This window comes from Gymnogyps californianus, chromosome 12 (assembly GCF_018139145.2).
Source record: "Gymnogyps californianus isolate 813 chromosome 12, ASM1813914v2, whole genome shotgun sequence".
NCBI classification, from domain to species: Eukaryota; Metazoa; Chordata; class Aves; order Accipitriformes; family Cathartidae; genus Gymnogyps; species Gymnogyps californianus.
The window spans coordinates 3,633,602-3,777,780 of NC_059482.1; the positions used below are offsets into that span (position 1 = coordinate 3,633,602).

General features: G+C 42.8%; 3 protein-coding genes across 5 annotated transcripts; 1 reads left to right on the forward strand and 2 right to left on the reverse strand.

Annotated features, from left to right (window-relative positions):
* Positions 1 to 37,526: 37,526 nt before the first annotated feature.
* LOC127021285 (uncharacterized) lies at positions 37,527 to 48,337 on the reverse strand. Its single transcript, XM_050904261.1, has 11 exons — positions 48,125 to 48,337; positions 45,806 to 45,940; positions 44,429 to 44,553; positions 44,067 to 44,135; positions 43,479 to 43,592; positions 42,530 to 42,645; positions 42,184 to 42,239; positions 40,634 to 40,686; positions 39,854 to 39,981; positions 39,154 to 39,310; positions 37,527 to 38,054 (listed from the first exon to the last, which is right to left on the reverse strand). The coding sequence occupies exons 1-11, from the start codon at positions 48,335 to 48,337 to the stop codon at positions 37,952 to 37,954; spliced, it is 1,269 nt and encodes a 422-aa protein (XP_050760218.1). The 3' UTR covers positions 37,527 to 37,951.
* Positions 48,338 to 53,351: 5,014 nt separating this feature from the next.
* ZDHHC7 (zinc finger DHHC-type palmitoyltransferase 7) lies at positions 53,352 to 77,706 on the forward strand. The gene is made up of 8 exons (XM_050904188.1): positions 53,352 to 53,406; positions 59,803 to 59,888; positions 63,907 to 64,229; positions 67,044 to 67,168; positions 72,352 to 72,448; positions 72,909 to 72,990; positions 74,269 to 74,399; positions 75,458 to 77,706. The coding sequence occupies exons 3-8, from the start codon at positions 63,924 to 63,926 to the stop codon at positions 75,632 to 75,634; spliced, it is 918 nt and encodes a 305-aa protein (XP_050760145.1). The 5' UTR covers positions 53,352 to 53,406; positions 59,803 to 59,888; positions 63,907 to 63,923; the 3' UTR covers positions 75,635 to 77,706.
* Positions 77,707 to 81,758: 4,052 nt separating this feature from the next.
* Positions 81,759 to 105,407, reverse strand: LOC127021149 (hepatocyte nuclear factor 4-beta-like). Of its 3 annotated transcripts, XM_050904085.1 has the most exons (11): positions 105,293 to 105,407; positions 102,109 to 102,111; positions 98,569 to 98,740; positions 96,568 to 96,662; positions 88,626 to 88,732; positions 87,356 to 87,511; positions 86,687 to 86,774; positions 85,715 to 85,867; positions 83,707 to 83,943; positions 82,933 to 83,046; positions 81,759 to 81,895 (listed from the first exon to the last, which is right to left on the reverse strand). In XM_050904085.1, exons 1-11 carry the CDS (start codon positions 105,405 to 105,407, stop codon positions 81,759 to 81,761), a joined length of 1,377 nt encoding a protein of 458 aa, XP_050760042.1. The 3 variants fall into 3 exon arrangements, with proteins under 3 accessions (XP_050760042.1, XP_050760041.1, XP_050760039.1); XM_050904084.1 differs by lacking the exon at positions 102,109 to 102,111; XM_050904082.1 differs by lacking the exon at positions 102,109 to 102,111 and having other exon boundaries at positions 98,569 to 98,773.
* Between the last annotated feature and the right edge of the window lie 38,772 nt (positions 105,408 to 144,179).

Below are 144,179 nucleotides of genomic sequence, written 5' to 3' on the forward strand. Positions count from 1 at the left end.
TTGAGTAGTTACATCCAAGTAGGGCAATGGAAGATTGACCTTGACCCAGCCATAGACTTTTGGGGCTTGAATATATTGCCTTGAGACATCCTGAAATATCTGAGGCACCTACAAGGGGCTGCCAGATTTGAGACAGGACCTGCAGGAGACCCATATCCTTTGGGAGTAACTGTTGGGGCAAGAGAGACCCCTGAGGAGATCCCAAACAACATTAAACAGCTACATGTGGGTTGATAACCTGAGCCCTTTAACCACCCACTGTCCGAACACTGGCTGGAAGTGTAGAGACTCAGAAAATCCCCAGCCAAAGAAGTTAAACAGAAAAGAGATGTGTCCACTGCTCGAAAGAGGAAAATGCAAAGGAGACACAGAGGCAGGAGGTGTTTGCTTTCATCAGCAATGATGAGGACTCCTCAGAGAGGTGAGGACCCGGTAGGAGACTGTTTTGCTCAGTCATCATTCAGCAGAAACCTGCAACTCTTCTGCACTGCCTCATAATAAGCCCTTTGCTTCGGAGAAGATACAATGCAAAGCTTGAATTCCTTCTTCTGTTTTCCCATGTGTCTGAAAAAAATTGAACCACAGCTACAAAAACTCTGGAGAAGCGGACAAAGCAGCTCAGAAGCCTCGGAGGTTCTCTGCTGGCTTCAGGATGTCTCGCATTTGAGCTGTGACATGTTGCTTCAAAAGGGCCACTTTAGGCAATGAGTTCCTGTCCCTCCCTCAGTTGCTCCCGTCACCAAGCACTCTCTCTGGCTATGGGCAGGGATGGATGGACTCTGGGCGGCAAATGTCAGGGTGTGAGAAACTCTCCCTTTATTCAGCGGGCCTTTGAGGCAAGCGTCTTTCTCATCCCATCCTTTCCACAGCTCTGTTTGGACACAAACACAATTTTTGTGTAGGAATAATTTCTTCTTAGCCAGGAAACATACTCTCAATGAGACCTTCTTTCAAAAAAAAAAAAATTTTTTTTTTTTTAGTCCCTCTGGGCTGGGAACAGTGCCTTATTTCCCACGTAGAGATGTAAGGCTGGCGTGTGCTCTGCATTTGCAATAGGCAAAGCAGCTGCGTGGAGCTTGCAGAGTTGGACTGCTTGTGTGTTAGGAGAACTAAGCCCTGCAGGTTCAATTAACAGACTTTGGAAATGAACCAAAGCCTGACGATCCCCAGGCTTGTTTTAAGCGAAGGAAGGTGGCCGTCGGAGAAGAATTAGACCTGCCAGGGTCTTAAGGCAGCTGGGACACACAGCAAGAGCCTGAAAAGCCAAAAGTCTGGAACCTGTGCTCCGATGGCTGCCGAGCCAAGAAGTCCCATTGCTGGGACAATAAACAAACAGGAACGGTCTGTGCAGATGAATGCCTCGTCTTTCGGTTTGCATGGACTGTAAAATCCATATGCTTCCCAAGTCGCAAGCCCCAGCACTTAGCTCTGAGGTCTTTAATGAGAAGGATGAACAGAAAACAGTTTCACAAAGTGGGAAAAGGGTGGGACTTAAATTTAAAAAAAAAAATCCAACAGTGCTTTTCAAACACTTAAGGGCCCATTAAGTTAAAAAATCTTTCCATTACTAATTTCAGTTAATTACCATCTTAAACAAATAAAGACCTTGGTTACTAGATCAAAGGCTGGTGCTTCAAACTAAGGCAAATTCTCTTGAAGTCACAGATTTGGAAAAGCGCCTAAACACACAGTGCGGAGCTGGTGATGCAGAAGGCCAGGGAAGGTGAGCATCACGAGAGCTGATGGGGAAGACAGACCTGTCTCCACACCCTCCCTTCACCTTCACCTGGAATGTGGGCATGCTCCCCTGTTGTTTCCACCATCCAGATCCAGAAGAAATCACAGGGCTATTTGCTGGCTGCTGGTCGGCTGGGTGTTACTGTTCCCATCCTTCTCGTTAAGCCTCTGCATTTTGGCTCTGGCAAAGCCCAAGGTCAGAGTAAAACATACTTGGTTGCTGATGATTGATGACTAATTTGGGGTGAAAAGTCCTGCATAAGGAGTTTTCCACCCAAGAACCTAAATTCTCCACTCTGGCACCACTTCTTTTAAAAGTCGTCCATTCAAAAACCAGATTTCAGGATGAATCAACCAAGCAAGAAGAAACTGGCATGCCGGCTGAATATTTAATTGTTGTATCTGTGCAAGCAGTAAAAGACTAAGAGGGGGGAGGCAAGGAGGGAGGAACAGAAATACTCTGGGATGACTGGGAAACGCACAAGTTTTTATTTATCAAATCTGTTTACTTTAAAATACATCCAACTGGAACGCTAGGTGCAGACATAAAAATTAAAATAGAAAACATCCTGGGCCAGGCTTTCAGAGGATGCAAATTGGCCTGGGACTTCCCATGGCTTCCAGCAAAGCCTTCTGCATTCATATCAGCTGCACTCAGTTGCTCTCAGTTAAGTCAAATAAAGTCAGCTCCACCGCTGCAGTCGATTTTGCAAGGAAAGAGAGGGAGGGAGAAAGAGATGAGGTCTCTGAGGTACCTGTGAGCTGAACCATTCGGGGCACGGTGGGTCTGAATGAGACCAGAAATGAAGGGGAAGCCAACACGGGTCAAGGAGCGCAGGTGTGCTCCAGATACGAGCAGTGCTACGGCTCGCTGCCGTTCCTGGGTGGTCCAAAGGTGTAGTCCCACCGAGGCCTCGTTGCAGTAAACCAAGCCCTTGCCTCCTGGACTTGCCATGGACTCAAGGGAAGCAAGTTCAAGTGAGGTCAGCAGAAAGAATACGATCATTGAGTGGTAACAATGCATACAAATTACCAACAGACCGTGAAATTCAGCCTCAGTCTGTTAAAAATGCTGGAAATGCGGAAAAAAAGAGTACAGTTAAACTTCATCCGCCCAAAAGGTGATGTTGAGGCCTTTCTTAAAGTCTGCATGATACATGTTGCACATTATTTATACGGTATTAATAGAAATAATCCCAAGTTTCCTTACTGCATGGATTAATCCCTTGCTGAAGCATCAGAACGGCTGGACCAGGCTGTGATGGAGCTCTGCGGGGCACCAAAAATGCCCACAAATCCATGGCAGCCCTGGCAGATTTGAGTGACTACAAAGGGCCAGATCTGCAACTGGAAATACATTTTCCCTCTCCTCAAACAGGCAGGAGTCTCCAGGGAGACTGGAGGTGCAGAAAGACCATCTTCCGCAGTAGCCTGGACTGTAAATCATGGTTTAGTCCCATCTGGGCATTTCCATCAATTTATAAATACTTTGCTCTTCTCCTAGCAAGGACTTCACGCTTGCTGTGGTGTGCTGGAGAGCTTTTTCACAGGGAACATATGGACCTTTCTGGATTATACATTATTACATTGGTGTTAGTGGCTGTGAAGAACTGAGACAGACACCCAAATAGTCCTTTTCCAAATGAAGCCCCTCTAGTTTTTAGGTGGGGAAAGCAAAGCAGAACCATTTAAAACTGAACAAAAGATGTAAGAAATAGAATATTTACTTTACAGAAAAAGCTCAAACGAAATTACGGTCAATGCACATTTGATCAGGTTTGCCTGCTTAATGCACCTTTATTAGCTGAAGATAAGAGCCAGCCGACTGCGCTTGCAATAATACCGTCACAGAAAAATGCCCCAGTGAACTCTCTCTGAGATAACATCTTCAATAATCTTTCCGGTGTTAAATAAACAGCCAGAAAGGAAAACAAGAATGGATCCAAATATTCATTTCTCCCTAGCAGTTGTGTTTTTGGGAGTGGAGTGGTTCTGGATGGAGGATCCTACATATGGCTTAGTTAATGGATTGTGATATGAGTGAAAACCTTCCTAAAGAGGAATTTAAAAATGAGGGCTCAAAGAAGAGCCTTTCTTGTCGTAATTTATGGGCTGAATGCTTGCTTAAGGAATGCAAATAATCCCTAGCAGACATGACTGCCATTGACATCTATAGGAACAGGCACTGCAACAAGGGGAGCTGGGTTTGGGCTGCCGAGAGAGATTAGAGAAACGTGGCGGCATGTGGTAGTGCCTTTAAGGAAACTATTAGCTGAGGAAGCGAGTCACATTTCTCTAATTTTATTAGTATTGGCCAAATCTGGGAGTTCTCACCTAGACTTTAATTGGCCAAAATTTCTCTTGAAGTCAGTTGGAATTTGCCTGAGTTAGGGGCGTTGTAACAGCTGAAAAAGGTCTTCAGGACCAAAACCCACTGACCTTTCTTGTACCAGATGCTCTGATTAAGTGTCAAGAAGTCCCCACAAGGCAGTTTATAGGCAAAGTATGTGGGCTTGAAGCTGTACAACCACTGTGGCTGACAGTAAACAATATTTTCCCTTGCATCTGAACACTATTAGAGAGAGAAAAGAAGGCAGAACCATACTTGAAAATGTGAAGCACAAGCAAAAATTTAGATGGAGACGTCTCTGGGTCTGCCAACACTATTAAGAGCACATATTTTGCTGCCTCATCTCCATTTCTACCGTTTTCCATAAAACAACATGTGAACTTATTCTGGTCCTCAAGGGTGAAGGTAGAGAAATAACCTCCATGAAAATTAACCACTTGAGGAGCAAGGACAGTAATACTTGCTTTGGGTTTTTTATTCGGCTTTCAGATTTTTAATCATCGTGATGAAAAAGTTACTTCTCCAAACAACGCCTTCAAAGAAGGGTCAGAGAGTATAGGGGAACTAAGCTATGCCCATGATCCTTTGGGTACCAAAGGTAGCTTATCTGCAGATGGAGTACAGGTTGCTGCTTCTTAGGCACATTTGTAGAAGAGGACAGCACATGAGGTCCATGATATACTCAGTCCCTTCAAGGATTCCCTCTGAGCTGGATCTGAGTCAAGATTATATACATTTGTGATGGAGCCACACTCTCAGCCATTTCTCTAAGCAAGATGCTGAAGTGAAGACTGTTACATGTTTGTAAATGAAGGCTCTAAAATCAAAGCATGAAGATAAATAGCAATTCAAAAGTGAAGAAAACTAATCATGAAACGTCTACCAAAAAGAAATTTGACAAAACCCAGAGAAAAGATTGAATGAAAATTATCAAGCTTTTCTTCTTTTCTCACTGGAAGCGGTTGTAATTTGGTGTCCCCCTGGAAGCCACTCACATCTGAGATTTGGGGGCCATGGAAAATGATCAACAATGAATCCAAATGAATGAAATTTGGAAGAAAAATGCTATGGATACATTTGGGACTTGTGATGGAATTTTTTGAAGACCTTTAAAATACTGATGGGCGCAGTTTCAACTCCATTGAGCTATGCTACTTATACCACTTCTATGCTTGACCTAAACAGATGTTTGATAGCTTATATTTCAGCATGTTTTATCCACTCTCTATTTTTTTCATTTCCCCATAGATTTTTGTTATAAAAACATCAGTGCATGTGTTTTGATTTAAACAGCTAAAATGCTGGTTAACATTGGTTATTTTAAATGGTTGAGGCTTGTTTAAATACATGGAACTTTCCTTTTCTATGGAAAATTGTAGGAAATTAAGAAAATGTTCTTGCCTTGGACTCTCTAAGCTTATATATATTAAGATTTGGGTGGTGGTCATGTATCAGCGTGTAGGCACATACATACATATGCATGTATGTATGCATGCATGTATGTGTGTGTGTAAATGGAGAATAAGAACCTTGAACATAGGGGGAATTTCCTAGCGGTAGAAGTGGTAGGCCATTTTTCCTAAGACTTCTACTGGGATCTTTTTTTGGGCTAAGGTGTGAAAATTGGCAGCTCATTGCATTTTCTGACAGACTGCTGAAGATTGGCTAATTAGAAATCAAGTCTGATTCCAAGTCAAACAAGCTGAGGCCACTAAGTCTTCATAGGATGTTTGTCTGAAACATTTCAGTGAGCGCTAACATTTTCAGAAAGAACAATATTGTTAACCCATGTTCACAAGTGCAATACAGCACTTGTTACAAAGCAAAACTGGTATAAAATTTGCTTTATGCGAGTGATCAGTCTTCACGCTCCTTCCAGGCAGGAAATAGAGCACAAACCATATGATTTGTTTGTTAGCTATGTAAGTGATAACACTGATTTAAGTGCAGAAGGTGGATTTTTAGCAAGGGTTTGATGGTTTATTCGGTTTCCCGGCTGGGGTGATTAAAGTCAAAGGATTTCCCAAAGGTCACAATATTCAGTGATGCACCAGCCCCCATATAGCCCCCCCATCCTCCACCCCTTGTCATTCAGCCGGCTCCTCTGTGCTCTAACAAGCACCACACCGGTGAGGCTGAGGACAGAATTTTGGCCCTGTTTCCTCAACCTTATTAATTTCAAAGCGCTCTTCTACTAAATACACACCGCAGGCTTCCCGAATCCACAGTCTGGCCCAAGAGACCTGGTAGACAGTGAAATAATTTTCCCCAAAGACGTGATGGAAGCTTCATAACTCAAATCACACAGAATTGAGTCTGACAAAGCATGGGCGAACATGCTAGTGTGAACAGAGTTACTTTGGCAGAAGGAGCCAGAGCAGAGGACTTAACATGCAATGTGCTCTCGGGCACCATTACTCACTCTGTGGTCTGCAAACCACTGGTGGTCCATAAGGCATCAGAACATGGCCCAAGAGATGATAGAAATTTCTTTGTTGTGTTGGTTTTTTGTTTTAATAAAAAGGCATATTCTGAAACAAAAATAAATGAAAGGGGAGAAAATGTAAGCCCAAAGCACTTAAAACTTAGCCTCATTTTTATTTGGTTATAAAGGAAAGCCCTCACAGCAGCACCACACAAGATGGCCCTTGGATTTTACATCGTCCAGAGTGAGGTTGTCCATGGATTTAAGCATGCTGAAAAGAACTGAGGCGGCAGATGGAGACGGGAATGAGAGAAGCCTTCTGCTCTCCTTCTGCACTGGGGCACTGGGAGTGATAGCAAGCTTTCCAAATGATTGGGTCAGATAATTTCTCATTTCTGTGTCATATCGAGGTGTTGGTGATAATACTATGTCTGCTCTGGGAGTCAGGAGTTCTGCTTTCTTCCCACCACATCTGCTTTTACTTGGCTTGTCACTCTACATGACTTCTTGTGCCTCTATTTGCTTGTAGTAAAATCAGGACTGTTTTAGTGAGGGTCACATCCTCCTACTGTTTTGAGGACAGTCTAAACCGTGCAAACCATCTGCAAATGCCTGAGATGCTGTTGGAAGGTCTCTTCCAATCGTGCTGCCTGAATCTCCGGTCCATCACAGCCTTTTAATATTATGAACAATGCTGGCTGAAAGGTCTGTGATGAAACTCTGGATTTGGTGGGCAAGGGATGGGTACTATGAAAAGTGAGATTATTGTGAAAAACAGCTTTGACAAGTTGCGTTTTTCCACAAACAGACAAAATAATAATTTCATTAATTGTGATGCTACCTGGATTCACAATCACAAGACAGAGGGGATTATCCTAAAGTATTTTAAGGATGAGACAAGGCTTTGGGAGAAAGCAAAGAGGGCAATTCTTTGTCTCTGAAATCAGCGATTTTTATTCATTCCACGTTGAGACTGAACCCACACAGAAAGAAACATCCATTTTTTCCACTGTGAACAGTTAGCCAGAATAATGCCAAAAGAATGGGAGCATCCCCCATCCTCTCACATCAGAACTGTTGGATTCCTTAGGCTTTGTACATCAGCATGATGTTAAAATCATATTAAAAGTGTCTGTGATTTCATGGCCACCACGGAGCCATGCTGAGGTGGCTTCGGAGGTGATCTGCATTGCCGAGATGTGTGGTCTGTACCATGCAGGCTTAAGAATGCTCTTTGTGGTGCAAAAGTTAGCCTTAAGCCTGTTGTATTTGTTCTGACCATTTAAACCACTATCTCTTTTTGAACATGGCCATTTTTTATAGATTGTGGAGATCATTATTTGTACAGTTAACTGCTCTCTCTTTCGTTTTTAACTGTTTTTCTTATATACATATGAAGTACTTTGGATCCAGCAGAGTTCATAGAGTACAAAGACTTGTGCTGGAAAAAAATATTTGCATTTCGCTAGTATTCAAGAGAAAGGTCAATAAAATAAAGCAAGATGAGAAATCATGGGGTGAAACGCTGGCCCCACCATAGTCAATGGGAGTTTTGCCATTGACTTTAACGGGGGCCAGCGTTTCACCCGCGTTGCCTCAGATATGGTGAATGACTCCTTTTTGTCCACATATTTCAAGCCTTAGGAGGCAAATGGAATAGAAATAAATCAGTATCCCATCAGAAATGCAGATTTCACCTTGTCCTCTATGTTTCTGAATCCATAAAACATAAATTCTGGGCAAACTTTGATCTTTGTGTTTGACTTAGATTTTTGTTATTCCTTTGGATTTCAGGAAGGTTGGCTATTACAGAGGTTGCCTGGATGGGCTCTATAGGTGGAACAACCTGAACGACAGAAATGCACGGCATTCTTATAAGATGAAAGCATCCCTCATATAGATCCAGGACCGGACAGGCTGTCTGCTCCACACAGTAACAAAGACTGAAACCATATTGGCGTGGTGCCTGATACAACACTAAATGCTTCCCTGTGGCTTTCTACTCCCAGGGAGAAAGAGCAAAGAAATCAGCGGGGAGACCAGTGGAAGTCATGGTTTGACAACATCAAAGAGCAGCTTGGACCCTCTCCTTATAGAGAGAAAAAGGTTGCCAGGATCCCATGAGTTGGCTGACTAATAAGTGAAGTGCTGCCAATGCTCCGATTCAGGACGACTTGGGGTGACCCAGTGAGTGATGGCCATTGCCGGTGGAAGAAGTTAACAGAAAAAAGCAGGGAGATAAAGAAAAATAACCAAGCAAACACAGGAATTGGGAACGCATAGAAGCACAGGGGGAGTCGCCTCTTGAATCAGAAACGTCTGTGTTAGTAGTAAGGTCAACAGTGACTTCTGAGAAGGCATTTGCAGCCTTCGTTACCGCTTCCGTCCTCTGACAGAGACACATTGGTGTGTGGTGCTATTTGTCTTGTCCACACTGGTCAGGATAACGGACAACGTTGGGGGGAAGGAAGAAAATACATCATTTAAAAGCCAGGATGGCCAGATGTACATTTGCACTGGGATTTCACATATTGCATGTGGGTCAGCCCCTGCTAGTTATTATAAATGACCTTGTGCTCCTCTATGAAGACCAAGTCCCCAGTGAGGGCTGAGTGACCTGATTTGCTCGTTTGTGTGAGAGAAAGCAACTACAGCGTGCGGTGGTCCAAGGCACGCTGCTACGGACAAGGGACAGGCAGCCGCCTTTGGGCAAGAAAAGGCTCAGAGAGTGTTTATTGGGTGAAGGACTGCTCAGAGTGTATAGAAAATGTTTCCTAGTTCTCCGAAGGTTGAAAAATCCGTAAAATGGATGAAAAGTATTGTAATCTTGAAGTTCATTTTCTGAAATGAGATAGTCAGGGGAATGTGATGAGCAGGGTGGCTCCCAGCTTGCTGTAAATCATTTCTCCTTCTGCTATATGCCAGTATTCTCTGTCCCTGCAGCTCCTGAATTTCAACTCACGCTGAACAACATTGCAAGACCTTGTTTTCTCCCAAGGGGATCCCAAGGCAGTATTAAAGTCAATATCTAAGAAAGAGGAATGATTTTGGCCACAGCTACACCTGTGGCAGCCGGGTCTTGTCTTTAGTTGGACCATTGGGTGACCAAAGCAATGGGGAAGGACAGCTGCTCCCAGCCTCCATATATTTTTGGCAAATCACTTCCCTGTATTTCCCTACCTCTGATTTTTGCCTTAGCTTGTCTTAAATTTTGCCTTAAATTGTCAGCTTTTCAGAGAGGTTTTTGTATAGCACCTATTGCAACAAGACCCCAATCTCTTCTAAGGCCTCTGAACACCGCAGTAATATAAATAACAAGAAAGCATTTATCAAAGCACACAAAGGAAACTCTCTGTGCTTTGATTTAAAGCATGTAAAATGAGTCTTGGAAAACATTCCTCCAAAGGAGCGGAGGATTAATTAACACTTGCCCAGCCCACTGCGACCACAGGTAGTGGTAGGAGCCCTCACACCCACTGACTTGCCACCAGGATTAGCTTTCATTAAGATGGGGTATGGACAGGCACTGGATCTTACAGGGTATCGCAGACGTAATGGCATCTCCTTGCTTTAATTGGGTTTGATTTTCTGCACAAAGAACTCAAAAGAAAATAAAGGGGCACAAAATTATGTCATATTTAAAGAGATGAGGAAGGAATAGTTTAGCATCCTTGAGGCTTAGAGTGCTTATTGCTAACCTTCAATACCTTGCTGCATATCTGATTAACAACCACCTCCAAAAACTGAAATCAATGAATCTCCCCCTGGATTGAGGTGCTGCCCACAGAGCGTCCAGCTCTGCCCCCCAACTTCTCCACCGCAGGTCCAGAGGGAGCCGCGCTGGGACACCAAGCAGCATCTGTGGGGAAATCGGGAGTCCTCGCAGCTGCTAAGAGCCGAGTTCCCAAACGCCGTTTGGTCCGAGCTCATCAGTCTTCCTCGCTGAAAGACTCAAAGTTGGAGTTTATCGTCTCAGCTGGTTCAAATTGCAGAGCACAAGAAGGGAGAATGGTTTTCCAGCTTTTAAGCCAGGATAATTTGTTTGCGTTATATTTTTTTTTTATTGTAAAAATGGTTTAAATCCATCAAGTCACTCTTCAGAGTTATAGAGCTGCAATAAATCCTAATCTGTTTGGACTCAGTTTCCGATTAATTCTTTTGCCAAGCACCCTAATAAAAATAGATTAATTTAAAGCTATGTGGAGAAAATATACATAGAATTTTACAGCAGCCATTTCTTTAGCTGGACTACGCTTTTTTTGTATGCATGTTTGAATCATTATAATACCAATAAAAAGAACTGGTAATTACATTGCCTGTAAAAAGTCATTAGACAGGAATGGAAATTTCTAAAACCCCACAATTAATGGTAGATGAGTACATACACACACACATACACATATGTACCTGAAAAATATTAATATAGAGGAAAATTATGGGATATGGACAGGAAAGGAGACTGCTCTGAGGTTTAAATGAGTTATCTTCTAGGTTTGTGGGACTCTAGCAGTCTTGAGGAGCCTCATACATTCCTTAAAAATGAAATTCATGCCGTACCACCACCAAGCACATCCCTGCAGCAGACTCCTGGGCAAGGAGCGATGTGGGGTGCATGGGGATGAAAGAAGGGCGCCCCATTCAAGTGCGAGGAGCATCCCACCCTGCAAAGCTTACTGGATGGGAATGCACACATCCACAGAGGATCCCGAGAGCTGGATAGATGGGTTAAAACGAGGAGGGACTGTGCCATTTCTGTAGCCAGCCATAAAAGCAATTTCTCAATGCCCTAATTTCTCAAATGAACTTTGTATAAAACTATGAATGTCGGGGCTTGACATTTATTGTCCGCCGTCCCGATCACTGTCTCGAATCAGGGACAGCAAATAAACACTTCTGGCCTGAAAGAATCAGTTGTCTGCAGAGACCTGAGTATTTCTCCCTGGGAGTATTTATGAACCCCAGTGCGATAGCCGCTGCCCGGACAGACAAAAATCATCCTTCAGATAATCTGGGAGCAAACACAGCCTGATGCAGGCTTTTTTAGCCTAAGGGAAATGAAACGCTGCCGACCCCGTGGGACCCCTCCACAATTTTGCATGGGTGCGACGCTGCGGCGGGATCTTGCCGAGCCTCCATTCCTGCCCTGCCACGGGGTGTTGCTGGCATCCTGCATGTGCAGACGACGGGAAACCGTATCGTGGCATTTCGGTTGCGGTTACGGGGCAGCGGGGCTGGAGCGGCCACCCCCTGCCGCAGGAGAGGAAGGTGGGAGTTAAGCTACGGGTCTTGGGAAAGAAGAATCGGTGTCATCTCTGTTTAACTACTCAGCTTCCACCTCTCCAGAGAAATGCATTCAGGAAAGATAGGGATACGTATTTCAGGGAGGGAAATGGTGGAAAGAGATGGGATCCCGTCACCTGGGAACAAAGCAGGGAGACCTCCGGATTACACTTCATGCAGGTGGTCTGGGCCGGTCTTAATGAATACACGGGAAAGGAAAAGAAAAGGCCAGGAGAGAAAATTATCCCTCTTTTACTCAGCCTTCATAGTACAAAAGGATTACTCTTAAACTTATGCTGTAAAAGCATTGTCAGTCCTTAAGGCCAATTACTAAATTTTAAAAGGAGCAGCAGAAGCTCAGAAGTTGAACGTGGGGGTTCATTTACATGCTCAATTCAAAGAAAATTAAAAAAAAAAAATAATCAAACTTCAAGAAAAATAATCTCAAACAAGTGAGAGTTTCTTGCCAAATTCATTCAAAGAATTTTTTCCCTCCTATCAGCTGCTCTTGTATCCAAGGACAATGTTCTTTTCCCCTTTTTGGAAAAGCTTTGGACTGACATTTGTTTATAATATCTTATTAGAATTTACTAAAATATTTTCAGCATAAGACTCATGGCGTCAACTCATCTTTCCTCACTAAACCAATAAGCACGCATTAAGGCACAACGCTTTGGGCTTCCTGTTTACTTCCACAGATGGCAAATTAATGTGTGCTCATTCCTCCGATGTATTAATCTCGCCTTTTCCCACATAATCCGTAAATGAAGCCCAGATGGAAAGAATTAGCTTGAAATCTCTCCCTCCTCCTGGCCCCCCCCAAAAAATGTTGGGAGAGGGGTTTTGGTAGCACTGATTACACTGCAAAATTGTTCTGTGATTTCTTAAGTTCTTAAGTGTATTGCTATCTCCCAATGACAGTATAGGATTATTGTTTAATAATTTAATGTTTATTATAGTATAATCATGCCACTGGTATAATATAGCACATGATATGTTATGGTTCCTACGCTACTTCTCTGCTTACAAGACCAGGGACATTAAAAAGAAACCATTGAAAATTTGTAAAGCAAGTAGCTAGAAACTAACAGACACTAATCCAAGCTCAGTGAATTCAGTGAAGAGAATTCCAAACGACAGACGTGGGATTAAATTTTTCCAAGTCCTACAAAGCTAGACTTGGTGTAGGTTGTGAGCTCTTACATTGTTTATATGCTTTTGACAGCTGGATATAAATCTATGTTCTATATTCCTTATTTTCAAGGGAAAAACTTTTCATGAGATGCCTACGATACCTTTTGTAGACAGCTGCTTCGAAAGCTTTGGATGGCTGTTTCTTACGGTACCTTTGCCAGGTGACAGACTATCAAATCAGTATTATCAGTTGTGTTTTAATCACACTGGCATTTCAAGTTGTTTCACGGTGTATATCTATCCAGTAGTTTACAGGACTCAAAGCACAACCGCATGATTGATGCCTTCCCCATGCAATTTGGAAGTAGAAGAATTACAACATGAGCTGGTGCCCTAAGAAAATGTACCGGCAAGAGAGTCGTGTCCAGCAGCCTCTCCTCCATACAAAATTTCTTGTGCCTGTGAGGACACGCCTGCCTTATTAACAATATTCACCACTTCCCAGGCTTCAGAGGCATTCCTAGACCTCTTGGTACTCTTTCCCCACCTGCTCCACTTGGTTATCTCCAGCTCCAGAGATGTTGTGTTGATCAACACTTTATGGGGGGGGATATCCTGTAGTATTAATTTTCTGCAACCACAATTATGTCATGGCCAATTCCTGACCATCCTGCTGGGAAGAGCTGAACCTCAGGTGAGTCTGTGCTTACATAAAGGCTTTCCAAACTGACAATGAATTTTACCTGGCTAGTGCATACCACAGGAAAAATTCATCAAAGGGAATTAAAGAACTGGTCCAGCTACACATTCATCTCATCCTAGTAAAAGCAAAACCACAGATACATTATTTTAATCCTCAATTATTAAATTGCTTAAAGGAGTTTACTGCACTGGGGAACTCTGAAACATTTTAGACACGATGCCAGCAATTTGTTTGAAGCCCTGCGTGCCGCCGCATGCACTGAACTACCCATGAACTCGGGGTGGCTTCGGCGTGCCTAATACCCAAGTCATGCAGCAGCATCAGTTCAGACCACAGAGGAGTCTGAATCCCAAGCGGAAGAAATCGCTTTGCAGAGAGTGCAGGAGCAGGCACAGCTCCAAAACCGTGTACCAGGGCTTGAGCCGACAGAAATATAAGCCAAGAAGCCACCTCTTTTTGGTTTTATACCATCATACTCACCTCGAGGCAGGGCATCTTCCTGCAGAAGTTGGTAAATTTGATGGAGAAAGGACTCTTTCTTCAGTAGCTAATGAATAGGAAAAGCTGAAAGATCAGAATTAATGGCCATGAAAATGGCAACATTTTTAAAAGGTTTTTCATATGGGTGATTTTGGAGTTCTTTGGGTTTTTTATTTTATTTTATGAGCATTATAATAGTTAAAAATGTTATCGTTCTGTTTGAATGCAAGTGTTTTATCTCAAAACATTTTTTTTAACTTGAGAAACACCCCCCTCAGTGAGGAAACTGAGAAATCGGTGCGGGCAATGAGGAAAACAGATCTGAACTGAAAACCAAATGAAAAATGAGAATCAAAATGAGCAAATGAAAATTACCGAAAATATAGAAGTGAACCCAATTTAATAATGATCAGTGACCTTTACTTTAACCTTCAAAAAGGGGAAAAATGTTTGGATAATCAAAATGTTTGCAAGCAAATTTGCAGTAAAAATACTCATCTCTACTCCACTAAACGTCAAGGTAGGATCCAGTGGAGGGTTTGTTATTTCTCATCCACAAATGCTCTTAAAAAAAATGAATAAAACAAAAGAGTTACACAACTTTAGTCTGAGTAGTTAATTGTTCAAGGAAACAGAGTTTCCTCCAAGACTGATAAATACTATAGGCTATTTCAAACAACCGAGGAGTAAATCAAAGAGAAGTGCTGTTACATTATACAATGAAATCAAAGTGATTTGCAGAACCCTACATGTTTCTTCATTACCCTTAATCCTATACCATTAAAGTAATGAGGAACTCTGATAAGGTTTTCAGACAGTGACAAGGGAACCAGAAAATTATGGGCACTTTTATTTAAAGCATTTTCTCTCAGTGCTTTTGGTTTAAAATATAATGAAATATTGTAAATACTTTTATGAGGTTGTAATACAAAACCTCTGTAAATGAACCTAAAACTGTAAGCTTTGTCAAAAGTTGAGAACAGGACCGAGTCATGCTGCTATCTTGGATAAAAAAAAAGAATATTTTATATCTTAGTATGCTTTTTGCATGGCAAAAATTCAGAATATTTAAAAAACCCAAGCCATTACTGTTCAGTGGCATATAAAGCATATTCAAAATGTAGATAACTAAAAACTAGTTTTTTGTAACCAGCATAGAGAAGACAAGTGAATAATGAGAGTTATTTGTTTCCTTAAATCACAGATATCATGTGTAATTTTGATACAATACATTATTCAGGCATGCATTACACTAGATCTCTGTCATATATAGACACGTACAGAATGACGTGTAAAGTTATGATATAGTTAATATATGTAGTGGATGTGCTAGGATAGAGATCATACCTATTTTTATATAATCTAATTGTGTGTACCGTCATAGTGGGAATAAATACATGTTGTGTGCACTTTATGCTACAGACTTAATGACGTATGTCCCGACTTTTTCATCTATATGGCTATACACACACGGACAGAGACATGGAAAGAAATTCAGAGCATCAGGCATGACTTGACTTTCCTTTTCTCCTGAAGCTGGGCTTACTTCCTTGGCAGGAGAGGGCATTGCTTACTTTCTGGTTCAGTTTGGGCTTTGCCAGCTCCTTGGAGATTTTCACGATAACAGATTATTTTCTCCATCAAATCAAAGCGGGGCTGCACGAGGGATGAGGTCTGAGCATCTCCTCTGCACGCAGCAAGAGGGGACCGCGGACAAACCCATGTGACTATTTACCGGCAGCAAAACGCCGCCTGGGCAGAACTTAATCTGGCTAGTTTATAAAACGCCACGCTCCCCAATGCAGGGAACACTGCTTTAATTCTTCTGAACTGGATTAAAAGAAACATATGCTAATAGAGGGGTTGCTGTTAGTGCAGCTGCTGTATACAACCCCGCGTAGCAGTGACAGAAAAGCCATAACTCACTGCTACTAGCGAGCTTTCTGCTATTTATTTATTGAGTTCAGCCAACAGACTTCTAAGTGATTTAGATGTTCCTCAAGATAAAAACAGTATAGTAGTCAGGATTTTTTACAAATCTAGTATTGCATCAGCAACGGAAAGGGAGCAGGCGGGAGAGCAGAGAGGGGGAAATGACTTGGGTGTAAATGGGCACGGTTTAGTCTTTCTGCTGACCGGCATTAGCAAAGACCAGGAGGTTTTACTGCTCTTCAGGCATGTCTTTTCTTTGTTTTTAGTACAGAAAAAGAGACAATATATGTACGAAGAGACGGAGTAGCACACTAATGGAATGGTGACAGTTCTTCAAGATGCCAAGTAAAAAGAAAAGTAATAAATGGGAAGAATCAAAACAAGGGAGGCTCTGGGGAAAGGAAAAAAAATCAATTACTAAAGGGAATAAAAATGTCACTGTCAGAGGATGACAGGAATTCCTCATATAAGGGATTTAGCAGTGAAGGACAGATTCCTTTTTTTTTTTTTTTTTACTTAAAGGCAAAATATATGTTAACTCTGATGAGCATTTTTGAACTTTGAACTCTCTGACCTTTAAAGCCTCCAAAATAAAACCCAGCCAGCTCCGAAGAAATAGCAACAAACAGCAGGGTCGGTCCCTCGGGTGGCTTCGGCTGCACACCCGCGGCATCTTTTGGCTGCATCCAGCACCACCGCGGTGGCAGCGGCTCCTGCGGACAGACAGACAGACAGACAGCGGCCAAGCTCTGCTCCTGCGCCCCAGCCTCCAACTGGAGTCACCCAGTAGATTTTTCCGGGATTATCCCAACATTACAGCAGCGGGTGAAAGAATTAGGCTGGGGAGACAGACTGTTATTATCTCTGCTTTACAATGGATACCAGAAAAGTCACATTTTGCCCCAGTTTGCACCTTTCCTCCCTCCTCCAGTTTGCCTGAGTGAGGTTACAACACAGTATTAATCACGGAATAATTAATGCCAAGGTACAAAACACCCAGAGCCATTTTACATTAGAGAGACCTTTAAATCCTGCCCAGCTGAAAAAAAGCTGTTCTCAATCACTCCATAAGCAACTCCGAGCCTCAGTGGAATAAAAAAGTCACCCCTTTTAGCCCACTTGTAGCAAGTTTCTGGGAGCAAATAAGACCATCTGCAGCGGTTTGCAGCGAGTCAAACATTTTCCAAGCAGAGTTAGCTAGAGATGTTTAATAAGCACACAAATGCATCTCTGCCTTCATGTGGCAATGGGAGCTTATCATCCCAAGAACCATAAATGAGAGAGATCATCCTTAAACCTTAACCTTTGCAAAAGGCTCAGTACAAGCAAAGGGAAGGGAGGAAATCACGCGGAGCAAACCCCTCACCTCTTCTGCACTGATCTTGGCGGAGCACTTTTACATGGAGTGAGAAAGAGGAAATCTGTGTTTACAACATCTCCTGAGCTTTACCGCTCCCTCCCTACCTGTACTGTGTCCTCATAAAGTATAAAATAGTGCCATCTACTGACATTGCATTTTAACAACTCCTGCGTACTCAGCACGAGACCTTGAAAGCTGATTTTTCTATCCCTTCATCATTGTATTAATTCTCTAACCGGGGCATGCTGCTCAGGTGGTACTAAAACAGCCATAAACTGATACTGGAAGAAAATATACTAGTGCTAGCAGGGCTGTTGCAAGGGATTAAACCTACTGGTGTCAATCCAGAGCCCCTAATGAAAAGGCAAAGATATTGTGCAGGTCTGGATTTTCCTCTGCAAAATGCAGGAAGGTGTAACGGGGAATGCAAGGATGGTCAGCCGTCTTCAGCAGCGCTCAAAAGGCATACTGTTGTGCGAGGTGCACGTGAAATCCCTTGTCACGTTATTTAAGACAAGAGGAAACACCTGAACGGAAGGACCAGAGACAAGACAATGTGGCTTGCGGCAGTAACATGAGCGGGGCCACCGGTTTCTTATATATGGGGAAAAAAAAGCCTGCTTGGGAGCTGCACACCTGCAGAGGAGGATGGGTCATCTCCTGCCATCCGCTGTCAGTTCAGGGACTTTAGAGAAAGTTACTTCGCAGAGTTAACATTTCCCAGATAGGTTAAAAAAAAGGGGGAAATGGAGCGTGATTGCCCTGGTTTGGAGATCTGTGGTTCGAACCGGTCAGTGTTGATATGAACATTAGTTTCTGATAACACTGAAGTCACACGGCAAAAATGAGATCAGCCCCAAAGGTAGAAATACTCTGCATATTTTCACGTTGCTCATAACCTCTCTACACCCAAATGCCAAACACAAGAGCAAAACAATGTGCCACATGCATACCTAATACTGCTGAGGAGGGGTTTTTTGAGACATACATACAACCCAGGTTTTCAAAGCATATAAATTGCATAGAAAACGTGTACACGTCTCAGGACAACCTTGATTTGGGAATAACTTTAGCCTGCAGCACCTACGGCAGTGTGTCCCAGAGGGTGGTTTACCATTTCCCAGCAGAGTTACTTAAAACCCGACATTTCCCGCATCTCCCCGTGCTGGGTGAGGTGCACCCCACGCCTGCCGGCACGCAGTCCTCCAGCAAGCCATCCACATTACTGCTCCTTCATCCTCCCACCCATCTAATTGCAACAGGCTTTGGCTCCTTGTCCAGAAGTCCCCGAGTGACAAATGAATCTGTGTAACTTTCCATCTACCAGCCTCCTCGAAGAGGATATGCAACCGCTTGATTACAGCACGTTATCAGATACCAGCACTGGGATTTTTCCCTCTCCTGTTGTTTTTACGATGACGATAAGTTGTTACAATCTTTATTTTACAAGACAGCGCTCATTGCCCGAGCCGACTGAGCGGGGTCGCTGATTGCCGTGACTTCCCTGCAGGTATAAAGGCTGGTGATTTATGGCAGGGGAAATTCATATTAACCATAAATATCTTAATAACTAGCCATCTGGGAGAGAGAGCGGGCTATGCATCCAACACAGACTAATTGCTGTTTAATGGGCAGCATCTACAGCACTCTGTAAAACAATGCTTTTGGCAGCGGGTGTTGCTGAGGTTATAGAAAGGGCTTTTAATCTGCAAGAGGAAATATGCCACAGCGGTGCCGACTGCTGCTCTCGGCTCAGCCCTGCTAGCCTGTGTCCCGCAAGAGTTTATTATCTTGTATTAAACAGAGAGGTGCAGTCTCCCACCCCCAGCCAACAACCGGACCCAAAACAGCCAGCCACAGCCGGGGCTGTGCCTGGTCTGCCATCAGCGTGGCTGCAGCCACCCTCCAGCTCCCACGTGCCCAAAAGGGACCTCACATCTCCCAACCTCAGGATGAGGATTGTAAACTCAGCTACAGGCTCACTAATTTTGTAGTATTTTGGGTCTCCTTCGTCCAGGAAGGCTTACAGGTAGTTTGATGCTAATTCGGCAGAGGAGGTGGAAGGTGGACACCGGGATGCTGTGGTTTTCTACACAAGCTTCGTGCACAGTAAGATGGGAGGTCTGGAGACCTCTCAGCTCTGTGTGACCACCCTGTGGGCCCTGTGTCCAAAAAAGAGCTGCTTCTTACCAGCTCACCCATTGCTATTTTGTTCTTAACCCAGGAGAAACCGCTCTTTGGATTAATGCCTTCCCCCAGATATCGACCTCCCCACTCCTCTCTTAACTCAGACTTCAAAGGAACCAAATCCCTGTGGCACTGTCACTGCAGGGGCAGATAAATGAGTCTGAGGATAGTTCTCATTTTTTTTAACGTAAACCCCACAGCTTTTGGTTCACAGGGTCTCTTTCAACCCATAGGGAGGTTTCATCTGTATCGCATCCTCCGCAGAGGTCTAAGCCAAAGGACCTCCTCAGGGTTTACACCCAACTAAGGTATTAATGAAAATAAAATGACTGCGATGCAACCTGTGCTTCTACCTAGATATAGGATCATTTACAGTTTCTTTGAGATCAGCTGAGGTCTGGCAGGAAACACTGCTCAAGTATTAAATATGTCTTCTGCCTTTCTGTTCGGGATCATTGTTACGAGAGAGTCCTGTGCAAAGGTGAGTGATGAGGAGCCACAAAAATAGTTCAAAGGTCTGCCATTTCCCTGTTTAGCCACACTATTTGATGGAGTGTAGCTGAAAACACTATTAAAGAACTCTACTGTTTTAGCAAAACTCTTCAAAGTTCCCTGGACCAAGAGGAAAATAACTTTCCACCAATCTTCCCTTTCCTCACTTCTGATGAATTTAAAAGCAAGAGCTATGAAATACTTGTTATGAAATTTTTTGGACTTCAAAATGAACCTAAAGTTCTGAAAATAGTTTACAAAAAGATTGTTTGGGTTACCTATAGTACATGAACAGTAGACACTGAAATAACTAAATCCCGGGATGACTAGAAAAGTCCTTATACAGGAAAAAAAGAGAAAAGAGAACCAGCATACCCCTGGAGAGCAGAACATGCACTTCAAGGCGTTCACAAGGCATCAGGTTTCTTTAAGCTAACGGTCAAAACAAGATGTCACCAAGGAGTAAGGCAGTTGGTGAAACACTTGTGGAAGGTGACAAATGTTCCGTCGTGCTGTATTTATTTTCCAGCCCTGCAGCTAGTTTGTGTACGCTGCACACAGCTGTCCTGAGGCCAGGCAGGCTCCTGGAGAGCCTGTCCTCAAACACACCAGAGCAATAAATATGGGCTGCAGATGCTGCTTTATGGGACTTATGCCCAACAAATCCTTTCTGATAAGTACAGAAGGTGTGGAGATGTTGCTTCTCCTTCTCCATGCCTCTTTTTTTTAGCTATTTGTCACTCAGTTCTCACTCAATGCTTTCGCTTTGAGCATCAGTATCAACAGACCAGTGTGTTGGCTGCAGATAATTATAATTGTTTAGGTGTTCAAATCCTCTCACAGTCTCCTCAGCATCACCCAGAAGAGTTTAACATGTCAGAACCTGATAGGAAAATTGCCGCATTCATCACCACAACGTACAGAACCAGCCTCTTCCACAACCACCTGGAAAAATAAAGCCCAGATCCAATCTGCCCAGCGCAAATCGGCGTTTCCTGCAGAGATACTAGTGCCTCATGCTGCACTCTGCAACTCTGGCACACGGGATGGCAGATGCTGCCACACGTGAATGCTGGTTTTCATGGACTAAAAAGAAGGTTTTCCACCTCTTCTGGAATCAGGAGGCAATGCAAAACCTCATCAAGCTCTGACTTCTCCAAGTGAGGTGACTTGTCTATGTTGAAGGTCAGTCACCTGCATGAACAACCCTCCCTTCGAAGTCATTTATTGGAAGCCAACACCTCGCTTCCCTGCCCCTATTTAGACGATCAAACTGGAAACGACCCCAGTGCCGTTGCATATTTGCCTTTTGGAAGCAAAGCCGCTGCGAGAGCACCGAGAACCAAATCACCCGATGTGTGCGGGTTAAACATGCTCCTGCACCATGGTGCACACACTCGTGTGCCAGGAAACTAAAGGGCGGTGAAATCATACCGTTTCATGTCATGACTTTTTGGCTCAGCACTCCCAGACATCAGAGAGGACGTGTGGTCCCACCCAGCTATAAAACCGCAGCAGTATCTGTGCCTGGGAGGTGCTGGGATTGATGTCACACCCTGCTGTGGTGCATCGCTGGGAGCGGTGGGTGGAGGACACACAGCAGTGGCGCCTTGGATCCACCTCTTACCTAAAGCCTGGATGAAAACCCAATAAAGCACAGGCAATGGCCACGACCTGCACCTTAGCAAGTACATCCTCATCGTTTTGTCTTTAACCACCCTCTCTCCAAAGGCCACAGAAGACCTCCAAGAGGCAGGCTTAGGCTCCAGCATTTGAAAAGCTGGCAAAAGCCGATTTCTGGGTTGTCTTCAGCTGTACATTCCCCAATTCTTACTGTGGGGACTGGGGGCAGAGGATCCCACAAGACAGAGACACATCTAGACCATCATGTGTTGGCACAGGGACTTGAGCCTCCTCTTGGTCTGTTTTGCTTTTAAACACTGATATAACACATGCATTATCATGCTGTAAAGCCTGAAATGGAGGTGGAGGAGGTAGGGTTTGTGGAGAGAAGAAATGGATTTCATAAGACAAAGCGAAGAGAGGTGAGGCTCCAGGTGTGCTGACAGTGAGCTCCATCTGGGAGATGGACCAAGTGCCACCATAGCTGAGTTTACTCCACAGAAACACTGAATTTTCTCATCTCCCTTACGGTTTTGCAGTGGGACAGCTGATGTTTAACCCAGGGGATTGGAAAACCAACGACACCGTCTTCCCTAGCCAAGACAAAGACTGAGAGGTGGAGGTTTACCAAGCTGTTGTTGTTAGATGTCCTCCCAAATCCATGTCTCAGCAGATCTGGACGCTGCTTTTCAGCACGTTGCCTGAAGTTACAGCACACCCCCGTTACCTCGACCAGCTTTTCCTCTGTCCTGCAATCAGTGCACAGCAAATGCACGAGGCAATGCCATGCCCGCGGAGGGTGCCTGGTGCCGTGCATTAAAATTCTTCAAAAACCTCACCACAATTTGAGCAATTTGTAGCCCACGCCTTGTTTTCTTCTTTGAAATAAATCTGACTTGAAGAATTGCTATGATAAATGAACAAGTAGATTCATGGCATGGAGGGTAATCCCTAAGAGGAATGGAAAGAATACAGTTTGGCAGTAAACTGGTGGGCAGTTGGTATATAAATTTCTCACAAGCATGAAGACAACTGGCAGGCAATGTCAAAGGCATTAACACCTACCATTGAGTGTAATTATTTCAGTCTGTTACCAGTTTTGGGGTTAATATGCATTTCAAAAACTCTGCGAGAAATCAAAGCCTGGGAGGTCTGTGCAAGCTATTTCAGGAGGCTGTAAATTTTATTTTAAAAGGAAGAATTTAGAATCGCATATACAGTGAACCTTTTTCTACCAAAGAGTGGAGCATTTTACAGCATCAGCTTTAGCCAATAATCAAGTGGTCTTTTGTATTAAAAAAATCTTGAAATTCCAAATTATATGCACATTTCAGGGAAAAATACCTACAGTAAGACTAAAACACTAACAGAGAAAGCCTCAACAAAATATCTCTTCCCACATACGTGCTTTTCCCTTTAAACACACTGTGTGGATTTTGATAAAACCCATTTGTAGATGCTTTACTCATGCAAATCACTCCTATTCCCAAGAAATGTTATTCTCAGATACAGCCATTTCAGCTACTTATGACCACCATGGACTTCACGAACAGCCAGCTCATGAAAATGTCTTCTTCCAAATAACAGCAAGTATAATACTTTAACAACAGCGGTAACAGGAGAACCTCAGTCGATGGCTGCAGGGAGGATTATCTACACTGAATACCCATGCTGCGGGGAAGAGCTACTCTGCTGTCAGTGTTTTGCACTAGTGTTTTACACCTCGATATCAGCTATACTTAGCTATGGCAATGTGAAGCTCAGGGCAGGCTTTAAAATTCCTCTGAGGTGTGAGGTACATATTTTGGAATTTAGCTAGTGACCAGTTCAAAGCTGACCCAGTTACGGCTAACTACACCACGGTCACATCCCAAGGACGACTTCTGTGCCTGTGATCTCAGAGGACTTGAGCATCCACCTCTTGGAAGACAGAGAAGTGCCCTGGGGAAATCCCATTTCCAATAAGATCTTCTTTCCTCTCCTTGCATTGTTTTTATTGATATTTTGAGATTTTTAAAGACTGGGGATGATACTTTCTGCCTGATTATAGTCAACCTTATAGGAGCATTCTGCCATTGCAGCAGGTGTGCAGGGAAGAGGGACTAGATGTTCACCAGGTTCAGAGAGCAACGGAAAACACTTTGTTTTCTCCAGAAAAAATGGAAAATGGAGACTATCCTTTACTCTGACGGACAATCCAGGATGATTTCTGAAGAAGTTTCTACTTAGAAGTGACACAAACCCTATCAGGGGTGAGAGCGGAGTACCGGAGCTCCAAACAGCAATTTAAAGGGTGTTTAATAAGCATACACATAAGGGAAGAATGGTCAGTGGTCAGAGGAGACTATTTTTTTAAATAGGGGATTTAAAAAAACCCAAACTGTTATTATTTTTCCTTCATGAATTTGCAAAAAACACCCTGACACCTTTGTTGTAAGACACACTGCTCTTCCTCTCTGCTCTAACAGCAACCTTTTTGTATGCATGAGGGAAAATGCATCAATTCTCTAGCAGTCTTCCTGCACTTTGTCCTTTTGGAGTGAGGAATCACAGAAAGGAGCAGGAGAAATCTTTGTTATTCTGCAAGATTCTTATCTCGGTTTCTTCACTTCACTTCTGACACATCTTTGCCCTTCGGTATCCGCAGCCCCGGGGATGCCAGTTCAAGGCTGCAGTCCCACCAGTTGCAAAGAGCTATATTTATTAGTCTCCATAGAACTTAATTTCTCAATGCCAAACACAATTTTACAAGGTTCAGAGACCACTTTTCCAAATACCAGTTTCATTGCTTTTTCTTTTTTCTCCTCAGCCTAGGACAGCAATCTGGCTGCACTTAAAACACTTCGTTTCCCATCTTTTATCCCTTGGAAGGGACTTGGGAGGTTTATTGCATACTGTGATCTTATCACCAGCTACTCCAGCACAGTCCTTGGCAGCAAATGGGGAGGGCGTCTGGGGCGTTCCGTGGCAGCTTCGATTGCACCGTGGCATCCAGGCAAGGGGTCCCTTCCCACCATGAGCTACTGCAAAGTACCTCTGCACATATATATATGTATATCTATCTATCTATCTCATCCTTTTCAAGCAATGTTGGCAGTTTATTTCAGCGCCAAATGGTCACTGGAAGATTTTGACGGGATATTTATGAGGGCTTTAAACTGCTTTGTCACAGTAATGGTGACGTTACACCGCATGCTGAAAGCCCTTCCAGCTAAAGGCTGTTCAGCACTCATAATGCTTATGGCAGCCACAGCAGCAAGAAATTAATCTCCTTTTTAAGTTATCTGTGTCATTAATTGTCGGCATAACCGGTGGGTTGGGTAGCCCTAATGTATCAGTTACCCCTGAAATAGGTTTAATATCTGAGGAGTAATGCTGAGAAAGGAAATAAAGCGATCTGAAAATTATCTTCTTTCAATGTGTCCAGCGCCTACCAGGATCTGTTTATGCAGGGGAGGATATAATTTCATGTTTTCCAGCGTACAAATTCACCAAGATTAAACACCACGAGCTAAACCCTTGTCTGACGGAAGCCAACTTCTGTGGGATAATGTTGATTTACACCTGCCCAGGAGCTAATCCTCTGAATCCAGCCAGAAAGCTTTTTCCAGATCTTTGAGAAAAATAAAACACACAACAGTGATTAGTTCTATTTAAAAAAAAAAAAAAAAAAGGATAAATAGATTAACTGATACACGGGAGGAGAAGGAACTCCCCCATCCAAAATCAAAGCTCAGGGCAATAGCCAAAAAGAAACGGTATCGTTTAGGGGCAGATGAAAGAACATGTAAGTTCAGCATGATGTCATGGCTGTTTATGCAGTTAAATCGCTCTTTATCATACACCAGACACATAATGACTTTCTAAGGCTCCCACTGGACGGATGGTCCGTCTCTGTAATAAATGTTGACAAGTTTTATATAAAACTGTATATCATTTTCAATTCCCAGTGTAGCCATTTGAACCTGTGATTAATAACCTCGCAAATCTTATCTGTTTGAAAATAAGAGGAGCTGGGTTTGTTTCCTTCAGATTAGGGTTCAGGGCTTAACAACAGGAAAATAGCCTGCTGAGATCACTCTGGTTTTCATGGCACATAAAAGTAAAAACCAAGAAAATAGAATTTAAAAATACGCTAACCATTCATATCACAAAGCAAATAAGATACTTCACGAGTCGTGATAACATTGATTCATGAAGTCTGTAACCAAACAATTGTTTTATATCAGGCAGAATAACTGTGAACGGAGAGATAGGCACTTGTACATTTAAATTAAAACACTAATTGGCCGATAAGATGTACCACAAAAAATAATATCCAGACTCGAACTTCTTGGTGGTTTGTCAAACTGAAATGAGAAAGCTTTAGGCAAAGATAGAGAGCAAAATGGGGCAAGAATTTGGGATTCCAGACCCATGTTTGGCCTGGATACAGCTGATATCCAGGATTGCAATAAAAGGGAGAAAAAACAGAAAAAAAATAAATTAAAAAACCCCTCTACCACATTGCTCCAGTCTTTCCCTGATGTCTGAAAAATACCCAGAGTTTTATTGTGAGAATATGCTGGTTTACAGTCAGGACAAGGACAAGAACAAATTAAAAAGTGGTGTTAAAATTACACAGGTGTAGGAGTTGAGTAGAGCAACCCACTGAAGAGAGAAATTTCCTCTAAAATCCACTTAAAATCTGCTTAAAGCACAGTACATAAAGCATTCCTAGCACGGTTTGGGAAAAGGAGAGCTAGCTCTGAACCTCAACAGCTTTATCCTCTTCTTCCCAGTTCCCCCATTAGCGCTTTGCACCTACAACCAAAGCCACGAAGGACGATGAGAAAGTGTTACCAGGTCCTTTCCCCTGCAGAAAAATGACAGAAAAGAATTAAAAAGAAAGCATCCAATCTGTGTCTTTCCCCTGGCAAAAATCAAAGCGTATTCAGCTGAAACATGTCCCGCTACTTTGGTTTTCAGCTGTCTGGTACATTGAAATTTTCCTGCAAAATCAGGCACTTCCTGCCAAGATTTTAATTTATTTTTGAAATGTAGCTTTCTGTCCAAAATTGTCAGCAGATTTTCTCTTAAAATAGCTTAGAGTTATTGCAATATTAAAAAGAAAAATTACCTTGCCTTTGACTTCCACACAGAGGCTGGAGATAAGCACTGAGAACTGAGTGCACTCTTTAATTATATCTCCTTAATATAAAACTTTTTGTCTGCCTTTAATTTTACAGCACTTTCATGCAAAGCCAGGGCGGTGAAGAAAACAGCCATTTCTCCTTGTGCTTTTTGTTAAGTGAAAACATCAAGGGTCACCAATAATTCACCTAAGTGAGGAAAGGATGGCACTGGAAAATGAGGTGGATCATGGAAAAAATTGAATAATCTCTGGAGAAAAAGCAATTTATCTCTGCACTGGCAGATGGGTACAGACATGTGGATTTTGGTATAACACTCTTCTCATAGGAGGCACCTCCTGGGGCCTGGACCCAACCAGGTTAACACATTTCTCAGGGAAAAAAATGAACTTTTTTCATCAGTAAATAAAAAATCAGTCACTGATTTATTTCTTGTTTAAGAGTGGTGGTTTCCAACCATTGAACACCTCCTGCCAGCCTGAGAAATTCTCAGTAACCCCAAATTTCTCTCTGCTTGATGGAAATTTTCTGCTTTGTGACAGAGGAAAAAAAGGTCAATAAAAAAGGGAGGGGGAAAAAGTCAACAAAATCGATGAATCTTGATAGGTTTTTAGGATGAGAAAAAATAGCGCCTTCCAAATAATTTCTGGTCAACAATAAGTACATAGGAATAACATTTAGTGTCGCTGTTTTAATTCTTCCTCCTGTAGCATCTATATTGTCTAACAAGTAAAAATATTAAGAAAAAAAAGAACGCATTTTGGTCAAGAGCAATAAGGCAGCTACGTGAATTTGAATGGTTTTCAGTGCCATATACCACTTCAGAATACAAAGATCACAACATAAAAATAAATTGCAGAACAAGGCAAAGTGAGAAAGTAGATAAAAAGTACTCGAAATGTTATTTGCTTGATCATCACCATAGGATCAGGATCAGCCTTTGCATCACCACAGACCGCTAGTAATACCACACTGGGTTAAGGCTTGGGCAATAAATGCAACCTATCTCTAATGCAAACGTGTAACATGAAGCAAACAAATGTGTTTGTCCACGAGAGGTCTCTAGAGCCCTGTATAATCACAGGGTATTTCCATGTATTCCTCTTCTCCTGCTTTGAAATGAGACAGATGTTTGGATGCTCATGTCCCTTCACCAGTTCACGGGGACCCCCATGTGTGCCCCCTCTGGATCCGGCACATTTTGGCCTTCCTCAGCCAGGAGGAGGAGGATGGATGGGGCATCTGCAGGAGGGGTGGGCAAATGTCTCCAAAGGGGAGAAAGAAGTAATTTGTGGCAGCAAGGGGTTGCACCCATGCTCTCCATGGGCAAAAAAAATATACATTAGCCCATGGCTTATGAGAGCAGCTAAGGCAATTTGGGATTGCTTGCTTATCCCGTAGATAAACAGGGGAAAAGGTATTCTTCCTTGTGCAAACATCTTATCTAGTACCAAACAACTGGTCAGTCAGCGGTGGCACTGCTGGCGCTGCAAGCTGGGGGGAGGATGGGAAAAGTGTCAAGTCCTTTTTTAATAGTTTTAACCGGAGACCTCTAATGTGCTGGAGGACATTTGCAAAAGATGCTCTCTTAGCAAATGAGCGGTTACTTTAGCAATTTCTCTGCTGAAATAATGGGAATTCCCTACAAGCTGTTGACCTTTCTAGATGGTCAACACTTTTAAGGGTTTGCACAACTTTACTATTGAAACCTTCGTATCGATTTTGACCTCCTTACAAATATTTGTCCTATTCTTTCAGAAGAGTTATAGAAAGTACATTTTGATTCGGAACATTCAGAAATCAAATGAAATTACATTTTGGTTGTATAATTACCCATTATTTCTGCTTCAGTCAGTTACTGACCAGGAAGCAGAAGAATTACCAAATGTTTACAGCACAAACACTTTTATACGTAAATCCCATTCCAAGAAGACTTTGTAGAACAAACATATTCTGAAACTATTTATAGATGATAGTGGACACATTTGGAGAATCTATTCTCACAATTTCACAAGAAAAGATTATGTTTCTTTCTGTTTGTCTAAACAATAAGTTGCAAATTGTTGGCCGGTCCCATCATTTGCTTCCTGTGGGATATTGTTTCTTCAGTCTCAGTAACTGCTCTTCTGAGTAGAGGTAAGATTAAATCTAGTCTCTACGTATCATTTCCCACAAAATACATCTTGCTGAAGAGCTGGAGCATTCTCAGCACCTGACAATTCCTCTTACCACCCTGTGACCAAAGACTAAAGCAGAAGACACATATTAAACAGCTCACTTAGAGACAGCAGACTTTATTTTTGGAGCTCTTCGTTTTTCTGTGTTAGTCACAGTGACTGGGATTCGCAGAGGGTACAAATGGAGAACATGAAGGGAAGGCAGAAGCTGCAACATGCTGAATTAATGCTGGTTTTACCAAGCACTTTTGAAAACCCCAGCAACCATTTTTGGCTTGGCCAGCCTTGGTAACTGTTAAGTCTCATCAAAGGATGTCACGAGGAGAGCAGAATTCTGCTCTAGGAGTTTTAAAGAGGAATAAAATAAGTCTTTACCTCTTCTAACACACATTTCACCAAATCCCCATTGGCTGTCACAAGCAGGGCATAAATCTCCATAGCTAATACCTTTGCATATTCTTCCCTGGAAATCTTTTCGCTTGCTTCCTTTACCAAAAATGGAAACATATCCCCGAAAGATAAACACTGTGTGCCTGAGAGCGGCACCCCCACCCCCCCACCCAGCCCTGGGCGAGCAGGGTCTCAGAGTCGGATCTCAGCACAGACTTCCTCAGATCACGGCCCTGTGGAGCCTCCGTGAAGACGGCGGCCCCCAGAAGATCTGGGCTTTGAACAATGAATGCCTTAAGTGTGGTTTTCCACTTCCCCCCCCCCCCCCCCCCGATTTGTGGACCATTAAAAATGTTCCAGCAGGGATACAGGATACCCTTTAAAATATGGAGATTTCTGTGTAGCATATGTGAACTCTTCTTCCTTACTCCCCTTTCATGGAGCCCCAGGGAGCTGCTGGAAACGCCGGCCCTGGGAGATCAAACGAGCTCGGCTCTGTGAATCAGACAGGGGAAACAAATTCAATAGTCAAGGTCCTCCCGGAAACACCCTCTGGAGTCGTTCGAGAAGACAAATTGGAAGAGCAAGTCCCAGCAGACTGAAGGGGGAGAGACAGCAAAACCATCCCAAACTCATGAAAAGAGAAAGCAGCAACCTGCAGCGAGCAAAGAGACGGCCAGGGTGATGCTTTGCTCTGGGACTGCATCGCCAACAGATACAGAGGAGCTTTCCACCAGGACTGACTGCGCTGTGTCAACGCAGCTCCAGCTAACGTGGAAGGCAACGAGAGCATCTGGGTGCTTTCCTGCTCCCGGCACCCGTTCGTCCATGCACTCGCACAAAATTGCCCAAGGTCCTTGCTCCTCAGTCAGTGTGAACTAATAAAGTGGCATAAACTATATCGTTTTCTATGAAATATTGCTGAATAATGCTAATGAATAGCATTTAAATCAGATGTCTGGTGTGAATGAGGAAGGATTTAAACAAAATAAATGCAGAAAAGAATCTACATGTAATGGTTTTATATTTTTCCCTTGTTTGTGTGTAGAGCTGGACTTCTTTTGCGTGCTTTGCCACTATTTCCTTTTCTCTCTGAGAGAAATGTAAAAACATGGAAATAACGTTTAAGGAACATTTTATCCACAGTTCATTAAGGTGAGGGATAACTGAGCTAACCATCACTCATTTCAGTACTTTTCCATCATTTCCAGAATACCAAACTATCAAGGAACAAGGTGCTCCACTAAATATCCATATAATGTTAACTGTGCTGCTTGAGCTGATCCAGTCATCACGATGAAATCCAAAGACTAGCAGTGATTTGAAGGAAAAACCTTGGTATTATCTTCATGGTATATTCATAATGTATATTAAAACTGAGGATTCTTCATAGACATTGGGCTCTTCACAGTCCAAAGCAATGATTTCCAACCGATAACATGCGACACAACTTCTGCAAAAATATTTCGTCATTCTTTGCAGTCACAGTTTTAACTGTTTTACTGAGAGCGATTGCACAGCATTTACGTGATGCAACACACACCAGGTACCTACAGCATGTGCCACCTTGTTTCGTTCATGGGTTTGACTGCGTTCTGTTTCTTTTGCAGACTTTCGCCCCTTCTTCATCTTGTCTGCTCCACGTCCCACCCTAAAATGCATAAGGGCTGCTGTAGGTCTGGGCAGAGCTCACAAGAGGCTGCGAGGGCGTATGGGAAGCTGCAACAAACGTAAAGTAAACTCTCGGGTTAACATTTAAAGAATGCTGCTATAGAATTGGCCAGACAACTTCTTCCCCAGAGTTTTCCCATGGGTAAAAGACAGACCGTAGCTCTTCCTTCCCATGAAAGGCACTTTGATCTCCCTTGATTAAATGCTTTATGTATTTTGGGAGTTTAGCGTAATTGGCTCTGATGGCTCAAGGCTCTTCCCCATCCCCAAAACTTCTCTATGCCGGTGTTTGTTCTGAAAGCCTCACACAACACACAGCTCTTCTAAGTGCACGACAGATCAAGAGGAGCATATTTATGGCTTTGGGAAAATCTCATTAGAGATCATTTAAAATACTCCTTCTTCATTATGAAAAGCGTTTTGTGTGGCTGCTTTGTATTAATGGGAGTCAAACCCCATGTCGCCAGAAAGCTGCCTGACATGTACAATTATGAATTGCTCAACAGCGGCTGCAGAAGGACTCAGTCATGTCTGATGGGACTTATTCTTAGATATTTGGACTCAACATTATGTCACCCCTCCTGTCACAGCTGAGGGTTGCCAGCCCAGCAAAGCAGTGGTGCGATACCGGGGCTCCCGCGAGGAGAGCACCGTCAGGAGAGCAGAACATTTCTTCTCAGCACGGAGATGCACGGGTACATCTTACATCGGCATTTAAGCCAAGCGACTCTTATTTTCTCACCTCTCTGTGAGTTAGGACATTTATTCATAACTATTGTTTTGGTGTGGAGAGTATGGTAAACAGGGCTGTATCTGAAAAGTCACTTATTTTGTTAATCTAATAGAGGAAGGAAAACATTCCTGGCATTATGGTTTTATCAGCTTATAAACATGTGGTAGAAGCCTGCATGCCTTAGAATAACAGCAGAAACAAGACTGGGAAAGGAAACAATGAGATCTGGATGCTTTAGTAAAGACAACCAGCAGCACAGCACATTGTGTAACCTCAGAGCTTTTCCTACTCCTCATCTCTGCAAAATGCTATTAAACGTTCTTAAACTTTGGGGGCCTGTAACTAATTTTTTTAATTTCTTATCAACTGATTAGCCAGCCCTTACTCGAAGGACATTTAGGATTGACAACAAAAGCAACAAACAGTGGAATTTCCTGTGCTTCATCCAAAAGGAAGGTTTAAAAAGTTAATCAAAATGTATCAAGTGTGTATAATTTGGGTTGTTTTGCAGAAGGAAAAAAATGTGATTTCCACTGAAGAGGGGTGACGGGAGTAAAAACCATCATTGTCTCCTTGCCCGAATAGTAGCTACTTTCCTGGCCTTAAGAGTAGAGAGAAAATATGGATAGCATTTTTGACCTGTACAAAGGTGTAAGTCAGCTCCCAGATGTCCTCGTGGTCACTTTTTCTCTGTTTATAGATACATACACAATAGTGGCTCATGTCACCACAGAGGTGTGCTTGCTACCATGCCTTCAACCATGACATTGCTCTTGTTCCAGCTGCTTGGCCCTGTCCTGGCACCTCGGCTTACTGGGATTTCTGGGCAGCTGAATTTTTATCCTACTGGTGTTGAGCTGCATAGTCCTATCTGGATGTGTCGCATCCTACCCCGCTAGCCACAGGACCTGACCATACCTGGCCTCAAGCAACTTAGATTTTATGGTGGAACTCCTTCTGAAAGAAATGATCACCATTTTCACTCACACCCAGATATCAGTATATTTAGTCACCCACAACGGCACTTTTTCTGCACTGGGTGCAATACGCAGAATGCAGGTCTGTCCCTTCAAGGTGCAAACCAGGATGAGACCAAAGGCCTTTCCCATCCTTTTCATCCTCTCATCCAAAAGCATTCATGCCTCCTGACACACGGAAATTTGCTGGGTTCGGTGAACAAACTCAAACGACAGAGTCATACGAGGGTTGAAACCGTGGCGGAATCTGTGCTGAGGTATATTTGCTTATGAAAGTCTCCATTTTTGATGGTTAAAGGCACCACCTTAAAGCTACTGTAATTATTCAGTGCTGGTTTCTCCTTGCGTGGGTGTTTTGTTCACCAATGGTGGAGTTCATGCTTTGGCAGAGATTGGCTAAGAGCCCCTTTCAGCCCTATTTTGAAAAGTCAGACTTTAAAGGGCTATGGGCAGTTATTTATCCTCGCAATTGAAAACATTTAATGAGCATGTTATAAAGCCAGTTTTATGGGGTGAGCTCTCTACGTGCTGCAGAAGGTTACTCCATAATCCTAAGACCACAAAGGCTAGAAATTTACAATGGATTTTAGAAAAAGAAAAGACAAACAGATGACAATTTAAAAAAAAAAACCAAAAAGCAAAAACCAAAAAAGCAAGAAGATGCTTCAAGCCAACAGGACAGGTATGAAAACTAGCGTCAGCTCTCAAGCAGAAGGGAAAAATGAGGCCATAGAGTTAGTTGAGGTCGTGGGGCCCAGATGTGCCAGATGCCCCTGAATGCAGAAACCAAAGTCACTTGGTCACATGTGAAAGAAATTTCCACCTTGTTAAGTCCCTCCGGACAAATAATAACAGAAAAGACACTCTGTAGAGGTAAAACTTCTCTCCCTCATGCCCCAGCCCTCCAGGGCTGGCAGAGCCATGGGCTGCACCCAGACCCTCACTCCTGTCAACATCTCCTTGCTCAAATGGCATCTGATGGACCTCCTTCTGCAAATCACATTTCTAACACCTATAGCAACCAGAAGTCCCTCACCAGTCTCAGATGCCCCAGGGGATGTGACAAGGACTTCAGCCATGAACCATTCCCAAGTTTATTGTGCACAGGGTCATTTCTAAGTTACTTTGACCAAAGCATTTGGGATCAGCACTTAAGACATGCTGTCCCATGCACAGCTACCAAGCAATGTAGGAGGACACTCCAGAAGAGCATGGCACTCCTACTTTCCCCTCTGTATCTTTCCTGGAAAACACGATAAATATGTGAGCGAAGCTGCTGGGACATGTCAGATATGCATCTCCACCCTCCTGCTGTGGACTAAGAAAAAAAAGTCATTCACCACTCAGCATATTTGGAAAGTCTCTTGTGCACAGAGCAGACACCTCCAGACGTCTCCATCAGTGACGTTATTTATAAGTGGACCAAACAGCTTGTTAGGCTAATTGCTCCTGGAGGGATTTAACTCTATTGAGAAAGCTTGAACAGGGCTCAACTGTTCCAGAGCATTAGCTGCCACTCCTCCCTTTGATTTACAGCCCTCGTAAAATTTTATGGCCCGATTAGAATGAACTTCACTTGCACTGTGTTTTTAGTAAAGTTTTTCATGGTGAATAAAAGTAAAAATCAACGCTGTAACTAATTACAGCCTCAAACAGGAAAGGCAAATACCTCAAAATGGGGAGGGAGGACCCAAAAAGCCCCCGAGAACAGATCCCTTCAGAGGCCTTGCTTCAGACACCTGAGCTCTGAGTCTAATTATGTTAGGAGAGCAGCAACAATACAAAAGCCACAGTTTAGGGAAGAGCAATTTTGGATGGAGAAAGACTGATATGGCTTTTTATGGTAAACAAGAGGGAGCATGAGGCAGCCGGGGTTCCAGTAAATGGGAGAAGGGAGTGGGTGGTTATCAGTCATTTTGTCTGGAATGTCTTTGAGTCATTTGGCTGCTGAGCTTGTTCTTATGGAGGGAAAAGTCTACTTTTGAAATAATTGGTTGCTTTGCAGACATAATTCAGCCATATAGTGCATTTTTTTATAAATTACAGACCTCCCTGGACTACACTTTGCTTCATCCACGGTAAAGCTAGGACATAAATCCAAACAGAAAAAAGATTTTTTTTCTTCCTTTCTTTCTGCCAGTGAAATACAACATTGTTGAAAATGGCCTTTATATCTATACTACGAATACATGAAAGATTGCAAAAAGGAAGGAGAATAAATAAGCCTAGTACAATATTCACCATCCTAGACATCAGTAGCCAAGGCCAGATTGATGGGAAACGCTTAGTTTGGGGCTGACAGCCTTTAAATGACCTCTTTACAAGTGCCTGAATCTTGAAATTCAACATGCATGTGAGCTCCAGTGGGACGTGCGAGTATTTTGTGCAAGTATTTTGCCGTGTCAGGCGCTGGCCCATTGACAGCAGCAGGAATTACAGGTGCTCAGTTCCTCCCAGACGTGCAAAACGCAGATGCTGGAAAGCAGCTCATCCCGATGAGGCTCCAGCTGCCTCCCTTCATGCCGGACAAGAGCAGATCATACGCTACATTTCACTTCTGGCCAGGACTTGCCTCCATTTACTGCTTTTTTTGCTCAAAATTAATGCTTTTGGGCTGCAGAAGCATTCCCCAAGATGGATTTTTCCACCGAGAAAGGAGCCACAAGAGAAGGACCACTTCATATGGTCAAAGCGTGGGGCTTGGTAGATTTATTTTAAATTAAATAAGTTATTCCATGTGTCCTGCACACAAGCTCACTATAAACTAATTTGAAATCCAGGGAGAAAACCCCCGACAGTCAATTTTTCAGTCCTTCAAGCTGAAATACTGTACCAGTAGTTCATCACCTGGCAAATAAACCTGCCAGCTCAAAACTTTATTAATCATTTTCTGTACCCTGCTTGAACTTTTCCAAACTGAACTCAGGAGGACTCTAATTCTCCATCCACTGGTACCAAAAGAAACAAGTAAAGAGGGCAAAAGGAGAGTGATGAAGGCTGGTCATCCTCCTCTGCCTCCTCCACTGCAGGAACATGAACTTCAGAGACTACTATTCATGGGAGATACCTGCCGTTTGCCCCACAGCACCCCTAGTTGTAGCCCAGTTTCTGCAAGTCAGAAACAGCCAGACCAATACCTTCCTTGATGGGATGGATTTGTAATTTTTGGGCCGGACAGGGAATTTTTTTACAGCAATTTCTCGAACTATCATTCCAGAGTAATAATTAATGATTTTTCTCATTATCTACATTCTCCGACACCTCCAAGGACCTTGCTTGATCATGTGCCTGTATTCCTTCTTCTAAACGTTAATGTTTTAGTCTTCAAGAAAAAAAAAAAAAGGAAAGAGATGACAAAAACTCCACAGAAAAAAGGAACAGATGTTCCTGAGATCATAGCAAAACAAGCCACATACTTAGCAGGAACAAACTGTGATGTATAACATAGTTATTTTTCTAACCTTTCTAAAATTACCTATTTGACTGATTTCTTATGTGTAAAAAGAGGCATAAGGCCTTCCCTTCTGTCAAAGTACCATTGTCTCAAGTAATTTAGAAGCTCCCTGTTTCAGTGCATTGAGACTACCAGCGCACAGACAGATTTAAGACATCTTTAAGTTTGTGCAAGACTCACAAGAATGCGTTTCTTAATACCACTGTAACTAGAGAAGTATTTATAGAAGTTCAGCTAAAATCCAAAGCTCTGAATCAATGACTATCCCAAAAGAAATGCAGTTGTAAGGCTGCTTCGCACACACAGCTGATGGTTTGGGGTGCAAGGAGGGGCATGGCGCTTGCACCACAAATCTGTGCATTCGGTGGGGTACAGCTCACAGGCACAAACGCAGAACAGGGACAACGTTATCAATTAGGGAGTGGGAATCTCTGTACCCTACCGCACAGCTGCAGAAGAGACTGCTGATAAAATCAGCCTGTTGCATCATATCAGGCTGTTGCCTGCATCATCCCAGCCTTGTTCAGTAATGCCTCCCAAATTTGAACATGCAGTCATCGCCGCGATATATACAGGCTGAATAATTTTACATTCATGCACCTATTCTGCATGTAACGCTGTTATAGTAATAAATGTAAGAACTATCTCAGAAAGGAGAAAGTCTTCTTCAAAGTCTTTTAAAGTCGCCTCCAGTGTCAGCCTAAGCAGAGATTATAAATATATATACGTATGCACCCAGATTTCACTACTTTCTTAAATGGAGTGGAGGTACTATTATAACATATCCTTACGATGCTCCCAGCAGTTGCATAGCATTGCTGCCTGGTATAGAGCATGAGGCATCTTTCCTTAATTCCTTCTGTCCAGATCTTCCACGTAACTATTTTTGCTTGACATATCGTTAGGTATGTTTAATTTTCAGTACTTAATGGCAAGATGCATCGAGGTAGGGAATACACTGTAGGCTACCTTGGGCCAGCAGCTATCAGTGACTAACATGGATGTTGCGATTAATATGGCATCTAAGTTCAAGAGAATGATGAGAAATTCAGATCGTTTTCTAAATCGGACTACCAGACCCTGGCTTTCCTTCAGACAAGGGAAAAATGTGTTTGTACCACTTATTTCATTGGCCATTAATGCTATTCCTAGACGACACCTCATTTAGATGTGCTTTCTCCTACTTCTTCCAGTTCAGCTCTCATACAGTCATAGACAAGACTATCAAATCAGTGTAGATTCCTCTAACAGCTTTTTCCCATGTTTTAATGACTATAACAACCAGAGAGTTCAGAAAGATAGAGCTTTTATTTCAAAAACAAATCTGAAAGAACAGAGGAACCGCTAAATTGGGTCAGAGATCCACGTAGCCCAGTGTCCTGGTCTTCACGGCGGGGAGCAGCTGGCAGTTTAGGAAAAATACGACAAGACAGAGCGTAGAGCGATCCCTCCTAGTGCACTCTTCCTGCAATCAGCTGCTCAGAGGTTTCCTTTAAACTGCCTCCAGACCACCACGGTTAGCAACCACTAAGAGCTGCACAACTAAAAATGTATATCTCATTTGCCTCCAAATCCTTTTATACCCTCAACCTCCACAGCATCCTGTGACAATGAGTTCCACACTCAAAACTGTGCATTTTGCAGGGAATAACTTTTTTTTTTTTTTTTTGAAAGCTGCTGCTTGCTAATGTCGCTGGGACAAGCTTGCAAATCCTCACAGGGGAGAGCCGTCGGCCGCAGGGCACTGGGAGGAAAGGTCAGGTCCTTCGGCTTTCGAACCAAGCTGCAAATTCGGAACCAGCTGGGCGGCTTCGTCCCTGTAAGAAGAGCAGCGATGCTGAGTTGGCATCCTGCGGCGAGGGGGAAGAACCAGACACCCACCCTTTAATTTCTAACGTGGTTTTGATTTGAAAGCAGATATGAGATGGGAGCCTATGGGAATTTTGTCAGCATTGCCAAATTAAGCCTTCCTGGGGTGGATCTAGAAACGTCCAGGACTGTCCGGACTTGCAGAAGGTGCCTTGTTTGGGCTTTAGCTGAGACTTTCCGTGCTGGGTCAGTTCCTCCACCATGCAGGTTTTGACAGCCAGTGAAGGGAGCGGAGCAGGTACCTGGCAGCAGCTACACACCACGGTTTTCAAGTTCAACCAGAGGGCTTTGGCAGTTTAGTGGCCTATTTTATGTGCTTTAAATGTCTGGTTTTCAGAAGAAGCTGAGCTCTCAATCTCCTGAAAGTCATCTATGGCATTTCCTCTGACAGCCAAGGATTTTAAGAAGCAAACTAAATGTAAACAACCAAACTTGCCCTTTTTTTCTTGAGAGAAAAGACTCAATAGGGAAAAGGCTCCAGTAAAAGACTGTGACAATCATGTGGCAGGAGAAACAGCACTTCACTGAGAAGCACATACTTTGTCGATATAATCCTTTCCCCTAGAAGAGGCATTCCTGTATTGATTTTCTCAACATTTATCTGTTCTGTGCTCTAGTCTGACAAATACTTGTGTGAGCAAATTTCACCCTGTAAATGGTCAGCCTGCTGTTTGGGGTAGAGGACTCATTATTTTTATAATGTGACAGATTGCCTAAATAAGACAGCCTCCAGAATGGACCATCCACAAACTCCTAAACCTATATGGAGACATATATAAAATCCTACACCAACCTATATAACAAACAACTGAACAAGTGCCCGTGGTTTGTCTGCATGTATGAAGTGCTTGCACAATCATTCCTTTTCAAATAATATATAGTGTTTGTCAATTTAATAAACACATTAAGCACTAAATGAACAACATTTCTTTACATCAGATAAAAAATCTGTGCATTTATGCTTCAAATATCTATGGAGCTGTAGCCACACAGGTCAATATAGGAGGATGGGAATTCTTTACCTCTTCTTGCCTGTCATTATATTACCTGTAATAAAATTCAACCAAGCCCCAGCCTTGCGTTAACCCGTTCAGTTGGAAATCTGCAACGCACTCGTGGAAAACGCCGCTTCCAGTCAGGCCATTATACACCATGGGGCAAGCCTGCTTATCCAGCGTTGCAGAAACATCAAAGCACTTGCCACCTTTGATAAGAGTAAAAAGGGAAGAATGTCTCCAACATTTTATCTCAAATGTAGCATTTTATCTCCAAAAAACCCAAGATCTATTATCTTTGCGTATGGTTTCTTCTTATGCTTTTCTAAAGAACAACAGTTTTCCTGTCTGCTTTGTAAATTAAGTAAAATCTTTGATCAAGCCGTATTTCCAGACCAGCTGAATCCAACTCATAACATATGTTTTGACACCCAAAAAAGTGAAAAGCACATCATTTATCTGGATTAGCATAAGCAACAGTCACCACAAATAGAAACTGTAACTCTCCCTCTGATACAGCTGCCCTGTGGCCCTGATCCTGCAGTGGACACACATCGTTTCACCGACGACACACTACACATATGACTTGACTTAAGCACAGAAGTGAATTTCTCAGGGTGTAAGATGATGCATTTAGCTTTCAAATTTGCTCCAAGGATCACATGGAATTTCACTGAATAGTCTTTCCTCCACTAAATAAACTGCGTGCCAAAAAGATGAAGGCAGATATAGTTGGGCTACATTTAGCTTACCGGCAGTAAAACTGACTCCGTATTCATCCTTGATAACACCATCATCAGCCATCTCAGCCAGCGAGGCATTGGACCACTCAATGCCAGCCTTCCTCCCATCAGGGAAAAAGACATAACCTACAGTGAGGCTGAAGGGGAAAGAAATGGAGCAGATTTGAAGTTCAACCAAAACTCAAATGGACCAGCACATTGGCCTTCCAAGGGAGCTCAACGCTGAGCATGGCCTTCATCCCTGCAAAGCAGCAGGAATAAATAAAAACGGTTTTATTGTGGGATATTGCAAATGGTGAGCGGGGGAAGCCACGCATGCAGGAAAGATGAGGCTTGCAGGATGGATTGTGGTGGGCAGGTGGGACAGGCAGGTCACTTGGTCCCACTTGGTCACAGGGCCATGAACACTGGTCTTTAAGCTTCTGGATGCAGAGAGCGCCAGTCAGCAAGGCAGGGCTCCCTGCATAATGCCCCACTACAGACGGACACACCTCCTTAAATAGCTGGAAGTGCTCAATTTGTACCTCTAAATCATCTGGACAGTAAGACAGGCAGCTGCATCAGCCAAGGAGTAATTGAATGGAAAGGAAGTAATTGAAGGTAAAAGCTGTCCTTGTGACTAATTGCAAATGGAAAATTGGGCAGAGGGGGTAGGGAGCAAGAGGGCGTGGATGGAAATCAGGCTGTACAGCTTCAAAGCAAGAATGTGCATTTAGGCATCCTGCAGAGCAACTTCTGCCACCTTTAAGACGTATGTTTTTAGTAGCGTAAACTTCCTTGGTTACTTACTTAGTTGTGGTAGCTGGCATATTAATAACTGTTAAATGTGCCGCAGTCCCATCCTGTAAGAGAGCGGTAAAGAAAAAGCAGTCTAATTTGTGTAGACTCATTTCTGTGGGCCATACGCTGACTTGACCAAGAAGACACTGGATATAACTCAGGTTATGCAGCGTGCTATGACCTTATACTTTTAAATCTTGTCAATACATCTTCAATGAAAATCTGGCTGCAAATGAGAGTCCAAGAATATAAACCAAACACATTAACGACAAATTAAGGACATTAAGGACAACAGAAAGTCCACAGCAAGTGGACATAAGAGGAGGAGGGAAACAATACATGCAGAGACGTCAGCTAGCCATGTTCAAAACTGATGGGCAACCTATTAAAGTTGGCCCTGCTTTGACCAGACATCTCTTCTAATCTATATTATTCTATGCCTGAGAGCAGTATACAGAAAAAAATGTTAAATAAGAAGGAACTGGAATCTCATGTTTTTATTAATTTCTCTTCCATCCTTGAGTCTGAATCCCTTCATGCTCAACTTGGGCTGCTCTGAGGCACATACAAGCCTATGCTGTGATGTTATATATGCACAGACACTCAGGGTATGAGGACTCCAAAATTCAATCAGCGATAAACTTTAATTTCTTCTTAACAAACAGTCAGATGGCTTTTAATTAGGAGAGGAAGAACCACAGTTATTTTGAGTCCTGAATAACTATGAAGAAAAGGGAGAGGTTACTACCTGATTATACACACTGCAGTGCAAAAGTACAGTCTTATTAAAAGGTACACAGGCATATGTTAAATCACAGCAGCCACCGGATCTACATATATGTGGGATTTTCCAAGGTGTGTTTTTGTGCTGGCCAGCATATATCTGGGAAAAGAACTTTTATTCCAAATTCAGTCTTAACTCCTGTAATGCTGCCTATAATAGAGAGTTTAGATTTCTTTATGCCTGTGTTGGCAAAGGAATGCCTTTTCAGGAGCATCTGTTCGGGTTGCATGCCAGCTTGTAAGGCCAGCGTTCAGCATTTCCCCAGGCTGTGTGCTCCCAGCAGCCACAGCCCTGACTCTCCTCCAGCACAGCCACAACAGCAAAGCGGAGAATTAGAGATCAGCACAGGCAGAAATATTTGTCGACTGCTGTCATGAAGGCTTAGGATGCCTTCAAACACCTCAGGCTCTCAGTTAGTGTGAATTGGCACTGCATCAACTCCACTGAGTGCCGGGTATTTGCGGCAGCTGAGGATCTGTCCTGTAAAGCTGCCTATCTAATTTTTCTTAAAAAAGCCCAAACAAACAGTTTCAAGCTACCAAAACAACTTTTGGTTCAATCAGTATAGCAAAATCTCAGTTTTTACACACGCAGCTCTGCTTTTGAGAGCTGCTCCCAACACTGATATGTGCTAATGATGGCACCAGTTAGCACTTCCGACTGCACACTGTGGATGCTCCCAGTGCTGTATTTCTGATTATTTAAATACGACTGACAAGCTCAGGAACACCTCCAATATCATGGTTAAGTAGCATATTGCCATGTTAATACCTACTTCAAAGCGTGCCAAAATCATGACATAACGGTAAATCTCAGACCAGTCCCGGATACCTGCAAAAAAGAACAAAATCACCCAACCTGAAGTCCACCGTTGCTGGAAAATGTGAACTAATAGTACCTGACTTGACATTAACTTTGGATAAAGAAATATTCAGTAATTGATATCATGGTAAGCATATGCATGTCCCCAAAACAGTAATGGTATTTCCTCTGAAATGTCTTAACTTCATGCCCAGTCATGAAATTGGTTATTTTTACAGATAATCTTTAGTCCTACTATCCTGCCAGTACCAGCTATAGTGAAGGCAGCCAAGCGAGTGAACTGTTTCTGGTGCTGTTACCGTACGAGTGGCTCCGAACGCCTTTGAGGGAAAGTTCGGTTTTCTCATGATTTTCTATTTCAATGTCTCCAACAGACTGGCCCCACTGCTCATGTCGGAAATGTTGGTCCCTTTGTCTGGAAGAAAGAAAAGAGGGAATTGACAGAGGCAAAATCAACAAGTCTCCTATTCAAGCCGCCTCAATGCCAATCTGATGGACTTATATCCCAAAATGAAGGAGAGATTTCCGAGGATCTGGATCATGGCTATGCCAGACTTTACACATTAGCAATCACTTTTACATTTCCCAGTTATTGCTACATAGTGTCTATGAGACACCTGAGAATGAAACAACAGCAAATTCCCACCCTGACAGACTATAAAAATGCCCTTTGTTTCAAAAAATGCTGTACTACCAAACAGTTGCTGCTAAGAAGTCAGCAGGTATCACCAAAGACAACACAGTATTGGTATACATAATTTCTGCTTGTATTTAGACAACACACTATTGATATTCATATTTTCTTCTCGTATTTTCAGCTCTCCGAAGCTTGTATAGTAATTAAAACACCCACTTTAGCTCTCCTTTCACACGATTATATTCGATCCTTTGCTTCGATATACCTGCACCATTGACTTTGGAAGCAGCCTAAATCAGGCTGTTAGCAATGAAAAAAGACAGAATAAGAAATATTCCTAATGCTCAAGGTTTTACGGACCAAAACTGTGGGCAGGTCCCTCCACCCACATATTAGGAAGACCTCATCTGTGTGCAGGATCCTCCTTAGAGGTTGCCAGGTCTGGTGTGGTAATGAAACCAGGAGACACCTGACAGAAGCCACGTCCTTTATTAGCTCACTTCAAATTAAACCCATCTTCTAAAATCACCTAAACCAATACACGACAGAACCTGAAGAAATCTGTAGAAAAATTACTATTAACCCCAGAAGAACTTAATCTCGCCTCTCACTTTTTGACCCTCTGGAAGAACTCGATGGTCCACGGTTCCTGGGCAAAAGCACGTGCAAATGTGCTGGGGTGACTGTCGACACTGAAGTTAAAGACTTCTGTGAAGTTCTCCCAACTGGGAAAAGAGGGGAAAAAAATAAAAGACATTATTAGCTTTCCGGTCATACCAGGCCAAGTTGCGCGCTCTGACAGTAGCAATCTTTGTATTTTATCATTATTGAAAAATTCCGATTTTCGTCATTTTAAATACGTTACTACTTTTCAAGGAAGCAAACAAAAGGAAATCGAGAAGAGCAACAACGGCCTGCAAGAGTCAACAGATTACCTAGGAAGGGAAGCTAGCAGGGCAGAGCTGCAAGCGAAAGCATGCTGCTTTCTCTCATGTAGTCTGTTCAGAGGTACAAATGCAGCATTACCCCAGAAATGCTGTGCTACTTTGACAGCAAATCATTTTTTATCAGACAAATAGAGTCCATAAACAGCAAGAGAAAGCAGAGGCAAGGGCTTCATGTGTTACTTCGAAAACAGTAACCAAATCTCTAACCATGAACTCACTATACACCCCAAAGCAAATGTCAAACACTCTTACTGGAAAGAGAATTTAACTGGTACAAGTTCACCTTCCTCTTCATTCCACTGCTGTCGGTAGGGTCCTTTTCTGTAAGGCAAAGCACTATAATTTTGTATCGCTCCCAAACAAACAGCAAAAAGTTTCTTACATGTTTGGAAATGGATGCAGTAGGAGACACCGCAGAAGAATGATGCTATTGTGTGCTAAGGTAGAATAGTAATGCTATATATAACCAGACATCTTTTCATTCCATAAAAATCAATGTGTGCTATTGTTACCAAATAGCTTTTGGTTCAAGTTGGTTAAATATATTTCCAGATAGTGTTCAAAAAGCCTTGGTCTTAAGTGTAGATAAATGAAACTACAGTGTGCTGCAATACCTCAGTAATCCATCGAAGCTTATTTTCCAGCGTGTTTGGGGCTCTAAGTATTCAATAGTGAGCCCTCCGCCACTCCAGATCTCTTCAGATTCATCTCTCACCATCATGTTTGGATGTTGTGGGTGCTAAAAAGACATTTCAGGAAAACATTTGCTTAATTCAATTGTGAGGATGCAACATGGGTGAATACCTGCTCTGATGGCCCTCTGCAGGAAGAATATTTGGTTGAATTGGCTTTTCAGTTCTACCTGCTTTCTGGTAATCAGATTATTAGAGAGGGAAAATTGCATCTAAAACACTGAAGTTACAACACATTACTGTTTCAGATAATACAACTGAATTACTTGTGTGAAGGGAGGTCACTGCAAGAGCTCAGCTCCTTAGGCTAGTGACTCTGTCAAGCTTACAGCCAAGCTGAAGCAGGGCTTCGGGGGTAAATTTATTTGTAGACTGAATTTGATGAAACTCTAAAATGATTTAAATGTCTAGTGCATGCAAGCTCCCAAAACTCTTCAGCTGCTCTTTGAAAAATATGTCTTGTTTCCTAAAGCTGCCACTTTTCTAAAAGAGAGCTTATGCTTGTTGCTGTAGGGAAGGATCTAAGAAGGTCCTGAACTTGGCTGGCAGTTCTAAGTAACAAAGCCACAAAGTAGTATCGTTACACTAAATATTACTAGAAAACAAAATAATGCACATCAATGTTCTCTTTTTTCGCTTTCTGCAAATAGGATGTCTCCTGCTTTTTCTGGTCATGGCTACTTAGCGAAACAAATTTGTGAACATAAAGATAGTTGAGTGCAAAGGGATTTATGCCAGATCTTCCCTTCTTCTTTACTATGTAGTCAGCTATTAACAAAAAAGAAAATCCACACGCAAAATATATGATTAATACTGTTTTCTTTTTAGCAAGAATGAAACAGATGTATATATAATTCCCTAAAAGGTTTCCTTTCTCTCTTTAAAAAAGAGGCAATTCCACAATGTTTTTTATAGCATTCACCCATTAAAAAGGGGGAAAAAATCAACCATAACCATACAATGTAACTTATTAACCAATGTGCTGCACATTATCAGAAAGACTGAATGCTCATATTCTTCCTGGGAGACCTACCACAACATTTTTTAGAAAATATGCTATGTTTTGTGCACATTATGGGAAAAAGGGAATCAGTGTCAGATACCTACTCAAAAAATTAGACAAAACCAGTAATCCGGCCAGTTCTACCACTGTCTTTAGACACGGCACTGATGTCTTACTGTTAGGATGTTAATGTAGCGAAGACGCTGAGAACATTAATTTTTGCTTGGGATCCTAACATGGGTTCAAGGTAGGAGTTCAGCACTGCTCTTGAATGTCATCCCACATCCACCACTTACTTCAAACTCGCCTATTCCATCCACCCTCAGGAAGAGCCACATCTCACAGATCCCACCGGGACGTTTTGCAAGACGAGCAATCACAAAGGTCTTGTTGGTCTCTGCAAAGCCAGTGAAGTAAACCGAATCAAGCGCCTAGGGAAAGGGAAATGGATTTCAGCTCCAGGTGGAGGCAGGAAAGGAGGGGGAGAAGGTGAGTAATTCTTTGTTTTCCGTAGGTTTCTTCTCAGGAATCAAATTTTACTTTCACTTTTTATATTTAATAGCAGGCACCCCAGCAAACAGCCAGAGAGTTTTGCTAGCAGCAGTGAAGCCTCATTCATAAGACAGGACAGGCCATATGCTCAGAAAATGTCTGAGACCCACAACGTTTAGTCAATCTGGTGTTTATTGACGATAATCACACCGTTCGTTGACACAAAAGCATTTTTCCTTTCTTGTTTGCCCATTTCCTCATCAGGGCAGACACGGGAAGCAGAGAGGGAGCAGATGAGAAGCAGTTTTAGAGAGGGAACGTAATTATTGCCTGATAGTCATGGACAAGGTGAAATATTATCCCGAATTAAGATGATTATTTTGCAATGAGAAGTTCCCTTGACCAAAATCCTTATGAAATGTGACCTCAAAAAATGTGTCTGTGAGGATGGAATTGAGCCACAATCATGCTGTTTCCCCATCTACCTCCAAATTGTATGTAGGACAACTCATACTTAGGGGAAACATAGAACTAAAAAGGAAAAAGGAACAGAAGGAAAGTAAATCATAGGAAAGTCAGGACTTTACTAACATGATTAGCAGCTGGTGTAGGGCCAGTTAACACAGCAAAGCTCAAAAACTGTTAGGCACAGAAGTCCACAACTTCAAATTCAGATGCATTTTCATGTATTTGTGCAGAACTCGCTCAAAGTGAAGTTTTACAAGCTGGAACATGGAAATTAAGATTTATGAATGCATTTTTGGGCGTGGATGAAATCCTGCTTCTGAAAAATTATCCATTGTAAAATGCAAAACAATACTAAAATCGGATTATTATTGCCCTTATGCATACAGCTAAGGGAGGGATTTTGAGAGCACAGAGTCTGGAAATACACACAGAGCGAGCCTACTGGATGCCAATGCAAAAATTCAGAGACTTAATTTCTGGAAGTATTTTCCAGATCTGTTTTCAGACCTCTCGTGTAAGTGTTGCTCCAGCGTTGCTGCTTGGAGGAGCAGAGACGAAAGCACAGACCCCTTGGCTATATCTCAAACCACCTTGGATGTCAGTTTGATTTGGAAGATGGTGTCACTCCTGCCCTATCAAATCTGCTCGAGATTGACAAAACACTTCAAAACGCTCCAAGCAGCAGCTTAATTAGTAGAAAGGAAAAGCTAGAGAAAACAGCTTCTTCTTTTAAAGGCTAAGGAGAACCCCCAATGCATTTGTTAAATAATATGACTTAAGGATTCCCAGAAGGCTCCAGGAAATGTTAGCAAGAAGTTGATTTTTCACAGAAATTCCTTAGGATCCAAAATCTCAGCTGGCATCTGCAAGCCAAATCTTGATGAGGCAAGGAAAACCCAGGGAAATCCTGTCTCATCAGCCGTTCTGCTTCGCCCTCTCGCCAAAAAATACAGCAAAGCCCACCCAAATCTCCCTGTTAGGCACAGTGAGCATTTTGACAGGATGGTATATGAACACAGGCAAGGTACAGGTTGTACATAGAGGGTTTATTATTCATTAAGTAGACAAGTACACCTGGAAAATTAGATTCAGTTCACTGAGTGTGCTAAAATAAAAGGCTTCTGTCCCCCCCAGTGTATCTGCTTTTTCCCATTGACATCAGATAGTCTGATTAGAGGTAACCCTTCTCCCTGCAAGGGACAGCCAAGGTGACATCCCCAACCTGGCTTCCCTGGGATGTGTTGAAGGGGGAGAAAAAGGATGTGGGTCCGGAGGCTTCACGGGTTGGGTGGTGGAGGGTGCCAGACAGCAGGATGCAGGGGATGGGGGTACCGGAGGGGTGCAGGTCCCAGGGAGATGCGAGGCGCTGGGGTGCAGGGGATGCAGGTCCCTGAGGGATGTGGGTTCTGCAGATGGAGGTGGTGTGGGTCCAAGGGGAATGGGTGTTGTGGGGGAACGTGGGTCCCAGCGGATGGGGGCTCCTGGGATTGGGGGGTGGGGATGCTGGGGATGGGGTCCCAGGGCGACAGGGGGGTGCCGGGGGTGCAGGGAGATGGGGGTGCGAGGGAAGGGGGGGGTCGCGGAAGGGGCTCCCGGGGAAGGTGGTCCCAAGATTGGGGGTGCCGGGGGGGGGGGGGGGGGCGCAGGACACTCACGTGGGGGTCGGGGCGGAGCGGGCGCGGCCGCCGTGGCTCCGCGGGCCCTCCGCCGGCCGCCCGCTGCCTCCAGGCGCCGTGGAAGAGCAAGAGGCAACCCAGGGCCCAGCGCTTCAGCGGAGCCCAGGCGCCGGGGCCGGCCGCCCGCCGCGGCCCGAGCAGCGCCAGCAGCGCCGCCGCCAGCAGCGCCAGCAGCGCCAGCAGCCCCAGCATCGCGGCGCGGAGCGGGGCGCGGAGCCGTGCGCGCAGGCGGAGCGGGGCGCGGGGTGCGCGGGGCTGGGCGCTGGCTCCGGCCGCCGCCAAACCCCGCCTGGGGGCCGCTCAGCGCGGTGTCCCGGTGGCGGTCATTTCCGTGAGGGGCTTGTCCCGGCTGTCGGCGCGCTGAGGTCACTCTGGGAAGTTGCATTGGCTCCTTTTATTTTATTTTTTTATATTTAGTTTTGAATTTTTTTTCTCCCGAGAAACGTGATCTCGGCGCGCGTTTCGCCCAGCTGCGTGGAAGCGCTCAGAGGGAAGTGCCCCGGGAGAGAGGCACAGCCAAGTTTCTAGGAAATCCTCCGGGTTAAGTGTGGTGGTGCAGGAGAGGTGGGTTTTGGGGTCTCCTCCCTGGGGCTCTCGGGGGGGGGGGTATGAGGGCAGTATCAGCGGCTCTTCCCCGAGCCTGGAGGTTGTGCATGTTCCCAGCTCTTTGCTTCGGATGGCAGTGCCAGTTGTAGACGTCTGACCCTGTTTTATTGGGTTCTCAGCGTTAAGTGGGTCCTTCGCTTGCTCCCGACGGGCAGGGAAAAGGTTTGGCAGCCCATTTCATCCAAGGCACCAAAAAAAAAAAAAAAAAAAAAAAAAAAAAATCGCAGCGGGCATCCCTTCAGCGTCTCCTGTAGGTACCATTTCTAGAAGCCGTATTTTTGAAGGCTTTTGGCTGGCTGCACAATAGATCTTTTTATTCCTTTTGCGATTAGCAAGCATTTAGTCTCATTTCCCCACACTAAAATAAAGCCAGCCCCTCAGGAGTGGTTGAAGTGTAGCTGATCTCGCTTTGGAGAAAGATGGGGCTCTCGGAACCCGTGCTTTCTTTTGTCTTCTGAGCATTTTGACTCCCTGTTAGCTCTACAGACCTCTCAGCGGACTTCCTGTTACTTCAAAAAGCATTTATTGTACATTTTTATGCCTTGTCTCAATTGTTGCTCGGTTTGGTTTTATAACCACCTCTGCTGTGGTTTGTGTTTAATGGATCAGTGCTTATGGTTCTTTTGATTTTCTTCTCTGAATGCAACTTGTTTTTAATAACCGCCTTAGCTCTGCTGCTGCTTTTTGCCCTTTATCTAGTCTTTTCTGATACTGATGTCACTTACTCTGGCTCTATGACCATGTTTCTAGCTATCCTTCAAAAGCTTTTAGTGTCTTAGATGTTCCTTGTACCTTCTTAAAAAGCTTCCTTATTTTTACACAGTTCCCCTTTTCTGAGACAGGGCACAACTGTTCTGCATTGCTTTATTGCTATCCACGGACCACATCAAATCAAAGGAGAAGGGCAGGAACAAAAAAGCAGAAGGCACCAGAGATTAAGACAATGACGTTCAGAAATTTATTTCGGTAAATCGCCACTGCTTCAGTTAATATTGAAGAGGTACGTCTTAAAGTTAACCACTTGGAGTAGGCAGAGAGCCAGAGAGATAATAAGGTTATTTTCTTACTTCAGATTGTGTCGTGGAGGGACTGAGAACGCTCTAAAAATAGGAGATGGGTCACAATGTTATCACCCTGCACCTGCAGCACAGCAGATACGGTTCAGCCCAGAGAAAGGCTGCAAAGGGAATGGATTACGAAAAACAGCTTTTATTTTTAGTTAAAATTTAAGCACAGTATTGGCACAAAGCAATATTCAAGGGGGAAAGAGCCACACAAATGACAAACCTTTGGGACTTTACAAAGATGCCCATGATTAAACCCTCAGCAGCTCTACTCTGCTTGAGATGTAAGGGCCTGTGGCAAATGACAGATTCTTGTGAACTCTTCTTTTTTTTCCTAACGCCATCCACGAGCGGCTTTACTGCCCTTTGCCAAACTGCTGGAGTCCTTATACAAATAATTTGAATTTCAGTATTTGCATTTCTGAGGGGAGGGTAGATGGGGGATGAATATTTCCTATGTTCCTCTGATATGTGAAGTACTCAAAAACTGCCATAGTCTAACCAACGCATCGGTGAAGGTATTGTGGCCGTCTCTATGGAATCTGTAACAGAGATAAGCTCCGTTCCTTCCTACGAGGACAGGAGGCATGGAAACAATTTGCTTCGTGCAGCATTATGTTTCAACATTTCTTAGGTAATTTGTTTGAGGACTTGAAGTTATCTCTGGCAAACAATTTATCTTGGCAGTATTGTTTGCTGTGGGAATGGGTTCCAAACCAGCAGGACTTGCAGAAGAACCAATGTCCTGACATGTCTGGTAATGATTTCAGCATGGCAAAACCAACGCTGTGCATATTAAAACAAGTCTAAGATCTGCTCCACATGCTTAGCAAAAATGTGGGGAGGAAAATATTCAACTGATTTGTTTGTTTTTAAGTTCAGGAGGGAATGAGGAACCTGCGACTGATGCACGGCGCTAAAAATACAGAGAATAAAGCAAGTCTGAATTTGGTTAGCATAGATTTGCTGACTTGCTCTTAAGCATCTGCAATATTGACCATCAAACTTTTCATTGCATAGTGAACCCTTTAGACAGCACTGCCTCTTTTAAATTCAGCTGCCAGGCAAAGGAAATTGGTATGTTAGGACTACATTCCATCAGAAAAAATACTTTGGCACCCTCAGAAATCAAGGGCCTGCAAAATCAGATTAAGTGTAGCTCTGAGGTCCAAACTGGTTCTCGAGATCTTTGCACTGCAGTGAGCACTGGCTGTATTTGCTCTGCAAAGCTATCCAGCCTCTCTAGCAGTGTTTGAGCAGAAATCAAAGCCAAGAAAAAAAAAATGCATCGCGGCCTCTCCTCCTCAGACAGCTGCAAATGTAACTGGGTTTTCAGAACCACATCCAGAAATAAAGGCTAGACTCACATCTATAGTATGAGACCCAGACATGCCTGTACTTCAAGAAAGCTCAGATCTGGGAGAGAATTTCCTGGTTTCAGCCTATATTTAAGTTACATGTCATTATATGTGATGTTTCTTTAAGAAATTGTCAAATAACTGCCTTGTTTATACACCTTTTCTCCCTGCATTTATATCTGGGGATACGCTGTTGGCCAATGTCATACGGCCAGTATGACTAACAGTATTAAGGCTGTCCCAGGGCTGCAGAAAAAAGTGAGGCACCATCCAGTGGACAAACGCACTAGTTACACGGTGGTGACAAGTTATTAAACATCAGTTCCACAGAAATCGATTGCAAAACTTCCACTGAATTAGAAGCTTTCACTGATAAAGCATGTGTGGGAACTGCTGAAGTATACAGCCTCCTGGGTGTGACAACATGCAGAGTCCTGTCCGGTTGATACTGCTAAAAAATCCCGACGCAGTACCTAACTTTTTTGTAACTTCTGGGTAACTGTCATGTATCGGCCATCCTGAGATACAAGCACGAGGAAGGCAATGCGTTTCAGTTTTCTCAAGGGTTATAATCACTATATATAATCAGCACTGCGCCCCCGTAAGTATGTACCCAAGAAAAAATGCTTTTCTTCATTTCGTTTTTATTCTTGGATAAATGACGTATTAGTTATATTAAGGGAAAACACGGAGGGAGAAGGAAGTTTTGGAAAAAGATCAGCTCTTACGATTTTGTGTCTACAGATGTTTACATACTTTCATTTGACTAGCAGAGACATTGGCATCGACTAACTAATTTCTTTTAGTACGTGAAACCCAGCTGTTGGGAAATAGAAGACTACACACAAAACCAAGCTTTTCTGAAGTCCCGAACATTTCAGCACAGAAGCAGAAGGAAATGCAAAAAAAAAAAAGTAGAAACACACATAGACATGTGGGCAGCTGTATTTTATTGTACTTATCGACACACACAGCCCCTGACGCACTTGCTGCCCATGTCCCACTAGATGGAGTTCATGCTACAAGAACAAAACAGGATTCAGAAGTGTACCCGAGCTGTTATAACTTCTGTCATCCTTCAGCTTTTTTATCTTTATATGTTTTAAGTGTATCCTCAGCTCACGCTCTGCAAGGTTTGCTATTTTGCGTCTAATTTTTAAAGCTAGTGGGTATATATTTTTCCCCAATACACAGTGGAAAATTCTGAATGAGTGTCATGCAGTAGTATTTCCATATAAAACAATTTAATTGCACTATTGATGTTGACGCCTAGGTTGACCAAATTTAGTAAACAGCCACAGAACAGGCTCTTGACTTAGGTGCCCAATCTCCCTCCTGAGACTCCATGAAGCAACTGTAACGAAGTATCACCGCGAAACCGTGTGTAGACGTAAGGCGAAAACCCTTCATGGAAGAACTGAAGTAAAACCCACTGGATCTGTATCCAGTTATCGCAGGCGCAGGCAGATGCGCTGCTGCTGGATTGCAACGCTGCTGGTGACGAAGACTTTCAAGGGATGGAGGCAGGACCGTGCCTCGGGTGGCTGCTCCCCTAGGGAAGCACTAACGCGATGGCTTCGGGCAGGCCGCCGGCTGTGCCCCTCCCTCACGGCCCGGGCGCTGCCCGGGGAGCGTGGGGCAGAGGCCGCCCTGTCAGCAGGCCCCATCTTCACCCTGTGACCGAGGTATCAACTCAGAAGCCTAAAAATCCAGTTTTATCCTCAAATCATAATGCTTTGAAGATCTGAGGGGAAAAAGCCTAGCCGCGGCGGCCGGAGCGGGTACCGACGCTGGATGCAGGCCAGCTCCCGCCCCGTGCCCTCACGCCAGGCGGTGCTCGGCGCTGCACAGCGCCGGCCGGCGGCGCCGCACGCATGCGCACCGGCGGACCTTCCTCCGGCCGGACAGTCGGCGCCAAGGACGTCCCTCTCGGGGCGCGCATGCGCACAGCGGGCCGTGCCCCTCCCTCCGTCGTGAGCGCCTGCGCAGTGCGGCCAGGGGCCAGCCCCGCCCGACGCGGCGCCTGCGCAGTGCGGGGCGCCCGGCTTCCGCCTCCTGCGGCGCTGCCCTTCCCGCTTCCGGGAGTCCTCGGCTCCGCGGAGCGCCCGGCCACGGGCACGGTGGCGGCGACGGCGGCGGTCCAGCGGCGGGGGCTCGGCCCCGGCTCGCCCCACCGCGCCGCCGGCACGGCGCCAGCCGCAGCTCTGAGGGCAGCGGGGCCGCCGCCGCTGAGGTAAATCCACTCGCATTCCCTCCCCGGGCCACCTTCCCCTCGCCGAGCCGGTTCCCCTCAGGGCGCCCGCCGCCGGTCCCCCGGGCCGGGCCGCAGCGGACCTTCCCTGCACTCCCCCCGGCCCTCGCGGAGGCCGGCCCCGCGGGGAAGGAGCGTGGTGGCCCGGTGAAGCCCCGGTGAAGGACGAGCGGGGAAGGTTAGGGGGATCAGCCTCCTCTCCTGGGGCAGGTCGGGCTGAGGGCTGGGCGCCCCGTCAGCCCCGTCCCTGCCGGTGTTTGGTGTCAGTTCTTAGCGGGGTGTTTCTAGGTCTGGGCTGTGCTCCTGCCTCTGTGCGGGTTATTTGGAAGAAAAATAAACATCATCTGTCAGCAGCCGTGGAACCAAGTGCATGGAAGTGTCCCTGTGCCCCAGCACAGTTGTGTTGTGGAGTCTCAGCTGCCGCCGTGGGAAGCTGAAAGCGGAGGGAACAGCAACCATTTGACACACACGCTTTTCAGTAATGTCCTAGCACTTGCTCTAGGGAGTTTTGCTGATTTATGTGGTGCTAGTTTTCCTTATTGCTAGGAGGGAAGAACAGCACTTACACGAAGTGGGAATGCAGATAGTTCACACTCTGAAAAATGAGAGGGTAGATTCGTACAGCACAGCACGTATGGGATCTGTGCCGTAAAAAAAAGATTGGGAAATCATTGGCTGTTTTCCATACTACATATACAGTTGTATAATGGTATCGGGATGCTGAATTACAGTGATGTAACTGTTTGCTTTGCTGAAGACATAATTAGGTTGAAGTCACTGTGACTGTTCACATTAACAGACTTAAATTAGATCTTTTGAAGTGGATGCTCTCTGACTTTGAAAATTTACAGATAAAGTAGAGCCATACCGATTCATTAGTAGATGAAACTGATGTAAGATTTTAGCGGTTTTAGATTAGATTAAATAGCTGAAAGCTCTTTGTGGCTAAAAGAAATTGATAATACTTTTCATCTCTCTAAAACTTCCTTGGTTTTGCTGTAACGTAGTATATTTTGTATCGTATATATCTGATGGATTTCTTTTTTATGCCTTTTATGAAGACATAGAACTTGTAAGGAAAGTAAATTGATAGAATTCTGCAGCAGTTGAAAGGCTGAAGATGAAGAATATGAGGAGGAAGAGGAAATATGAGGCTGAAGAGGAAATATGAGGCTTTATGTGTGTCTGATAAGAGGAACCATTGAAACAAAGGCTTTAACACTTTAATTGATATTGAAAATTGCTAGTGAAAATAGTTCAGCTTTGATTGATGACATTACTTTTTGGAACCTGGAAGGAGGAATCACATGTGGATATGGATATAATAACTGACAGGAAAATATGCTTGCCAGCCTGATATCATAGCGCAATCAGTAAATGTGATACCCAAGCTATCTTCAATTGAGTGTGAGAATATAGCGTATATTGATGAATGCAAAAATTAGAATTAAAAAATTATCCTCTAAAGTAGAATGTGATTCATCCAACTGCCATTGGCAAAGGAGTAAAACTTTGAGTTTCCACATAACAGTACTGATACTGGTTTAAGCACCTAGCTTTCTGGAGTCTAATCTGAATTTGAGTTTGTAGCCCTATTGCAAAAGAGGTCAGATACAAAGCCCAGCCATAGATTGTGTTCATGTCCTTCTTTCAAGTAAAGGTTGTTCTTTAATCCAGAAGTGTTCTGTCCTTGCTGTTGTAGCTCAGTGAACTTGTGTATCGGATAGTGTGTATCTTTGCTGGGCACCAAAGTATCGTGAAATATATTTTCTTTGACTTCCACATCTGTGGGGGAAAAAATCTGTTGCCAAAAAGATACCTTGCTGAACATCTCAGATGTTATTTTTGTGCTTATGGAAAAGTGACTTGGTATCACAAATCTATCGGGTTTAATGCTGATAGCAAAGCTCTTTAATACTTTTTATAAATATGTGTTCTGAAGACATACATAGTTTTTTTTCTTTCATTTTGCATGACTTGTTTTACCCTGAATTGTCATTGCTGGGTTTTGAGGATGTTTATAGAGATGCTACTGGCATAAAGACGTAAGTAATTAGATGACCAGCTTCCCAGTAAGACATCCATACTTATGCTTAAATACTTCTTCTATATACCCTTTTTCTGAGATTATTTAGAAGAAGCATATCCCCTTTTCAAAGCTGAAAAGAAACAGTTCCAGTGTTTTCCTATGGCCTGGCACTTGCTGTATAGTAAGAGACTGACATAAGGAGAATCATTACAATAGCTTGAAACTTGACTGTGTTAAATAGGTACTTACTGAAGATTGTGTCTTGAATGTGTTGCCAGGTGTTTGCATATAAACAGCATCACGTGAGTTACGTGTTTCCACTGTGAAGTGTCGCTGTATGCCTGAAGTAGAGCAGATACGGGTCAGCACAAAGAAGGGCTACAAGGCATAAACAGGAAATTCATGAGATAAAAATGGTACAAAAAATATTAAGTTAGAGCAAAAGCAGCAAAGATTTAGAGAGATGATGAGCGATGCCACTGAGGGTATGGGATAGATTTGGGGATAAGTCGGTAATAACGCTTTGGGGTTGTATCATGGGTTGCTGTCACAAGCTGTTTCAGCTGTTCTTTTCCAGAGTTGTGTGCACTGTTACATATGTCCCAGATTCTTGAAATTGGGCATATCGCTTTGTAATTACAGATAGCAAAAGTTGAGTGTGTCAGGGCTAAATTGGGATTGTAGCTGATTGACTGGTTCTTTTGAAAACTTGCTACTCTAGCTGTTCTTACACATTATGGTTGCTGAGAAAGGTCAACCGTGAAGCCCTAGCAGAGGGCTCCTTGTACAGAGCTAGGCTGTTGCTGGGGCTGAGCTAAAGGGTTTTCAGTGCAGTTACTGGTTGATGAAGTTATTCAAGTAGTTTTATTTGTTTACTGTGAGGTTGTTTGCTAGACCAGTCACTGAGAAGTTGAAACAAGCCACAGTTTACTTATTAAATGGCTTTGCAGTTTGGATTGCATGTATCTGTAGTAAAAAGTAGGTTATTCACCTAAATTAGGCGTGATTATGTCTAGACATTATCTGATGGATATTTAGCTGTCAGCAATGAATGGTCCAGATTGCCCATGGAATTGGATGCAGTAGTAGGTGTGTCCATTTGGTTTACTTAAAATTTTTGCAGTTATTGAAGTTAATGTTTACACTGTAACCTTTTAATGAGACCACAGTTCTGTGATTTTGATTTGCCACCAACGCTGTGCTTTCTAGGTAGGATTTAAATCCATCGTATGTAAGCGCCGCGGGATTATTGTTCTGGTGTGCAATATCTGTTAGTGTGCCTACAACTATTGACTTATCAGTACGCAATCAGAAATGTTGAAATAAAAGCATTCTCTTTATTGCATTGTAACTGAAATATGAGGAATCTTAGGAACTGTTGTATAGCTTGAAGGAAAAAGTGACCAAAAAAGATTTAGGCTTTGACAGCTGATGGATTTTTAGGCTGTATATAAATTCTTATCTGTATATCTGTTTAAAAAAAAAAAAAAAAAAAAGAAAAATTAGATTTTTTTTTTTTCCTACAACAATGTTTTTCCTTTCTTCCTCAAAAAATAGCAGAGAAAAGAACTGTGCTTAACACTGAAGTGCTCTTTTTTTTATTTAATTGACCGTGCAGGGGCCTCATGATACAATAGTTGTATTGTATCATTCATCTTCCTCATGCCTTTGGTAACCTTCTTCCAGTAAACTTAGAGAAGGGAGATTTGCTGTTGCAGTAGATCTTCTTTAGCCCCATTGGAAAACTAAAAACATCTTAGGCACAGTCATTTTACAAGACCATCTTTGCAGTGATCATGGGTTTGTAATGTAACTTCGTCAAAGTTTTTTTTATTCCAATAATATATCTGCATTTCGGGCCTACGTTACATTAACAGTGAGGTGCAGGTCAGATGAGACATTCTCAACCTGAGAATTTCAAATAACACCTAAGAGTGGAACTGCATTGGATTAGGTTTAATCTAATCACCTGTGCAAACAGATGACGTTTTGCATGAAACGTTGAATAATTTAGTGTTATCTTCCAATGCTAGATGAAGGTTTTTAAAAGGTCAAATTAAAAACTTGCTTGGCATATTAGAGGTTGAAGAGACATGCTTTCTCCTGGAGATTTGTACTTTAAGTATACAACAAAGACTCAATGTAAATTTGGTTAGGACAGGCATTGAAGCAAATAAATTAATAGTCTAGAGGAAAGCTGTGACCATCTCAGTGGGGATGCTTAGCTCTTTATAAAGTCTAAGTGCTTTTCAAACATTGATGCTCTTCCCCTTGAAGGGGACCAAGGTGGGGCGTAATGGTGTAGGCAGCTGGAGAGGTGAACAACATACAGGAGCAGGGGAGATAGAACGGGAGAGGGAAATCACATGAGAATGACTAAATCTGTTATTCTTGCAAAAGCTGAACTGTGGTGGCACTTCTATATAAACCAATAACTGATGAGGCTATGATAAACACTGATATTTTGCACAGAATTGCATTTAGGAGTAGGGAACTGACTGAACAAATCGTGTCCCTGTCTTGTCAATAAATTCTCTGTTAACAATTGCAAATGATTACTCTGACTTTAATATTTCACCTGCAGAGGCTTAGCATGTCATCTTCTATTGCTTGTCATCTTCGCCTCAGAGAATGGGTGGGTGACATTGCAAATTAATGTGATACACTCAACCTGTCTTCTTTTTGTGTGTTTCTACTTAGCTTCCACAAAATGCCATGTCAATGACAACTTAATGACTGTGGATTTCACAATATTGTGAAAACTTGTTTAACAAAAGTATAAAAGCTTATTTATAAAGCAAAACAGAAAGCAACCAGTAGCTTCATGCAGTTATGTGTGAATAATAAGCGTTTGCATTACCTTTTAGGCTTGCAATAGAATATATGAGTTTGTTTAAATAAGACAAGAGGCTTCTCATTTTCAGGGGAAGTCTGCATTGGTATAATTCCCCTTGAATTGGGAAAATTTGAAAATGTATACTGAAGAACTCTATCAGTAATGTTGTATTTGGAATATTTTTTTCTAACAAGCTGGCTTCAGAAGCTTTCCTTTATTTTCTATAGCTGTTAAATGCCAGAATCCTTACATTACTGTCAAAATATATTAATTTAAATTAACTTTCCAAATAAAAGAGTGAAGCTTCCATGTCACAAAGCTTATTTTAAATACTAGAAAATAAAAGAACTGAAGAAATAAACCTAGGTACTTCTTTAGCCAACTTTAGTCAGACACAAATTTGAAATTCCTACTCCAAGCTAGTCATTTTATCCTGTACTATATAAAACAGAGCAAGAAAATCTTCCTTGATCACGTATGGGGGATTTAATTGCCAGACAGATGTTATAGTTTGCAGCAGTAGGACTGGGTGAGAGAACGGCAATGGCAGTCAATGTTGTTGCGCGGAACAGGGGTCCCAACTTAATTTGCCAGAAACCAGTGCAGCAGCAGCAGCACTTTCTGTGCAGCATGCATGTGATCACTAACTTTACCAGTCAGAAATTCAGGCCCACACCTCTTCTGTTCTATTCCCCAAATAGACATCTAACTCAAGGTTTTGTGCTGCAGTCCTGCTCCAAATGCCATGTGGTGATTTCCAAAAGTTAACTGCTAAATTTTCAAGCTTTGAAGTACCTGGTTTTCTAAATAAAATAGGTTCCTCCTCCTCTTCTTTCACTATGAAAAAGGAAATCTTCTACACTTTTAAAACTACTGATGCTCACTTACTTTACACAGTCTGTGATGGATTTGAGTATTATGTCTCTAAGTGTATATTCCCTTTGGCATAGTTGTGGGCCATTTTCTTTTATATACAGATTCTGGAATGAGTAGCTGCTTTATTTTAAATTGGCCATAACTTGGTGTAATAATTAGAGTTAAAACAATTTTTCCTATCTTATCTTACAATTATAAAAATAGTGGTAGGCATGTATACTTGTTATTAATAACCTGCTACCAAAACCCTTGCTGTAAGCCCTGAAGACAATCAAGTAAGATTATTGGTTTTTGCATACTCTATCTCTTAGTCATACAGGAGTGACAAACAGGAAAAAGAAGTAGGTCTTTGGATACATTCGTTTGTAATGCTAAAATCTGGATATCCAACTCATCTTTAAAAACAATGAACAAGACAGATATAATGTTACTTGAAGCACTGTTCAGAGTTTTTTAGTTTGTTCTTTGATAGCTTAATCTAAAAGTTTTTTTCCTCTTGGTCAGAAGCTTGTTTGCTGTAAGTACATGCAGCGTATTTCAAAGTACTACTATCTATGGATATTATTTGTGCTTAACACTATTTTCCTGATGAAGCAAGAGTGCTTTACTAATCAGTTTGTTGATGATGTCTTTTCAGATTACATCAGATATGACTATGTGAATAGCCTAGGATAGCCCAAACGAAGGACATGATGTCAGAATAACATACAAAACATTTGTGAGGTATGTGGGGGTTTTTCCTGTTGTCCTAAAAAATTTCTTGGTTGTCTTTAATACAGTTAAACAAAATGAATACAGTAATTTTATGCCATTTCATTTGTATGCTGAAGGAGTTGCTTACAGAATTGATCTAAAATTCACATTTGTCATGACATACACAAATGCTGATTTTTTTTTTTTCAGAATCTTGATGTCTGTTCTGATATAAGGTAACTTGTTGATTTGAGCAGCTGAAAACTTGCCTTGATTGAAAAATTATTTTATATTTTTTCTTCTGAGGTATTGCACCTTAGCTGGAAGGAATTCCAAATTTGTGTTCTATAGGAAGTTTCAGAATTGGGAGGCTTGTTTTTAATTCATTGATTCCTCTCAGACACTTCAAAACATCTGTACAGCAGGAGGTCTTGAAGGAGTGGGGTTTCTAAACAGTCCTTTGGTGAAATAAAAAAACCCAACATTTTGTTTGAAAAAATGTTCCAAATTACTTATGTATTGACTTTTTTAAACAAAAAGATAAAATTGGGAAAAAAAATACTAAAAAAATGGAAAAAGCTAGTACTTTTGTCATTGTGAATTTGGTTGAATTTACCCTAAATTTGAGTTAACAAAACCAGAATTTGCCAGTGAAAAAATATTTTGACAAAATACTAACATGTAAATGCACTGTATTTGACTGTTTCTGCAGTACTGCCACTTATCTCTTTAGAAGAAGTTTGGCTCTTTAGAGCATTTGTTGGGTATTTTGTGTGTGTGATAACTTTGCCTGGCTGTCAGCTCTTCGTGTACTTCAAGGCTTAGTTGAAAGTATTGCACATAATTTTTTGTGGGTCCTTTTTTCGAGAGAGAAAAAATTAGACAACATTTCTTAAAAGTTTTATATGTCCATTTTTGATGAAACAATAGCTGATTTGCCTAGTTATCTTCATGTTCCAGCTGCTAATTATGTAGGCTTCATAAAACTTGAATTTTCTTTTACAAGTCTTGACCACAAGGGGTGGTTGATGTCCCGAAGTGCTATTGAAATTAATTGGCATAGATTGTAATTTTAACTGTAAACATTTAGAAAGATTAGGATAACTTAAAGTGGCTGAAAAGAGGGCCTTATCTAGGTTAAGTTAAGCTTGAATTGCTTTTAATGGACATGAAGTTTATTCTTTTCTAAGGTGTTTTTCTAGTATGTGACTCCTTTCATCCGTGGCGTAGTAGCCACATTCTGGTAAGAGAGGGGACTTTTGTGTTAAAAAAAAAAAAAACAACCAAAAAAACCAAACCAAAAAAACCCAACGTGTGCATAGAAACACAATGTAACTACTAGAAATTGTAAAATTGCATTGTTAGTGACTAGATCCAAGCACCAGAGCTGTATTTCAGTTTGTTCTGTTTCACATCCAGAGAATGTAGCCCACACTTGACTGTGTCCTATAAGTATCTCAGCTAGCTATTTTAACTGTTGCTCTGGGATCTCTACACTGCAATCTGCATATGCTTGTTTTCATTTCTAGTCTCTTGGATTATTCCTGCCTAGTTCTAGCATTAAGGCTTAAGGATCAGAAAGACTTACTGGGCAGAATATGTTTATCTGATTCCTGGTAGATAGGACTGAGAGGTTTTTAAAGGGTTTAGAAATACATAGCTTCATCTGAAAACTATCTCAGTGTGAGTCTCTTTAGCTGGTAGTGGTCACTTTGACCATTTTAGACTAACAAAGTGATCCTATATTCAAGGTCTTGAGATGTAAACTGAAGTGCCATAATTCCTACCAGTCATATATAGGCTACCATTAAAAAGGGGAAAAAATGGAGACTTCTGCCTGGCTGTCATCAATCAATATAAATGCTTTCAAGTTTCTCTCGGACATGGCCTTTAATAGCATGAATCAATATGATTTTCAGAACACGGTATAATTCTAAAGTAGCAGGCTATTCTTGATGCATAATGTTTAAGCTTTAATTTGTCTCCTGTTTGTTGATAGCACTTCAGTTCTGCCGTTCGGTATCTTTGCTTGTTAGGGAGGTCTGGAAAATAATTCTGTTTTCATGAAAACTATTGAGGTTTCAAGTCTTGTTTTTGTTCCACGTTGGAACAACAACAAAGCCCTGAAAGAGTTTTCATGGAATCAAATTAATGAATGTGTTCTTTGAAAATCTGATTCATGTAATTTATTGCCATGCTAATTTAACCACTACCATTTGTTTCCCTTAAGTTTGGTCTAATCTGAGACCATTTTGTAAGTTATCCAATATATGTTTGTTACAGGTTTGTGGTTTTTTCAACACAATGGCACTTTTGTCAACAAATTTAGTTGCTTTCTAACTTGCTGTGTTTTTTGTTGTGAACAATGTACTAGAACAGCTTTATTTCCATTCTGTTTTTTCCTTCTGCTCTTCCCTGGGTTGCTGGACCAGTATGAAAAGTCAACAGTATGGTGCCATAATTTGTTGTTTTCTGAGACATGAGCTGTAATTTAATGAAGACTTTGCCATTTTAGTTTGAGATAAAAGAGGTTGCATTTTTAACAAAAGAGGAAGAATGGTTTACGGGCACAGCAAGATGTAAATGGAATCATTCTAAAATCCCTTTGTCAAGCATTGAAGTTGCATGATTGTGGTGGGTTGACCCTGGCTGGACGCCAGGCACCCACCAAAGCCGCTCTATCCCTCCCCTCCTCAGCTGGACAGCGGAGAGAAAATACAACGAAAAGCTCGTGGGTGGAGATAAGGACAGGGAGAGATCATTCACCAATTACCGTCAAATGGGCAAAACAGACTCGACTTGGGGAAATTAGTTTAATTTATTACCAACCAAATCAGAGTAGGATAATGAGAAATAAAAACTAAATCTTAAAACACCTTCCCCCCACCTCTCCCTTCTTCCCGGGCTTAACTTCACTCCTGATTTTCTCTGCCTTCTCCCCCCTCAGCGGCACAGGAGGACAGGGAATGGGGGTTTGGGTCAGTTCATCACACGTTGTTTCTGCCGCTCCTTCCTCCTCAGGGGGAGGACTCCTCACACCCTTCCCCTGCTCCAGCGTGGGGTCCCTCCCATGGGAGACAGTCCTCCATGAACTTCTCCAAGATGAGTCCTTCCCATGGGCTGCAGGTCTTCACAAACTGCTCCAGCGTGGGTCCCTTCCACGGGGTGCAGTCCTTCAGGAACAGACTGCTCCAGCGTGGGTCCCTTCCACGGGGTCACAAGCCCTGCCAGCAAACCTGCTCCAGCCTGGGCTCCTCTCTCCACGGGGCCACAGGTCCTGCCAGGAGCCTGCTCCAGCACGGGCTTCCCACAGGGTCACAGCCTCCTTTGGGCATCCCCCTGCTCCGGCATGGGGTCCTCCAGGGGCTGCAGGTGGATATCTGCTCCACCGTGGACCTCCATGGGCTGCAGGGGGACAGCCTGCCTCACCATGGTCTTCACCCCGGGCTGCAGGGGAATCTCTGCTCCGGCGCCTGGAGCACCTCCTCCCCCTCCTTCTTCCCTGACCTTGGTGTCTGCAGAGTTGTTTCTCTCACATATTCTCACTCTTCTCCCTGACTGCAATTGCTGCTGCCCAGTGACTTTTCTTCCCCTTCTTAAATATGTTATCCCAGAGGCGCTACCACCGTTGCTGATGGGCTCAGCCTTGGCCAGCAGCGGGTCTGACTTGGAGCTGGCTGGTGTTGGCTTGTTGGACATAGAGGAAGCTTCTAGCAGCTTCTCACAGAAAGCAACCCCTCTAGCCCCGCCACTACCAAAACCTTGCCATGCAAACCCAATACAATGATTTAAAAAAAAAAAAGTTGTGGAATTATAAAACTCAGTAAATGGCTTACAAAATTGTTGATGAAACTTTGTAAATTAGTATCTTTTGATTACAGAAATATTTCATTTTTATATAGTCATAGAATTGTTCAGGTTTTGGTCAAAAAAAATCTCAGTAATCTATTTTGAACTTGGATATGCTTTATCTTACAGAAATGAAAAATGAGGGCCACATGTATTTCCATTTCCTCATGCATAATAATGGTATCTTTGCTCCCTGCAGGGCAAGGCCAGAAAACCATGCAGTCATCAGGGCACAGATTCCGTGATGTTGAGCACCACCCGCTTCTTGCTGAAAATGACAGCTACGATTCCTCTTCCTCAGAGGCTGACATGGCAGAGAGGGTTTGGTTCATCCGAGATGGCTGTGGTATGGTCTGTGCTATAATGACATGGCTTCTGGTTGTCTATGCAGACTTCGTAGTGACTTTTGTCATGTTGCTGCCTTCCAAAGACTTTTGGTACTCTGTGATCAACGGTGTTCTCTTTAACTGCTTGGCAGTACTAGCTTTGTCATCGCATCTGAGAACTATGCTAACTGATCCAGTAAGTATGCGATCGTTCCTTGACGTTGGATTGTTCTCATGTAGCTCATCATCTGCAGAGAAATTTGGAGAAGTGGTATCAGTCTGCTGCTAGGAAAAGTAATGTTAGATTCAAAACCCTCAAGGTGAAGGGATGATATCTGTATTTTTCCTGTTGTTCTGTTAATGAAACCATAAATAATTTTTGACTTGAGGAGCAGGCAGTATAAAACTAATTTATAAGGGAGAGGTAGGCTCATGAGAAATACAGTTTATTTGTAAAATATTAACCCAGGTTCTGAAGAAGCTAATAAAGCTGTAGTCTTTTCTGTCCTAATTTTTCTTAATTTTTTTTCATCAGATATATTTTCAAAACTTCTTAAGAAGTTGTAGCTTTATCCTGTTGTATCATTTGAAATGTATCTTCCCTTTATGGCACGTGAAAGAACTTTCAGAGGTAGACATGCTGAAAAACCTCAGTGACTGGTTGACAGTAAGAACTACTGTCCTACATGATTCATGCATTATTGTGTTTAGGTATTTGGAGTCAGTGGAAAGGGAGACTTAAGCTGAACCCACATTGGAACAGTATAGGTGTAAGAGGTCTTGAAAGTACTCATTTCTTAGGACCTTAGGAACTCTTCGATTCCAGAGTTCAAGAGATGAAATTGTTTATTTTGTACTAAAATCTATTACTCTTTTTAGGGAATAAATCTGCGGAGAGAGGAGTGAGGGAAAAACATCTATTTTCTCCAGATTTTTGAGGCAGTAACAGTGTATATAGAAGTTATGGGAGTGTTCAAAAAAACAGCAGGGTGTTTAGTTAATGGTTTTCTAGGTCTTTGATTTACTTCTGAGCCCACACCCAGTGATGAAATTTTACGACTTCTACAGACTGTGACAGCTAAGAAAGTTAATGGTTTAAGGATAGATTGCTTAAAAATATGTCCTGGTAAAACTGTGTGTCTTTCTAGACCTATGTTGTTCTTTATGGATAAAACATGATAGAAATTGAGATGAATCACTACCTTTTTTTCTCCACTCCTTTCCTGCTGACTCCCAGAATGGAAGACACGACTGTGTGATAGAAACTAAGATTGAAGGAAAAAAAGGAATAAACTGCCTCAACACATGTGAATTAAATTTACTCTTAACTGTAAAAATAGATTTTTTCATTGAAAGGAATTGGTGACCATCTGAGACTATGAAAGGTGTTTCTGAAATAGAGCATATTTTTATCAGCAAAATGCTAAAAGCGTGGCCTGAAGTTATCATCCTTAGTGACAGGTGAATAGATGTATGTGCGCTGTGTTTTATAAGCATAAATTTACCTGGAACAACACAAATTTGTGCTTTAGGAGTTTCCTCTGAGATAATTCACCATGTTTACACCAAAATATTAACTTCAATGAGAACATTCATATTGCAAAAAACACTTCAGCAGTACAACATGAGTGTTTAAGTCTTTCAGTTCGTACCCCTGCAAAGGCCAGCTGGCTCAAGTTCGAAGCACCACTTAGCCAAAGAGTTCATCTGGGGCAGAACTTGGGCTGTGTCTCGGATAATACAAAAACAATGTTGTTATTCCAGGCCATAGGCAACAAAAACGTTCTGCCTAAGTAGAGAGGTGTTTTGCAATTGAATCTGAAGTGCCTGCTGGTTTCTTAATTCTGTTCCGAAAACTTCCTTGTGGTGTCTATGTAAAGTGATGATATTGCCAGTGGGCTTTTTTTGAATGAGAAATAGTTATAGAATGTTGCAGATGATTTAAGCCAACCTGGAGAAGGCTATCCCTGTGTGACGTGCTGGCCTGGAGGAGTTGGTACAGAAAGGCTGTTGCACTTTCATTTCACATCCTGGTTTATTTCACAGTCACTTCCTGACACAGATAGCCTTTAGCTCTATAAACAAGCAAGGTGACAGTGGTACTGTTCATTGTTTTCTTCTTACTAATCCAAAGTTAGATTCTGATCTCGCGAGGCTCTAGATTAATATTGTTACTGGAAGAAGCAATCCTGCCTACTATTCCTGTGCGTTCATCATCTTCCTCATTGTGTTGAAACAGCTGCTAATGCAGCTCTGTGGTGAAACAGCTCAGAGAACTAATCACTGAAAAATCATTTCTTTTCCTGATGGGTTATTTTTCTTCTGGATCAGTTCCTTCAACTGTTTACCATGTCGCTACACAAACTTTCACAGTAGCAGAAGGCAGCAGGGGATACTAGATGTGGAATAAAGAAGCCAGTGGTCGTTCATGCTGACAGTGTCCAAGCTGAAAGCTTAAGTATAAAGGAAAAAAGGATGAATGTTGGTTCTCAAAAACTTGTATACATGGGGCAGGTGGCTAAATCTTGGATTCAGAGCATTGAAATAACATCTTTCAAGTAGTTGTTGCTGATTTAACTTTTGTGGATGGCTTGGCCTAATAATCGAACGTCACAACAATTAACGTATGCTGCTGTAAGAAAGCACGTCTCTTTTAGTAGTGCTTGTTCAGAGTAACTTCTCAGCAAATATTGTACCTGTAGTGCTTGTATCTGCATGTAAAGATGTGTCTTCCTCTTCATTTTATGTATGCTGGTGACAGTAGATTCTATCAGAATTATGCTAATACTTGGCCATAGATGAGTCTTGCTGAAATGAAACTGAATTTGAGGTCAAGCAGAGGTAATTTATTCATTTGGAAATCATTCTGGCTTATGGCGGACTAGCTTTGAATAAATGAACTTATTTCAGCAATTATCCTGAGATGACTGTATGAAGTCTATAAAATGTATTTTTAAACGCTCTCATACCATTTAAGAAGCTTTCTCTCCTTTAATTGAAATGATTTCAGGGGGCTGTACCCAAAGGAAATGCCACTAAAGAATACATGGATAATTTGCAACTGAAACCAGGAGAAGTGATCTACAAATGTCCAAAGTGCTGTAGTATCAAACCTGAACGTGCACACCATTGCAGGTATGCCATAGTTTTCTTTAAAGCAGTTATGCATATTGAGTCTCGGAATAATGTTCCTGATATTTATGTGTTGATTTTTTTTTCCCCCCACAAATTTCTTCTGGTATCCAGGAAACTTTCAAATTCATACATTGCAGAGTATTTTATAAATATAGCATACTATGGCCAAAAATGAATGTGGATGAGGGGAAAGAAGCAAGAGACTCAAGAGTTTTTAAAAATAATCATACTGTGGTGTCTTAAATACTTTTTGATCTGTGAATATTTTTTCCTGTGCATCATTCTAATTGTTGTGCCGTACTGTTGATAATGCAGGGCAAAGGGAAGAATCTCAAGGAAATTTCTGATAGAAGCTGATTTAAGGAATAACTCCTGCAATGTTAAATTAAGAAAATACAGATTAGTTTTTTAAACTATCACTTTAATTTGTGTCTTCTTGTCTTCGTAGTGCGTCATTTGAAGTTATATTTGAATTGGCAGATTATTTTCCTGAAGTTGTATGTATAATTGGTTAAATGCACTTCTGCTTATTGAAGATTCATTTTAGTAAGGACAGAAGTGATGATAATTTGAACTAAACATGCTATGGAAGAGATAGTAAATGTATCCATTTTTAATTAATTCTCAATCTTTTGAGTTTTCAGGCACTGTGGATATGCATTTGTAATGTTTATTGTGTGAGAGTTGAAACTAGAGATGCCTGCATAATTAAGGCTTACATAAATATGTAAATGTTTCTGGTGGCTCTCTCTAGGTGTGAGGAGTGATATGTATTGAATTGTGTGGTGTATTAAATTTAAGTCTCTGAGTTAGTGCCTGTCAAAAGAACAGAGTGAAGTCTTGTCAGGACTCTCAAATTACTCTGTAAATTTGTGGTTTCTAAATTAAATGTCTTGGTGTATGTCACTTATCTGTGTGAAAGTTATGGCTGAGAAGCTATTTCCATTATAAATACTCAGCCTTGGCAATGAAATCTTGTTCTTCTCTCAGATGTGAGTGGGTTTTTGTATCTGGAGTGTGAAGGGAAAAGTTTCATGTATAAATAGTCAAGTATAGAATTATCTTCGGTTAGTTTATCTGTGGTGTAGGTTAGCTTTTGCATGGATGCAGATACCAGGCCTGCCTTCATGTGCAATGAGTTTGGTTCTGGATGGCTTTATTAGCTCTGGTAGAGCGTTACATGAACAGAGCTGCACCGATTGCTCGGTGGGCCTGGGGGTGGAAGCAGTGCAGCTGCTTTCTTGTGGCAGAATATAAGCTGTTGATCTCTGGGGATCCAAAACAGCTTTGTGCAGTCTGTTCGGATGTCCTGGCGTTGTGTTCATGGGATGCGGTAAAGGGACACCTGAGAGCTTCTGCTGAGTGTAGGCTGGATCTTGCTAATTTTCTCATCTCAGATTTAGGCTGGTTCCTACAGAGACTTTACGGGTATCTTTGTAAAGTGTTTCCCACATCTTCGGTCCTGATAGGATTTACTAATTTGGAAGTAGCCCTAAATGAAGACATCTTATGCTGAACTCTGCATATGAGCAAAAAAGCTGGCGTATTGGAGAGCCTGGAGCCCATGCAGCTGCATGGCTCTGTGTGGGCAGTGCTTATCTGTTAGACCTGAAGCTAACAGCTATATAGGTTTCAGACAAGCCCTACAGAGTCCCTTGGGCACATCTGGGCCATCATCCTCTGCAGGTACTGGGTTATCTTGGATGTTCCAGTAGCCTGTGATCCCAGTTAAGGCAGTGTTGATTGAAAAATTACTTCTTCATGGAAGAAGAATAAAAATAAACTAAGTAGGGACTTCAAATACATTGTTTATAGCAAGAAGTTGAGCGACATTTATTGTTAAAGCAGAGCAAGAATGGGCAGTCTCTACAATGAAGGAAATCTGTGATACTTTCAAAGGGTTTCTTTTCACTAACCACTAGTTTAGGGACCCAGCTTTGCATGTCTTGTGAATTGTTTTACTTCTTATGCCTTGGTAAGATACACTGTGAGATGTTCCACGTAAGAGCAAAGGATACATTTTGGTGCTTGCACAGTGCATAACTGGCTTCACAGAACGTCTGAAAGAGAAAGCCAGAGCCTGAAAGTGTATGTGCTCTCCTTTTGTAAGCCTGCTGTCATGATTTTCTCAGCAGTTGGATATCTGGTTTAGTTGTCTTTGTTTCTGTTACTCATACAATACGTGCTACTAGTAGTTGCTGTTAACTTTTCTTAAGTAAAACAAAGGGGGTTTTTGTAATTTCCTGAACATTGAATACATACTGCATAGACAGGTAAACAGGCTGGAAACCAGCTACCACAATCGGATTCTTTGCCATAGATTTAGCACTGCAGAAGTTTACTGAATAGAAAAAAGGTTGGTTTGATTATACTGCCAACTTTTTATTGGCTTACAAACCCATTCCAAGGACATTAAAAGGATGGTCTAGTCCCAAGTAGTCAAAGTGGCAATTTGCTGATAGAAGAGACTTGAAAATGGAAATTGAAGTTGGTTCCTGTTGGGAAATACTTACACTCAAAGCCACAGTGCGTGTTTTGAGTAGTAAATTATTAACAGAAGAGACTCTTATGATGTAGTTATGAAAATTGTTGTGCAACACTGCAACAGAAGTTCTTTTAAGGAAGAAAAATAGTTTCATAATACGCATCAGTGATGGAAAAAAGAACAAGAAACTTTTATTTAGAGCTAAATATCTAGCCTCAGTGAAATACATTAAACTGAGATTTTACTAAGCAGTGAACATTTTCAGCATAAGGAAGAGGCTTATCCTGAGTGAATGCTATTTCATTTTCACTGAAGGAGCACAGCTGTCATTATTTCTAGCCTATTGTGAGTGCTTGCGTTTGTGTGTGGGGGACTGTTACTCAGAATCAAGTCACCGGGATGTTTCCCTCAGTCTTCCTGTGAATTTCTGTTATCCAGACCAATTTCTCTTACGCCATTAGCTGTGTCTTTCTGAATGTTATCTTTGGCATTCAAAATTGTAATTGCACCTGCAGTTGCCTGAGCGCATTCAGCAGCAGTGCCAAGCTGGAGAAGACCTTCCTTTGTCCGCAGCTGCTTGTTCTCACTGCCATATTGCTCCTTCCTCTTGTGTAAGGCATGAGTATTCATGCACAGTGAAATGACCCAGGTTGCAGCTAATGGAGTGACTTCCCCAAACTCTTGCCACATGAACGTCTGTGCTTGGACAGGGGAAGGAATAGAATACAAGTGACGGGAGTAGGAAGAAGGCAGAACCCCTGTTTTAAGCATTGCTGCGAGTTTGTTGGCTGGAAGTGTTCGTTGAATCGTGGTGTGAGATTAGAAATGAAGGCAGGGTTCCAGACATCTGTTGTCTTGGAGAGCTCTGCGTGGGCTTGTGAGAAATACTGAATGAGCAAAAGTGAGTCCTGCCCACCTCACATCCTTCAGTGTTTGGCTTGATTGAGTCTGGATATGATTTTACTCAGTACTTCACATTAATATTCTTTTTAGAGTGACAGTATATATTCTGTGTTACATTAGGAGGCTTGCATGGTTGTGGTAACTGGAGTTAGCTCACCTTCCCACAGAGCTTGGGAAATTAATGAGAGGCTGAATTTACAGGCAGCAGGCTGTGAAATGAAAATCTTTTTGGAGAGCTTTCTGAATGCCTTCTCTTGAATGATACCTGTTTCTTCTGCACTAGAGAATGGTTGCAGCGTTTGGTTATGATATTGGGATTTTCATGTGTAGCTGACACTATTTAAAAAGTAATTTGCATCAGAGGATTAATCGTCTTTAATGTCCATAAAACAAGAGGCAGTGGGAACATAGGGGCTGGATTATGATAGCTCAGGGCAAAGGGAGCTTCAGAGGAGCAGTGCGAAATTTGGGATTCTTTCATATAACCTGCACAGGAGTATGTTCTGCCTCTTGCTGAATTACCTTATAATCATGCATATGTGATGACTTAAAAATTATTTTATGCCTCGGAACATTGATGTCCCCCCAACACACACCCCTTCCTTCACTCTAGTGGCAATCATCTAGCTTTGCTTCGTGGCTTGTCACTGCAGCACTCATCGATACCATACATAAATAAGCAGATGTTAAAAACAAAGGATTTTGAATAATAGTGCCTGCATTTTTTAGGCTTATTTGGCTTTGTAACTGCTGAAATGAAAATGCTTAATATTTTGGATGTTCTGCAGGAAAATCTGGAACACTTTGAATGTGTGGCTATCTTAAGTACAAAGCTAGGAAAATGAAATATCAGCATTACTTACGCCATTGATTTATGGAAGAACTTCAACACATGTTGCAACTGTTCTGTTTCTCTTGTATAACTGTTCTGGTTTGGTTGCAAATGGACCTGAGTATAAGAGAAATGAACCCTCTGGTGCTGTATAGCCTAGCAGATGTAAAATGGAGTTATTGAAATATTTGACTTTTCTTTCTGGAAACAACCTTGACTCAAAACTGGGCAGAAACTAAGCAATTAGTTGCAGAACTAGCAAAGAACAGTAGTGTTTCAGTATTCATTAACAAGTAGACAAAGAAAGTGTGCTGCTTATAGTTCCAGTATTTTTGTTCTATGTTGAGGAAGTGAGGTGTGACATTGTAAGCTGTTCTTTAGTTGAGATTTTGATTACATATGTTTAGAATTGTATGGCCAGTTGAAACCTCAAGAGTGACAATTTCTCTCTTGAAGATGTGAATTTTTTTGGTTTTTTCCTGATTCACAAACTAAATTTACGACTTGAAAGTCTGTAAACTTGAAATAATTACTTTGTCTAAAAAAGCTTCTCCAGAAGGGAAGGGGTTTTTTAATACCGAATCTAGACAGAACTGAAGCTTTGCTCGTTCAGTGTCTAAAACACTGTGTTTTAGACCTGACTCTGATTTAGACTAAACCACAAATGTCGAAAACAAGTTACTGGATTCGCTTGATATTGTGTTTGGATGTGCAATGATTCTCATATTAATACTGTTTTTCTTATGTGAAGAATATCTTGTGTACACAGTCAGTTTTGTAACAACCAGAAGGTGCGTTGTAAGTGAGCAAATAGTTTCTTTAAAGAAATGCAAATAAAATCACTGTTTGCAGTTTGTCAAGAAAGATTTCAGTACATCATCGTATGACCACTGGATACCCTTGTTTCTACATTAAAATGTGAAGTATTGTTACTTAACAGAAGTCTCTCTTCCTTTCCTTCAGTATTTGCAAACGATGTATTCGAAAGATGGATCACCACTGCCCGTGGGTGAATAATTGTGTGGGCGAGAAAAATCAGAGATTTTTTGTTCTGTTTACGGTAAGTGAAAATCAACAGCAGCTTGATCTCAGTATGAATCTACCTTGATTATAACAATTTTGGTTGTGCTTAGTAGTTAGTAATGGCTTAAGGGCACAGTTGTTTTGTGTTGGGTTTTTTTTTCCCCTTCTGTGCAACATAATCTCCAAGGAGGAAGACTTTTCTACTCATTTTAATCTTGTAAAGTGCTGTTATTTTAAACTATCTTAATTTTGCTGTGTTTTATGGAGTAACAATTAGTGAAATGGTACTGTGATTTAGGGAGCTAATCCTTAAACTTTCATTGTTGCCCACGTTTTCAGATTCAAGCTTAATTAGAATTTGGTTTTACATCATTGTATTGAATTAAAAATTGAAATAGGAAAGTATATTCGCTGTGCAGTGGTGAAGGCTGGCTGAAAGGAATGTCTGGTTTACTACCTGGCAGCAGTCAAAAGTAAGCACTCTCTCTTATTTCCAGATGTATATAGCCCTAATTTCAGCTCATGCGCTCATACTGTGTGGGTTTCAGTTTTTCTCCTGTGTCCGAGGGCAGTGGACTGGTAAGCAAACACTTAACTTTCACTGTCATAATCTAGCAGATATTAAGGGAAAGTCATAGCGTTCCACCTATTTCAGTCCCATGTATGAAATATTACAGGACTTCGATCTTTTTAAAGTGAGGTCTTGAAAATATTTCATACCTGTTTACCCATCTCTCTCTTTTTTTTTCTTTTTTTTCTTTTTTTTTTTTCTTTTTCCTTTTTTTCTTTTCTTTCCTTTAGTCATTCACTGTAAGAGCTGTGGCTGTCAAGGGCATTCTCACTCCCTTTCCACCTAATAAAAATTTACTACCTCTGCAATAGGAAAGAAACAGATAGCTGGTCCTCAACCACCTCAGCACTATATTACCTGAAGGTGCCAGCTGGGCTTTGTGTCCCCCACCACAGTTCTGTGAACGACAACTGAAACTTAAACAAATTTCTCCCTCATTCTGTTACTGGAGCCAACTGTGGGGCTTCTGTAGAAAAGAAATTTCCTGAACTGTCCCAGTTGTTTGTTTAGGCCTCTGACTTGCATTTCTTAATGTTCCAATGTGGCAGAGCTCATTCTGATCTTGTGCTTTTGCCAGAAGGTGGTTGATCGTATGTTCTTCCTGGTACCTGAAGCAACAGGGGAATCCATGTGACTGTTTTTTGCTGAATATTCCATTAAATGGATGGAATCTTAGTCCTTTTTTTACTTGAAACATTCTGCTTCCTGTATACTATCCCATTTCTTCTTTGTTTAACTATAGCTGAATTAATCAGTTGATAGGAGGATCTCCAGAGATGTGACTGTAAGTGTAAGTCAGAACCTGATTACTTGTGTGGTGAATTATAAAAAACTAATAAAGCAATTGCAGCAAAATGGAACATCTGGATTAACTAGCAAGTCAGAGCTGACAGCGGTGATGGTTTTTACAGCATTTGTCATGCATGAAACTTCAAGCTGCTCTCATCTTTATATATGTGCAGTTCCGAGTACTTAAATTGTCTCATGTGCAAACATTTATTTGATATCCTTGAAATATTGAGGCAGATTTGCAGTAATGCAGTACCATGTGCTTTGTAGGAGGCCAAAAGTGATACTTCCTTAAAATTCTTTATTTCCTTGGGCAGCAAATAAAACTGCTGCAGTGCTAGAAATTAGAAGTTTGTTCTAATTGTGAAATATTATTTCAAGTGTCAGATATTTAACTTTTATTGCTGTTTGTTAAAGAGGGGATGTTTCAGTATGAACATGCTCTATAGATTTTTTTAATTTTTTTTTTCTTATAACTACCTATATTGTTTTCACAGAATGCAGTGACTTCTCCCCACCTGTAACTGTGATCCTGATGATCTTCTTGTGCCTTGAGGGTTTTCTGTTTCTCACTTTCACTGCAGTCATGTTTGGCACCCAAATCCACTCAATATGCAATGATGAAACGGTAAAGACCTTACTTTTGAATGCTGTAACAGTTATTCTAGGAAGATATGATTAGATGTTTTATTTGCATGAGGGGAGGCTCTTATTTTGGAGAAAACCCCAAATCTGAAATAGCTCATCGTTTTTATTTTCTACAGTTGTAAGTGTTGAAATACTTTCTTGGGGTTTGTTTTCTAACAGAAGTTTTTGCATTATTTGCTTTTCTGACATAAATTTTATAACCAGGTTTTCAATTACAAAGATTGCACAGCTGCTGACTTCAGTTTGGACTTTCACTTCTCAACTATCACAAAGTCCTGATAATGTGTCCTGAGAAATGTCTGCTTTTCTCAGCTTTACACTTAAACTAGCTATCTTGTATCAACCCTTCACAATTTCGTCTACTTTGATACACTTACTAGAGTATAACCATAGTTCGGACCTTTGGCTCCCTTGCCCTTAGATGTGCAGTGTTAAACCTTGAGAGGATGTTTGTGAGGGATAATTGACTGGAAACATAAGGAATTTGAATCTTGTGGCTGTTCAGAATTTTCTCATGTGAGGCAGTTTAAAAGTCTACTTCTGTACTGAAGAGTAACTGTGAAAAACAATTGGTAAATAGCCAGCCTTCATTAGTGGGAAGTACAAAAAATGATCATCAAAATAATGCATTTGGGAGAGTAAGCCTAGCTTCAGTAATTGCAGTACAAGAGCCTTCTTGGAAGCCTTATTGTCTGGTTTCATTAACTGAGTAAACAACTTGTAGCGTAGGTATATTGCGTGCAGATTCTCTACTGTAACATCAGCTTTTCTGGTCATTTTGTCTTTTAGTTTGAGGGGGGAAGAGGTAGACCAACCTTCTTGTACGCATTTTATGTTCTAAGTCTTCTGCCCTGTACCCGCAGGGCTAAATCAGCCATTCTTAGTTCTTCCTTACTAAATAAATAACAGTAAGAAACTAATCAGCTCACTAGCCATACATAAAAGAACGCAAAATAGTCATCAGTTTTGATAACTGTTGTTAGACTTTACTAAACTTCAGACTTAACAGTGCGTCGCTGCGTGTCTGTTTATATACAGGAGATTGAAAGACTGAAGAGTGAAAAGCCAACGTGGGAGCGGAGACTACGTTGGGAAGGAATGAAATCTGTTTTTGGGGGTCAGCCTTCACTCCTGTGGATCAATCCTTTTGCAGGATTTCGAATCAGGCGACTTCTACTGAGAGCAAAGAAAGGAGGACCTGAGTTTTCTGTTTGAGTCTAATTATGCTGGAACTTGCAAGAATACTATATAATATTTATTTGGGGCCAGAGAAGGCTGTCTACATATAATCTGTGACCAGGTGAAACTGATACCAGACATTTGCTTGTAGCAAGCAGAGTTTTATACGTTTATCGTCACAGACATCTCATTAACTTTCAGAGACGCGAACTGGATCTGTAATGGTCTTAACAGCAAGATAACAAAGGAAAAGCACGTGGTCACACTAAAGAAGCCAAATGGTGTCATGCTACTGTAATTTATTTTATGAGATTAATTATCCATTTTTGTTAAATCCTTTTTATTTGATAAATGTTTGGGGAATTACCTGTGTGTTTTTATAAAAACTATATACTTAGGTGCAGTTGTCAATCATAAGGAGGAGCATTATGGTGAAAGTTGATCTCAAATGAGACCTAGCCTTCTAAATACAGTTTTCAGGGAATAGTGGTCTGTTCAGTTTTAATTTCTGTTTCAGCTTGTCCTAATAAACAGAGCTGTACTCTTGTGTCCCACTTCAGGCACACATTCCTCATATGCAAGTGATTCAAAGAACTGGTGCACACAACAGCATAACACATCAGAGGCACTGTTACACCCCTGCCCAAATGTCTTCCCAGGCTCACAAAAGCATGTCTTGTGTTTGGCAGTATTAATCTCATATGGCATTTAGGTAAGTTCTAAATCTTCAGTAAACAACACTTTTAACTAACGGCTGTGCGCCAAATTCTGCCCTCAGATATGCATCTCTAATTCTTAATGCATTGATTCTAGAGGAACTGAAGCGTAGATGTTTGAGGATCGTATCTAGTCCTCTGCAGGGATGAGTGGGACCAGTGACTGTATCCTCCTGTGTGAGATTAAAATGAATGTACTGCAGATTGGAGTTAATTAACTGAAAACAGTTGTCTTTGTAAAATCTTGCTCTGCCCCTTTTTTTATTGTACAGACTTTTCGTAGAAGGAAAGCTGTTAACTTAATGATCCCTTGAATGAAGACATCAGAGGAATGAGGGAGGTTGCCTCTTTCTCAGGTACAACAGAGCTTAAATGTAAAAAGATCTGTAATAGAAGGAATTATTTTGAATTTAACCATTTTCCAACCAAAACTATTTTCAAGAAATGAGAGCAATATAGATCTAGAACTGCTTTATGTGGGCCTGACAAACAACAGTAGTGCTAAGAAATGTTTATAAATCTGCAAGTAATGAAATATAAGCTGCAAGTAATGAAATTCAGCTAAAAGTGGATTCTTTAAAAATTACATTTAGACTATTTTTTGTATTATTGTTAATCTGTTCCATAAATTACTGACAATATAAAGGATAAAGCAGGAACCTTGATACATAGCTTGAAATCGTGCCTAGAAAGTAAATAGCTCCCTGTTCTGGGACTTGCCTTAAAATTGTCCTGTTCTTGCTTTTGCTTTGCCAGTAGCACTGATGATCTGTCCCACCTCAAGCAGTTCAACGTGCTGAAGAATCTTGCATTATAAAGTTTACGTACTACAGAAGCTATACTTTCTTTTTTCAGTGACCTGCTTCTCCATTTCTTTGTAACTGTGGCATCTTGATTCCAGCTTCATCAGGTTTTATACCATTGGGTGGGTGAAATTACTAAAGGATCCATTTATTATCTATGGCCCCGCAAACAAAACTGTGCAATACTATGTCATATGTTCACTTTGCCTGGGGGAGATGGTGTGTAACGCTGGACAATTTCTAGGCGGACACATCCAGTGAAATTGCAGTCAAATGAACAAAACTACGACTCGTGTAACTGAGGGGAAAGTTGGGAGTTCCACAAGAATCTTTGCATATTCAGTTGCACATCTTAAAGATTGGGAAAAAACACGTCTGGCTTTGTCATGAGGCTCTTAATGTGTATATTGTTTAATAAAATATCCTGATGAAGATCAGAAAATATCACTTCAAGCGGTTGAACCCTGTGACTTAGCAAGTGTGTGCGTGTGTGAAATCAGGTTTACTTGGCTTTTCAAACCCTTGTTATGTTGTAATTTTTTTAATGTAAAAAAATAAAGTAATGAATTGAAGTCTTAGTTGATTAACTTTTGCTCTATATGTCACTTTTTTTGCACATATACATATTCGCATATATTTAGATTACAACAACTTCAGGGTAATGGTCTTGCATCCTTTGGCTTGTAATTTATATGTACATGTATATCAAGTAACAGCTGATACTGCTCCAAATTAAAGACGCTACTCTGCTTATTAAGGGTTTTAAGCTATGCTAACTGCTTAGCTGCTCTTAGGCATTTCCTTTTCTGCATCCTCTGGTGTAACTGCTTATCTTATTGGCACCTGTTTGGCTAAGGTGAGTGCGAAAACGTGCAGTGAATACTTCCTGTTTGAAAACTCGTAACAGAGTATCTCAGGCTTCGCACTTCCAAGGTATTTGTGTAAAATCCAGGTTTGGACTCCCTAGTTTCTCTGTGCAAATGTTGCCTTTTGCTACTCGTTCTGTAGCTTCAGATACAAAGACAGCCAATTATGCAGCCTAGGCAGCAGCAGTTCAGGTAGTTGTCAACAGAACAACTGACCCAACAAGGGTGAGGGCGAGGAGGAAACGAGGTTTACAAAGGCAGTAAAGGACGGAGAGACTGGCAGCAGTTTATTTCCTGTTTGCAATAATTCTAAAAAATACTTTGGTACTTTTCCTGGGTCTAATACCACACTTTTGTACACTGCTGTTTCTATGGAGAGAATAGCTCCGGATACATTCATATAAACTTTGTGCCACCGCTTCTTGTATTTTTAAGCAGGTTAATGATTTGGTTGTATTTGTATGCCACAATAGGTAGGCTGCGCTATGTTTACATATATTTTAGGGAAGAGCTTGTTTACTCTCCAAATGGAACAGACATCTCTGCAGATGGATCCTGCTAGTTTATCTCCTTTTTATTTTCTCGTTTAATTTCTAGTGGTCATGTCAGGTTGTTTCATGAACCCTTTCTGAAGTCTTATACGGCAGCAGGGACAAGCGAGAATTCATTTATGGGCTTCTGTATGCCTACCCTGTGCGGAAGTGTTGTGTTTCTATGATTGTTCTCACTTCTTTCTATTGGCACTGTGTTAACATGTGAATGTATTCAATGCTGTTGGAGAAAGAAAGTGGCATAAGAGGTTTTGAAATACAGAAATTGGACTCTAAAATGACTCTTGAATCTGTTAATAACACTGAAATGAAATGCACCAGCATTACAGTTCTGTATATTTTTTAAAGTGTTATTCCTCTGTTCAGAGTAACAGTTCAATTCATGCAATGTGCTTTGTGGTGGAATATGGATTGGTGCTTCTTGATTGATGACATTGTTAAATTTTTTTTGCTTGTGTTACTCATCCTTTTTTTTGTGTTCTGAATTTCTTCATGGAGAAATATTATCATTCAGTTTTTGCAGTATTTCCTGACTGTATTGCAGTAGCGTATATGCTACTGTAGCGCACAGTACTCTTGTCGTACCCAAACAGAGCTCGGCACGCATCAGAGCAATCACAGTCTTAGTTTCTTAATAACATAGGCGAAACGTTGCACCTCTGAAATATTTCTGCAATTTCTCGTAATGCTGTAGTGCAGGATAAAGTTAATGTAAGACCTATAAAGCCAAATGTTATAATTGGCAAGGAAATTGCTAACTTACAAAGGAATGAGTAAGACTTGATTACCTGAGATGCTTGTTCTGACAAAGCAGCTGGCATCTTGCCAGACAACTAAAATATTTTTAAATGATGGCTTTGAACTTCTTCTGTTAACAAAATCATGATTCAAATAAAGCACAAATCTAATCGAATAGTCACTTCCAGGGTCTGTTTGCATAAGAATATTGGTTTAATTTAGAGTGGGGTTTGACATAGCAAAAATCTTTCTGACTTCCCTATGAATCTATTCTGGCCCTTAACACAGGCCCCTTGTAAGACAGTAAATTATTCTTGCTGTAAAGCTTCACCAGACTAGCTGAACACTGGAGGCTGAGTCTGATATCTACTTGTTCCTGGACAATTTTATTTTCTTCTATCGGATAATATCTTAGATTGTTAATGACATCAGTCTCAAGTGAAAGCTGGGCTTTGCAGCCATAGATGGTTCTTTTTATGAAAAATAAATCCCTAAGGTATTTGCATTGGAGAAATCAATAGAGAAACTTGAAAACTTGGTTTTGAATTAAAGACAAAAGGCAAACTGTCCATATGAAATATGAGAATATGGAATTTATTTCCCCCATAGATTTATTTTCTTACCATTAATGAGTATAAATGTACATTTAATTTCTGGAAAAGTAATGTAATCTACATGATGGAGGAACTGGAAGCAATGTTAGGTAAGTACAGTTGCATCTGTCATGCAGCAGGAATGCTTGCAGTAGGAGGTTTCCAGATATAGCTGTTTCAAATCAAAGTTATCAGCATATAATGTCAGATCCAATTCATCACAGACAGTAGAAAAATAAAACATTGTGATCCTAGGTGAAATTCAACCCAGTCTTCAATGGTTTTCTGATCTCTCTTGTGCTGTAGAGTGGCGACTAAAATATCTCCCCAGAAAATGAAAGGTAGCCTGAGAATAAGGTATTCCCCTTTTGATGAAGGTTCAGATGCGCTTCCCAACTGCTCTTTCAGTCAATAAGATTGCATTTCCGTAGTGTCCTCTGTAGGAGCTCAAAGTGCTTCACGAGCAGTGGTGAAATAAGCCTGACAAAGCCAGAGCTCGGCACCGTCCTCTCATTTTTGCCATGAACGAGGATGCACGTGGGTCGGCAGATTCGTGACGTGACAGAACTAAGAATTCTCCATCGTGTCCTGCCGTTCAGTGCGGCCGCCCGTAACCCCTCAAGAGCTCTCTGATAGAGGTCGTTGGACTTCCGTGCAGATGAGCATAAGCTCTGTAGAAGTCCGGCAACCTGCTTTCTAATGAAGTCCAATTCATTCAAATAAACACTGTAACGCAATGACCGTGCTTTAGGAACATTTGAGGTTGTATAGTCATCTACTGGGCTTATTTTAAATGGTTGTAACATGGTTGATAGTTGGTCACCTACTGCTGATTTTTACATTAAGTGCAGAAGAACCTTACATTTTAAATACAAACATTTTTTATAATACATGGCTCACAGGAGACCTGCAATTTTTTTGCTGATTTAGAGCTTTGAAGGTTAGGTTGCAGATGTGATGCTACAGCAATATACAAAACTACAGCAAAATCACATCTGTGTACTGGGAAATGGGTTGGTTTGGCCTTTTTGTTACAACTGTTGCCTCTTCCGAATATGGTTGCAGTAAAAGTTTGCAGAAGATAGAAAGCAGTGATTTGGTAAGTCAACAGCTTCTTGAGCTTCCTGCCAGTTGTGGGTTTTACCAGCCCCAGCAGCCCCAGTCTGATGCAGAGATCCTTGCTGCTGTCTTGGAGCTGCGTTAGATGTGCACGCAAAGTAGAGGATGTATCAGATGACTCACAACTGGACTCTACATGTACTGGAAATTATGGAAAATAACAAAATGTTGGCACTCCTGATCACAAATAATAACTGACCAGCATTAAATGTTAGCTGGTCTATGTGGAACAAGACACATCTGTGTGGAATAAGAAAGCGTTGGCCTGCTAAGGGTCATGAAGATATTCTTCCTAAAGCTTAACATGCAGCAGGAGAAATGGGAGTGTAATTAAATTTTTAATGGGAATAGACCTTTTCATACTGACAATTCAAGACACGCTGTACTCATTAACGATTACCAGGAGCTGAGTAAGGCATTTGGTTTTATGAAGATAGTGGCCGAAGGTTTTAAAAGGGTCGTGGTCACACCGAGCTAGGTGATAACAAATGCAATCAGAAGCCCTGCTCCAAAGAGCTTACAGTCTTGGTCCTACCGCAAAGAGCGTTAACCCCGATCACTTGTGAAATGAGGGTGACGGTGGTGGGAAGACCCGTGCTGAGGCTCCTGCTGCAGTCTGGTACCTGGTGCTTGACTCATGGATGGGAAAGAGTGTGACCGACAGATCCAGCTACAGGCAGGGGGGTGCTGTGCTTTGCCTCTGCAAAGAGAAAGGGCCCGTTTCACTTTCATCACGGTTTTCACATTGCTCCCAGCTTCTCCTTCCACCTCTCCCTATAAAATCTCCTGCTTGGGTATCATTGTCTGAGGCAAGAGCTGCGCTACGGCGTTGGGTCCTGCGCTAGAGCCTAGTTTGTAGTCTTCACTGCCTGTGCTTGTAGAAGGAGATGGAAGGGATGTTTCAGGAGATGCTGTGGGAGAGAAAAGAAACAGAATTAAAATGGACTTTGACGCTGTTCAATGGAGCGGTGCCCAAATAAAATCAGCAAACCATCCTATGAACCAAGGGCAGGAGCTTGGGGGATGGAGCAGGGGGATCCAGCCCAAATTCAGGCATGTTCAGGCATATTCTTCCTTCCTGTTTGTGAAGAGGCAGAGGGTGGGCTGATAGGCACATACCAACTCATCTCAGTATTTTGCACTTGGGACGTGCCCCCAACTGCTTTTCAAGCCTTCCTCTCCTCGCCAGAGAGGACCTCAACCTGCTGGCCACTCTACTGCATTTACAGAACACAGCATCTCTCTAATCTTCCTTGCTGCAAGGTGGCTTAAAAAAAAAAATAAACAAGCTAAAATACATGATGCCAAGATTTATATGGCTGAGAAATAGCAAAATATGCTACAAGAGGTAGATGATCGTAACTGGCAGAAGGAGACTGTGTGTGCAAGACGTTGTGATTACATGGCAGTGGCTGTTAAATTGCAACTCATGTTCTACTTTTTTTCTTTTTAATAGCATGGTCCGTTTGCTACTACAATGGATAAATGCCTTAACAAATAGCCATTGCCTAGCAGCAGTGCCCAGAGCAGTTGAAGATGGTCTTGTATTCAGGTCACATGTGTTCTGGTTGACAGCAACCAAGACGCTTTACATAGGGAAACTCTTGCCACTAATAACTGTGTGTGCTGCTTTGTGGTATTTCCCAGCACTGCCCATGTTCACAGAAACACACTGTCACCCATCTTGATTTCCTTTTTTTAAATCTTGTGATGTTTAGTAGCATCTCAGAATCCCTCTGGATCATGCTATTACGTGAAAATCTCAGCTTCTCTTTGGAAGCATGTTTCCAGACTGCATAGTAAAGGAAGTCAGCAAGGGGGGCTGTGAACTCTGATTCAAGTGTAATGCTTCAACGTATAAATAAACTTAAAGGTCTTTTTCTTAACTGCTTCTCCTACCCAGTCCCTTCATTATGCTGACACTAATAGCGTAAAAATGGACACGTACGGTCTGGAGCGGTGTGAATCACAGAGCTCATGTTGCTTGGGAGGACATGTCCTGGCAGCGGTTCCAGGTTGAGGTTAGGAGGTCCTGACTGGTACTGGAGATCAATGGTGGTTCCTGCAGTGGAAGTGGGAAAAGACATCATTCTTTGCATAGTTACCGAGAGGCCAGATGCTCTGGGCCAAATCTCTTTTTTTCAGAGAACATGGAAGACCTCTGTGGCTGGGGGTTAATGTCCTGGCTCGTCTTTGCTTCCTTCCTGCTCCGGCCATCGTCTTTGCTCTCAGCCTTCTCACTGTCTAGGGACAACGTCCCAGGAAGGCTGGGGTTTCAGCTAATATTCAGCTGCACTGTTCACCTGCCTCTGTGCGTGTCCCAGTTACTGCTCTTAGCAGGGTTTCCCATATAGTTATAACTTTTGCATATTGCTAACAAAAAAATGCGTTGTCTTCTTGCAAACTGCATCAGTTTGGTAGGTTGCCTAGAAGTCAAGTGCCCCGCTGGTGTGAAGCACCACAGCGTGTACCCATTTCTATAAAACTAATCCTGGGACAGATTTTCAGAGATAGGCTGGAAAGAAATAGCTTGGCGATTGGACTGGAGTGAGAAGGACCCATGTTCAAGCTAGAATTCAACCTGAGCCTTCACTTCCCTCCTCCCAAGACCAAGTTCTCTCTACCATACATCCTCCAGAGAAGGACAAAAACCCAGACACGAAGCTCTGTAATGGCTTTGAAATAAAACAACTTTGCTGTCCTTTCTCAGCAGGATTCATACCTCCCAGCAGCATCTCCTGCAGCAAGCTGTCAATCCTGGCCACACCGAAGAGCTTCACGAACTGGACTTGCTCTATCATCTGCCAGGTGATGCTCTGCAGCGGGGGCAGCAGGAGGAGGATGTCGCTGAACCGGCCTCGGGAGTCGTACTGGCGATCGTTGATGTAGTCTTCTAGGTTGACTTGGACCTGGAAGCGCATGTTCTTCACCTTCCCGGGCTCGCTCAGGCCTTTGCAGTCTGGGAGGGGAAAAAATGAAGTTAACTGCTGGCCTGTGTAACCAAAAAGTGTTACCCTGCCAGTCAGGCTCTGTAGAGGGAAAAGGATGAGATGCCAGTGATCCTCTGACAATTATCTTCAGAGTCTCCAAGTTTATCTGACAGATTGGCTTTGGGCTGCTACTATTTCATATCTTACATGGAATAGGGAAACAGTAAGGGGAATTTGAGGGGAAACAGTAAGAAAATAAGAGCTTGCTTCAGATGGGTATGTCTGGCTACTGCCATTAGTGAAGAGGAAGGATTTAGAAGCTGAACCATATTTGTCCTTCCAAGGAAATGGCCTGGAATTTTCCCCTGAAAATTTTGAGTCCCAACTACTGCCACTAAATCCATGCAGGTTTAGTGCCTATATGTTGTAATTACACCCACTGCAGCATCAGATTCTTGTCCTGATTTCCTGTCTTTGACCTGTGGTCGATCCATTTTTCATGGACCACTGGTCCAGTTTTGCTTAAGCAAGTAAATGTGCACTTCGGGTAGGGTGACGTGCTGGGATTTACAGCTTTCCACTCCTGCCTCTCCTGCTATCTAAACCTGAGATTTCTGACTCACTGGACCATTTCCTTCACTGTCTACAAAGAATCTGCAAGCACCACATTTTAGGGATCATCATGCCAAGAGATTAGAGAGTGGTTAACAAATTATTGTATGTCAGCATGTAACTCTATGGACATGCCTACTTGTTAGCATGAACGTATTTCACTTCTGTAGAGCTTCACACTTTTTCCTTTTAGATGAAATCACAGCGCCTCACTGTCGCAATGATCTAAAGCCTCACTGAGATACTGATCGGCCGAGAAGGTAATTTGTAAAACTCAATTTGATAATATCACCCTTACAGCGGGCTCTTTGGTGAGCCAAAGTTCACGATGTTCATAAAACTCCTGTATCTTGATTTCAAGTTAGCGAACACAGCAAAAAATAACTAATGGAAGATACTCTAATTTCTCCATGCTAATAGATGCCAAAGAAAGACAAAAGGGCATTGTTCTGGATTTGGGATTGTTCCCCCATCTCTTCTCCAAGCTACAGGGCAATACGTGCTAAAGGGACTCGAGTGCTGTACCGAGAGGAGGTTGTGTGCGTGCTGTAGGCAAGGAGAAGCAGGAGTGTTTGGGGGGAAGCTTGGCTGAGACGGAAACTCCCGTGTTTGTGGAATGAGAATACAGCAACGGCACAAACCAAGCTTTTGTTTGCCTCTGTGTGTTTCCCTGTTCTCCATCCTGTGCGGATCAGCCCTGCCCTCGGTCGGTACTGGCTGCCAGCAGGATCCATTAACAGACATCCTTGGTATTTCTGGGTGCTCCGAACAGTCTGGCTCTCTGTGGTTTTTAATGCTGCTTTCTGAACTCCGACGGATGCTCCACACTGCTGCTCAGTTGACTCACTTCGCTTATGCATAATTCAATATAGGCATATATGTCCTTAATAGTCATCTCCTTCATTTCAGACTGATGGGCTTTCCTGAAGCCAAGCTACAGAAGCAGCAAAACTCCTCTAGGGTCTGCAGAGTCTTGCACATCACTCTCGCTGGACTTAATACTTGCTAAATAGCAAAGTGTTCGGGAACAGGTCACTTCTAATATGTCCTTGCTGCACTGCTAAGTATTGCTCATTACAGCAGCGGCAGGGTGAAATGTAGAGCTGCTGCCAAGGGGTTTTCCTGGTTATTGGAGAGCCCTCAACTCCTTTTCAAGCCCCATGCTTGGCAATTAGGAAGGAAGCTTACCTGGATCAAAGAAAATGATGGCTTTAAGGCAAGCGTACTCATTGTCATCGATCTGGATGTCCCGCAAGGGCTTCACCAACTCGTCCAAGATTCTGGTGGCCACACGAGCGATTTCCAGTTCTGGGCAGTGCATTGGGATGATGAAGTCATTCCCTGGGGAGACAAGAGAAATTTGCTGTCAGATTTTCGCTCCAGCTCTGTGGACACAGTCTCATCCAGAAGTTACCCCAAGGCATGTTGCCAGACAGTCCCAGTGCCCACGTGCAGCAGATTTCCAGTGTGCAGCTTCATACTCAGATTCACGATTGAGAAGCAAGCCGTAGATCTCATTCTTTGGCCCTTAATTGTCTCGTTTGCATATGTCAGTGCACCCACACTGTACACAAAGCCTACTCCACGTTCTGCTCTGGTTTACCCTCTGTTATACCTAGCATCTGTTTGCAAGTGGTGTTGCATCTTCATTTTTGGTGTGGGTTTTTTTAAACTAAGTAAGTTCTCCCTCCCTCTTTTCTTTAATATGTGGCTTTCAAGGTCAGTATTCTCATTTTTCCAAGAACAATCCCACCTGTGTTTTTGGTGGCAGAGAGCTACATGAAAAGGCAATACCTATTTGCACTATAATTTTTAATAGACCTTTCTGCTAAGTTTTTAAGCACCAGTACCCAAATACCTCATTGCCTGTGTCCTGGCAATTTCAGTTACAAAAACAAGGCAACGCAGTTTGAGATGCCATTTAAACATTGGGGGTTTTCTCATCCACAATTTCAAAGCGGTAAGGGAAGAGTTGTAAAAGTCCCAGTGAATTTGCTTGCTCCTTTTTACACTTCTCCAGGGACCTTCTCAAGCACTTAGTCTCAAGCCAAATGTGCAGACCGTGCCCAGGGGTGCAGAGAAGATTTCAGGCAGGCAGGATACTTGGCAATGACTCGGGTGAGCGAATTATAAAAGCAGAAGCGTATTTCACGACTTTACCTAATAACAGAAAATCGGTGTATGGTATGGACCGCTTGGCTACCCCGAGGAGCAAGTGTTCCCCTGCGTGGGCTCTGAGCAAGGCAACCTGGAGGTGGCACAGAAGAAAGAAATAATATTACGTTTGAAAAGCAGAGAACAGAATGGTGAGCTGTTGCTGTTTAGATTAAGCCAAATTTAGTGTTTGCTTAGATATGTCAGATCTACAGATAAAGTACTATTAAGAGCTAGAAATTATTAGTATATCTTCACTTTTCAGAAGTGCTACATTCATGTCAAACTAAATAAAAGGTTGTTTTCTGTCAAACTAAATAAAAAGTTGTTTTCAACTGAAAGAGCAAGGAGGGGCTTGAGTAATTTGAGTTCTTAGGAGATAAATGGCTTTTATATTCAACTATCAGGTACCAATACAGGGAAGACCAATCTTTTTTGACTGGGTCCTTGTGCAGACTGGAGTGACCAACTCACTCTCTTATATTTTGGGGGACTTTGGCTACTCGACTTATTTTTAATAAATGCCTTGTCCTTTATTGTTCTTTCTCTCCTGCTAGTTTATTGCTCTGCATAGGATGATCTATATGTTAATGTCAGATTCTCCTGTTGAAAGGTATGGCTGGGAATTCCTGTTGAAGGCGGTGGGTTTGCAGGGAAGAGGCGTTTGCATTTTACCTGGTCATCAAGTGGGAGTTCACAAAACGCCGGGATGTATTTTGCCCATTCAACCAGCACCAGAAGCTGCTGTTTCATGGATTCACACACATCGTTGATGGTTGCAACCTTCTTCATAGCAATGTCCGCGCTGTGCACCGGGCTCAGCGATGAATACTGAAAGAGAAACGACCCAGTTGCATTGGGAGCGGATCAGTGTTGGTTTGCCATCCTCGACAGCAACGATTCATTGGTAACTGGGGGGAGCCTTCACAGACATTCACCTCATCAGGTCACCGACAAGGCGTTTGCCATTGCGGTTGCACATTTATTTGCTCAGCGGTGTATGCTGTCCAACGTACAGCCCATGGTGAAGTCTCCACGAGGTGGTGCTCGGTCCCAACAGACACCCCTCCCTCCTCCGCCTCCTTCCCCACTCTCCAGGCTGGCTCAGGACAAAATCTGATTAATATTCCCATTCCTAGCGGTAGCCAGCAGCGCTGGGTCTCAGCTTCCCGTCAATCACTTAAGCCAGCCAAATGCATGAAATGCATCCAGCCTTTCTCCCCCAAGTTGCTGTCTGGGACACAAACCACCCATTTCAATCTCTAAAGAGCTGCGTGGGGGGGAGAGGGTTAAAACATACTGATTTTTGAAAAGGAAGTGGATGCACGGCTGCGTGTAATATGCAACATCTGGACCGTATGTTTCAGTGGAGAAAGGATATTTGCATAAGAATTTAAAGGACGCGCAGGGTGAAATTCATTGTGGCACATGAAATAAGAAAGCAATCAGCATTAGTTGAAGCCCAGTGATTTTATTAGCTTTATTTTTCTCCCCTAAAATTGTTGCCCTGGTAAAGTTACAAGAAAAGATATAATCGACCATGACGGGAACATTACGTTCTGAGCAGGACAGAGTGTGCAGCAGGGAGGGATAAACTTCTGCATGAAATGCAATGAGTTTTTAGGGGTGCAGCAACAATTTAGGCTGGGGGCAGAGAGGACCCGGGGTCAGCAACGTCCCTCAGCTCTTGGAATTTCAGCTTTGCATCTCACACGCCAAAGGCTGCAGCTCCTCCTTGCAGGACATGTTGTCTTGATAACGCACGAAGGATTTTTACTGTCTGCTTTTGGATATCTCTAATGCATTTTCTTCCCTGTGGCTTTGTGCAAGAGCCATCCAAGGGCACAAAAAGATCCAGCCCTGGTTGGTTTAGGCAGTTCGTAACCCCATATGGAATAGCTGAAGGCCACATACTCGTTTGGAGGGCTGTCCCTGCATTTCATACCTGCTGCGCCATGGCCTCAGCCTGAGTCAGCACGTTGATGGAGAGAGAGCTGTTGTCCTCGTAGCTGCTCCTGCGAATGCTGATCCTGTCGCGCTCGTTCTGCACGGCTGAAATAAGAGCGAGCAATGGTTGTGTTAGCAAGAAACTTCCCACACAACCGATGGCTGCTGTTACTTGTGGTCCCCAAACAGGAGTGGATGGGGCTTCAGTGCCTGCGAGACCCTCCACTCTTGTGGGATGCTGGAATAAGATTAAACAGGCCCCAGGGGAGGGAAAAAGGCCACCAGAGAGGGAGAAGACCAAGCACAGGAGCAACAGAAGGAGATAAGGCCATTTGGCAGAGCAACTCCTGCGGGACGTTAGCTGGTCCCACTGGGTTTGATGCAGCTCAAGGGGAGTTTGGGATTTGTTGTTGACCCTTTTCACTTGGCAGTGCACCCACACTGCTGGAGTCCTGGCCTCCAATACCCTTTTTGCCATGTCTGCACTGAGGACTCCTCTTCAGAGCTGCCGGTACAGCAGGATGCTCTTGAGGTTGCATCTCATCTTACAGCAGCACTGGAAAAACCATCCTCTGATGCCACCTCAAAGCAGCCTTGAAGTGTCCCCTGCTCCTGAGGTACTGCAGGTGGTGGTCCCCAGGGGACATCTCCACCGCTCACGGGGAGCAGGAAGAGTCACCTCCTTAAGGAAGCTCCAAAGAAAGGAAGCTTAAATTTGCCGATTCCCCCTTAAAACCGTTCGCTCAGCCTTGCCCATCATGCTGCTGATTTCAATGAGCCTGTAACCCTGACGGCAATGCCGGCACTCAGCTGAGGGAACAAACCGCGCCAGGGTTTGTCTCCAGCTCTGCTGGCACCCTGTGCAAATCACTGCTGCACATCAGCTCAGAGTGCCCCGAACAACAGTTCAGAATACCAGTGATACAACCCACCTCGGACACACTATGGTGACCACAGCAGAGTGAAGATCAGCCCTGGGCTTTTTGCAAACGGAAAGGTACAGCCATGCCATGGTGAATTAGAAGAAACCCGCTGATTTTTTGAGGTCCATTCCACCCTTTAAACCATCCTTTTCCCTGAAGCACAAGCCACATCTAGCCCCATGTTCTGTCCACCCTGTTGAACATAAGGGATTTATTGCCCTTTGGCAGCTTATTTTTGCAACACAGGCTCCAAGAACTGACTCGCCTTCACTGCAGCCATCAAGTAAAACAGCAGAGAAAAAAGCAGAGTTTAGACTTAGTTGAACCTTGTTTTCAGTGTTAGTTTCTCCCCCAAGCCCTATTGCTTCCTTCCAGCAGTAAACAAGCCCACATGGGGCTGGAGGAAGGAGCCTGAACACAGACTTAGCATTTTCCTGACACCTCATATGTCTTGGCTACGTACAGCTCAGAAAGGCAATTGTCAGGTCCTTAAAGCAGAGGGAGCGGGAAGATTTAGCATGTGGTGATAATGCAACACATCCCTCCTCCTTCACACAGCAATTCCAGGCTCCTTTGGGTTTTATTTAGGGAGAATGACTTAGGCATAGCTGTCAAAACGCGACTCATTCTGTGCTTTAACCCCTTGGATGTGAAACAGAGCAGTTTTATCTCAAAAGTGGCCACTGGAGAAGATCTTTCCAGCAATGATTTTTTTGCAGAGTCAGCAAAAGCATTTTGCCGTCCCTCTTTTGAGACTTTGCCTCGCTGCTGGGCCTTGCTTTAGAGCAAGCATCACTCTTTGCACGGGGCACGTTTCTCTGAATTCATGCAAAGGAGGAGCCGTGGGCACCGTTTCGCACACAGGGTGGGAAGGCGGGGGTTTTTGTCAGCTCAGGTCCAACCACCGAGCTGTTTTCCTAACTGGCCTCTGATGAGAGGCCAACAAAGGGAAAGGGCAGAAAACAAGCCACAGTGACAAAAATCAATATCTCCCGTTATCGGCAGGAGCGTAGTATTTGTTTTCCAGGATTTGGGGCTCAGCCTTGTTGTCAGTGGGGACCCACTGGCTGCTGAGCTGGGTGTGCTGGGGGGAGTTCTGCTGGGGTCCAGCCACCAAAACCATTTTGCACCTCGGAGCCAGCCTTGCCTGAACGGCTCCAAGGGGCTGGATGGGTACATCGATTTGTAAAAGATGCAACACACATACATATTACTGGAACCTTTTCAGGCTATGGATACTATGTAGAGGCAATTAGACATCAATTTAGAGGAAAAAAAAAAACTACAGCCTTTGGGAGGCTCTGCTAATCTACCTTAGACAGCAGCATACATTACCCTACGCATGGGAGGGGTGATGGAAAAGGCTGTTCAGCCAGGGATCCCCACCAGTCTGAAGGTGAAGGTGGGTATAGGAACCATAATCTACGATTAATCTTTAGAATAGATTAACCCTTCATGGCTTTATTTTGGTACACCAGAAAGACGAGCAGCAGCATCCCGCACTGAGTAGAAACTAGCCCGCCCGAATCCATGTCATCACTGACGTCCTTGGAAACTCTCCACCCAACCTATTTTACGTCTGGTTTCATATCAGATGCTCCCCCATGCAGCTCTCTGGGGATGCTGGAGCTTTTTTTGCCCACTTACTTACAAGAAAAGGTATCAATTTTGCCTTTCCAACCAACTTACGCATCTTGTTTTACAGAAGTCCTACAAACGCAGGCAGACCTGGTCCTAGTCGCCGATGACAGACTCCTTTAAGAAGCCTCAGGCTGTTTTTCTCCCAGGTCCCTTTATGGCACATATTTCAGTGCTTCCCTCATGCTCTGATAAGCTCAATCTTCAAGTGTAAGTGGATGGTACAGACCAACTTTCTCAAGGTGATTTGAGTGTTATCGCTGAAAGTACCCAAGATGTGATGGAATTAGATACAAAAGGGAGTTAATGTTTTACCTGCCACAAAATTAATCTATTACTGTGTGGTAATTATATTGCTATATTTATTGTGCTTGTAAAAGGGAAGGGATAGGTCACTCGTGGTGAGGCATCGGGAGTGCTCGAGGGGTGTGCTGGCGCTGAGGGTGCTCGGGCTCAGACGTGATCTTGGCTTTGCAGTCAATAAAACTCAGCAAACTTGCAGGAAGGAATAAAATTCCAGTGCTGGACCCACTTCCTCCCAGGGACTACTATTTCCAGTATATGCCTGGTAAAAGCTTTGCTCACCCGTTTTTTTTCTCTAATCCTGTCCTCTGCACAGCGCTCCAGTTCCCAGAGCCAATAAACACCGGGAAGGGTCACTGCAGCCCCGCACGAGGGGACGTCAGCGGGAGCGAGCCCCCACGATGCTGCCGGCCAGGGACAGCGTGGCCCCGACCCGGGCTTTCCCCCAGGGAAAGGGGAGAGAGGGTGAGATGGTGTCCCTGTCTCCCTCCAGGGAATTGTCCACGGCTATGGTATGTCCTGACTGTGGGAAGTGGATGGGAAAACAAACTTATTCTCCATCTGATGTAGAGGAGCCGTCGGAGGGGTTTTGTTATTCAGAGCAAGCCTGGGCCCTTTTGCCACGAGTGCATCAAGGATGCCGGCAGCCAGGCAGGCTGCGGAGCACGCACGGCGGCTCTTGAGCAAACAGCGGTGTGTTTGTGGGATTGCAACAAACCCGTGTTTCCCAAACATTTTGTCCTTGCTGCCTTGCCACGTAGGTACAGAGCCTGTGATGAGGAACCTCCGGGGAGTCCAATAAATATGGGCACAGGCATTGATTGGAAGGGGACAGCAGCAAACCAGTAACTTTCCACGGTAACTGCAGAGGTTAAAGCCTACATGGGAGTTACCGTTCCCATTATTATTCCACTAAAAACATCCTCATTTTACGCTGATGGAGTTGGAAATGTATTAATAAATGGCGTAAAGAGAGAGCGGGAGGAGGGAGGTGCGAGTGCCCCAGCACGGTGCTGGCATTCACCAGTGCTCACAGTGTGTCTGTCTCCACCGATAGATTTACTCCTTCTGCTGCCTGATTAATTTATACGCACAAATAATTTTTTTCCCCAAGCTACCTCTGATTTTGTAGGTGTGGTATATTTTATTTGCAAATAAATCCCAATGGTACATGAACATTTAATCCTTTCATGGGCTTTTGGCCTGATTTATGACTATCGCAAAGTAGGGAAGATCCTCTATCTTTTCCATCCATCTTTGCAATAAACGGCAGTCCCAGCCTTCTGAAAGCTGGCAGAAAAGATGCGCAAACAAAAGGTATGAAACAAGATAGAGGTCCTGTGAAATACTAATAAAACTGTCCTATAAGCCTGTGCAATTTAACAAAAATAAATAAAAAATAGCCTCAAATCCTCCCACTGTGTTGTGGCAGTAAGTGATACAATAATTCTTTTTACTTCTGTGTAAAACTAAAGGAGTTCATGTACATTCATAAATTACTTTAAAGGGGATGAGAGGTTAAATATTAACCCCACTTGTTTTCACCAGCAAACTGAATCCTGACAGTGCAATGCTGGCATTTCAAAAGGCTTCCAGGTTTTCAGATGCTCAACTCTATGTGAGTAGATGACCTGGCTCACTTGAAAAATCACACCCTGCTAATTTATTCAAGGTTAAATATGATCTCAGTAAGATGCTAAAAATAGTATCCTGCTGTTTTCTTTGGGTGTTTAAGTATCTGGTACACTCCTCATGCACTGATGCTGTAGTGACCAAAAACCTGTCCGGTAGCATCGTGCAAAACAATAGAAATCGAACTTTCTCCTGTGCAAAGAGAGAAAATCAGAGAGAACAGCCAGAAAATCCCCGAAACACCCAGACCACCCTGGGGTACAGACCCAGCCTTAACCACAAAACAAGAATAAAGGAGTGAATCTCCTGTAAAAATCTTAAATCCTGATCATAGTGGCGTTTCAGGAGACAAGAAGGGGTTTGCATTCAAGCAAGCTTTTTCCTCTCCCCTCGTCCCAACTTTAATGATTGCTTACTTGTAGTTATTCAAGTGAATTATTGACACCAAAAATGTAATTGGGATAGGAGTGCTTCTGAATGAGCTAATTTCTAGGAAATCTGGGGACTGGACTTTCCACAAGGCTCAAGTTTTGGCCCTTTCTTGCTCTTGCTGGAGCCGATGGAACCTGGATCCCATCTCAATGCACAAGCCTGGCGGCATAGGGCTCGTGTGTGGGACAGTCCTGGTCCTTTCCGAAATTAGGATCAAGTTCGGAGCGTACAAACAGGGCAATCTAAAGGACGCTACTGATGCTTTTCTCGACAACCTCTGCCCAGCTGCCCCAAACCCATAGTGAACCTATAGCCCAACTGCACTGTGCTCCCAGGACCAGCCCATGCTGAGACCCTCAGCCCTGCACTGACAGTGCTGCCCCTATAGACAGCCAGTGTAAAGCTAGGTCAGGTATTTACATCATATGGCTTTTTCTTTAGGCAGAAATTTCCCTTCTACCGGGCCAGATAATATAGCCCCTCTCAATCTCTTATGTACTAGAGTTGTTTCCAACAGGGGAAAAACAGAGAAAGAAAGATCCAAATGTGTCATGTCACGTCTTACAACACAAGAAGATTGGAAAAAAATTGCTCTGGATCCAAAATTCCAGTTTATCGGTTAGTTTTGCTGGGATGAGAACATTTGGGGAACAGCAAGTTTTCCGATATTGCACACACGCCCATCGAGCAGTGGGTCAGTGGGGTGCTGGCGGTGGGGAGAGTGCGAGGGTGACACAACCCTGCTAACCCCACCCCAGGTGTATTGTCACAGACAGGCTGGGAAAAGGATCGTTTCCAGCTTCTTCCCCTCTACGGTGAATAAACAATGCTATTACCACACCCTGGAAAGTCTGATTGCTATTACATGGGCTGGCTGAAAAGCAGTGTGCCAGAGAAAGAGTGTCAAACTCTTGCATGCCAGTGCTGGGACAACGGGGCACACTGGGTGTGGATGTCACAGCTGTGGTCTCCCAACATGAATCGGTCCATGCCACCAAAAAATTATGCACAAACATTTGTATCATCCTCATACTGCTCCATCCCAAGACATAGCTTCTCTTTTTCCCTAACGCTTCGCAATACTGTTTAATATTAATCTAGAACCACCCTAAAGCAAATAGCTGTGTTCTTTTTGTGCACACAATTGTGCAAGAAAATTTCTTTCCCAGTCCTGCACACATGCTTTGGATATAGCTCTGGTCAGCTAAGCTAATTTCTGCAAAGCAGTTACTCAAGGTGCTTTAAAATCTTCCTTACCAAACACATGAACAGTTTGTGAGCACACAACCTGACTGTGTACTCATCAAAAAAGTTTCAAAGAATGTGACTATGTGGAACTTGAAATGAGTCATCTTCCATCGGGCTGCAATCAATAATGAAGGCATGAGCCAAGGTTTTATAACTTTTACCATAAAACCAATAAAAATCATGCTTCAGCTCAAAGAATGGAGCTGATAACCAGATTTCAGCCTTTCCAAGCTGCGGAGCTTGCTGCATCGGCAATTGGCTCCATCCCCATCTAGAACTGACCAGATATGCTTCAGTTTGGTCTTTATTACTTTGAGGGCTACTTTTTTTCTATCATCTGCTGTATTTACTCCATTTCTCCTAAATTAAACCAGCAAGCATTTTTGCTACATCCATGACCTATGCCAAATTGCAAGACACCCTTGTTCTCCAGGAAAACATATGGTCAGAAGGTTGGAAAGATTTTTTCATCACCAGTGAAATCTCATGAATTACCAGAAGTCAGTGACAAATTTCCCCTGGGTTTCAGTGGGAGCATGATTTCACCCCTTAGGTAAGGGGTGTTTAACTCGGTGGCATGGAAAGAAACTCTCAAGTTCCTGTCTAGCTCCCTCACCCTTTAGCTGTTGGTGGGTTGGAAAACAGCACAAACGAAGGGTGAAGAGTGCTGAAACCATCACCCAACTACCTGCACATCAGGGGGGTGCACCATCCGTTGCGGGCTGGGCCCCACTTTGCTAAGCACTCAGTGTACAAAGGCAGTCTCTGCCCAGAAAGCTTGGAGTAAGTAAAATAGTATCATCCATGCTCTCCCGCTATACAAACACTGAATGATCAGAGATCAGAAATGCTATGATAGGTCTCAAACTTGCCCAGGGAAGCTGGCTGTAGGGAATTAAGGCATAGGTTAACAGAAGTGTTTTTTTCTCTTGCTTAGCACTAGGCATTGTAACACTTAGTATTTCCTTTAGTGCCTTGGAAGGGCACTTCCCAATGGTCACTGGTACCCAAATGCTCTACAGCGCTCCACCTCCCTCTTAATACAGCCAATGTGAAGTGCAACAAAAGGCATCAGCCAATATTGGATTGGCCCTTCAGTACTAGTGCTGATGGTGGCTCTATAGTCATGCTATACCCACCACGAGGTCAGCACTACCGAAGGGTTTGACTCTGACTCGGGTCCCAGCTCAGGGGACAGAGGAGCCCTCTGTCTATGGGAGCGCTGCCTGTGTGCCCTGTGCCATGGAGAGGCAGCTCTTGCACCGTAAGGCATCGTGTTCAGGCTGTACCTTGCCCTAAGGGTTGCACCAAGCTACGTGAGCATCAGCCAAGTCAACCACCAAACGCTACTCTGCAGTAGTCAACTGCTGGCATTTATGAGACTGAGGATGGCAGGTCCTCGCTGAGATTGTCACAGCTGGGATTAGGAGTCACACTAGCAGGTATGTAGCAAGGGAGTTGCTGTTGTGAAGCACTTAGAGACCAAATAAACCCTGAGGAAGCCCATCCCTTTCCCAGTATAAAAATATCCCAAAGAGACCAGACTCCCAGGATGGGTGAATGCTCTCTCAAGGTTCTCATTGAAATTCCCATCTTATCAGATGGGAAATAGGGCTTTCAGCTGCAACAACAAGAAATCTCTCACTGTGACACATGAGCATCATCTCTCTGGGACAGGGCTGCCGCTGCTCTCCACCGTACTCTGCAGTGGGAGTAGGGCCAGAGACAGCAGCAGGCAGTTTTGAAATGTCTCTTTGCACCTACCTTCTTTCTTCATGCCAGCTCTGAAGCACTTCTTCAGCCTGCAGTACCGGCACTGGTTCCTCTTGTCTTTATCTATCACACACTGTCGGCTGAACCTGGGAGGAGATGGGAAATAAAACATGGAGCAACCAGCCTGGCATCTGCAACCCACTCACCCTGAGCAGCCCCAAACACAGTCCCAGACCTCACTGAGCTATGGACTGCATGAAGCTAGAGAAGAGCCAAAGGTTTGCAAGAAACAGATTGAATCAACGTTGGCTTGGCCTAGATCCTCATCTTCCCCACCGCCGTTCCTGCCAGCTGGGAGCGCAGCGATTTCAGACCACCCACCCTGCAAGGACTGTGATGGTTTTGGCTGTGAAAGCATGACTGTGACTCAAGTTGTGCTGGTGTAGGAACTCCATCTCCCACTTTCAGACAGTTATTGGGTGTTCGGTGTCAGGGTTCATTTGAGCCCGCTTGTTAACACTGTCCTGCTTTGTGTAGAATAATTGCATTATGGACCACAAGCCCTTTTGTGTCTGCAGCCTAGTTTTGAGGCACTTGGCCTCCTAATTCCTATTCATTTCAACAGGGGATTTAGGAACCTATGTGCTGTTCAAGGGGTGGCCCACGTAGACTTGGCAGCTCTGGCCACGACGGGTGAAGTGATGGAAGAGGAATCTGCCGCGCAGAAAGGAGACAACGTGGGTTGCTCCGGGACGATCATCAGGTTGTAAAAGCTGAGGCACTTTCCCAGACTGGTAAAAAGCCAAAGGTACAAAAGCCCGAAGACTTTCCAAGGAATTCATGTCTGCGATAAACAACAGAGCTCCGAACTGAGATAAATACAGCGCGGCTCACCAAATAAGGATTTGCAGACAAGCGAGCATTTGCCGTTTGCTTGGCTTCGATGCTGTGGATCTTCCCTAAGCTGCCAAAGATCACAGAGATTCATGGGCTCCTGGGAAGGGGCAACAACTCTGCTCCCAGGAGACTGATAGCTGAAATTTCAAAGAAATCAGTAGTAGCTGTTACCTCCTCCTGCAGGGATCCCATGGTTCCTGGGATGGGCACCGTGCGGGTGGACACTGCTGTCACCCTAGGTGTCTTTCATGGCTGGTGTGTCCTGGAGTGATAAGGACCCCAGGAGCATTTTGAACAAACAGGGTGACTCGCGTTGTAAAAATTTGGAACGCCCTTCAAGGAGGAAGAGCTCTGGAACAGGAAGAAAACTTCCAGGTTTTAATTAGAGATGAAAGGCTTGAGTGTATTCAGGGGTTTTTTTCCCCTTCCTCCTGTGCTAAAATAAACACCATTTTTCTAAGGTCAACAAAGATAGCTGCTTTATAATTTATAGCCTCCTCCTGGTAAAAAATTTCTCTCAAATGTATACCTGTGTGCCAAAGTGGAAGTGAATCATTGCTGGTCCACGCTCGGTTCTCAGAATGATTGTAAAATCGTCAGTGATATGTCAGCATACATAGTTTAAGGTATTTCAAAACAAAAATGGAGAAGCTGTGGGGTAGGTGGAGGCTTTGAAGGTGACAGGCTCTTGGATGCTTGTTGCTTTTTACTGGGAAAATCAAGAAAGACTGCATTTGAGATGAAATCTCTAGAGCTTTGGTCCTTTGCCACCTTGGCTTTCCCTTGCTGGGCTGTGACGAGGTCATGGTGTCACTCCACACCCAGAACCTGTACTTACCTATTATACACAGCAGTCAAACCTCAGGTCTATAAGTTTCCCTTGATTTACACCATGGGGAAAGCAGTGACGGTGAACTCACCAAATAGATTGCTCGGTGCCACAAAAGGTGTCAGGATCCAAGATGAGATAGGACTTAGTTTATTCCTTGGCTCCCTGTCCTCCAGCCATAAACTAAACTGCAGTATTACTGTTAGCATTCATGGCATGGTAATTCGGCATTTGGGATAGGGGCCCCGTTGTACAACCTGATCTCCACCCCAAATTATTTACAGTGTCAATAAATTGCATCTATTTATTGCAGAAAGGGCAGGTACCTGCAGGAATAGACATGGTTCTTGCGGACGCTCCTTCTGAAGAAGCCTTTGCAGCCATCGCAGCTGGATGCCCCATAGTGTTTGCCGGTCGCCCGGTCCCCGCAGATGGAGCAGAGGGAGCTGATGCCGTTGGTGAGCAGGTTGGTGTTTGCCGATTCGGCTGCGATGGCCTCTGCGGGCATAGAACAGGGACCATTAGACCCCTCTGTGATGGAAACCAGAATCAGCTGACAGCAAGTCGCTTTTTTTAAGCAAAGTACACACTAACCCAGCCCCACGCACGTGTGTGCACACGCAGTATGTGTTGCTAGTAAAGTCTCCAGATGATTGATGGTCATGCTCTTCTCAACCTCAACTGAGAGTCACTCAGTTGCTCGGCTTCTGATATTGGTGTTTACCTTTGCTTCAGTGCACAGAGAGATTTCAAGCTGCATAACCCAACATGCTCGTGAGAATTTAACGATTACTACTACTTTTCTTGACAGATGCAGAGAAACCTTACCTGGATGTGAGATATACGCTTTTGAGGGATGGGGAGCCACCTCCCCAGTTAGACACACGGAGAACATGGTTCAAAGCTGGTGCCCACAGAAGGCGGTGGAAAGACATCATTAACTTGAATAAGTAGAAAGCAGAGAAGAGACAGCAGAGGCAGGAAGGATGAACTGACTTCATGCACATGACAGAGGTGTTGGAGATAAAAGGCTGCTCTTGAGAGCTCCTCTGCAGCTGGAAGACAGAGACAGCAGCTCCCACAGGGGTCACTTGAGTTCTAAGTCTGGTTCCTGCTCTGAATTGCCCTCTGAAGAGGCTCATTGCTTTCCGCTGGAAAGCAATAGAGGGGTGCAGGAAGATCGACCTTCTAAATTAGGGACCTAAAATTAGGTCATATGAATGCCCTCTGTCATGTCCTCTGTTTGCACCCACTCATTTGGGGCAGGAATAGCTCTGCCCCTGCCTGGCTTGTGTATAGACTACTGAAAACTCCCCTTTAAACTTCTCCTTTGGCCTTAACCACCAGACTCGCTGCTCTCTTAATCCTCCTAATTTGAGGCACAGCTTGGGGAAGAAAAAAAAAGGGGAGGGGAAAAAAAAAAAAAAGGAGACAGTTGAGAAGAGGCAGATGAGAGTGTTTACATCTCGCTGAGAGGAGGAATGTTTGTGGAGTCTGTCCTGACCTGGGCACTCACTGCAGGACGGTTTTATGAATTTATCGCACCTCTGGGAGCATGTTCTTCGCTCCAGGGGAGCCGATCTCGTGCTACAGTGACCTCGGCAAAGTCTCTGGGACACGATGCATCCCGCCTCGCAGAAGAGATGGGTGGTGATGAGAAAAGCTCAGCTGCTGTTGTATTGAGCAATGACAAATCTTAGAGAAAATTACTGAAAGGGGAGGAACTGGCATCTGATCTGGACAGTCTAGAGAAAGTTTTCTAATGCATAATGCATAAAAATAGCTTTGGCTAATCCGCACGCAACGTGTATATATACAGAGAGAGAGAGAGAAGGCTATTTTTGTATATGAATACACATCAAAAATTTATAGTGAAAATATTTGCTATGTAATGAAAATTGTAATCAAAAGCCAAAAAAAAAAACAAAACAATAAAGCTTTAGTTTTTCAAAAACTGGAAAGTTTTTTAGCTAAGGCTAAGACATTTTTGGCTAAGGCAATTTTATCTAAGACTTCACAAATGCAAAGGTCAGACTTTTTTTCACACCCTCAAAAAACCCTTTTGATCTATATTTCACCTTCTAACGTATGGACAAATAAATAAGTAGGTTGTAGCAAGATGGGAGTAACATGACAAGAATGACAGCATCAAAATCATTCTTAGGTCATAATGACAAGAATTGAGATTTACCTGTTCCCAAAATCCATGTAAGATGCTCCCAGCTCTGACATTTGTCCGTAAGTCACACGGTCCTTTGGGAACCTTGTCTGCATCAGAGGTGCTTAATGGTAATTTACATGGATTTTTAGGTTTTTTACATTGATTCTTCATTTTATTTTGCTTGATAACTCAGTATTAAACAGGCTGTACTAGAATATGCCTTCGAGGGTAACTGTACTGCTAAACATTTGTGCATCTGTTGCTCCATGTATTTTTTTGAAGGAACGTATGACCATAAACAAATGCGCCGAGTGTGCTGGATTCCATTTAAAAAACAGCACAAAAATATAAAGATAAGAAGGCCAATTTTCTCTTCACTCCACTCTTGCTTTCTCTACTGACTTCAGAGGAATAAAGCCGAGGTCATACAGTTTGGGTCTCCAATGGACCCTTCATCCTTCAGCTGGGTCCAGATTGCAAAATGTTCCTGATGCTGGAAAGCATTTACTCACCAGAGAAGACTTTTTTCCCTTAAAAAAAAGTGAAGAGCTGCTTGCTGATATAAGGAAGAAATCAATAATCTGGCCTTAAACCAAGTATTACTGGAGGAAGGACCATCAGCACTGAGCATGTGAGGGCCCATGGAAGTTAGCAAACTAAATTTTGCCCTCACTTGTACCTGTGGAAAAACAGACAAGCCCATGGACTACAGCTGAGTCGGGTGGCTCTATGTTAGGGCAGATATATATCTAGTAGTTCAGTCCCTGTTAGGTAGCCACGTGTCCTTTTCAGCTTGGTGGAACGTGAACAGAAATTTAAAAAAAAACAATAAAGAAAAGGAAAGCCCTAAGCCAGTATGCACGTGTTAATTATGATGATAAATTTTAATTACAAAATCCTGTCACCAACTAATGATGAGTTCCAAATGAGAATTAGCTCAGAGAAGAGCAAAGGCACAACTGATATTGCGTGCATCAGAAGACTGTTTCCATGTGGCTGTGAAACTTACCCAGTATTTGGGGAATGTCTGGGTTTTCCCTGGACTGATCACTGCTAGGAAAGGCAGAGGAAAGCCAGGATCCCTGCCAGCACAGTCGCCTGCCTGTGAAATCAGCTGAACACTGTAGACCTTTTACTTCAGCAATAACCTGCTCAGAGCTTCATTTAACATGTTGTGTCCCTCTACAGGGGTTGCTACCTGGAGCTCAGCACCACACCGAGATGGGCTCGAGGGCTGCTAGGATGGAGCTAGTCAGAGCCCAGCTGGCTCACAACAACTGAAACAAGCTCACAACTGTCCTCACCACCCTGGAGAGAGATGCTCAGAGACATGTATTGGTTATAGGTGCTCATCACCATGGTATAACAGAACAGTTCCTAAGCCGTGCCACAGTGCCTCTGAAATTTCTCCTGGAGAGATGCAACGGATGACATTCTCCAAGAAGAGACCATAACTCATCTTGACCTTGTGTGGATCCCAGGCCAAGCTGAACACCCATGGTTGTGGTGAGACTCCTCACTAGGACTGTCCAGGACATTCACTGGCAGAAAAATCTGAAGTTTCAACCATCTTCTGCAAGTTGTATGTAAGCAGTGTGCAGATTGGGAACTACAGCCTACCTAATGCTGATGAGAGTATCCCAGTGGCTTCACCAGCTTTGGGGTCAACCAAGCTCACAATGAAATGCATAGAAATTTTCGTTACCTGCTGCCTCTGTGTGTAAGTCACTACCTAACCAGGGCTGAAATGAAGATGCCAAGTTTTACAGTGGTAAGAAATGACAGTGAGGATGGTCTCAGCGAGGATGCTGCTGGGGAATGGTATCTGGCTTCCATTCAGAGCTGGAGCTCTGCACAACACCTGACCACTGCAGACCTCTTCGCTGCTTTTCCTTTCAGTTATGTTACTGATTACATCTCTTCTAGATGCACATGGTATAGGAGAATTACCTTGCAATACTTTCCAGACTGGCTTTTTCTTTTATATCTACCCAGAAATCCAAGCCAGTCTTCGTACACATAATTTGCAGCTAACAAATCCCTGAATTACATGTGCTGGGCTAGAATGTAAAGAGGTCATAAATGTGGGTTTAGGGCATGCACACGCAGTCAAACTTGGTGGCCAAAGCCAGCATTGCGAAACCTGTGCATACAAATGTAGGGCTGGACGGGGGCTAGCACTGAAGCCCTGGCCATGTGCAGGTCAGCTGCTTTCTACATCAGCTTTTAGCAAATAGAGGGGGAGTTTTTGAGATAAAACATAGCTTTGATTTAGTGTTCCCAAATCCTACAGTAACAATGACGAAGAGGCCAGCCAGAAAGGCCGGAGCTCCTCGCAAGCACGCGTGCTGCTTGAGGGATGGTCAGGCACTGGCAAAATATCTTTGATGGCTTTTTCATGGTCTGAATTGGGTCAGACTGCAGCGGGGCTGGGAAAGGTGTTTCATCAACCTTGTGCCAGAGTCCCAAGGATCAGCGTGGTGTTTGAGTGCTGAGACAGGAAAATGAGCACCACCATGGGAGAAAGTGTTCACCGACACTCGACTAAAGAATTAGTGCAATATTTCAATAATGCTTCATATTTTAAGCAAAATGACAACTCTGACAGGAGCGTGAGGAAATGGATGTTAACAGCACATAAAACCCAAGTGAGAATATGGCTTGTAATGCCAGCCAAGGTAAAGGAAACAAGTTTGTACAGAATGGGAAAATTTCTGCAGTTACAACACATATTTTATAAAGGAAAGACAGGATTAGCATTGATTTTTGTTCATTTTCTTTTGCCATTCCTTCTGTTTAAAACAGACAATTTTTTATACTCCTCCTCCACTCCCATAATGGATTCTATTCTTTATTCTGAATTAGTCTCAAAATATTTGGCAAATTATGGGCTACTTAAAGGTGGAAAATCCAAAATATATATCTAGGCAAATCTCGAAACGACAGCAGCTTCCTGAAGCAGAAAGCTTAGCACCGGAAGTGCTCCACATCATTAATCAACCTGAAATTTTGATGAAATAATATTCCAAAGAAGAAACAGTTGGTTTCAAGAAAGCATGACCTTATTTGAAAATATTCTAATTTTCACTTTTAAAATTGTTCAGAATGTAAGAAACAGTTCTGAGTCCATTAAAATAAATATTGCACCCCTTCCTGTTCTGTTTATAGAGGGCAAAACTGCCATTAGATTTAGTAGGGGAAATAATACAGACGGATCTTGCATAATGGGAAAGATACAGCTTAAACCAATCCATTATATTTTTAAAAATACCTAAAATGAGATGATTTCTTGATTCTAACAATTTTAAAAATGTTTCTGAAACTACAGGGTATCTGTGTGGACTGTTATTTTGAGTTACCTATGGGAACTGAACTCAGCTGGTTAGCAATATATTTCCATGCATGGACATTTCAGGTCTTTTTTTGAAGTTATTTCTACAAACTGTAGAAGAGGACACTTACCCAAGACAAACAAGCTAATTTCAAAACAGCTAGTTCCTGAGAGAACCAGTTACTCATTAACAGCTAGACAAATAACACAATACTGATCTAGATAAACTTCAGAAAAAACTCAACCTGTCAGTTCCACTGCATGAAACAACAGAGAGCCCCAAACAGGTTTTGGTAGTTAATTTGCAAAACTATATTGAATTTGAGGAAATTTGTACCACTCTGAAAAGTAAAAAATATCTTGTTGTTCAGTAGCAAGTGACAAAGAGAAACATCTGTGTTAAATAACATTGCTGGAGTAGGATGGCAGATGGAAACCTTTCTGCAAGAATAAGAAATAAGATCCAGTCTATCTGGAGCTGGCAAAAAAAAAAAATATTGAAAATCCTTTATTTGGGGACAGACAGAGCTTTTCTTGAAGTCAACTTTAAATTCCCATTTCTTTGGGCCTTTTAACTTTACTTATCTCCTGACATCCCTCCATGTCCTACAATAATAAGTCTAATCATTTTATATTGTAGATGATAGCCCTACAGAAACTCTGATTTTTTTGATAAGACAGCTAACGAGCAAATGTGAGACCCTGAAAATCCCATCTTAATTTCACTAAGCTTCTTAACAAATTAAATGAAATGCTGCCAAAACTCTCCAAAGGCATTGCTAACGTCGGAATCTCATTTGGTTACATGATTGGTTTCAAGCTATATGACTAAAACGTCCTTTATTTTTCACACAGTGAACAGTTAATTTCACGGAATAGTGTTCGCTTTATGTCAGAACACTTTTGACTACTCAAAACCTAAATATCACGCAATACGCTTTATTTCTGTGAACAAAGCAGAAGTCTTTGCCTACAAACACTCACGCTTCGCAGCTAAGTTGTTTGTGTGCTGTAAAGGCTTTTAGACCATCTTGGTAGCCAGAAAAAATATAAGGCAAGTAACGATTTGGATATTGCTCCTCAATCTAAGTATCTAGGAACAAGTTAAATTGGATACATGGTGTATTGTCTGAGTAATAGACATTTGAGACGGCATTTTTTTCTAAGGATTAAATATCGACCTAAGTCATATATGGGAATGAAACACGCATTTTAAGGAAGAAATATCGGTAATAACTCCTCTCATAAGTCATACAGGGGGACAGACCTATGGTGTGCCATGAAGAGCTCTACCAACATTTGCAGTACCTTGTGGGCTCTTCAGGACATGATGCTCAGCCCACCAAGGAAAAGAATAACTCAAAATAGGACCGGCAAGTGAAGGGGCCCCATTACAGCCCAAATATAACTGCAGATGCAACAGATGTTGACAGGTCAACTGCTTAAATATTACCCCTTCGACCCTTTGCCCCACACCTCCTACCTGCCTTTCCTAGGCGTTCAGCTTTATAACAAAGGTAGTGGAGGTTATTCAAGAGGAAGCGAACAGAAATCTCACCGGTGTTATTGGGGAGCACCCGAAGATTGTCAAATTCCAGCATGGTATAAGAGGAGTCCAAGGAGTCGACGTAATCTGGCATATCCATGTCCATGATGGACTGACAAAGCTTCATTATTACTTGTCAACAGTAAGGGAAGCGGCAAAAAAGAGCCCTGCTGTCAATCACAGCCAAGGTTTCCTCCGCAAAGAGAGACACCCCAGCCCTTGCGATGACAAATCATTACCCAGCTCTGCCCGCAGTCCCCTCCCCGTGCCAGGAGAGAAGGGCCGAAGCCATTCCCTCTCACGCGCGCAGTCCCCTCCCTTCCCGGGGTGCATCTGTGCTCTCTCGGTCCTGATAATATGATGTAGATAAGGCCTAGACTCAAACGACTTGGATTGCATCTTCGGGTCGGTACAGCCCATTTTATGGCTGTTCCTGTGCAAACATTTTGAAAAGGGCTGCGGAGAGGCGTTCGCGCACATGCACCGCTCTTCCAGGGCAAAGCAGTGGTCGCATCAAATACCACCTGTGCCGATGTCACCTTGCTCGGCTACCAGCCCTTGGGAAAAGGCCACATGATGTCACTTGAAGCTGGTGAAGACAATAAGTCAGTGTCACCACTGGCTGAAGACTGTCAAGATAGGTCAGCATTGAGAACCTGAGGCATCGCCATGAGGCACCAACAATGCTGCACCCCAGATCACACCTTGAGTTACCACTGGAAGGGAAAAATGAGGCTTCGTTACAGCCATCCGCATGGTTTCGCCCTGCCCCATAGGCAGTGGGGAGGTGACGTCTCCCACCCAGCCCGCACTGTCCCTGTCACCTGTGTCTTCTCCCTCCTGACTCCAGGCAGCCCCAATCTCCCAGAGCTCCCATTGAGAAAGAGCTGGGTTGTGGTTGTGAGTTGTCAGGGCAGAAGGTTTCAAGCGACGGCAAATGATGAAAATGGAAAAGGCTGGAAGGAACCAGGCAGACTCCCTTGCAGACGTGTGGTGTTGCATTTCACCCTGACCCATGCCTGGCTTTTCTGGGAAGGGCCCGTATTATGGAAATATAATTCCAGGTTTTCCCCACAGGACTGCGTTTTGGTTTTTTTTTTTAATTTACTGAATTTTGCACAGAAGTTCTTTCCTTATTAAGAATCATGAGCTGTACTACAAAAGACTGGAAATAAAACACAGCCATGCAAAGCGATATAGCTTGCAGTGCTTGGTTTATTCCTGGTTTCATCTTCCAGATACCTTCCCTGACATTACAGTTCCCTCTCCGGTGACGTTGTTTTGTGTCAGAGGGCCTTTCCTTTCCATGAGCTGTTCTGCGAGATCCAGTTCAACATCCTGTTGAATCTGGAGGAAAAGAAGAGTCTTGAGAAATAGGGAGACCCGTTGCCAGAAAAGGAGCCTTGGCCAAAAGAAGAGGATTGCCAGACTGCCTGAACTCTCACTGAACCGAGGAGCAGGGCGGCCCCATGTATCCTAGCAATCTCCAAATAGCAAGAAATACACCAAAACTGAGTTTTGAAATGTTTAGATATACTCATTTTGATTTCATCCCCATTTTATTTTTTTTTAAATTGATTTTTCCATATCCTGGGGACTTACAGTGGGCGTCGCAATGGGTTAACTCTAGATAGGCTTTTCCCCTATAAAGATTGGGTGCAGGAACACTTAGCTTTTTTTCCTTATCATTTCTGGGGCATAAAATAATTTGATGTGCCATAGATTTTTTTTTTTTCCTTCTTTCCTTTTTTAAGAACATGTTGTAACTAGTAGTGCGCAAGTGACTCCTTGGTTAGATAAGACGTTATGTTTTTATCCTTGGACTATGCCCCCAGGCTTTCAGTAATGCCAGCATCAGCTAAGTTAGCATCTGATTAGTCGTTCTTGCCTCTTACTCAATGTCAGTCTTGATTATGCCTATTAATCTGACACATTTTTTTGAACTGAGCTATGGGCACAATCCTGCCTGATTCTCAGCACTCTGCTACTATCGCAGCTAAGAGGTATCACATTTCTACAGTTCCGGGGGGGCTTGTATGGGTTTCTCTCCATTAAAATAACCATATTGGTATTCACCATGCTTTCGGGCATTTGTGGCCCAGAAAGAAGAAATCTGGGCTCCTGCCCTGATAGTGTTGGCTTTAGAGATCCCTCGATGTTCTCAATCTCTCAGTCCAAAGTGAGGGTTAAGGCTTATTTCCAAAGAACGCTAGGCGATTAAGATGCGCTTGGACAATTTTCATTCTGGGAATGAGAAAAGGGTATTGGGAACAAGAAAAGGTTATAGAGCAAATTTCATAGTTCAGGACCAGATTTCAACATCACATCCGTATTGATAATCAGGACTGACTTGTTATGGAAGGTGGTGTTGGAGCAATACTACACGGCATTTCTCTATTTCAAACAGATGCCAGTGCCCTGTTCCAAACCACTCCAGCACAGAAGCAACCCTGAAGAGTACCAAAACTTTGCTGAGGGTTGAACAGTTTCTTCTTTTTCCTCTCCCTGCTTTCTTACATCACTTTCTGAGTCACAGCTGCAATTCAGCTGTGATCTATTCAAGGCTGGGACTGAGTTTTATTAACATCAGGAGAAATCTAGCTCACTTTGGAGTGCCCTCACATCTACTCTGCACTGTTTGTTATCACAATGAAGCGGACACCTGTCCCAGCCAAGAGCCAGAAATCTCTAGCTGGTTTCTTCATTACCTTACAATGATTTAAACTGACAGAGCAGACCAGTTGGGGAGACAGGGAGAGACCTCTCTCCAGTTGACCTCAAGCAAGTATTAGACATAAAAGTCTGCCCTTGGAAAGCTCCCTTTGATGTGAGAAATAGGCTGGTGGCAGGTGGGAGAGGGCTGGTGTTTGGCTCTCAGTGCTTTGGCATCACCCTGAAGGACAGCAAGCCTGCAGTCCCTTTGCTCTTCTCGCCAGCATCTCCCAGGGTGCCCACAGGACATGCGTCAGCCTCGGTCAGTCTCTGGTGGAAACACGTGACAAGCACACAAGAGGCACTTTGGGGACAGGAGGAATCTCAAATCCGTCACAGAGCAGGGCAACAGTAAGGAAAGATTTGAAGGTAGAGGTTTGTGGGGTTGACCAACAGCTCTCTGCTGAGACACTCTTCCCAGGACTTGAGCTCCCCATGGGGCGCAGACACGGCAGCTCTTGAGGAGCTACTTCAGCTACATCTGTGTGCGTCTACAGGCTGTATGCGGATGTTCTGGCCCTCCCTGCAATGTGCCAGCGCTGAGAAGAGCTGAGCAGGACAAACAAGGGCTATCACATTGAATGCACGGGCTCTGGGAGAAACTCCTGGCTTCTGGGGTGACAGGAGACCTAGTGGGACTGAAGCCAGGCTGATCTTTCTCCACCACCCGTTTCTAACCTTCTCTCAGTGCAGAGAAAAGATGGAGCTGCTCAGGTCCTTGCATAAGCCAAGTGCTGACCACAGGTAAAGGTAACTCCAACATGATTCAGAGATATTAACCCCAGTAAGCAGATCTGTGGGTTTGAAGAGCTTTCACCAGAACAGATCAGGAAAGCAAAAAACCATCTGCCTGTCCCATATTGCTCCCTTTTCTTGCCCAGAGGAGGAGGAGGAGCATGCGTGGGGAGCATGTGCTCGGCGCAGATGCCCATGCTGCTGCTGGGGTTGCGAGGGGGGAGCAGCCACCAGCTGTGGGCCGCATGAGAGACCCCGCTGGCAACAGCAGCAAATATTCCCCCTTGGAGTTGCTACGCCCCACACGCCAGTCTTAGCAAGCAGCCTTACAAGAGGGGAAGAGCTTCGATGTCAGGGCACTCCCTCTGGGCTGCAGAACTGATGCTTGCATCGGTGAGTTGACCACAATGCATTGCATACAGAGATAACCGCATTGTTTGCAAAACACCTTGCGGGTTTTCCAGCAAGGGGACAAGACTGGGGGTGCCTGTCCTTTCCTTGGGTGCTCGGGCATTGACTCACCTGCACAGGCGTCTTAGGTGTATGGATAACCAAAGGCAAAACTGGATGGTATAACACAGTCTTCCCAGTTTGCAAATGGACGTCAATCCTCCTCCATATGGACATAAGCCTCTTTTTAATATGTTTTCCATTTATTCCTTTTCTGACTCAGCAAGGCTGGATATAGCTGGAGGGTGCAGGGGAAAGGGGAGAAGGGAGAAAAAAAACAGAGTTATGTTTAATAAAAATAGTATGAATTTTCAAAGCTAGTGCTCTGGGAATGAATCAATATGGTTTCTCATATGTACGGCAGAGAGAACAGAGGGCAGGCTCTAACGAACACATGGTCCCAATAAGACAACATGCTTATTCCTAGAAATAAAATTCGGATGCTTTTGGGAATGCTTGTTAGACAAGAAGTGCAGAAAAGAGAACTCCTCTTTGATTAATTCAGAGAGAACACAAAGTACCATGAGCAAGCCATCAGAAACAACATTTCTTTGGCGAGGTAAGTGGTGGGAGAAGATGTTTGCAAGCTATGGCAGCTGCACATCAATCTCTGGATCTCTGGAGGCTGGCTTTTAAAGGAAAGTATGCTGCACACAGGGAGAGATCTCTGAAACACTAAAACCTAACGAAAGACTTGTTGCTATGCAAAATGACGAGGCAGACTTCAGCCACTAACTGTATTTTTGGCACAGAAGTTTTCTTCTTTTATTCTTAGAAGCACATTTAAAAAGCCCTACCACTGTTTTGAAGATTTTCTCCATATGAAATGCAGCAATAATTATACTCTTTCCTGAACTTGCAGGGATTAGTGAGCATAAATCCACAAACGTCCAGGTGGTTCTCAGGTACCAGAAGCAACGGTAGCCATAAAATTACCGACCTGGAGAGAGGGTGTCTGGATAAAAACAATAATTGAAAGACAGAAGCCAGTAAGGCCTTTTTTCTGGGTAATGTATAATTAGAAACAGTATGCTTCTGAGATTATAAGCAGTGTGAAATCATATCATTAGCATATAATTACAACAGCAGACATGACAAATTTATCTAGACCAGATGTCTATTAAATTATTTCCCTCCTTTCATGGCTGCAGTTTCTTATGGTATATATCACTGAATGATATTTGTGATACAGTTAGCAGCAAAATCTCTCTTTACATTTTCAAGTATTTCTTATGCCAATGAACATTACATTTCCACAGTGCTGTGACTTTCACAGTATAGTGAGGGGCTGCTTGTTCTTCCAGCTGTATCTCCTAAAAACATTTTGCCTGTGTAGTTATTATTCATAAAATAAAAATAGTTTAAGAAATTTCTTGGATAGCATCTTTCTATTTTTCCAAAAAGCATCAGGCCAATTAATTTCCCGTGTTTTAAACTCACTGTTTAAAAAGCAGGACAGTCACACAGGTACCTATTAGGAGTGTCAATGTCATGGCAGCCTAAGCTGAAGGTGACAGGACTGATCATGGAGGATGCTGATGAGGTTTAAGGCTGACATTCAGCATCCTGTGGTGCTGGGCACAGCCATATGGACCACCATCGGTTCCAGCCTCATCCACTCCCTGAATAGATGGAAACTCAACAGAGGCAAATTATTCCATTAGTGATGTCAAAGTTGAGCAACTTATTTCTGCCAGTGCTGTGGAAGAGCTATGTGAACAAGGAAGGGGAAATGAGATGTGGCTCCAGTCTTACCGCCTGCTCACTTCTCTACAGTCCCCAAAAGGCCCCTCCATCCCTGGCTAATACCATTCCCGTTAAAGCTAATGGCAACTGACCAAGAAACAACGTCCTCCCCCAAAAAAGTTAGCCAAAACTCTTGACACATCTTGGGTTTGGCTTGGTGGCAATTTTGCATCGGCTCTCATTTCATCCCCTGCTGGAAACCCGTCCATCAGTAGCTGTGCCTCAAAGATCTCCAGGGATGACAGAGATCCTTTAGAGTCCAAACCCACAAAATCTGGGGTTGTTTAGATGTACCAAATTTCTGGAGTAGTCATGAGTCACTCCCTGAGGTGGTGAACAAAATCTGAGTAAGGACATAGGCTTTTCTCCACAATGACTTGACAGCATCTCCGGCAGGGATGGCATTAACCATATAGCCTTCTTCAAGTCCCCATGATGGACGTGACATGATGGACAATGACATGATGGACATGGGATAACACCACCCATCATACAGGGGGATGGAGAGGAGAAAAGCAAAAGACATGAGGATCAGGACTTTCACCTCCTTTCTCTCCGGACAAACCTATTTTGCTTTACTGCTGCCAAACACATTCATTTAGCATTTACTTATTTCGCTTTTAGATCAATTAGATTCAATCTTCCATAACAACCCTTTGGGGAAAATAGAAAGTTAAGCAAGATCCAATCACTATGCTGAAAAAATTCCTTTAGGATGATTTGAAAAAAAACAACAACAAAAGAAACACAGAAAAACACACCAAAAAACTTTTTCCACCTGGTTCGAATGACGGATTCTGGTCTTTACAAATTGTCGAGCACAAATCACACAAAGACCCTACTGCCAGCAATGACTTCAGGTTGGTTAATTCATGAAATTCCCGGTTATTTCACTGACATACTGACTGTTCAGCATAGATAAAACCTGAATTGGATTTGGGGAATAAACCTAAGATGTTTTACATTCTTCTGATGACCAAAGGTTAACGTGATGACTTGTTCTTTCTGAGTTCATATAACTTTCGTTCTTGGCTACAGTGCGTTTGGCCAAGGCCAGAATTTCAGAAGCGCTAAGTGCTCATTTAGGTTTCTAAAAATGAAACAGCCTGAATTTCAGATCTGTTGAGAAACAGGAGCTCCCACTGGGAATAACAAGTGGATTTGCAAAGATATCTTCATGTAGCCACAGGTCACTGGTGTTTTAGAAATAAATCCCCTTTTTTGGACACCTGAGTAAAATCTGAGTAAAACCTCATTTCCCAGTCTACATGGGGTCTCCTGGACTCCGATGCCCTTTGTAAACCTGTTCCTTGCTGGCAAATGCTTTATAGCAAACACCTGATGCCTGCATGCGCCAGTTTGAATTTCTCCTCTTTGTTTTCCATAAGCAGGAGTAAGTTCTCAGAAAGAGGAAATGCCTGCAATATTTTTGAAACGGCATGTTTTTCCTCATATCAACAAATACTTCTATCAGTGGGTATTCCTTGGGGATATTTCAGAGGACTTCTTGTTTCTTTTCCTTTCTTGAAAGAGGTCAGCTGATCAACACTTGAAATAATTATGAAAAAAAGGGAAAAAACTTCATTAAATACTTATTGGGGAAAAGAGTATTTGTTGGTTTCAAAATGATTTCTCATTTGTAATTGAACTTTGAAAGTCACAGAAGAAGGGAAGGAAACTAAAATATTTAATAATGAACAAAATGAAAAGTACCAAAAGGACAGAAACAAAATATTTTGGGTCTTATTTTTGTTTGCAAACATCAGTCATGGTACCAGCTTCTGACTTAAATTTGAGACCCTTAGCAACTTGCTTTCTGCTCAGTGCATGTGGCTGAGATTTCAAAAGTCATAGTCAGCTTTATTTTACCTTCTATAACTAAAAGGAAAGTTATGTCTCAGGCAGAAAAACCGACAAATTTGGGGGAACAACACATTTTATCTGAAAAGATAAGAATCTCAGAATAGATCATATCTGACACCATCAACTCATGAAAGCATTAACACGTTTGTGAAACTCCAGCTCACTCACCAAAATTGACATGTAATTTATTTCAATGAACTTATTTTAGTGTCTCACAGGTGAGACTTTTCACAATGTTTCACTCTCTGGCAGGGAAATGCTCTGTTTCCACTTATTTCCCACAAAGATGACATCCACTTCTTTTCTACGTGAGGCTTTCCTAGGCTGGGCTTACATGGGAAAATCTAGACTCAAATAATCACAAGAGTTTGGGCTGAACTCTGCTCTGTCTTAGACCAATCCAGCCCAAACTCCTCCAAACTGTCAATATATTCAACACTGAACAGAAAATGGAAAACGCACGTTGGAACATGCTATCTGGAGAACCAAAACATATGAAGAAAACCAAAGGAGAAGTACCCAGCCTTGCAGTCCTTCCCTCATTCACCCAATTCTTTGCCCTCGGGCTGAGATGTTCTCCACACGCTAGTCCAGATTTATGCCAGTCAGAGAATACGGGGTTACAGCAGACCACCTGCTTCAGAGCACCGTCTACCACACTGAGCAACTCAGTTCTCCTAATTTTTATCATCCCAGACTAAGGCTTCATATCTGGATTGGAAAAGTCAGTATCACTGCAGCCACTAAAGAAAAATTGGCATGTCATAGAATCATAGAATCTTAGAACCATTTAAGTTGGAAAAGACCTTTAAGGTCATCGAGTCCAACCATAAACCTAACACTGCCAAGTCCACCACTAAGCCATGTCCCTAAGTGCCACATCTACACATCTTTTAAATATCTCCAGGGATGGTGACTCAACCACTTCCCTGGGCAGCCTGTTCCAATGCTTGATAACCTCTCAGTGAAGAAATTTTTCCTAATATCCAATCTAAACCTACCCTGGCGCAACTTGAGGCCGTTTCCTCTTGTCCTCTGTCCAGAGGGTGATTCATCCCAGACTAAGACAGGTCTCCAAGGGACCAGGGATGAATTGCATAGCGATGCCAATCTTTCTAAACAAGGCGCATGGGGAGCGTAGGTGACTTACTTACACTCAACCTGCAATTTTTTTGGAACGTGAAGTCACATAAGATGAATTCCCCCTGCCAACAGAGAAAATGACACACAGAGCCATCAAGAATTAGGCTGGATTCCTCGGCCGCGGGTGACATCAACCTCTGACTAAAGCAAATACCCCAGCCTGAACCGGGGCTGGCAGTGGGAGAGGAGAGAGGAGCGACGGAGAGGGGAGCAGCATTACCTCACTCGCTGCTGCTTGGAGTAGGCATGGGACTCATCTGGAGCACTCTGCTGCCTGTGGGCAAGTTTTTGGCTTTTCTTGCTGCAAGTGACATGCCATTAGTCAGGAGTAACCAACCTTGAAAAGCGTATTTGCTAGGACTCCCATCTCCCCTGCGAACAACATTCCTGCCGCTCCGAGCTTTTTCAGTTGCAGTGTTGACACTTCTTCAGATCTGTCATTAGCTCAGCTGAAGAGAAAACAGAAACGCTATTCAAGCCCCAGATCCAATGTGGGAGGCTAGGAGTGCAAATTCTCACTTCGTACTGAAAGCACGATGAGTGTTTTATGTTGCTGTTGTTCTTTCTATTTTGGGGGATGCCTTTATTATTTTATAAGCCCTTTTCTATCATATAAAGCACCCTTTTTAAGGTATTCTCCTATCAAAGTCATACTCGTGTGTCTTAAAACGTAATCTCCCACATTCCCCAAAATTAACCCAGAACTTAGATTTTGGCTTGTATCTTACAAATTCCTAGTCCTGGGTCTAAAAGCATTTACCTTGTTCCTTGGTTTTCTTTTGTATTTTAAGACTTCTGTGGTGGAATCTAGATCCAGTTTTACCACTATGAGGGTTCAAATTTCACCAAAATCCACCTTTTCCGGTTTTAAGCTGTTTGTAAGCCATTCTCCTCTGTATCTTCACACTATATTTTTGTTACATGAGATAAGCCAACAGATTTTGGCTCAGTTCCGGAGAAGTGTCAAGAATGAGTTGACCTTTGGCTGTGATCATATGATCGTCATCTGTGTTACAGTAAACGGAGGAGCTGAAAGCAAGGTTCCTACCAGGGAAATCGTGCAGCATTTTGCTGGGTAGTTTTGGTTTCTGTTCTTGTCCCCTAGATTTTCTAGCTTTGCCATTCTTCAGATAAATTAATAGTTCAGGACAAACACAGAGTTCCTCCAAGTTACTCCTTTCTGTGTTGACTTCTAAGTAAACCAAGTGCAAATATAAAAAGCTCAGAAAGGATAGAAGACACATCACTTCAAAAAAAACAGGTCAAGTCCACTTTAGCTGCAATAATCCATTATATATTTGCACATCTGATCTTGCAGCTCTTGCACACACACAAAGATCTTGTTGGGGCTTGGCATCAGGGTAAGAAGGAAAGATCTTCAGCCAACATGTGTTGAGGGGTCTGGAGAAAAAACTTCCATTGATGCAGGGGACTGGAAAGCTGAAACAGGCACAAACCTAAGGAAATATTCTTTTTTTTTTAAATGATGGATTATCTGAAATGGTTATCGTATCGAAATTAATGAGGCTTTGGGGACAATATCTATCAGTCTTTAAAGATAACAAAGGGATAAGTCAAAAAGAAAAATGAGAAAATCAATAGGAAAAGATAGTTTAGCCTAGAGAACTGAGGCACAGGAGCAGCCCCCATTTTGTCTGTTGTTAAAGCAGGAGATAAGAAAACCCGGTAGTTCCTAGGAATCACTGCCTGTCTCTGTTCTACAGCTATGCATCCAGAAGTGGTTATTATAAAACATCCATCTCAGCTAGACATTGAAAGATAGAAGATGAGAATCATCAGCAAATATTTAATCCAGCACTGTCATTCAGTAGCTTATCCTGTGGTTCCTTCATGAACCAAAGCTCTGAGCAACATTAATGGCACTCCAGTCTCTGTGAATGTGGGAAAGAAACGCTGGTATTGGTTGGGGTACATATTTGTACCCTTACAGTCTTTAGCACACTCCAGGGTACCTATCTTCTCTAACAAGCTATCAATCCTACATCCCATGGGGACTTTTCCTTTTTTTTTTTTTATTTCTAGTAGGCATATCTTTTAAAAATATCTTAGTGACCTTGAAGAAATCTGATATAACGTAGTGATTCAGCAACATCCATAAACCAAGAGGTGGTTTGATATAACATAGTGATTCAGCAACATCCATAAACCAAGAGGTGGTTGTTCATCAAAATCGATGAATACCAGATGCCTCTTACTCAACTCCTGGAGTTTCAGGATTGCTGCATTCCTCTATAGGTGGCTATATTCTGCCTTCCTCATCCAAAATGAGAAGCTATTTTAAAAGTATTTGGGGCAAATTCAGACAGATTTTTCTTTCTAAAAGATTCTCCCACAAAAAAGTGGTAAGTAGACATATTGACGTGTTGGAAAGATGCTTTTTATGACTTTAAATTGGAGAAATTATTGTAAACATCAAGCTATATTTTCCCCATAATATCCATTTTTGAACACTTCAGTCTCTTCCGGACTGCCCTACTCATAATTGCTGCCCTCTTAGACTAGTGGGTATAGTAAAAGAAAGTGACTGTTTACTGAGTGACAAATACACACATATACAAAACTCCTAGTTTCATAGATGTTTTCAGGAAGCTATAACCCCTGATAAATCTTTGCAGACCACTGAGATGAATAATATTTGTGGATGCATTTTTGAGGCTACCAAACTGGAAAGGTATTTGTGGCTGTGGGCTTTGCCACTCACATGGAAAAGTATGTTTTCCTTATATCCATCATATAGGCTATATTTTGCACATCTGTCTTTAATTAGACCGATTTCATATCTTAAAGAGTACATGACATCAAATTAATTATTTAGAAATGGAAGTTAACCAGCAAACGACACAGTCCTCTTTTTTTCGTTCAAGAGTTGCCACAGTGTCACAATTCCCTCAAAGCAGAGCTTTTAGCAAATCTTCTGAACCCAAATGTGTAGTAAACGTCACAGTCTCAGGGACAGATCTGATATGCATTTTTATGCCATACACCAATTTACATGACCAGTGGTCACAGTGAACCAGTCCTTTTATTAGGGAATAGCACTGAAATCAGGAGGGGTTTGCAGATCATAATCTGATCCACTTAGTTCAGTAAAGACTATATGGACTCAAAAAGTATTAGGATCTAGCCTAAATCTAATCTGAAGGGACACACTAGCTGGCAAGTTGCACAAAAATCTTTATTTTATCAAAATGACCTCACGGATCTGAACCAAGTTTCTCCATCATCTACTTCTCAGCCCCGTGCCAGTCCTCTGACAAGCAAGATCCTTCCTAACCTGGGGACTTGAGCCCATTCAGAGGGACATATTTACCGTAACATGTCTGATGGCTTCGGGAGGCACTTTGAGAAGAGTGCAACAAATGAGGAAGCTCATCTCTGTTTGTCACAGACCTATTTGGAAAGGGATTTTATTATTGCAATGAATATGACCACAATGATTTAGGCTGAATGAAATATGGAACATCCCGCAGCACCCTCCAGCCAGTTCTCTGACTCAAAAATGACCATCTGCAAGCTTCCAGATGCTGAAGTCATTCTCAACCTGAATCATTGCATGGTCATTTGCCTTTGCCTAAGAGTAACAGGGGGGTGAAAAATTATGTCTCACGCCAAACTTCATTTTCTGAGCACTGACAAGGTTTTGGAAAATGTCTCTGACAACGCTGCAGTCCATGCTGCTAAACAGTGAATAGCAGGAAATAAAAAAACCCCCAATTTTTCTGCTTTCCTCTTTTCCCCCTCACCAGCTTTGGTTGTGCATTTGCCCACTTCAGCGAAAATTTCCTATAAAGCTTGGCGCTTGCTTACCTTGACAGCCAGGGCAGTTACACTTCAGTTGTTGGCAGTTCTGCTTGTGCAACGGTAATCCCAGGGGAAAAATCCCACCAGTCTCACAGAAACAGTGTCACTGGTTTACCTGCTGTAAATAGAGGAAAAAAAGGGGAGAAAAAAAAAAAAGGCAGTGGTATTTACAACACATTTTGAGAGAGAGAGAATATATACCATGGTACAGAATTAGGATTTTGCAATGTTTTGAGAATTAGCTGCTAGTTTATATATGTGTATGTATATATTGTATATAATACATATAATACATAAAATGTGTATATATATTGGTATAATACATATAATATGTATATTATTTATGTATCTAAGTACACACATGGGATATAAAAGTCATCTTTCCCATCCTTGCTTTGCCTGCTGGCTTATCTGATGGCCCGGAGCAGAAGGGACAGGCAAGCCCCTCCTTGCCCTCTCCGGGGTTTACCCTGTGGCTCCAAACCGAGTGACAAGCTGGCACATCTGTTGTTTTACTTTCTATCATCTAACCTGCATCGATCCCACCTCCTCACGTTACGTAAAATTTTGAAAGAGTGAAGGAAAAATTTAACAGAGGAAAAAGTAATGGAAGATAAATGGAAGGTCTTTACCAGCTCTAATAATAACTACTTTCAGGAGCCCATGCATAGGGAGAAGGAGGAGCAGTACCTGTGCTAACGGGCTGATCTGTGGGGGCACTGCTAAAGTGCAATACTAGATAATGCACTCCAACTCCCCAGTACTACAACTATTTTTCCACTGCCATGTGGAATAACCTCTTCTCTGTCCTTCTGTTTGTTTGGGTTTTTTTCCCCAGATATTTCAGGGGGAGAAGGGGAAAACCAGCCTTAAATCCTGGAGGAGCTCTCAAACCCAAGCTTCATTTCTGATTTCAGTTATGTTTAGAGCATAATGTGGGTTTGTTATTCTGTGGTCCCTTGCTGAAATAGGTCAGTGTGGCCTCCCCAGTTAAAAGCTGCCTGCCAATTATACTTTGCTCCGGGCCAAAATTCTGCATAAAACCACCAATGAAATATTAGCACAGGGAAAACGCTTTTTATTGCTCTTATTTATATTTCAGCAGCACTTAGGAGATGGATGCTTCCAGACCAGGTGCTGTTTAGAAATGCAGTAAGAAACAGTCCCTGCTCATAATAAACGAAGTTGATAAGAGGTAGGAAGGAAAACTGAAGAGCGAAGCAAGTTGTCCAGGCTGAAAACAGAGGCCAGATCTGCTTAGTCCCAGATGCATGTCTTTCCCACCGGATCCTGCCGCTGTGTTATGAGATGCACCTGAATCCGGATCTCACAGTGCTGGGAAGAGTTTAATCATGCATCTGATCATTTTAATTTAAAGAGGCACCAAGGAGCTGATCCACAGTACTGATTCCTTTATGCAAAAGAAGAGCGACCGTGGCAATTACTGAAAATTATTTAGCAAAGTCTTAGGAGCCAAGAGACTGTCCATGAACTTAGAGCGAAACACCATCACCATGGACTGAAATCAGTCCGTTTGGGCCAGAATTTAATTGATGTGTATAGAAGGTACATATTAAAGTAGGTAACTATTACTACCAGGACTCTGTTTTCCCAATTTTGTAAAACGGGTCATCTCACCTTTCTCCAGGACATCTCCAGCACCTCTGCGTGCTTCCAGTTAGGACTTTCTAACTTGCATTTGCCCCTACGAATAACCAGCCTGACAGCAGTAAGTAATTTACACTCCATAGTTGCAATATTCTGTTTATGCATGTAGTTTTTTGGCCCATTTTTATCCTTAGAAGAATATGCAACACTAATTACATTCTTTTTTTTTCCAGGAGAGTTGATAGAAACACATCCAAAAGGCATATTTCCCTAGGCAATAGCCTGCTTTAATGAATTCTTGTTGCACTGGAAATATTTGTGTTTTAATCTGTAAAACAGAGATTAGGCAAAAAGAGTTCTAATATTGCTTAAGCACTTCATGCCAAGCAACAATTTAATTGTACTTTAAATGAAAGAAAGAGTGCAATTTGTTACTTTTTGTCACACTAAAGGGGGTTAGATACTTTTCTTCACCAATTTGATTTATTCCAGTTGTATACTGGCATAACTGATAGATGAGTTTAGTTCAAGATATTAAGAACCCACCAACATTTGCTGTATGCACACTATATGACACTCTGATATGCATTGCTAAACCCTACACTTCTGCTCAAGTATGTTTAGTCTTTTTACAGAAATTTAGTCTAATCCCTGCTTGAAAAACAAATCCCAGACAAGTGCAATAATGATAAGGGGCTTTCAGAGAAAGCAATGCTTACTCAGCCAAGACCACAAGCTGGATAAATTAAATAATGAAGTCCACACCTTCAAAAATTATTTTTATGTCTATGTTCTGTTAGCAGTCAGATCCCTATATATTGTGATAATCTATAGACAACTAGATTCAGGCTGCTGGCTAGCTTACCCCGGTGAGAAATTACCAAAACTAGGGGGAAAACCATTCTCTTAACTATACGCATGTAGATCTACACCAGCACTATTGAAACCGGCTTGCCTAAAGCAGGGTTATTCTGGATTTACCATAATTTTGAACAGAATCCAACCCAATTAAATCCGTCCAGAGCATAAAGAAATCATGCTTGTAATAATGCATGAGGCAGGCACAAAAAAAGCATGCAAAGTGCAGCATTTACATTTCATTTGCTCTTAGATTTCACTAGCAAAAGGACACTCGGCGTCAGCCACGGATACCCTGAAGCACTGCTGAACGTGGTAACCTTTCCTGGTGCAAACAGAGACTTTACAACACATTGCACACCAGGTATCAGTTTGGCCTGGCTAATTTAACCAAATCCACTTTAAGCAACTTGATCAAACATGAAAAGGTTGATCTGATGCTCAGACTTTCCTCTTACTCAAGATGGCAGCAGAGATATTATGAGTCACTTAGTAGAGCTGGCTCCTGGATTTATTTTCTGCACCTCTAATAGGACTGTTCTCAAGTCACTGGAAACAGATTCATTTTGGATTGGAACAAGGCAGAATCTAATAGAAAATAAAACAAGAGAGTCAGGAGATGTTTCCGGATGTTACTTACTGTGTCCTGTTGCTCCTGGCCATCTCCGCTTCTTTCCACAGAGGAACACATGATGTTTGCATAGCCTCATTAGAGAAATGACTAGTCTCCAGGTTGCAGTATCAGAGAGACAAACTGGAGGAGTATCCTGGAAAAGAAGAAATGGATGATGTGAAACAGATGTTTTCCTTTAATTGCTTATTGCAGATGCAGCCCAGTAACTAATCCACCTGCTATCTTCCCATAGGGACAATTACTCACCCTATGATCCTGGCCAACTGAATTTATGGTTTCCATGCCTCATTGTACCCAGCTCCACTTTGCCCGACAATACACAACAAAGTGCTGCACAAGTGCAACGCTTTTATGAACAGCTATATCTTTCTGCACCTCTATGTACAGTTAGGAAGCTTTTCCTAGCTTTCCTCATGTCATCATTCAAAAGCAAAGCCTCTCATACAGCTCTTCCCCCAAGGCATTGCACCTGGTTGGACCTTTTGGGTTCACAAAGCTTTCAAAAAAAAATAAAAGGTCTCTAATCATAAGTGAAGTATCAGTAAATACAGGCATTTTCAATGTGTTTACTTATATACATAGATTCATATGGCAAGTAGGGTTTTCCAGAGAACCTACAGATGTTAATTAAAAATAATAGTGGCATCAGGATGGTATATGTGAGAGCAGAGCTTACATGTCACAGAAGTAAATAGTTCATGTCGGAAATCTCTCTTTCTTCTAAGACCACTTTTGTCATGAGAACTGATCAGAAAGACATAGCGAAGGTTTCTGAATATCCAGGTTAAGTTAACGCTGATTTTTAATTTGCTCATATGTTGCTATTCTAAAATACATTTAGCATAGAGCAATGGCCAATGTTTACCTATCGTTTTCCCCATACATTTCAAGACTCGCACTCAATGATGCTGGTCAGTGAGGACAGAAGCACTTGGTAGCAAGTTCTGATTGTGCTTAACATGTAATTAACAGTTAAAGCTAGCTAATTGAATCAAGCACAACATAAGCTTCAAGGTATCTCTGCTTGTCACCTACACCAAGCCACCCCTGGAAGCAGGAGCAGCTCATGTCTCTGACGCTTGAATGGTGGGACTGGCTGTCCTCCTCAGTGCCAAGGAAATTCGGCTTTGGTGGAGTGGCTGGCGGGCAAGTGATGGGAGCTGAGAAATCGTCATTGACTGGACTTGATAGGACTGGTAAAAGAATGTGACCTGAGGTACAAGCTTTGTTATGGTCCTCATTAACGCAGACTTCATCTTTTCTTCTTTTCAAGGGAGCTACTTATTTTTGTGCCTCAGGCGAGAGCCAGAGCCAGCTGGAGATAATTTAGTCCTACTTCACTAATGTTGATGTCTCTGGATTTAATATTGGCTTTTCTGGAACCCTACTATGACTCTTTGGCTTGGCGAGGTGGCTCAGGTGGTTACCCTGAGCATAATATTTTGTTAACCAACCGGCTGCAGATCTATTTCAAATACGAAACAGGAATCTGGTCGTCCAGGACTAACAAACCTCCTCAAGCTCTTCCACTGCTTGATGCTCAGCAGCCCCCAGCTCTGGGGAACATCTTCAAAAGCCTTTCAGTGAGCAGCTTAACTAATGCCTGCTGAAGAAATACACAAAAGCAAAACGAAGTCTTCAGAGAGAAAATCCAGTGGCTGGAGAGATGGGTGGATGCTGCTGGGAACGGCGGAGAGGGAGCTGCAGACAGCAGGGGCATGCGTTGAGCTCTATCAACGGAGGTCACCATGGATGACTGATGGCTCAGCAGAAGCAACATCCAGATTCAGCCAGCCCAAACCCCACTGCTGTTCCCATGCCTCATGTTTCCCAGCGCCCCTGTGGGCCTGTGAATATCTGATTCAAAGGACCTAAGCAATGGCCTAAGGAGAAGCTGTGAGAGAGCCCAGATACAGCAAGTCTTAGGAAGAACAGACAATACGACAGCCTTTGTTCACGCTGTTGTGCCTGGGGACAGGCACGAAACCATGAGTTGAAATCCCTGCCAAGCCAGAAAGCCAGAGTGGGATTAAGAAAATGTCCCGTGCAAGACTGCTCAGGTAATATTTTACCTGCAGTGTTGCTCATCGGCACTGTCCAGGGATGGTATCAGCCTTGTGCTGCCTGCTGTTCCTCGTGTGCAGGATAATTTGGTACAGAAGGACATCAGTGGTGGAAAGGAGATACTTAGTGCGTCCTTATCAGTGTTATACAGACCAGCGGTGTTATCAGAGGACTGGGACAAAGGAGGAGCATATAGAGACATGGTGAAACCAAGCCCCTGTAAGCTTACAGTAACTTCAGCTTGACCTAAGAGCATCTAGACTTCCCTCAAACGTGTTCAGCAGGAAAGCAAAGCCAAATTTAAAATATCTTTTTGATTTCATTTCAAACAGTCCACTCCAATTTGGTGCCTGACTTACACACAGGTCTGGTGAGAAATGTTGGTGTGATATATATTATAAATTGAGATTTTTTTTATTTAAGCTCCTCAAAATCTCACCTGTTATATCAGTGGCTGTTATTACACCCACTTACTTACGCAGGTAACTGCGGTCCCATTACTCGCCAGTGGTGTGGAAAAGCCCTGGACATAACCCAGCAGTTTTGACGTCTGCAGTAACTGTACTCTACCTTGTCTTTCATGAAGAAAAATTAGCTACAATACTTGAGATAAAAGAAATAAAACCAATATGAAAACCTATCTAATTGAATTAAAGTAGCCTTTCAGACTGCCCATTCTGTGAATAACCTTATCTCCATGTTTACCGACTATTTGACACAAGTCTAAATTATCCCGAATTTTATCAGAATAAATCAACTAAACAAAAAAAAAAACCCTTCTAAAAAGGACAGACGTTCTTAATAGCCATCTGGAATACATTATTCCTTTCCAAGTAGCATTGTTGATACTGAAAGTGTTGTAACAATATCCTTTTCTAATGTGGTTCTGCTATGGCTCCATCCATAATAAAACTAGTTGATGCCAAAGAATCCACTTGGCATGACAAGATCCCCAAAACCTGGACTATTTGTGTAAGACTCTAATTTGACATTCTGAGTTTCATGGTCCGATGAAATTTCTTATAATATTTTTAAAGGAGATCAAAGAATGAGCATCATCTACTCTGGGGAAACGCTTTTGCTGAACCATACACTGTCCAAATTCTTGTAAATTCTAAACCTCGCTAAGGAGAGATGAAGATTGAAAATGAGGAAAATCTTCCCTGTTTCCTGTCTTGCAAAGCCTAAAATAACCATATCTTTTTTATTTTCTTGAGTATTTGGTCAGCTCTGCAGTATGGCTGCATTCAAAGTTTACCTGGATACTACAGAAAAAGCATAATATACATTACTCTCATGGATGAATGCCACTCAAAGCACAACACCTTTACACCAAGATGCTCAGAAAAGTCTAATAATATTGAGGGCTCAAACAGAGGCAGCTGAAACAAAACCACCCAGCAGAAAGAACTGAACACTTACCATTTCTTAGCTCAAGTAAATAAAAGAGTGGCCTGCCAGGTTCCCAAATAAAGGTATTTCTACGACATTAATGGTGGTCAGTGCTGGGAAGGTGTGTTTTTTCCTAAAAAACATCTCCATTTCTGCCGCCTTGCAGATATTTATTTGTAGCTATGTCTCATTTCCCAGCACTGTTCCATCTCAATCCTTAAAGAAGTGATCAGGGCTAGAGAGATGAATACTGTAAAACTCATTTCCCTAGGAAATTAGACTTAAAATTACAGAAGTTCCATGGACTTTGTTGCAGCCAGGTTTTCACCCTATTTTTTCACTCTCCCTTTGCCCACTTGCTGATGCACTATCTGATCCTGTCCTACTTATACAACCTCAGTTTATCTAGCTGTACACATTCATGATTATGCAAAAAACAGTTATTCTTTGTAAAAGCTTTTCAGAGCTTCGTGGGGAAAAACAAGGAGTGATTGTAAAAAAAAAAGATCATCATAACAGAGCCTGTTAGATGCTGGAGATTACCAGTTCCAGCTGTTCTATCAGCCAAACACTTCCAAGCAATTTAGCCCACAGCAGCAAATCTCAATGAAAAGCTGCTCAAATAAGAGGATGAGAAGAGTCAGAGCCATTTCAGAATTTCTTTGAAGTCTTAGTCTTCACCATCACTCTGCTCTTCCCTGAGGTCCCTTTGCTGTGTTTCAGCCCAAATGGCATCCCCTTGCAGAGAATTAAAGAGCCCTGGGTGCAACTTTGCATTGTTGTTTGCCCACACTGAGAAATGAAGCCCGTGATTCGCAAGAAGCCACAATACCAGCAAGAAAATTTTGTCCGTGTGGTTGTTGGCAACCACTGGGACAAAATATGGCTTGAAGTCATAACAGGACCTGGGGTCCCCTCTCTCCACCCCTGCCACCCTCGCTGAGATCCAGCTGTGAGCCTTTCTTCTTGTTTTCTTTATTCTCTGTGTTGCCTGATAGTAGAGGTCCTGCCAATCTACAATTAGAAACAAGAAAGCTGCGGCGTTGTGCTCTGACTGCCCAGAGATAGGGCAGTAATTTATCTAGCCGACATGCCAAGGACTTGCCAACAACGTCAAAAGCAAGTTCATAATAAATGATTCTTCTTGGGGCATTTCCTTCACTCACTGATGGAGGAAAAGCAAAGAAAAATGACAAAGAGCCCCACTCTTTTTCTTCAGACAACTGATTTATTATAGGCGAACCGAGGAGGGTTCCAAAAACATTACTCCTATAAGGGAAGGTAACTCAATCTCCAGCAAAAATAAACAGCCATGTTTAAATAAACCATCTGAGAATTGTTACTGGTCTTTTCCCCAGAAGTCGGGGGAGCATTTCTTTCCTCTGATATTGTGCTACTGCACAAGATGCTGCTAAGTGCCTGCTCTGAAGACCCAGGGATCTCCTCTGGTTTGGGTGGCCTGGTAAGTCATCAAAGGATAAAAGGCAGAGAACAAAGGGAAAAATTAAACTATTATGAGCTGCAGTTGAAGGGCCTGACAGATGTTGGTTTGCTGCCTATGGGAACTGCCTTTCTGCATCAGAGCAGAGGTTCACCCAGCTCGGTGCCCAGGCTCCTACCCCGGCTAACGGTGCGGCAGGGAAGGGTAGATGTGCAAGGTCTTTCCCCAATACACCCTCCCAGAGGCCAGTGGTCAGTGGTTTAGGGACTTCCCACAGCTCTTCCATGAGTAGTGAAGTCAATAAATTGCAGTAACATTGAGGCCACATACCCTGCTAGCATCTGAGGACTTCACAGCAGTGAATAACGTCCCTCATGGAAGCCCTGGGAGAAAAGCTCAAGCCGGTGAAATAGAAATGGCAATACAAGTCTCTCATTTCACTGATGCAGAGGACTTAAGCCCACTTTCAAAGCGCACATAACAGAGGTAACAGCAAGCCTTATACAATAACCTTCCTGACTCACTCAGAAAGCTGGGCACCTTCTTTTAGCTCTCTCCACAACCAAGAGACAAGCACCTCTTTCTGCCCACGGGAGCACCACATCATTTTCTGGGGTCTGGGCTCTTCTGGTTGACACCACGTAGGAAAAAAATCAAGCTTCACTAGGCCAGAAAAAGGGCATTAGCAAGAGCACAACTGCATATTATCTGCTGAGGCGCTCACCGGGGAGATAGGTGTCCTAACTTCAGGCACCACTCCTGATACTGTGTTTCATATTGCTCCTTAGTCAAAATTCACAAAAGGAAAGGAAATATCCACATTTTCTTTTCTCTATAGAAGGATAGTACTTCAAGCATTGCAGCAGAGACACATCTCACAGTTTGGACCCCAGCACCCTTAATATAAGTCCCTTTTAATTATCATTGGGGTCCACACAGACTTTAGAGCTTTCAGCAATACTAAGAAACCCGGGACAACAACCTTCCTGTGGCTCAGAGGACAGGATCCAGCCCCTCTGCATTGAGACCTCCAGAACTTCTTCTCTCCCTTGTGAGAAAATGAGAGGGAGAAGGTTAAATGGCACCTTCTTTCCTCCTCTCCTTCTTTGGCACCCTGGTGGCAAATTGCTCAACACAACCAATAGCAAATGGATTAGTAAGAGGTTGAAAATAAATGCAGATGCTCATGAAAAGTCAGGTCATGGGCATCCAGCCCAGTGAAGCTTACAGAGAGGTGGCATCTACCTGTCAGTAAAGACTACCCACTGGTATTTAGGTCATGCTTTTCCTTCTTATCGTGCACACATAACCCCAACCTCTGATCCCATGAGGCGTGGAGAGCCCTAGCAAATTGCCATGTTCCTCAACGCCCCTTGAACACCCCACTGTGATTTATTGCCTTGACTGAGTGTGATCTGGTTTGCAAGGCACGCCTTGTGACTCCTCTTTTAATGGCCTTGCTCTTTGCTTTGCTTTCTTTTTTCCGAGCTGTTTTTTCATTAGCGTGAGCTATTAGGAAAACATACTGCAGTAATGTGAATCCCATTCTCCCTGCCGAGATAAGACATAATTAATGACACAGGGCAAATTAGTCATATAGTTACTTGGGATTGTCGTCGTTCTCTTAGATGCTGTGAACACATCACCTAGACTCAGGGCAGATTTTTTTCTTATATTAAGCTTATTGTGCTTTACGAAGTTTATTCCTTCACAGTTCACCAGCAAGAGAAAGGTAATTACAGCAGCCCTTCTTACGGCACTTAAAAAGCTAATAGGATAAAGGAGTGGATAGAAAAACAGCAAGTCCTCTCTTTATGGATTTCTGTGATGATGAAAAGGTTGGCAAGAATAATTTACTCATGAATTAATAGTGAGCTGAGCTCCTGTGGTCAGCTGAGAACCAGGCTAAAGACCAGAGCTCACACATAGCTTCAGGCAAATCAGGCAGGGTTAAATCCCCTGATGAGCTGAGGCAGCCGGGACATCCTATGGTGCAAAGCAGACTGCTGCTGCCAAGGCTCCTTTTCCAGTCTGTGGAGACAGCAAGACACCTTGGCCCAGGCTCCAAAATAGCTGGCATGGGAAGCAGGGAGCTGCTGGCCAAGGGAAAATGCTGAGGGAAGAAGTATGCCTTCAGCCACAGCCCTCACGGGGAATTAGGTGCTCCAGTTGCTGGCTCCCAGTCTCACTGTGACAATCTCCATGGCTGGATAAATGCCCCGAGGCAGACTCCTCATCCGAATCACAGCCCTCACCTATGCATTTACTGAGCTGTGTTGTTAGAGGACTCACCTTTGAGGCATGAGACATCTCTGCCATCCCTGGGCCAAGAATTACTTCAGTATCTTATGCTAACTGTGTGCCGGATCCCGGATGACAGCCCTTGTCTCCACGTTGGCTGGGCAGTGCAGTCATGCTGACGGTCGTTCTCCGGCTCAGCACACAATGAACTTTCCACGACTGAGCTTGATGACTACAAAAGCCTTGGGAACACCCTGCCCTTGTAGCCAGATGCCTCTGGAGAAGAGAGGCCAAATGAAGGAGGACCGAAATGCTTCATGGAGGAATGTCCATGGTCCAAGGATGGGAATGAGGAGAGACAGACATCTGTATTTCTGCTTCCACCTTTCTTGAGGGCAGTGGTAGTCAGTTTGCCGACAGGGTCCCAGAAGGGGACATCCTGATGCCTCAGGATCCTCTTTGTGGAAATGGAGGTGCCAATGGACCTTAAGGGGCTTTCTAACGGGGCAGCAGCCAAACAGGGGGAGATTCAGGATCTATACTTTGGACTGAGACATGCTGAGTTAAGCCACAATCAAGCAACCATTTCCTTTTGTGGCTTCAGCCCTAAGTGCTTAAATTGTCTGCTCATGAGATTCAGCTCATCACCCCAAGCCCTTGTGAGGCAGGGAGGTAACACCTGAAACCCTCTGCAGTGCTCCTAAATCACACAGGCTGGATAAATAACCCTGCAGGAAAGCTCCATTTCAAAATATTTTGCAGCAGAAGTAAAATACTTCAGCGTGAAAGTACAACGTGTTCTTCGAAGTACATTCTTGTAAGTACATGTTGTTGTGATCTTTTTGTATCATTTTCCAGATTGATTAAGAATGTATTTATTTTTTTAAAAATAAGATCTGCGGAGTGGTTAGAAAAGCCCCTTCTGTGTTAAGTCCTCTTCCTTCTCAGTCTGGGCTCCCTTGGTGGTTTCTAAGAAGACCAGTGTGAATTGTCTCATACTATCTAACACAGCTTCAAAAAAACCACTTGAAAGAACTCAGAAACCATCACCATAAACTGACTAAGGGAGTATTTTAAGAACTCGATTCAAATATCTTTCAGAGACAGATACATCACTGAGCTACAGGGCTTTTTTTTCACAGGATAGGTAGTTTTATTCCCCCAAAAATGGAATGCTAATGCTTTTGATTCCAGTTCTCTCTGGCAGTCTTTCAAGTTCCCATCATTTGGCAACCTAGGAAGGATTAAAAGACTTCCTCATGTCCTCCTCCTCTCTGAAAAGGAACATATGGCTGACGTACTGGTTTTTGCTTGTAATATTTGGGCACACAATCAATGGGGATGTCTTACCTGCTTTCCATTTGGTGTTACTTCTTGTACTTCCCCTGCTGCACTAATCTGATAAAATACAGTGCCGATGGAACAGATTTGTATCAGAGAGGACCTTAGCCTGGCAGTTAGCGTCCTCCCCCCATATCAATTCCCTGCTCCTAAACCCTTCTAAGCCTGTGAAAACACAGCATGGAGCTCCTAATAGGGAGAACAAAACAGAGGAAAGAAACCGTACATCTACATGGTAACAGATCTGTGATTTTGCTGGATTGGTTAAAACACGGAGCACATCCAGATTATTGTGAAGAGTTGGTACCTCCTTAACAGTTCTGGTTCAGAAACTACCACTTAGCCTGGGCCTTTTTGGACAGATCACCACAGAAGAAGTGAATGGAAATCCACTGATTAAAGAGCGTACGTTTGCAACACTAAAAGATACCAGCCAGCCATAAAGCTGTTGTAAATCTTTATTTCATACCTGATCACCCTAGTAGCCATAATCCATTTGTGGCACTCTTACATCTCTGATCCTTGGCATCTTTTATGACTTTATCTGCAGATACTCCCAGTATCTGAATAATCAGAATGTTTTCCAATGACATCAGGAAACCCAGGCCCAACACCGTTTTGCCTGAAGCAACCTGCATCTCCCACCAGCCAAGCTTTGCAGCATCATGGTAAAAGCACTCACCATGGGAAAGACAGAGGTGTGGGTTTCATCCCTCTGCCAATAAATGCTTCCTACAAAGTGTCTGCGTGCTAATTTGAGCAAAGACTCAAATGGGGTCTTCTTCCACAAATGCCCTTACCTCTGTATTCCCACCTCCTCTAGGTCACCCTTTGGGGCTGCTCTGAGGTGGTCTACCAAGTAATCCCTGCAGGTGAGACAGCCTTCTTTTATGATCCTATTACTAAGTTTAAAACTTCCAACTCCTCAACACTGACATTTTTTAAGCAATTTTAAGGTCCCAGGCACAGGTATTTAGCTGTTTAAGAACATTTACTGGTGCAAAGTTAGACTTCTTTGGCAGCTGAGCATGGGGTTTGAAGCTGTAAAGTTTAATTAAGCCACTTTAGGAGTGGTGAAATAGGACTAATTCTTCTGCCCCAGCTTAAAGTAACTTGGCTGACATCACTTGGGCAGCAGACAGAAAAACAGGGAGCTCGACATATCTATCTCCCACACTTGACTAAAGACTTTGATGCAAGGAAAGACAAACTCCCCATTGACCTCATTGAGTCTGTGCACTCTCCACATCATGAACAAGAACATTAAAGTCTCTCAGAAAACTACAGACCTACCTGCCCTTGAGGATGATTTTTCCCGTTGAATTTGACTGCCCTAGAAGTTGGAAGTACAACTACAGTTTCAAACTGGTAATTACTTGGCAACTAAATAAACTACAGCATTGCTGGACCCTGAAAAGCTAGACTACCATGTAAGCTTTCATTATATATTTTATTCATACTTACTTTCTAGAGAAAGCCCCCAAACTTGAAATAAAACAGAAGGGAGAGTCAGCATGAGGAGAAAGTGCAAGCTAAGTGCATGTTATTTTTTACTTTTATTTGCTGCATTATGGGCAAGAAGCCAGCAGCAAATTATTCAATAAACATTAAGCAATGTTATGCTTTTGGTGTCTCACTACAATGGTTTTCAGATGGATAGACATAAAATAATCCCACGTCAAACTATAATCAAGAAATGTGACATGCTGGTTTTAACCGTTTATGACATGCCTGCCATCAGGTATGGTCCAAGAGAGGCAGATACGGAGGAAGTGGTGGAAGGGAGGATAAGTCATCTAGCCAAAACCCACTCCCAATTCATCCAGTTCATTCCAGTGAGCAGGGAAGATTATTAACATCTGCACCTTGCCACTCAGTGACACTTTTCAGGATATTCTTCAAGCAACATTCCCGAAAGGTCGCTACTGACAGAAGCATCCTGTTGTAAAGCCTGCCATCAAAGAGCTGCGAAACAAACTGGTTTTCCAACAAGATCAGAAGCTGGGTTGGGCAGGAAGATGCTGCGGATGAGACCTACTGTGCTGAAGATAAGACCTCCGGTAGGAATCACTGTTGCTTAGAAACACAGGGAAGTAAACTGCACTTAGATGCAACCAACAGAGATTGACACTGCCATTGCTCCTCTCATTGAAGGAACATCAGACAAGAGTAGTCTTGCAGGTCCCGTCGGGTCTTTGGCCAATCCAAAATTCAGGTAACCAGGGTTTGACAGAGTGGCAACAGGGAGAGAACAACACTGGTAATTGCAAGACAAGCCTCTATTCACTTCACTATGAAAAAGCAACAGACACTTTAAGCTCTTAGAAGGTCATGACTAGCACTTTGTGAAGTTAAAAATCAGCTTTCATGCTCCCAGTTGCAAAGACACCAGTGGTCTTCTGTTTGTACTAGCTTTCTCTGTAATGATATAAACAAGAAAGACTGACTGGAAGTGTTAGGCCCTAGAACACTATGTTTAGAAACAACAAAAAAAAGGACCCACCCATAAACCACTGTGGAGTCTCTTTTTTTCTTGTTGGATTTCCAAACTTATTGTGGACAATGAACATGGTTGATGGAATTGCTACATCTGCTTCTTGACCTGTTTTACTGAAAGGCTACTTTAAAAAAATCTGAGTCTCTTTAATCCCACTCATTCTTTCCCAATATTAACAAAGACTTATAAATTACAAATGACCAATTTTCAGCTGAAGCACAGAATATGAAAAGAACATATTCATCCAATGGTATGTTGCAGGTCAGATCTTTAGGGCAAGCTAAATCTCTCCAAAGTCCTCCACTTCCAAAGCCAGATTTCTGTATTTGCAAAGGATTTTTGTTCCTTTAGCCATGACCAGTAAAGTGACCTGGACCTGGACCTCCTGACCTGGAGGTACTGATTCAGAAGAAGGGTGTGAATTCCAGCAAATATCAATGGAAGAGCAAAATTCCTGTCCCTCCCAGCTGCAGGAGGCAAAAGCCAAGCTCCATCTATTCCAGGTCATCTGTTTCAACACTTCTAGGAAACAAGTTACCCATAAGTTAGGCAGGACACTCAGACACTCACTTCCATCCTGAAAAACAAACAATAAGGAGAAGGAATTTCTTGCCTTGCCTTTCCTGAAATCTGAATCGCTGTTAACAGGCCCTGCTGAACAACAAAACCACGGTCACATCACACCAAGATCTCTGGCTTCAGCAGAAGAGAGAAGGAAACCTGTGATTTCTGTCTCCAGAGAGGTGCCCACTTCCGACATTCTCTTGCCAGCCACAGGATACTCCATAATTCATGGTCTCTACTGCAGTCCTTTTAGGAGCAAAGGAAGATGTTTCTCCAAGACTTTTGTCTTCCAGGAATGAAAACATGAGATCAGATTTATTCGAGAGTTTCTTCCAGGGATGGCAAAAAGAAGGAGAGTTGGAAAGGAGTGAGCATTCCCAGTAGGTGAGGTCCATTCTGAAAGGTCCAGCATAACACATGTCAGTATTATCCTAGTAGCATAGCTTGCATTGAATATTTCCTTTCAGCAATGAAACTGAAGGCTCAGATCTGAGCTCTTAACACCCCTGCTAGCTTGAATGCCAGAATAAAAACTCAGCTTTATACCTGCTCTTTATTTTTTCAGATAAGAATATAAAATATGAAAATTTGAAATGGCAACCAAAATGCTGACCTTGCTCTGTAGGTAGCCTTTCCTCCTTCAGGTGTAGGAAAAAAAAGTCTCCCTGAAAACCTTCCATTGCTTTAAGTGTGCTTGAAGATTATCTAGTGGACCACTTAATCCCTTATTCTGGAATTTTGTCCTACACAGTTATTGAGCATGTCCTAGGGCATGTCTAAGGGTTGTTCTGCTCCAGCTGACATGGAGGACAGTTGGAGCTGGTATCATTGCAGTTTCATGCCTTTCGTGCTGCATAGGGAACCGTGCCCTCCTTGGTTAGTCCATGTCCTCTGGCTGACGGGTCTCCACCTCATGACACAGGATGGAGTCACCAGTGGAGGCATCTTCTAGCCTGGGCATTTCTCTACCAGGAACAACCACTTAGTGAAGGTGCTCCGTTGGGTTAAGGAGCTTTTTGGAGCACATACTGCCTCTTCCTGCTGTACTATGGACAAAATGAGTCCCAGGTCTCAGCAATCTTCTGGCCCCTACAGGCATGCAACACAGTACATCCTTCATGTCATTTAACCTTCTCTGTGGGATGGCAGGAGGCAGGGAACAGGAAGACCACAGTGGGTGTGCAGGAAGAACAAAGTGACCTACAACTCTTCTAATACGGGTGTTTATTACTTTCCCAATACGATAAAGCTGAGATCAGTCCCTTTCATGCCAGCACCACTGAACCGTTATTGTTTCCTGCATGTGGAGGTGGAAATGTCGTATTTCAGCCCTGATTTGCTTTTTTCTTATTTTGTGGTTTCCATGTGCTAAAACTGACTAAGAGCAGTAATGTGTCCTCTGTAATGGTGAGAAGCAGCTGCTTTCATGTGATCTCACAGCCCATTAAGCAATGCCAGTCTTGAAGGTGTTATTGGAGGAAGCCTTTTTATTGCCAGGATTTCTCGTGTCTCTGGGGTTGAGGCACCACAGCAGACTGTTACCACTGCTCAGAGCAACAACAAAAACCTCCTTGCAGCTATTTAGGCCAAAACTGGCAGAGTTTCATGTTAAAATGGATTTGTGCACATTTATGATCTGCATGGGATTTTATCACAGCATGCAAGTCTTGGTTTTCTGCCTTGGTGCAGAGAATTCAAACCCAAACACACATCTCCTTCTGTCTGCTTCATCTTGCTGGAGCCAAAATTGGCATGAACAACTCTCTTCCAGTGTTTTCCTTACCAGACCGGCAACTTATACCCTTTTTTTGAAACCAGCTGGCTTTGGTTTTCATTAAAGCAAGGGCTGATTAACCTGGCACTCACTGCTCTTCACTTCAGAAGGGCATGAGGCCAGCCATGACATACAGTAATAGCGAGAGTCGCCAAAGAAGGTCCGTGCAGAAACCAACTGACCGAGATAAGATTTCAAACCTCAGTTATTCTCCTGTAACACATGGGAGTAGTTTAATGAATCTGAGAAATACCATGTAAGGGAGAGCTGGAAGACAACGGCCCTGATCCAGTGAAAAGACTTGAGCAAGTGTGATATTATAATGACATTAGTAGTTATTATAATTACATCAGTAATTTTACTTAGGGAGATAATTTCTAGTTCTTATCATGACAGATGCAAAAGGTAGACTTCAATTTATCTGCTTTCAGTTACAAACATCTCTAAAATGGCAAGACCTTCAAGGATGCAATAGATATCCTATTTACACATACGATTTGCCTAGAGAATGATCCACATCTGTGGATCCACCTTTACATAAGCAATTACACAGTACCTGGCCAGCCAAATATCAGCTAGCCTGTTATCAGCACACCTTTACTCTCAGTGAATCCCCTATGAGCCTAATGGTGCTCTGGAAAGAATGAATTGGCCCAAATCATTTCACTTTCTCTTAACTGAGGCCATGTTTAACAAAACAATTGTCATAAAGACTTCAGATTTCCTAAAACTAAAACAACTCACTGAACTACTGGATTGAGAAAAGACCAGATAAAAAAAGATGAGTCTGGCAGTATGATTTCTTTAAGATGCCAGTTAAACTTGCAGAGGGGAGCAGCTTGCACAGCAACAACAGAAAAAAAACCCTAGGGCTCCGCAATGCAGCCACTGTTGCCCTGACATGATGTGAAATCATCTGAGGGAGCAGAAAAACTTCAGTGGCTGAAGTCCTTTCTTGCAACTTACAGCCCAGTTAGAGGAACTCCGGGGAGACGAGACAGCTCCTCTTGACAGAAAACCTGGGAACTAGTAAAATCCCCGCAGAAATTACCAGACTTTCAAAGTCATATCATGTAATTTAAAACATCTGTTTGGATACTGAGTGGGGGGAAATCTTCTATAAGAAGTAGATCAGGAACTTCTTTTTATTCCCTGCTTTTTAGAACTCTCCAAGGAAGGGATTTTCCTATTATTCTTAATTTTTAAAGTATGATATCCTCATCAAAAGCTAGAGTATTTTATCTAGAAGCTTATTTTTCTCCAAATAATTATTTTAAAAAAATTTTAAGGGAAGAATTTTGTATACCTGATTTCTGGCTTCTTTAGTTCCTTTAGTCTTCCTGGGATGATATTGTAGAGTGGTTTACATGACCTTTAGCATCTTCTTCTAGAAATACAAGAAAATAAAGAAATAATCTGTCTTTCAGGGTTTTTTTTAAACAAAAACAGAAATAACTCCACTTGCCCTCTACTTTTGCCAAAGTACTTCAGAAACATAAGGCTTCCTACAAACTGAGATGAGGTGCTAACAGCAGAAATAAATAGAAATGTGTTTATTACATTGTAAATATAAATCAAATAACAACTCAGTGGTTGCCAGAGTGTCATTAGTGATGGGCAAATCTCATGACAGCGGCAGCATCAATTGGCTGATGTGCGGCACTCAGCATGGCATACATGGCATGACGCGAGGGCCTGAAGTCATGACCAGCGTGGTGTTGCATGGTGTAGCCTTCAGCTGTGGCACAAGCATTTTGAAGGACGCCCAGGCAGCCCTTACAGGAGGCTCCGAAAGGTCTCAGTGCAATGAATGCATCCCCCATCACTTCTCAAACTGGGCCTTCTGCCAGCACATAGCTGAAGTCTAACCGTTTAAACCACAAGGAATTTCTCTTGGTCCAGTCAGGAGAACTCAAATGTTCCTTTTTTTTTATTTATTTTTGGTCTGGAATTTCTCAAGAAAAACTTTGCAATGACAGAATGTCTATGGGAAAAAAAATTTGTGCCTGTCCCTGCCAGGACTGAGGGAGACCTGAGCAGCTAGCACAGTTGCAGTGGTTTCTGTATCTTCCCACTCTCCTATATCTCTGTACATCCTCATTTAGGTCCCCTCCTGCTGCAGAGGGGACACATGTAAGTCCTTTCCCCCTGGGCCGGAATTGCCTATGGCAACTCTCCATCTCTTTCCAGAACCAGCAGGTTTAGGGGTGTATGGATGTCACTCCTTCAGGAGCCAGAGGTCAGGGATACAAAATCTAAGATCACATTTAATCAAAAGATTTTTAAATTAAAGTCTCATTCCTGCAACTAGATAAATTATAAGTTCTTAGGGAACGGGAGAGAGCATCACCAGGGTCCCTTTTGGAAGCCAGGCTAGAGACACTATGGCTGTTTGCTGAGGCACAGCCTCTTCCCATCCTCTGCAGTTTCCCTGAAACAACTCCAGCCAAGCAGTAATTCATGGTTCTTGACTAAGCTATAGAAAATCTCGTGGGAATCTAGGAGATAAAGGGCCTTTGGTTTTCCATAAATAGAAGCGATGGAAACAGAGCATTCATGTTGCCTTAGACACTGCCAGAAGGGTTTGCAGTTTCTCTGCAAATCTGTAGGATTATATTGCTCTGTGCCTAAAAACATATTTACACTGGGAACAACAGGCTGTGTGGAAATGGCATCTTTCTATACTGACAAACCACTGGAAAATTAAGCCACAGTCCTTGATAGACTTTTGGACCACATCGAAAAATAGAATTTAGGAAAACATGAAGAAAATTGAATTGACATCAGTAACAGTGAAAATCTCTGGCTTTGTTAGCAAGTGTCTTTCAAAAGCAGCTCCTAATTGTGTCCACCCTCCTGCAGCCCATTGCTTCGGTCTCCTCCGTTTGCCCCCTGTGGAAATCTGGTGCTGAAAGAACAGATATCAGATATGACCCACCTCTTCTCTGGTCCCTTTTTATCTTTCTGGGTAATACTCAGATTCTTCCAGCTAGGTAGACTGTTGAAGCAAGGTTAAGTCTATTAAATACAACTGTCCCTCTAGCTGCTTACAAGATGGGATTGCTATTGCATGAGCAACACTTCATCCTTGTTGCTACAGCCTTATGCTTCCTTTTAAATCCACTATTTGGATTCCAGACATAAAGGGTGATTTTCCTTGAATTGCAACATAATTTCTGTGTGCAGAGTAGGTATTGGGGTGTGACTAGTATCAGGTCTTGTAGACCGTGGGAAGGTCAATGTGTGCAACACGTAACAGAAGCAATACTCACTTTTGGTTTGGTGCTCATGATGTTTCACCGTCCAACCACACTGGATGAGCAAATGCCGCATCAGACTGAAAACTGACTTCAGGTGACACCTGCTATGTCTTCGGGTGGTGACATGTAAAGGAGAACCCTGTGCAGGCAGCAGAAGACCTATGGTGTCATCTCCCCTGATCCTTTCTCAGCAGTTGCAGTAATGCAAAGGATACAAGACGTAACAAATCAGGTCCTTCCAGTCCAGAAGCTAAAACAGAATGCTCTAGGAGTAAAAAGTAAAGAGTTGCAGTTTGTGGATTCTCAGCACTGATTCATGCATGCAGCCTGGATGTACATCAAATCCTCCACTGAAAAAGCTGTATTAGTCATTGTTTCCAGAAAAATGGATCTTGCAGCAGACACCACAATGTACCTCTTTCCTTCTGCAGTTACTCATGCACTCATTACTTACAGTCTTCATTGGCTGATTTGAAAAATTCAAACATGAGATTAATTATATCGGTCATTAATTACCCTGATCCTGGAAAAAACCTCCCATATACAAAGCAAAGGCTACAGAACCTCATCTGACATGACTGAGGGGTCTATTGCTTCTTTATGGGGTTGCACAGGTCTCCCCAAGGAAACGGGTCAATCTTTCTCCAGGAGAGAAAAAAAAACTTGGCATGAGGGCAGGAAACACTCTGGGTTTTCTTTTTATGTCACATCCCTCTCCCTGAGAACATTTCCCCTCTTCCAAGGGCAGGGCTGACAGGGCTTTGCTTCCAGGTTTCAGCTGTAATCCCTCTTTGAACAAGCTGCCATTGCCCTTCACCAGGACTATTCTTCCTGACACTGGTAACATTTATTTGTCATGGCTGAGGAAAAGAAGTGAACTGAATCACACATAGATCCATTTCTAAGAAAGGCTTTTAAAACTCTCCAAGACGCTTTCCTCTAAGTGTTCCTATGTATCATCTGAACAGCTGCCAGACCACCAGCCATGAGGCACTATCAAGTGTAACAACTCTTTGTTATTTTATATATTCCTCCATTTGGAAATAATCAAATATTGTTAGCGTTTTGTGGAAAAGCAGTCTTGAAACATTAGTGACGTTTTGAGAAAGAAATAGGACTTTCATCACATAATAATAGGCAAGATCATCTTTACATCTGTCATTTCTGCCCCTTTTCCTGGAACACCACTGAAAGGAAACAAATTCAAATTTATCTTAGCTGGACTAGATATCAACACCACCTTTGCTTCTATTACTGCTGGACTCGAGTAATGTTTTTTGTGTAAGTATAGCTAACAGAAAAGATGAAAAATATAATGATTTTCACAAATTCTAAATGGTTTGGATCGTGTGAGCTCTTGGACCTTGATAAACATGCACAGAGCTACTATTACCATGACAAAAGCATGACCAAAACTCCATCTCTGCAGGGAAGTAGACACTGCAAAGCCCATTATTTTATTAATACCTGCCTATTTCCATAACTCTTGATTGCTTCCACTTGCACACATTTTGCACACATATTTTACCATTTCCTCTGCATACCTCAGAGGCTGCAGTCATAACAGCTCTTTCTGGGGCGTCCGCTTTTGGATAACAAGCTGTGACAGACTCAGTGAAATCAGTAGGCAAAGAGGTAAGTCTGTTATGAAGATCTCATCCTTGTCCAGTGCAGGTTACTGCCAATTCAACACTGCATTTGCATTTTCAACTCACTCAGGTGCTCTGGAAAGACTTCTTGGATGAGGGACAAACCACAGGAGTCTTAATACATTCGGGCATTTTGTTGCTTCTAGCCAGTTGAGGAGATGATCATTATTTATTGCAAAGGAATAATGCCAAGAAAACATCTGATGGTGACGGACAGCTTCATAGCAGAGGGCTGAGGAACGCCAGATTCTTCTGTCCTTAAGCCATCCTCTTCTTTAAAATGCAAAATATTAAAAGCCACAATTTCTCTAAACGTGAACTTGCATTGAGTGAACGGTATCGCACGCTGCTTTCATTCTTGGTGATCTAACCCAGATTAAGTCAATGATATCAAAGAAAGACTGCCAAAATGTAGCCCTCTTCCTCACCCTGAAGAGTTCACAGCTTAAACTAGATTAGGCAAAAAAATACAAGAAAATGAACAAGTCAGATAAGATATGCAACTCTTCCTGGGGAGGACATGAGAAGAAAGATTTCTAGAGAGGGATGGTATTAAGAGAGGATTTGAAGGAAAGGAGAACATACAAGGTATAGCAGCTGTTAGGGAAATGAACCGAAAACATTTCTTCCCACTGTGGAAAAGGTTGGACCTTTGTTGAAAAACGCAGAAATGAAAACAAAGAACCTTTTGTTTTCAAGCTGTGCCAAAAGCACTTTCACTCGTTTTGACAACCTTTTGAGAAAAAGGTTTTGACAAATCCCCTGCTCAGCCTTATGAAGAGAGATGAGAGGGCAAAGGAGAGCAGAGGTGCCAGGGTCCAGCAAAGCCATTGCTGGGGGGCAACAGCAAGGAATCGCAGAGAGACAACACCAGGAGGAGCGAGGTCAATGATATTTGTGACCCACTGTCTGGTTTTCCCCAAGATTTTTTGTCTTTGGAGTTTGGAAATCATCTTAAATCCTCTCTTTTTTGCATTTTAATAGGTGAGTGGTAGAAGGGTCCCCACAGCAACTTTTCCAGCCACTCCAGCAGCCTACAGAGCAAATAAACCCTTTGGTACAACAGCTTGAACTCACACACACAAAGATGCAACGTGCCACAGGAAAACAAAAAGCAGAAAGGGAATGGTCAAGTGCTTGGTTCTTTGTGACATGGAGACATGAAGGTCTCCCCGGCTTTAGGGGAAGCTGACTGGGCTTCTCTTTTTGCTGCTGAAAGCCCCATCACCAAAGCAACACGAGGATCACAGGAGACAATAACTGGTCCTAATTGCAGTGATTCTCACAAGTTCGATGCAAAGTAGTGAGAGGATGGACAGGCAGCATTTTGGCTGCTATAAAGAACACTTTGGAAAGACCAGGTTTAAAGAAATAAAAAACAGAAGATAGTCTGTTTCTGGGGATGGAAGGTGGGTGCGAGATAAATCAGCGCTGCCTAAAGAAAATCCGTAAGCTCCTCTGCGTGCTGCTTTTCAGGTCATAAAAAGAAATGTGCTGCACATGAGGAATTTCTTCTTAGTTCTGCTTATGAAAGGGCAGGCAACAGCCTTAAAGAAGTCACTGTCATTTTTATAGAAAGAAAATATTTTAACAAGATGTTCTGTCCTTGAACAGGGTCTATTCCCTGTGTCCCTGAGCACCTGATCCGCAGAGCCAAACCGAAGTGTGTGGGACTGGAAAACAAGCAGACGAACGGCCGCCGCCTCCCTGCAGCACGCCAGCTGTGAACAGGAGCTGCTGAAACGGACTCTCTTCTTGTCAAACACAGCGTAAATCTCTGCTCCTGAAACAGCTCCCTGAAAATCGGCCATTCCTGCCCCTGCCCGCCAGGCTCTGCAGCAAGGCGGGCTGGCGAGCAGCTCCGTGGGAGCAGGGAGCATCACCGCCACGGACCAGGGCAGCCAGCTTCAGGTGCGTTGGGCATTTGATGCATCTGCCAACCCATTTACAACGTCCCTCCACTGCTCCTACCTCCAAGCATGCTCTCGGCTTGGAAAAAAAAACAGCCCCCAGGATAAATGAGGTGCTTTTCCGTGCCAGGAACATTTTCTGCCTTGCTGACCACATCAGGTAAAATTTTGCTGGAGTCTAGGCAGTCTCCCTCCAGCCACCATCTTCTGAAGGGCTGATGGACCCATCAGGGGATTAATTATCCCAGCAGGACTCAGCAACGTGCCTGTCTCTCCCCTTGCATGAAGGACAGGAGATGGATTATTCTGCTAGCAGGCTGTAACACATCCCGGCTGGATGGCCTGCCTGGATGATCAAGGCATCATCCCTTCCTCCCTCTGCTTCAGCCACTCATTTCCTTGTGCTGTGGGTACAGCCACCATCCTTGCAACACCCCACAGAGATGCTTATTCCCCTTTAGGGATTAATAGCCTAGATTTCCACACTCAAGGGCAAACTGGCAAAAAACAAACTGGCCACATCCTGTGTGAGTCAGGTGCAACAGTGCATGTCAAATGTACAGCGGCCTTGTGGCTACATCAAGCTGTGATGTGATATCCTGGGCAGATTCCTCCTGCTTCTGCATGGCCCATGTTTATGAATATGCCAAAGGGTAACCCTGTCCTAGTAGCCTTAGTCAGACCTTGTAAGCTCTTGTGGGTTTTGCAAATGAATATAAATACACTTGTGTTTATTCAGAAATAAATATAAATAAACATGGTGTTTTGCTTACTCTTTCTGGCTTTGACACGTGTAAGACTTCTGGGTGGTACAGCGTGATGCAAAGATGGTGATGGGACCATCCTACGGGACCCATCAAAGGCAAAACATCAGCCAGAACATTTGGGCAAAATCTGTACTTGTCTCCAAGCCACAGCATTTATTCAAAGCCCAGTGTAAAGGTATTTTTCTTTCCAACAGCTCATGATTTGTGCTAGGTTATTGTTGGCTACTCTGTAGATATTTTCACATCTATTAGCCTGTAAAGAGCGACATTGTTCTCTCCTCTCTCTGTTTCTGTAGGTGAGATTGTTTCGGAAAGGACACCTTGTAGGTTAGATGATAGGCTTCACCTTGCCCTTTACTCATGTCAAAACTCAGGTGGTCAACACAACATAGATATATATAAAATAACGACCCAGTTTCAGTTTTGGAATTTCTAGGGATACCAGCCCTTGTTTATTGCTGTCCATCGGTAGAGTCAAAACACTCTTGGCCATTTTCACCAAATCCTCTGGGATGACCAAGGGCAGTTCAAAAATGACGAGAGCAAATGCATTTCGACTGCAATATGGCTTAATTTTAACCAGCAGGAGTTTCAGGAAAAAAAAAGAAAAAGAACTTGTTGACATGAAGCATGTGGAGTCACTCATCTAGTATTGTGTAAGGGCTATAAATCTGCCCGGAAATGAGGCATGAAATGCATCATAAAAAGTATATAATCAAAACTATAAGATCAGTTTAAAATTTATGGTAAGTAACTTATGGAGAGCATTACATGGCTGAACTTTAAATTAAATGCTCTTCAGTCTTATATTTCTGCAAGCTTTTGTATAAAACTCCTTTCTCTTATTTCCCTTTACTTGAAAAAAGTCTAAGCATTAAAAAACCCATACTATTTTCTATAAATTCAGCAGTGAAAACTATGTAATCTGAAAGACAATACAAACCTACTACAGAAAGTGAGTTACAGTAGCAAGCATCACTGGTTTAAACTTTGGGGAAAAATGTCGTTCACTAACATAAAAGAGAATTCATCCTTTCCCGCAAAGGTTTCGTTGACTCAACTAATGCATCTCTCCATTTTACTTATTACTTTAAGATGTTCTTCTGACCTCCATACCCCCGCTATAATTATCTTGTTGGTGTTAGTTTCTCTCTCTTCCTCTCCCAAAAAACTACTATTGTCTTTCTGTGAACAGATGAACCCCTGATGGGGAGGATAGGAAGGAGATACTGAGGTTTGGGCTATCTACCTGAATTTTGCTGTGCCTGGTGAGTATGGGTAGAGCATTACCAAAATGAAAGCATTAAATTACTCTCTAAAACCTAACAGAAATCTTTTCTTTTGGTTTTAATATTGTGCCAAGGGAGTGGGAGTCGTGATCCTTCCAAATTACATGGGGCCAGAGTTTCATCTCATCTACATTTCTCTGCACCACAAACCAGCCAACAAATTGCCCAGCAAAAATATACAGGAGCTCTGTTTGTTAGTCTGCAATGATTTGTCAAGAAAAGGCTACAGTGAGCAATGCAGGAAGGATTCTCCTACCCATAGAAGAAACACAACATAAGAGCAATTTGTAAAACAAACCAAAGCCTTGTCTTTTTCTGCTGATGTCTCTTGTAGGAGGACTTCTTGATATTTGCCTGGTAATTCTTGAAAGATTAAGAAGTGAACCACAGTCCTTACACCCGGTACATGGAGAGGTTCGTGGCAGGTATACATATACAGTTAAGAAACTGTTTCATCTAAACGCTAGTTGTAATCTATCTATCTGGGATGCTCTTTGCATTTTCCCTGTTGCTTGGCACACTGGAGACAGCGTTGTGCAATCTTTCATGCGCAGTTACAGTTCTGCCAGTTATAGTGGAAAAGTTTTAGCAAGGAAAAGTTCCTTGGCTAGACACCAAACACACTCTTAATAATTAATTTCAGGGTTTTGCTAAGGCTCAGCATTCGCGGCTAGAAAAAGCTGATGTGCCCTAGATTTCAGTCCACCAAAGCAGACTGCTGACACCTTCATCCATTCTTCCTGGGACTGTCTCACCGTGTGTTTCTTTGCAGGGGTTACCCTCTGTTTGCCTCTGTTCCCCAGAAGACTACAAGTGAAGTCTGGTTTTGGTTGAGTATGAGCATTTCCTTACTTTGACAGCTAATTTGTAGCTTGCAGCCTGATGTTATCCTAGCAATGAATTTATGGTCCCATTACCATCATATGGTAGCATCTTCCAAGCAAACAGAAACCCTTTCTGTCATCTAATCATCACGCCAAAGTCAGGTTTGCAAGCCAAAGAGCAATACAGAAACCTCCATCAGACAGCATAAAAACTTTGTGAGTAAACTAATTCTGTGGCCGAAAATAAATACCCACGTTTGAGTTAGACAACTCGAAAGCTGCTAAAGCCTGACCTGTTATGAACATGTGACATAT

What these genes read in the sequence shown, in the direction of transcription:
- LOC127021285 (XM_050904261.1), bottom strand. Translation starts at nt 48,337, where the DNA reads ATGCTGGGGCTGCTGGCGCTGCTGGCGCTGCTGGCGGCGGCGCTGCTG. An exon ending in TTCTTCCAGAGGGTCAAAAA is followed by an intron (nt 42,646 to 43,478) that starts GTGAGAGGCGAG and finishes TCTTTCTTCCAG; the next exon opens with ACAAAGGGACCAACATTTCC. An exon ending in TGATTTTGGCACGCTTTGAA is followed by an intron (nt 40,687 to 42,183) that starts GTAGGTATTAAC and finishes GCTCTCTTACAG; the next exon opens with GATGGGACTGCGGCACATTT.
- ZDHHC7 (XM_050904188.1), top strand. Translation starts at nt 63,924, where the DNA reads ATGCAGTCATCAGGGCACAGATTCCGTGATGTTGAGCACCACCCGCTT. An exon ending in GATTTTTTGTTCTGTTTACG is followed by an intron (nt 72,449 to 72,908) that starts GTAAGTGAAAAT and finishes TCTTATTTCCAG; the next exon opens with ATGTATATAGCCCTAATTTC. An exon ending in TGTCCGAGGGCAGTGGACTG is followed by an intron (nt 72,991 to 74,268) that starts GTAAGCAAACAC and finishes TTGTTTTCACAG; the next exon opens with AATGCAGTGACTTCTCCCCA.
- LOC127021149 (XM_050904082.1), bottom strand. Translation starts at nt 105,407, where the DNA reads ATGAAGCTTTGTCAGTCCATCATGGACATGGATATGCCAGATTACGTC. An exon ending in GGTGCTCCCCAATAACACCG is followed by an intron (nt 98,774 to 105,292) that starts GTGAGATTTCTG and finishes TTTCCATCACAG; the next exon opens with AGGGGTCTAATGGTCCCTGT. An exon ending in GCAGGAGATGCTGCTGGGAG is followed by an intron (nt 83,047 to 83,706) that starts GTATGAATCCTG and finishes CTTCCACTGCAG; the next exon opens with GAACCACCATTGATCTCCAG.